The sequence below is a fragment of the Vipera berus genome (assembly GCF_964194415.1).
Source record: "Vipera berus genome assembly, chromosome: 2".
NCBI lineage: Eukaryota > Metazoa > Chordata > Lepidosauria > Squamata > Viperidae > Vipera > Vipera berus.
The window spans coordinates 31400767-31522662 of record NC_138203.1 but is presented as its reverse complement, the minus strand read 5'-3'; the positions used below and the strand labels follow the sequence as shown (position 1 = coordinate 31522662).

At 37.9% G+C, this 121896-nt stretch overlaps 4 protein-coding genes and 2 long non-coding RNA genes across 8 annotated transcripts; 2 read left to right on the top strand and 4 right to left on the bottom strand.

Annotated features, from left to right (window-relative positions):
• Nucleotides 1–420: 420 nt before the first annotated feature.
• Nucleotides 421–39018, bottom strand: CDK7 (cyclin dependent kinase 7). 3 transcript variants are annotated; one of them, XM_081318389.1, is made up of 14 exons: nt 38906–39018; nt 35384–35447; nt 34353–34555; nt 22136–22195; nt 19808–19841; nt 17586–17653; nt 15575–15643; nt 13845–13955; nt 13071–13189; nt 9104–9203; nt 7731–7817; nt 7476–7625; nt 4309–4456; nt 423–1733 (listed from the first exon to the last, which is right to left on the bottom strand). In XM_081318389.1, exons 1-14 carry the CDS (start codon nt 38942–38944, stop codon nt 1708–1710), a joined length of 1278 nt encoding a protein of 425 aa, XP_081174515.1. In that variant the 5' UTR covers nt 38945–39018; the 3' UTR covers nt 423–1707. The 3 variants fall into 3 exon arrangements, with proteins under 3 accessions (XP_081174513.1, XP_081174515.1, XP_081174514.1); XM_081318387.1 differs by lacking the exons at nt 34353–34555; nt 35384–35447; nt 38906–39018 and adding exons at nt 11209–11277; nt 28092–28248 and having other exon boundaries at nt 421–1733; XM_081318388.1 differs by lacking the exons at nt 34353–34555; nt 35384–35447; nt 38906–39018 and adding an exon at nt 28092–28242 and having other exon boundaries at nt 1155–1733.
• On the top strand, nt 30501–33847 carry LOC308662502. Its single transcript, XR_014025208.1, has 3 exons — nt 30501–32110; nt 32279–32343; nt 33280–33847. It is a non-coding gene; the product is annotated as an uncharacterized lncRNA (long non-coding RNA).
• A 648-nt stretch (nt 39019–39666) lies between the features above and the next one.
• Nucleotides 39667–55946, bottom strand: CENPH (centromere protein H). Its single transcript, XM_081318390.1, has 9 exons — nt 55579–55946; nt 54513–54568; nt 54265–54316; nt 53458–53532; nt 50109–50165; nt 42916–42979; nt 42698–42749; nt 42334–42497; nt 39667–41202 (listed from the first exon to the last, which is right to left on the bottom strand). Exons 1-9 carry the CDS (start codon nt 55725–55727, stop codon nt 41110–41112), a joined length of 762 nt encoding a protein of 253 aa, XP_081174516.1. The 5' UTR covers nt 55728–55946; the 3' UTR covers nt 39667–41109.
• Nucleotides 55947–56357: 411 nt separating this feature from the next.
• LOC308664370 lies at nt 56358–66493 on the top strand. Its single transcript, XR_014025659.1, has 4 exons — nt 56358–56598; nt 58857–59035; nt 60355–60449; nt 64320–66493. It is a non-coding gene; the product is annotated as an uncharacterized lncRNA (long non-coding RNA).
• Nucleotides 59065–67979, bottom strand: CCNB1 (cyclin B1). Its single transcript, XM_081321582.1, has 9 exons — nt 67886–67979; nt 67276–67431; nt 67051–67164; nt 64042–64224; nt 63440–63598; nt 62153–62389; nt 61749–61889; nt 61167–61277; nt 59065–59237 (listed from the first exon to the last, which is right to left on the bottom strand). The coding sequence occupies exons 1-9, from the start codon at nt 67904–67906 to the stop codon at nt 59133–59135; spliced, it is 1227 nt and encodes a 408-aa protein (XP_081177708.1). The 5' UTR covers nt 67907–67979; the 3' UTR covers nt 59065–59132.
• Nucleotides 67980–70463: 2484 nt separating this feature from the next.
• Nucleotides 70464–89374, bottom strand: SLC30A5 (solute carrier family 30 member 5). Its single transcript, XM_081315551.1, has 16 exons — nt 89086–89374; nt 87451–87573; nt 86745–86811; nt 85136–85221; nt 84201–84288; nt 83993–84080; nt 81644–81720; nt 80683–80853; nt 78922–79210; nt 77870–78078; nt 76249–76406; nt 74774–74903; nt 73277–73502; nt 72360–72586; nt 72121–72249; nt 70464–71349 (listed from the first exon to the last, which is right to left on the bottom strand). Exons 1-16 carry the CDS (start codon nt 89166–89168, stop codon nt 71179–71181), a joined length of 2322 nt encoding a protein of 773 aa, XP_081171677.1. The 5' UTR covers nt 89169–89374; the 3' UTR covers nt 70464–71178.
• Between the last annotated feature and the right edge of the window lie 32522 nt (nt 89375–121896).

Sequence of the window (121896 nt, the reverse complement as noted above, 5' to 3'; positions counted from 1 at the left end):
ACTGGAGTGGTCCCTATTTTTCTACTTGCATTTTTACGTGCTTTCGAACTGCTAGGTTGGCAGAAGCTGGGACGAGTAACGGGCGCTCACTCTGTTACGCGGCACTCGGGATTCGACCCGCCAAACTGCCGACCTGATCGACAAGCTCAGCATTCTAACCCACTGAGCCACCGTGTCACCGTATAAAAGCATATTATAGACTTAAGAAATGTACCAGAAGTTCCTATTAGAGGGGAAACTAGCGTTCAGCTCAGACTAGACAACAAGTAACAAATAGATGAATGCAGAAATATTAGAATTTTACATTATTAGAATGGTTTAAAAATAAATGCAGGGATTTACAGGAGTAATACAGATATTCCTCAACTTACAACCACAATTGAGTACCAAATTTCTGTTGCTAAACGAGACAATTGAGTTTTATTATTTTATTCATTTATTAAACTTATATACCGCCCTTCTCCTGTAGGACCCAGGGCGGTTCACAAGGCAATTAAAACAACATTACAATACAAAAATTAATAACAATTAAAATAGATTAAATTATCCTTAATTAAAATCTAAAACCCCTATAACTCTGATTAAAAACCCAATTACAATAAGTTAAAAAATTAAAAAATCCTCAGTTTTGATCCATTTTATGACCTTTCTTGCCACAGTTGTTAAGAAAATCATTGCAGTTAAGTTAGTATTACCGTTGTTAAGTGAATCTTGCTTTCCCATTGACATTGCTTATCAGAAGGTTGCAAAAGGTGATCAGAAGTTATGTCCCAACTATTCACATTCCTGAATTTGGGATTGCTATTCAATCACTCATGTCTTACTTCTCACGTATACTACTGCATTGTACTCTACCTGGGACAGCCCTTGCAAACTACTCAGAAGCTGCAGTTAGTATCCTCACCTAACATCATTAATAACTTCAGGATGTTTGTGGAACCATCTACCTCCAATTACCATGCTCTTCTTTCCTCAGAACCCATGGAATAACCTCTCCCCTCACCCCACATTGTAAATTCCTGAATCTGCTGGCCTTTAGGAATGCTTGAAGATGATATATGCACCTATTGCAACTATAAGAGTTTTTGTTCTTTCTCTTGAATGGGAAGCATAAAATTATTATGGTATAAATAAGTCCACAGTTTTTTCCAGGGACATTACAGTAATCTCTGATTTAGTTCATCTATGTTATCCATTGTTATATGTCTTTATTTCAATCCATTTTTTTTAGTCTAACATACTTTTTAATTCAACATCTGCTGAACATCATGTCTTCAAAGTATCTGAGTTTCTGCTTGGTAATCTGGTTTCTCAAGAAGCAAGCAGCTTTATCCTATATACTGAAGCATATTTTCAGAACAAAAATATTTTGGCCTTCTCTCTGCCTAACAAGGATATTTGGAAAAAAAGTTTCATTTCTATTCTTTGCATTTGCAATTTATAATTTTCCAGTTCATTCAGCTGACTGTTCATGTATTCACACTTAAAACATTTTACTCACCAAATCATTTTTTTGTATTTGTATTTTTATTTTTTAAAAAGGCAATAAAATACATGGTTATTATGTACTGAAATACTACATACATATTACAAACATTTACAAACATAGCTTTCACCCATTTTTAATTGACATCTCCCAGTTGTCACATTTGGTCTTTTCAGATATCATAGCAGCAGAAATGTTCAAGATCCTCATTTCCATAGCTGTCAAAAAACCAGTTTTTTGGGTAACCCTGGGTGGAAAATATACACATAACATATTTTTGCATATCAGTTCAGCAAATTAATATGTCCTGATCCTTCTGAAAATTTTATTATATTTATGTGTTGTTAGGAATATATAAAAAACAGGTTTTACTATCCATTTCCAATCTAAATGTAGGAACTGTGGGGATGAAGAATTTCTCTTCTGATTTTAAATAAAAAAGACTATATTCAACAAATGCAAATACTCTCTTGCTTTATATCTGAACCCTCATGAAGTCTAAGACAGGCTGCTTCAAAGTGATAAAATTCATAGCTGTTTGAATAATTCCAGTGAATAGTTTCTAGTTTTAGGACTGTTATCTGGATTTTTTCCATTTGTGAAACATACAGTTGCAAGAAAAAGTACCGTATGTGAACCCTTTGGGATTACGTGGAGTTTTGCATGAATTGGCCATAAAATGCGCTCTAAATGTCATGTAAGTCACAACAATAGAAAAACACAGTCTGCTTAAAATAATACTACACAAACATTAGCTGTTGTCATGTTTTAATTGAACATAAGATGGAAACATTCACAGTGCAGGGTGGAAAAAGTATGTGAACCTTTGGACTTAATAACTGGTTGACCCTCCTTTGGCAGCAATAACCTCAACCAAACGTTTCCTGTAGTTGCAGATCAGACCTGCACAATGATCTGGAATAATTTTGGACCACTCCTCTGCACAAAACTGTTTCAGTGTAGCAATATTCTTGGGATGTCTGGTGTGAATCGCTCTCTTAAGGTCATGCCACAGCATTTCAATCGGGTTGAGGTCAGGACTCTGGGCCACTCCAGAAGGCGTATTCTGTTCTGTTGAAGCCATTGTTTTGTTGAATTACTTGTATGCTTTGGGTCATTGTCCTGTTGCATCACTCATCCTCTGCGGAGCTTCACTTGGCGGACAGATGGTCGTACGTTTTCCTGCAAAATGTCCTGATAAACTCGAATTCATTTTCCCATCAATGACAACAATCCGTCCAGGCCCTGAGGCAGCAAAGCAGCCCCAAACCATGATGCTCCCTCCGCCATGTTTTATAGTGGGGATGAGGTTTTGATGTTGCTGTGCTGTGCCTTTTTTTCTCCACACATAGTGTTGTGTGTTTTTCCCAAACAACTCAATTTTGGTTTCATCTGTCCACAGTATATTTTGCCAGTAGTGCTGTGGAACATCCAGGTGCTCTTTTGCAAACTTCAAACGTGCTGCAATATTTTTTTTGGACAGCAATGGCTTCCTCTGTGGTGTCCTCCCATGTACTCCATTCTTGTTTAATGTTTTCCTTATTGTAGATGTGTCAACAAAAATGTTAGCATGTGCCAGAGATTTCTGTAGGTCTTTAGCTGACACTCTAGGATTCTTCTTTACCTCAGTAAGCATTATGCGCTGTGCTCTTGCAGTCATTTTTACAGGACGACCACGCCTAGGGAGAGTAGCAACAGTGCTAAACTTTCTCCATTTGTAGACAGTCTGTCTTACCGTGGACACATGAACATCAAGGCTTTTGGAGATACTTTTGTAACCCTTTCCAGCTTCATGCAAGTCAACAATTCTTGATCGTAGGTCTTCTGAGAGCTCTTTTCTGTGAGGCATGGTTCACATCAGACAGTGCTTCTTGAGACCAGTAAACCCAAAACAGGTGTGTGTTTTTAAAGGGCAGGACAGCTGTCAGCAACACATCCAATATCATCACACTGATTGGAGTCAAGGTTGGCTCACTCCTGGCTCCAATTAGCTCTTGGAGAAGTCATTAGGCTAGCGGTTCACATACTTTTTCCACCCTGCACTGTGAATGTTTCCATCTTATGTTCAATTAAAACATGACAACAGCCAATGTTTGTGTAGTATTATTTTAAGCAGACTGTGTTTTTCTATTGTTGTGACTTACATGATGTTTAAAGTGCATTTTATGGCCAATTCATGCAAAACTCCACGTAATCCCAAAGGGTTCACATACTTTTTCTTGCAACTGTAACTCATCAAAACTGAATCACATTCCAAGCACAAAATGGCTAAATTTCTCTTAATATAATCTTATACAAATCAAAAAGCAGTCTAGAAATATTTAAATAAAAACATTTTAAATAATGGCAACACTAATTGAACTATTAAACCTGGAATGACAAACCCACTTTCTCTTCCCTTACTTTGAACAAAATGCAATATATGTTTATTTTAAACATTAGAATGATGTAGTCAAATATGCCTTTGTGCATATTTATACGTGTGTATGAAAAGATCAAAGTTCTGTCCCTATTTATGGAATATGGAGCATACATAGAAAATAAACTGCAATTATGATCTTCATAAACTCTTTGTGGGTGCCCATGGATATAGCAGTTAAGGCATCTGACTAGTACTGAGAAGTTTCAGGTTTAAGTTCAGCATGGAGACCCAGTGCCTGATTTTAGGCCAGTCATTTCTCTTAGCACAACTCATAGGGCTCTTATAGAAATAAAATTTAATAAGATCTCCATATAAAAACCATTAATTTCTGGGAGAAAAAGCACAATATAAATTATATTAATTAACACAAAATCTAAGAAACAACTGATCATAATTTTACCTTGATCTTTTCCATCCATCCTTTTCCTTTTTAAATTAGAAACAGGATTTTGTTGCTCTTTCAAAGCTTCTGCAGGACAGTTGGGTCTTGGCAATTGAGTTCCAGGTGTTGGTGCTGGTCGATTACTAAAATACTCATGTTTCAGTGCCTGAAAGGCAAAAGAACAGAATAAGCTGCATCTTTGAAGTGATAGTTTTCTCTATAAAAGCTTTATTTAGTTTTCACTATACAAGCTTCATTTAACAGGTTTGGCTGTATGAACTTTTGTTTGGTTAATTAAAAGGAGTTTTTGCATGAGTTGGAAAGAAATATAATGGTAATAAGAGAGATTATTGCCACAGTTCTATATATTCCATTTAGAACTGAGAAGTGGTACAGGATTTGAAAATGGTGTCACTGTAAAGGTAAGAAAAAGGCAGTAAGAAGTCCAATTTTAGTAGCAAGTTAATACTGGTAGCTTTGGTACACTTAAAAACATGTTGTCAACATGTGCTGCAGTCAGACCTGAAAAGTCTGGACTTGTTTGGGACCAGCTAGGAACATAGATTTATCATACTAACTTAGCCTCCAGCAACTTTGTGCCTTCCAGATACACTGGATATCAGCTCTAATCTCTAGGTAACTTGTTAATATTGTGTTGATACTTTCATCTTGATAAAATATAGGGCTGAACAGGCAGAGAAGATCAAAGCCTGATCATTCTCAGGAAAGTAGAAATAGGTAGGTAAGCTAATTAATTATAAATAAGTTAGGTTACTGATATGTGCCAACACATAGATATAGGCTCATAGGGGGTTAAGATACCCCCTGCTCAAGCAGGAGACCCTATAAGCTATGAAATAAAACAGAAGCTCCTTTGAGTGCTATTCTTTATACAATCAACAGCTCTTAAACAAGAAACAATGAGGATGTGAACAGATTTCTATAAGTTTACGAAATATTGTATTCCTCACCCCCAAACAAAAACATCCAAAGAGGACTGAAAAAGCTAAGGGGGCACAGGATGCTGAATGACTGCAAGGATGTGGTATGGAGTACCTTTGAATAAAGTATAGGTACTCCTCGACTTACAACCACAATTGAGACCAGCATTTGTGTTGCTAAGCAAGGCAGCTGTTAAATGAATTTTGCCTTATTTTAAAATCCTTCTTGCCACAGTTGTTAAGTAAATCACAGCAGTTGTTAAGTTAGTAACATAGTTAAGGTAATCTGGCTTCCCCATTGAGTTTGCTGGACAGAAGGTTGCAAAAGGTGATCACATGACCCTAGGACACAGCAACGGTCAGAAATATGAGTCAGTCGCCAAGCATCTGAGTTTTGATCATGTGACCATGGGGATAATGCAACAGTTGTGTGAAAAACAGTCATAAGTCACTTTTTTCAGTGCCATTGTAACTTTGAACAGTCACTAAATGAATGGTTGTAAGTCGAGAATGGCCTGTAGAGAAGGCTTGCACACTCAGTGGGACTAGGATTTTAGGCACCAGTCCTTGGCCGTGCCCCCTCTCACCTCAGCTGATTTACAGCCAGTTTTCCTCCTCCCCCGGCCATTCTCCACAGCCAATGGCCCCCTGGCCCTCCGTCCCTGCCCATTCACCCAGACGCCATTTGAAGCAGGCATTTTGCTGTAGGGAACAAATAGCCCCAGCCAACTGGCTGGCAGGCAGAAGCAATGGTGCTGCGGGGCAGCGTGCAATTAGCAATGGGCGATCGCAGGGGCTGTAGGGTGGGCAGTGTGCAATGCACTTTTTTTAAAAAAAAAAGCGCCAGAGCTGCTCTGCAAGTTTTTAAAGGGGCTGTGCTTTCTGTCCAACTGGGTGACTCCAGAGTGTCAGGGGACCATTGGCTGTGGAGAATGGCTGTGGGGGGACCAGGGGAGAAGGAAAGCTGGTATAAATCAGCTGAAGCGAGCAGCTGGGGGCGAAGGAGATGCAGCCAAGGGCTGGTGCCTAAACATCCCATTCCAGTTGCAACTATATACCTCATTTGTTTTTAATCCCATTTATATCCTGCCCTTCTCCGAAGACACAGGGCGGCTTACAATCTAAAGCACAAATCAATGTGCTTAGCAATAGCCTTCATTCTATGTATATGCCTGCTTATTAGGGCTTTCGGGGGGGCCCAAGCGGCACTATTACAAAATCAGCTTATTGCCCCCAACAATCTGGGTCATTTTACCTACCTCGGAAGGCTGAGTCAACCTTGAGCCTGGTGGGACGCGAACCTGCACTAATTGCAGGCAGCTGGTGTTACTTAAGGAGGCATTAGCCCACTGCTCCACCAAGGCTTTTCTGTTTGGACTTATAGGACTGAAATACATTTCTAAGTATCTATGCCAGGAAAAACTTTTGGTGTGATCTGAGAAGAAATGAAGACCACAAGAACAGCTGCAGCACATAACTAGATGTTCCCAATCTTAAATAAAATAAAATAAAACAAAGGTATATCTATCCGGAAACATTTGTTCATATGGAGTTCTCAAGAAGGGGTTTAAGAAAAAGGTCTGAAACATTTTGCTAGGGTTGATTAAAAAGCACACCAAACCAAGATTTTAAAACACATGCTTTCAATTACAAATACAATATGGGAATAAGTCTCTAAATTCAGTGATACTTGCATCTTCTTATGATAAATTCTGTTGCAAGCACTCTAGCTACTTGTGGGGCCTCAGAGAAAGGGAAGTTATTGGTTTGGTGCCCATTCTTCTTCTTTGCAGTTTGAGCCAAGAGAGAAATTGCTTTGCCACTAAGTGCTGAGAGATCAGGCATGCTTCTCCTTCCCACTAGCAAGACACAAACCTTGCTCCCTTCTCTCTCTTCTCCACAGCTTAGCTGCTTTACCTGACTGATTGCTTGAGTTGGTGGCCCTAGACTTTGGCTGAAGAGGTCCTGCTGTGACTGAATTATAGTTTAGCCACCAGCCTGATTCAAATTGGCCTTTCTCCTACCATTTTACCTGTACCTTGAGAGCTGGTTGTCAGAAGACAAACTGAAATATTATTAACTCACTGATAACATCAGAAACAAGCTCATTGCCAAGAAAATGGCCCCAAAAGTGCAATAGGCATGGAAGATGTAGGTTTTTTTTTTTACAACAAAATAGGGCAGTTTTGCCAACAAAAAAATATCTGAGTACACTAGCAGTAACTTATAGGGTAAATTAAATACCTGAGTAGCTGTGAACCTAGTACAAGGATCAAACCGAAATAAGCCTTGCAGTAATTCCAGCAAATCATCACCAGCAGCACTGAAGATGTGCTGAAAATGCATTCCAGGGAAACTTTTAAAAGTAACATAATCTGGAAGATTTGTCATACCCTATTGGAAGAAAAGAAAACCAATATAAGAAGAAAAGCTTAGTCACTATGGAATGATAGTCCCCCATCTATAAATACAATTTAATTCTTCAGCCAACCAACTTACAGGCCACTGCTCCTCTGTTGGCGTACCAAGAGTTTCAAAAATCTTGGTGAGCTGATCCAGATCAGAATCTCCTGGCAAAAACGGAACCTATAGTAAGACGAATACGCTGACATTCAAAATGTTTAATCATTTGGCTTTACAAGTCTCAGGGTTTCTGAGCAATAAATTCAAGCCATGGCAATAAATTCTCTACATTGCGAGATTCTGGTTTTTTTGCAATGATGGGAGAATGATTTAATTTCATACAGATGAGAGGGAGGACTAGGATGGGGAGAAACCCTGGAATGACTGAAGTGATGGAAGAACAGAGAAAAGGCTTCTCCAAGCAATCTGTTCACTGCCTCATCCAGAGGGACATGAGAAAGAGATTGGCAAAACGAAAAACAGAGTGTCCCACTCCAATGTGGCTCAGACGCCACCTATTATTAGCATCAATGTCGATTGGTGGCCCCCAGGGGGAGATCCTTCTCTGTGGGCGCTCCGGAGCTGTGGAATCAGCTACCGGTAGAGCTCCGGATGGCGCCCGATCTTCGCTCCTTTCGTCGCGATCTCAAGACGTTTTTGTTTGTACAAGCTGGCCTAGCCTGATGGGGATCGGTGGGGTTGTTTTATCTTTGGTTTCTTAATTTTATCTTGGGGTTTTTAGAATTGTACTTCTATTGTTTTAACTAGGGCAACTGTTTAATCTCTTTTTAATGTTTGTATTTGGTATTTTATTCTGCCCTGTGAACCGCCCTGAGTCCTCAGGGAGAAGGGCGGTATATAAATGATATTAAATTAAAATTAAATTAAATCAATTGAAGAAAAGCAAGCCTAAACAGAAGGAAATTTTTAGGTTTTACGGAGATACCAAAAATGATTGTAGAGTAGTCTTCCTCCCCTACTCACCCCCTGAAGTGTGACTGACCCTTCCCTTCAAAGCAGCTCTATTTTAATGGGCTGCTGGAGCCTGGAATTATTTGCAGGGTTCATCTGGCTTTGGTTTCCTCTTCTCTCTCTCTCTCTCTCTCTCCCCCCCCCCACCTTGATGAGTATGACAACTGATTTTCTCTTTTAGTAATGAGGACGCTCTGCCCTGCTTTGTACTCTACACAGTCAGTTAGGTTGGGCTCATCTATAAATATAGCTAAATAAGTAAGATACTTGTATTTGTTATGGCAGAAGGAATAACCTTCAGGAACAGCCTCAACCAAGACAATGGTTAGATAAAAGAAACCCGAGTTAGGGACAGAACTATAACCTAAGAAAATCTCTCAGTCAAGGCTCTCCCTAGTTCTCTCTTCTTTGTTAATACCGTCAGACTGAACGATGGTGCAAAAAGTGAAATTTAATCTGTCAAGCATTTTCAGTCAAGCCCTGTCCCCCATGCTTACCCTTAGAAGCAATTCAGCCAAGATGCAGCCTACTGCCCACATATCCACACCCACTCCATACATTCTAGCTCCAAACAATAGTTCGGGTGCTCGATACCACCTGTAAAACAGGTTAACAATCAGAGTACATTGTATTTCTTCACTGAAAAGGCATATGGAAGGCAAAGTACAAACTTGTCAATTTTTTTCAAAGTACAAGTTTAAAACAATATAAAGAAGAAATGCAGATAAGAAATCAAATATAAACAATAAAATATAGGTGCATAGTCAACAAATCTTTAAAAAAATCATGTACGAGTAATATATTCTAGTACATCTTTAAAAGCTTACCATGGTATGAGGCATTTTATACCCTTTTCACAATCAAGCTATATGGAGAATGAAACTACAAACTTCCTCACTTTGTGTTTAAGGATGAAAATATTTATTTAAGTATAGACCTTCCCTACAGATAAGTACCTTAAAATTAACTTGAAAAAAATACGAAAAAGTTGGAGAGAAAGTAATGAACAAGATAATTAATACCATTAATATCAAATCTTCAGAAACAGAGTTTCTAAAGAACCTCATGGTTTTAATTCAGCTTAAATTCACCATTAGGCTGAATGAGTCCTAACTGTAATTACTAATATAAAAAATGGCCAATTCTGAAGTAACACATGGACTGAAAGTAAAGTTAGAAGAAAGTAAAGCTATTGTTAGGTAATAATTGTATGGAAAAGATGTACAATTAGCTCTCATTTTCACATAGTAAAATAGATATGCAGCAGTTGGTACATTTCATTTTATCAGCTTTCTATTTACCCCTATTTCCTACATTTCCTTTGTCAGGATAATAATTTAATAGCTAAACAGCTTATGTAATGATGAAATGCAATATAAGGTGGATGATGCAATAATAGGAATGACTCAGCAGGTGTGTGTATCCCTTTAAGAGACTGAGTATAAAAGGGAAGGCTTTTGCTGCTGTGTTCTCTTGTCCGTTTCCTGCTGTAACTGCTGTGTATTGGAGTTTGCTGAATTATCACCCTGTGTATGTATTTTGTTTCTAATATATTTGTAGATATTGTAATATAAACCACCATTTAATACAAACTACTGTTTACTGTACTTACTCCTGCGTTACCTCAGCGCAATAAGACTGTGCATACTATAACATCCTTCCATGTCCATTTTCCCCCAAGATCCTAAAATGATCTTTCCCACATTCAAAACCACTCACCACCCTTGTATTCTTCACTAATTCTCTCAATACTTCAACACAATCACATTAATCATATTTTTAGATTTGTACTTTCTTTGTCAAGTGTATGAATACATTTATGCTTAACCACATATTCAAAACAGACAGACTGTTTTCTAACTAATTCTCACCATCTGCCCTTCTAATTCATTTTTAAGTCACCTCATAGACCAATAGTTTTTTCCATACTTTCCTGTTGTGGTCCTCCCATTTGTTTTTTTTATAGTTTAACAAAATAATTTCTTTCTCATTTGTATTCATTTAAAATGTTGCATGATTTTATACAAAATTCATTTTATCACTGTTCAGTGGAATATGTCACTATAATAATATAACAACAAGAATCTATGGATTCCTACTTTCATACATATAACAGATTAGATTATTCCAATTCATACTTTTAGATATATATTTTAGTCTTTCATTCATAATTAAATCCTACATGTAATTATTAACTGCATTCTCCAAGAATAGCCAACCTTTGTTAAATCCATCCTCTTTTTCTTACTTGCACTGAAACACAATACACCTATTCTTTCTTTCAGTTATTAATGCATGCTTTGTATTATTTATTCTCCTTACATTTCAAGACACAATCTTCCATATGCCATGGGCATAATCAAATGTGCTTATAAATATTGACTACCACCATCACTACTCAACATGGCTTTGGTCCTTGAAGACTTTTACACAGCATTATTTGTAAGACAGAGAAGGTGTAATCTAGTTATCAGCCATAGTTGTACCCATGCTACATATAACACCTTTCTACGTTTAGGGAGAAGTCATTTTTGGTGCATTTTACCCAGTATGTCACAAGCACAATCAAATCAGGTACAAGGTTTATTCCTAGCATGCTCACATTATTTTCTGCAAGCCAGGATATTTATTGCAGAGATATCTTGCAAGCCAGGATACTGTTGTCCATTTCCTACCAAGTATAGTCATGTGAAAAAGTAATTACATCCCATGTAAAGGTGAAATAACTGAACAACAATAACAGCAAACCTATGAAAAATTTTAAATTTATAAAAAGTTCTTAATCTCTGTTTAAAATTAATCTGGAAGGAATCTAAACCTTCCAATTCAGTATCATTATATATGATGAGATGGAAAGGAAATAATGATTAAAATGTTCATCTATCCCAGGATCGGAAAATATACTTAATATTATACTATACATTAAGCTCTGTTTTTAATGTACCATGTAATTTACTGTATTTATATTCAGCTAATGTGAAAATTAGTGTTTTTACTTTAGTATTTAAGTAAGTACGAGAAACATCTTCAGTGTCTGTTCTTCTGAAGTTTTACATATATATCATCTTTTTCCTTTCCCCCAAAGTAAGAGATTCCTCCCCCCTATTAACTATAATACAGTTCAGTCCTGACACTCCAGCAATATTTAACATTTTCTGAGTTGGAAGGGAGAATTGCTGCATTCCCCACCTCCCTCTCTGTAATCACACTCCAACCAGCATGTCTTTGTAAGCACACAAAATTGCATGAGATGAAGATTTCTAATTTCCTTGCTTAGTCTCATTTATACAGAATAAACTTGGGTATTATGTGATGTTGAATCTTCTGCTTGTGTATATTATTTATCATTGTCAAAAATGATGCAAAATCACTCCTTTTCATTAGCACTGGACTAGCAAATTCCTCATTTGTCCAGTTGGTGCTATGTATCCTATTATCCTTGGCTATTTCATTGAATGAAAGAAAAGCCATTATTGCACTCAAAATTTTATAACAACCATTGTTATAAAATTACTTTTCTGATTTTGTGTGTGTGTGTGCATGTGCATGCCTTTGAGTCAGTGCTGACACCTGGTAATTGCCGGAGTCACTTTTTTTGGCAAGATATTTGGAAGTGATATACCATTCCCTTCTTCCTAGGATTGAGAGTGAATGATTGATCCAAAGTCATTTAATTGGTTTCTTGCATAAAGTGGGGCTAGAACTCACATTCTCCAGGTTCTAGTGTGGTGCCTTTAACCACTACACCAAAATGGCTCTTGACTTTGCTGGCATTATAATATTTTGTGGACCAAAGTGGATTAACGGCATCTTTAAAAATCAAAATTATTTGAAACATCTTCACATTAACCAAGTCTATGGAGTGGTGATTAGAAGCCTGTATAGAAGATAACATGAACTGTCTAATATTTTTTATTTAGGTACGGTTCAGGATACATTTTGATTACCAAGAGCATAAGACATTGAAGTGATAGTCACAGCCATACTGCTTTGCAGTATCACAAGCAAACTGCCAATGGAATGAGAAGCTATCTTTACGGATGTATTTTTTTTCCTGGCAGTAATCTTAGCTTTGACTGACTAAAAGATATAGCATTAGGTCTGTGTTCAAGGTCTTTATTCAAGGAAGACGCTGTAAAAGAATTCAGAAAATCCTAAAACAACAACAAAATAGCATTAAAGGTATTTTCTATAAATTTCAAATGCTTTTTTATTTGTGCTTCTATACATCCAGAAAAAAACCACTAGTTACTAACACAGTTTTTTGGATTGTAAAATATCAGTAAAACATTACTAAAAAAAACCTCCAGAGCAGATCTTTTTTTATCCTAATCCAGGTCTGATATTCCATCCATTCTGCCCCAGTGTCCATCTTATTTAATTTTCCCTCCTTCCCTAAGTTGTGACTAGACAAGCAAACGAAGTGATTAGCTTATTTATGTGCATTGAAATTTTCTTTCTTACCTTGTTACTACTTGATGTGTATAAACTCTGTTTGGACTTCCAAAAGATTTTGCCAAACCAAAATCAGCTAGTTTTAAAACTCCATTTTCATCCAGCAACAAATTATTTGGCTTAAGGTCCTTGAAAAGAGAGATTGAGAAAAATGATAGTATATTTTCAAATGAAAATATGTTTAGAAAAGGAGTAACTTTTATCACTCATAAAAGGAATGTTAAGCTATCAAAACATGTACAATGAGAAATAGGTTTACAGGAAGATGTTTACAATTACACACATATACGATTAAACAACCAAACAGAAACAATAACACCTAAACATTATGCTTATTTTTGTCTCCAAGGATATGTGAAGGTCCATAACTTATTAGAAACAAATAAAAAGTGAAGACAAATAATTTTACCCAAATGATCAGTCTGTTATGTCTCTTTATGTTGGCAACACAAATATGTTTTTCCACCATTGAAGGCATTCTGAGCAAGTTACTAAAACATACCATAAATCCAAATGATATATTTGAAAGTATTGGCTTTGTGAGAGGTGTCTTTCAGAAAGATCACCATTTCTATATTTCACTATTAGGACAAAAATAGCAACATGACTGCAAATTATTTAGACAAATAAATGAAATTTTATTTAGATATTAATGCTTCAGATTTCATTAAGGACAAGACAAGGAATTTACAAAGAGCTCCATCATTCTAGTCCCCCAACTCCTATTTAAAGAAGACCACTGTTGGCTGGAGGTCCATTCATTTTATCTCTAGGCTTACTTACCCTATGAAGTATCCAGTGTTCGTGTAAATATTCTAATCCCTGAAGTGTCATCAGCATATATGCTTTGATGTGGGAAGGTGTCAAAACAAGACTAGTGTCCTTTATTATAACCTGTAAAGCAATATATTTTATAAACTCCAACCACTTAATAACTAAGTTTACACAAAAAGCTGTATTCAAATATAGAACAGGCCAATGCAGATGGTACAAAGTTTCATGTCAATAATAGTGAGGAACAGCAAACATGGAGGTTTCCAGAATAATGAATACTTTTCACTGCAGACTTACAGAAGATGAATTCTTCAATAATATTATTAATGGACTTTACTGAATGACAAGGCTACTTACTACTAAAGATTATATATTTTTTTGAAATCTTGATGGTGCTCCCACAGGATAACTAAGCTATACCCTGTAGTTTACAAACTCCAATGGTTGGTATCTCACTTTACATTAAACCATAATGTGACTTGGTTTTGGCATAGTAAATGGTATGAACTGAGCCACAAAGTTCAGAATTATTAAATCATAGGGCATCAGTTTGTCTTAACTTAGTCTCACTGATTTCTACGGCTCTTTGCCAAACATGAGTAAGCTGACCCACAGTTTCTATTTGACAAAAGGTTATCTGAGAAACACTTCATTAGAATGTTTTAGGTCTAATTTAAATGAATAACTCCTTAAGCAATTTACTCTCTTTGATAAAAGCACTAATATCTTCAGCCCTCTGTTTCATGAACTTGTTACTTTCTTGGACTATATCAAATAGGTTGTTTTGCAGTATGACTCAATTATTTTACTTGCCTTCAGAATAATGCCACGTACAGTATTAGGTTTCCTATATGACTTAGAGGATAAAAACTGCTATTCCTCTAATACAGTGGTGTCAAACTGCCGGCTCCCGGGCCGGATGCGTCACGTGGAAGCTGCGCCCACCCCATTGCCAGCAATGGCAAAACTGTCCCGATACGTTATGCGACGTCACGTGACGTCACGAGTTTGACATGCCTGCTCTAATAGAAGAAAATGGAATTAGGGACAGGATGTAAATTACTTCAGTCACACTTTCTTAAACTTAAAAGCAATAAGATACCTCAAAAGGGTTCAAGGACAAGTTAAAGTTGAAGGAAGTAATAAATGATACCTGAAAAATCTTATGAGAGATACTTTCAGATATAAAACAATTCATTAGACTTATTTAATAAATCAAATGACACATTTTACTTTTCTATTCTTTTATCTAGTTCTTCCTGCAACTTTGTGACTTCTTCCTATGAGCTTTGATTATGCACAAAGAGTGATTAGGATTATTGAGTATGTATAAAGAGTGGGTTAGGACGCTGAGCTTGTCGATCAGAAGGTCGGCAGTTTGGCGGGTCAAATCCCGAGTGCTGCATAGCAGAGTGAGCGCCTGTTACTCATCCCAGCTTCTGCCAACCTAGCAGTTCGAAAGCATGTAAAAATGCAAGTAGAAAAATAGGGACCACTACGGTGGGAAGGTAACAGCGTTCCGTGCGCCTTTGGCATCTAGTCATGCCGGCCACACGACCACGGAGACGTCCTCGGACAAGCGCTGGCTCTTCGGCTTTGAAACGGAGATGAGCACCGGCCCCTAGAGTCGGAAACGACTAGCACGCATGTGCGGGGGAACCTTTACCTTTACCTTAAAGAGTGAAACTTGCCACTATACGCAAAGTTAAACCAGTAGAAAATGCTTTAAGCAGTCTTACCTCTAGATCAGTTTCCATAAAATCAAACACTAGACTGATGTTTGATTTATGTCCAAATGCATCAAGAAGCTGGAAGAAAAAGACATCTAGATGTTTGTAGTTCTTGTTTCATAAATGGAAATGGGTCCAGGTTTAAAGAAATCCTGAGGAAAATAACCTGTGGTGTCTTCTTCCTGCTTGGTCAATTCACAACCAGTGTTAGTTAGCTGGGAGGCATTCCAAGCCATCAGGTGATTGTTCTAGCTACTTTTACCTTTCTACAGTGCCCCAAAGCTACCTTCTGTGTCCAGGAGTGCTAACTGGAATTTTTTTAAAATGAGGAAACTTAACATCTTTTCCTCACTAACAACTTCTTAAAGATATCAAATAGTGTGATCGTTCTGCCGTATGTAGGGAATATTAATAGTAGAATACTAATCTGAAAGGGTGTTTGATTCTTAAAGAGAATTATCTCACTGTTTTAGAAATATATACTATGATTTTATTAATGCTTGTTAATATTGCCTATAACCCACCTTGTTACTATATATATACTGAAAGGCAGGATAAATTTAAATAAATAATACACAAACTAGAAACAGCATTTTTGAGTTCTTGGTATGCTGGCTCAACTTAAATATAAGACTATAGAAAGGAATGTTAAAATGTTGTGCTAGCATTATACTTCAATAAATAAAACATACGGTAGTTAATGTTTCTGCTCCACCTTTGCAGCTGTTTGCTCTTATCTTTGGCATCTTGAACATGTTATAATTTTCTAAATCTCACATAGCAAAAACAATAATATGATGAAAAGCTCCATTCATTCTATATCAAGCCAAAAAGTTAGTAGAAATAAACCAATGTAAGAGGTCTAGTTTATGTATTACAACAGTGAAGTTGAGCTGTTTTTCTTTAACCTGCTTAACTTGCAAACATTAATAAGTTGTATAACAGGACCACAGTGGTGAGATAATGTTAGACAATAAAGCCCTGGGTCATAGGAGTGATTTCTGTTGATCTAAACATGAAATAACTAAGCACATTTACAACTGCAAAAGGTCCTACTTATCTGAGTAAAATAACCAAGGCAAAAGATTAAAACCACATTCCTGCAGTCAGGTTTCATTGCGAAGCTATAAACTAAGCTCTGGATTGTACTCAGGACTGTCCTTAATTTTTAGATTCTGGAGCAGGGAGAGAGGCAAGAGAGAAACATTACAGTACTCATTATGCAACAAGCAGTATCCTAAAGATTTTAGTGTTCCCTAAATAATAAGCTTTATTCTTTGAATCATACTCCAAACTGTTTTCCTTTTAATTTTGATCATTACTGTTGCATATTGTTACTAGTTCCTGGCCATATTCATACTGTAACATGGGGTATATGTAGAGATTTACAGATTGGAGCTTGCAAAACTCTATTTGACTGAAGAATATGTTTTCAGTGTCTTGAGTTCCTTTGGAAAACTATTCAAATATAGCATAATAGTTAGCAAAGGCTTTCTCAGCAAATAACCAAACTCTAGCCCACTGGTTCATAATTAATAGCACTTAGCAATAGCAATAGCACTCAGAGTTACTTATATATCGCCCCGTAATGTTTTATAGCACTCTCCGGGTGGTTTACAATGTCAACATATTGTCCCCAACAACCAGGGTCCTTAATATATGAAACCAAGGTGTTCATTGCTATTAGAAATTACATTCTTTTATTGCAATATATATGGTTTCTTCCCACTTTAACATAATCAAGATTTACCTGAAACTGAACCATGCCATTTGCCTCTTTCATATCATCCTAATATACATGGAGTACTTGGGTGAACAGAAAGGTGCCATAGGTAAATAGCTTATACAAGAATGTAATGAGTTAGGCCTAATATAAAAATGGCTTTTCCAAGTCAATTTTTCCCCCTGTCAACTTTAGAAGATAGATTTTTCTGGGAATTCTCAACTAGAAATAGCAAGTACTAGCCAATTATGTTGACAGCAAGATAACAACATAACAAAAAAAATACTTCATACTTACTCCAATAATATTTGGATGGCTAAGCTCCTGCAGCAGTTTTATTTCTCGAAGCGCTGTTCTATTTATACCTTATTTGAAAGAACAAAAAAATTAAAACTTTGAGGTAGCTTAGGTGTTTCAAAGACTGCATTGATAAGGAATGCTCAGTGCTGATACTTCTATCTTAATGACTTATGTACACATTTGTAATAAGTGTTATGCCCATATGATTCAACTCTAGAAATCCCGAATCTATTTCAGGTGATCAGCCCGCTTAGAAGGACCAGACTCCTGTTCTGAACCTTTCTTCTAGACCAGGGGTAGGCAACCTCGGCTCTTTTATGACTCATGGACTTCAACTCCCAGAATTCCTGAGCCAGCTAACAGAGGTTGCCTAGCCCTGTTCTAGATCTCAGAAAAAATTTCCCCAAGTAAGAGTTGTACAGGAATTGCTTTGTGTTTCTGGTTTAATACTAGAATTTCCAATTAAAAAGAAAGCAAGTTTCAGAGAGATTCCTACCTATCTTCGTATACAATGGTGAATTACAGGAACTAGTTTAATAGCATTTTAAAGCAGTTTCATGATGAACACATTAAGCACAGCATGAACTTTCCTCATAAAATTTACACAAACAAGGCACTCTTGAATATTTCCATTTATATCCAAGATTCACTCAAATATTGCAGAAAAAAGAATAGGATATTTTACATTCTATATATTCTATGTCACATTTCCTCCAAAATTCATTGTTTCTATAGTAGATTGTGATGGGGACAAAGGGAGATAAGAGCTTATTTTCTATGGGGTAGTAAATTAGATGCCCATATTTACACTGATACATTTTAGAATCTTAAATTTCCTAATTATCATTAATCAGAGTACAGTAATTACATGAGCCTGTATTATCTGTATCCACAATATCACTGCACTAACTCTCTAATAATTGCAAACTGAACAGCACACAAACAGCCTGAAGTAGTCTGCTTCAGATATCAGCTGGGCTTAATATGCAGTAAATCTTTAAGATTAATTTCAAAAGCCATGTTGTTCATTCCACCTGCTTGGGTATCAGGTGAACAACTTAAATAATGTTGTTGATGTCATCTGAGGTCCATGTTTAGTAAGTTCTTAATTCTTTACAAATTCTTTGTAGATGAGTATGTTAATGCAGAATATATTACTGACACCTGGATGGGCAAAGGCAACAAAGTCAAGCAGTCAGAGTTTTCTCACTCCTAGGTTTTGGGTATCTCATCTGTTTGACGTGATCTGCTCAGTTTTTGGTGTTGGGTAACTACAATTTCCATTGAGGTCTTAGAGGTGTTAGGAAAGAGTTTGAGAGCTCATAGCCTCTGTGGCAACTATGGGCTTGTCCCATGTAATTTCTCATAACATACAAGCAGTTGGGCTTTTTTTGTCTGAGTAGATATTATGATCTGGATACAGAAGGAAATTAAATCTGCCCTTCGTTGTGATCAGATCCCTCTCTGGTCCAGATGATATGGCAGCTACTAAAAATCCTGCAGAGCAAACAAAATTTTTGGATAGTCTATTCTAGTTATGTATCCAAAAGGTTTCTGGTACCTAGGTTTTTTTTCTCAATACAGATATCCCAGGAGAAACTGATGGTGATTCCCCACTTCCATGTAGTGAAGGGATTAGAGTAGGGATCCCCCAACCCCCAGTCCGTGGACCAGCACTGGTCCGCAGCATGCCAGCAAGCAGGCTGCACAAACAAACAAAGCTCCATCCTCAGGATGCAGGCACTATCAAAACCACACCCTCTGGTCCGCGAAAAAACCTTTCTCCATGGCACTGGTCCCTGGTGCCCAATAGGTTGTTGGGGACCTCTAGATTAGAGGATTGCAAATGCTTTTTTTTTGTCAGTGTTGCTGCATTCTGGAATTGTCTCCCCTTAGAAATTAGATCAACTCTATATTGTTGGCTTTCCAAAAGCAATTAAAACAGAGATACTCTCAGAATTTTGTGATAGGATTTGACACCAAGAATTTTAAATTTATGTCAGGATTGGTTTATTTTCTCTGCTTTATTGGGGATGTTTTATGATATAGTTCTGATATATATTTTGAACTGCTGAGATCTTTTCAATTATGACAGGGATAATTTTATTATATAAATAAATCTGAAATGGAATTCCCTCCCAACCACTGTCCCTTATTTCATCTTTCAGAAACTACCTAACAAAGCAGCATTTTTAAAATTAGGTATTTCAGATACTTACCATCTTTAGCTTCTGATCTATGTCCAAGTTTTATCTAGAATACAGAATATTTCTTTTTAACATATATAGGTCAGAAACTGCAATAGTTCAGTAACAGCTTTAACAGACAAATAGCTATATCCTATGCATATAAATATACATGTTTACTTATATATATACATAAAAACTATACATAGCTACTTTTATATATTTTATTACTTCAAATACTTCAAGCGGTTTGGTGCTTATGTTTTGTAGAATTACAAAGTTTGCCAAACCTAATTAGATGTTACAATAAACCAGTTATCTGTTTAGAAAGGCATGATGTAAAAAAACCTATGGATTTATATATGGAGATTAACTGTGTTCTACTTCACAAATACCATTAACAACCAAGAAAGTCTATACATGGTTTACACTTATGCATAGTGAAAGTCATGATTCATATGCCAAATTTAAATTTAAATTCAGGGATCCAAAGAGTCTTAGTTAATAATGTTTATCTACCATCCCTATGGTCCAATTCTTCATTTAAAAGTAATTATGACAAACTGAAAAACTACTTTGAAGGCTTAAACTTCCCTACTGCTTATGTAATAATTGGAGGAGACTTAAATGCCAGAATGGGATCCAGTGATAAGACACTGTCTACTAGTTATCATCAATGGACCAGTAAAGAGACTTCATTGCTGCAGTGTCAATTCAAAGACAATATATCTATATCTATCTATGTTGGCTACTGGCTACCTCAATAAACTTACTGTCCTAATTTTAATATCATAAAAGAGTTAACGTTGAATGACTGTCTAGCAGAGTATAGATACTGGGAGACAGGAATGAGTCCTACAGATTATATCAGTCTCAAATAACATGATTGCTTTGTTAATTTCATTCCAGGTGAGAATTGGCAGGCTAAAAATAATTAACAGAAGATCAATGTCTTAAATTTAATGATTAAAAACTGTTGATGGTTTCAAGACTGCATATTTCAGTTTGGAGGAGATGGATAGATTATATTCAAAATAAATATGGGACTAAAAAGTTCCATTTAGCTTATGAGTAGATTTTAGATTGTTATTAATTTTAGTATTAGTATTGATTATATTTTTGTTTAAGTTATTATTATTATGTTTTTAATAATTTGAATGTATCTATGTTAAAGGGGAGTTAAAGCACATTATGAATTTGGTTAATTTTATAATGGATAATCTTAGTTAGAATATGATTATTATATCTATAACCCTGTATTCAGCTCTGGAAAGTGGGGGGAAAGGGGGGTGGTTTGGGGTGGGTGGGTTTTGGGGATATGTATTGTAATTTTTTTTTTGTAAAACTCTAATAAAAAAAGACTGCATTTTAGGAAAAAAAAAACCTTTCCCCATTACTTCATTATTTATAGGACATTTAACATAAAATATAAATAAAATAAATTATTGGAGAAAACCTTAGTTTTCAGGTAAATAAGATGAATTCTTATGTTTCGATATACAAGAAACAGGCTATTTTTGTAGTGATTTTCTTTTTACTTTAATTAAATGATTTTTCAAATTTATGTTGTTTGCAGAGGAATCTATTATCTTCTGCAGAGAATATTAGTTTTTTCCAAATATATTCCTTTTATGTACATAATAAGGTATTAGTCAGACTTGCTGTATCTAAATACTGCTTCCTTTGAACTAACGGTGTAGCCTAGAACACACTAAATACTTTTTTATCTGAAAATTACAGCAGAAAATCAGTGGTAGTGGGAAAATAATTTCAGGAAACACTGCCTGCTATTGTCAATGATTTCTCTCAATTTTTTTGGTAAGCTCTCAAGGAGTACTGCAATTCTTCAGAAACAATTAGAAAATCACAGATCTAAAGTTTCATTCTACTTTATACATATTTACTGTAATATTACAATCACTAAGAAGTGAACAAAATTGGCTCAGTTAAGATACCATATCAAGCTATGGTTAAGAAAACTTCATATACAAGTAAGCCAACATTTTTAGTTATGCTTTCTCAAACCCATATTTTCATGCAGTTCTAAGCCATAATGTGTAGATTTATCCATCCTCCATCCATCCATTGAGCCATCATGGTCATCAGTTGGCCTGATTTACACATAGTGATAAGCCTCCTTATTAACTGATGTCCATGATGCTAAATTCATATTGTTTATGATGCCAACATTACCAACATATCCATAAGAAGTACATTTGAAAATCAGGAGGAGTATTGAAAAACAGCTTCAGAATATAGCTAAGTGATAGTTTAGATCTAAAAACATTGATGCATTTTAAATTATGGTTAGAACAAAGGATGATCTGAGGAGATATAAAATACAGCCAAAATAAGACTTACTTTTTTAATAGCAACAATTTGATTTGTGTTCTTGTCTCTTGCTTTATAAACAGTAGCAAACTAAAAAGAGAGAAGATACCCTGAATGTTAAATTTTCAATTTTCCAAAGTTAAACCAATATCATTACCTAGTTTTATTTACTTGGAACACAGAGAGGAAACCTGTTCCTCAGATCCAGAAAATACAATTTTAAAGTATAAATAAGTATAAGTTATTTATACTTTGGAAATATACACTGTAATTCAGTAATTTATGAAAAACAATAGCAGTAGCACTTAGACTTATATACTGCTCTACAATATTCTTTGAGTGGTTTACATCATCAAATATTGCCTCCAACAATCTGGGTCTTCATTTGCCAACCTAGGAAGGATGGAAAGCTGAATCAACCTTGAGCTGGTCAAGATTGAACTCCTGGCAATGGGCAGAGTTAACTTGCAATACTGCATTCTAACCACTGCGCCACCATGGCTCTTGAAGAACTGTTCTTCACTCCATGTCTAGGAAATATGTAGTAAGATTATGCAAAACATTCAATAAAATGCAGCATACAAGCAAAACATTCATCCTAGAACATGAAAGCAAGGTGTTCTTCAGAAAGCTTGACATGTCAGTTTATGTGGTTTATGCACCAGCAACACTTTTACTGGCAGTGGCAAAGAAACAATGGTGCATAAATATGCATGCAGACGATATGGCTAAGGTTTTGAGAGATGGGGCTTCTTTAGCATCATTGTACTTTGTGAAATATTGTTTTCAAATGCTTTGCATAGTTTTAATGTTTACCCTTCCTATTGTTCTATGATATAATTGATGAAAATATAATACAGGCAATAAAAAATAATTTTTTAAAATAAATATTTTAATAAAATCTAATACATTTCTATTCTTTAAACTAGTCAATATCAGTATCTAAGGGAAATTACAGGCAATTGTTGACTTATAACTATAATTGGGGCCAGAATTTCTATTACTAAGCATGGAAGTTAAGTGAGTCATACTCAATATTACAACTTTTTTTGCTCTAGTTGCTAAACAATTCACTGCAGTTGAGTGAATAACATGGTCATTAAGTGAATCTGGCTTCCCCCATCGATTTTGCTTATTGGAAGCCTCCTGGAAAGTTTGCAAATTGGTGATCATGTGATTCCAGGATGCTGCAACTGTTGTAAAGGCATGCAGGTTGTCAAGTGCTCAAATTTTGATCACATGGCTGCAGGGACGCTGCAACAATCATAAATGCAAGGACCAGGCGCAAGTCACTTTTTTATTGATGCTGTGATTTTGAACAGTTATTAAACAAATGGTTGTAAGTCCTGGACTACCTATAATTACAGCATAAGCTTCAAGGCAAAGTTATTTTAAATATTATCAATCATGTGAAGTACATACATCTGAGAGTTAACATAACAAAAGGCTGCAAAGCTCTGTTAAGAAGGGTTTCCTACAAAGAAGTAATGCATTGTTATTTGTCCAATTTCTAAATATTTGAAAGATTGTGTTACAGAATTTAATTGCTTTTTGGGTGAAAGATTAGGGATGTCAACAATATTTTGACAAATTTAACATCAATATGTAGCATCAGCTTCCCAAAAGAGAATTACTGTCTTTTTATCACTCTTTGCAGAGCTATTTTTTGGCATTACTTTGTAATTGTTGTTTCTATAATCATTAAACATCAAACCCAGTTTTGTATAACTTTCTTAATCAGATAATTAGCAATCAGTCTAAACCAAGATAAACACACTGCGTAATCATAATGTTCTATGACCATTTGTTTGGAAGAAGAAAAATATTTGACTATAGGCTGAAATGTTAATCGAAGAATCACTCTAGCTTTTGGACTAAGCCTGGTTCTCTGCCACCATTTTAATAGATTGTTGCTGCTTACTTTCTAACCTATATCTTCACAATGCTGCCTAAAATGACAGGTGAAAAATTACTATAACAGCAATCTGAAGAAAGTAAACTTAGAAGCTGCATTTGTGTTACATGCTTAGTGACTGAGATAACTCAAGTTTTCTCTGGTAGTGTCCAAAACAGTTACAACTTAGTATGTTACACCAATATCCATCCAAAGCATGTTTTCTCACAATTAAAAATCAGATTAATGTAATTTGATTCCAAATTAGGGATGAGTAGGATTACATAAACATTGAAGCCAGAAACCCCATGTATTTCTTTCCTTGAAAAAAATGTGGCCTAGAATAAGAGAAAATGCTGAGGGAAAAAAAGTGTCTAATTAGGAGAGATAAGATGCCTCTTTTGCAGGCCCTGTGGCATAAAAAAAAATTTGCACAAACATCCTGAGGAGGACTAGTTGACAAAGGCAAAACCATTTTAACACAAAAGCGAAGTGAGGCAGGAACTATGGTATGTTGGCATGATGCACACCGTTTACTGAGTAAACGGTTTCCACCAAATATAACGTACTCCTAATTCAGACAGCCCCTTTGTCACGGCAAAGGGGCTTGTGTAACTCAATGAAGCTATGAGCTATGCCGTGCAGAGACACCCAAGACGGACAGGTCGTAGCAGAGAGTTCTGACAAAATGTGATCCACTGGAGAAGGAAATGGTAAACCACTCCAGTATCTTTGCCATGAAAACCCCATGGACAGTACCTAAAGTCAAAAAGATATGATGCTGGAAGATGAGCCCTCAAATCGGAAGGTGTACAATATGCTATTTGGGAAAACCAGAGGGCTAGCACTAATAGCGCCAGAAAGAAAGAAGCAACTGGGCCAAAGCCAAAAGGACGCTCAGCTGTGGAGGCATCTGGTAGTGAAAGGAAAGTCTGATGCTGTAAAAAAATTTTCTCCATAGGAACCTGGAATGTAAGATCCATAAATCAAGGCAAGCTGGATGTGGTCATACAAGAGATGACAAGACTGAACATCGACATCTTAGGAATCAGCGAACTAAAATGGACAGGAATGGGTGAATTTAATTCAGATAACCATCAGGTATACTATTGCGGGCAAGAATCCCTCAGAAGAAATGGAGTAGCCTTCATAGTCAATAAAAGAGTAGGAAAAGCAATACTGGGATACAATCCCCAAAATGACAGAATGATCTCGGTTCGAATCCAAGGCAAACCATTCATTATCACAGTAGTCCAGGTCTATGCCTCAACCACTGGTGCTAAAGATGAAATTGACCCGTTCTATGAAGCCCTACAGCACCTTATAGAATTAACACCAAAAATGATGTCCTTATCATCATGGGGGATTGGAATGCTAAAGTAGGAAGCCAAAAGATAACCGGAATAACAGGCAGGTTTGGCCTTGGAGTACAAAATGAAGCAGGGCACAGGCTGACAGAATTTTGTCCAGAGAATATGATGGTCATAGCAAACACTCTTTTCCAACAACCCAAGAGACTGCTCTACACATGGACATCACCAGATGGTCAACACAGAAATCAGATTGACTATGTGTTCTACAGCCAAAGATGGAGAAGCTCTATACAGTCAGTAAAAACAAGACCAGGAGCTGACTGTGGCTCAGACCATGAGCTTCTTGTTGCAAAATTTAGGCTTAAGTTTAAGAAAGTAGGGAAAAGCACTAGGCCACTCAGATATGAACAAAATCATATGATGAATACACAGTAGAGGTGACAAACAGATTTAAGAAATTAGATCTGATAGACAGAGTGTCTGAAGAATTAAGGACGGAGGTTTGCAACATTGTACAAGAAGTAGCAACTAAAACCATTTGCAAACTTTTGCAAATGCAAAAAAGCAAAATGGCTGTCTGAGGAAGCTTTGCAAATAGCTGAGGAAAGAAGGGAAGTGAAAGGCAAGTGAGAAAGAGAAACCCAATTGAATGCAGAATTCCAGAGAATAGCTAGAAGAGATAAGAATGCCTTCTTAAATGAACAGTGCAAAGAAATAGAAGAAAACAATAGAATAGGGAGGACCAGAGATCTCTTCAAGAAAATTGGAGATATGAAGGGAAGATTTCATGCAAAGATGGGCATGATAAAGGACCAAAATGGCAGGGACCTAACAGAGGCAGAAGAGATTAAGAAGAGGTGGCAAAACTACACAGAAGAACTATACAAGTGCAACCTTAACGTCCCAGATAACCACGATTGGGTGGTCACTGACCCCGACCCAGACATCCTAGAATGTGAAGTGAAATGGGCCTTAGGAAATCTGAGGAACAACAATGCTAGTGGAGGTGACAGTATTCCAGCTGAGCTATTCAAAATCTTAAAAGACGATGCAGTAAAAGTGCTACACTCAATTTGCCAGCAAATTTGGAAAACTCAACAGTGGCCACAGGATTGGAAAAGGTCAGTTTACATTCCAATTCCAAAGAAAGGCAATGCCAAAGAATGTTCAAACTATTGCACCATTGCACTCATTTCACATGCTAGTAAAGTTATGCTTAAAATCCTACAAGTTAGACTCCAGCAGTATGTGGATCAAGAACTACCAGAAGTACAGGCAGGATTTCGAAGAGGCAGAGGAACTAGAGATCAAATTTATTTATTTATTTTATTTTTTATTTTAATCCCATTTATATCCCACCCTTCTCTGAAGAATCAGGGCGGCTTACAATCTAAGCACAAATCATATGTGCTTAGCAATAGCCTTCATTCTATGTATATGCCTGCTAATTAGGGCTTTTGCCCCACCCCAAGCGGCATTATTACAAAGTCAGCTTATTGCCCCAAACAATCTGGGTCCTCATTTTACCTACCTCAGAAGGATGGAAGGCTGAGTCAACCTTGAGCCTGGTGGGATGCGAACCTGCACTAATTGCAGGCAGCTGGTGTTACTTAAGTAGGCATTAGCCCACTGCTCCACCAAGGCTCATATTGCCAACATACGCTGGATCATGGAGAAAGCTAGGGAGTTCCAGAAAAACATCTACTTCTGCTTCATTGACTATACTAAAGCCTTTGATTGTGTGGATCACAACAAACTGTGGCAAGTTCTTAAAGAGATGGGAGTACCAGACCATCTTATTTGTCTTTTGAGAAACCTATATGCGGGTCAAGAAGCAACAGAGAGAACTGGACACGGAACCACTGATTGGTTCAAAATTGGGAAAGGAGTCTGGCAAGGCTGTATACTGTCACCTTGTCTATTTAACTTATATGCAGAGCACATCATGAGAAAGACAATGCTAGACGAATCAAAAGTTGGAATTCAGATTGCTGGGAGAAATATCAACAACCTAAGATATGCAGATGATACCACTCTAATGGCAGAAAGTGAAGAGGAACTAAAGAGCCTCTTGATGCTGGTGAAGAAGGAGAGTTTGCAAAAGTTGGCTTGAAACTTAACATTAAGAAAACCAAGATCATGGCATCTGGCCCTCCCAATTTCTGGCAAATAGATGGGGAAGAAATGGAGGTAGTGACAGATTTTATTTTCCTGGGCTCCAAGATCACCGCAGATGGGGACTGCAGCCAAGAAATTAAAAGACGCTTGCTCCTGGGGAGGAAAGCCATGGCAAATCTAGACAGCACACTAAAAAGCAGAGACATCACCCTGCCAACAAAAGTGCGTGTAGTAAAGGCTATGGTCTTCCCAGTTGCAATGTATGGCTATGAAAGTTGGACCATAAAAAAGGCTGAGCGCCAAAGAATTGAGGCCTTTGAACTCTGGTGCTGGAGAAGACTCCTGCGAGTCCCTTGGACTGCAAGGCGATCAAACCGGTCAGTCCTAGAGGAGATCAACCCTGACTGCTCTTTAGAAGGCCAGATCCTGAAGCTAAAACTCAAATACTTTGGCCACCTAATGAGAAGGAAGGACACAGAAAGAAGAAAGATCTTCCTAGATTCCCTTCTAGAAATAGGCAAGATGTAGATCAGAATAACTTCAAGAAAAAAGAATATTTTCGGGCTATTCCCCTCCAAATAAAAATAATTTTTATTACAGTCACAGACCATAATTACAGATAAAAGCACATTAAAAGGCAGATGAGGCCGCTATTCCTTACCTGCCCCTCACCCAGAAAGTCCAATTTTTCGTAGCGTTTGGCTCGCGCTCGCGCATCCATGGCGACGCGGGGCCAGGGAAGACTGGAAAAGCGATTTAAAATCCCCCGTAGCTGAAAACTGCAACTCCTCTCCGCCGCTTCCGGCTTCCGGTGCAGCACTCTAAGCTTGCGCATGCGCCGCACGTTGACTAAAGACGCTTTTGCCGGCCGGGTAACGGCGTCCAACGCGAAGAGGAAGAACACGCGACACCCATTGCTGGGACTCCGCTGTCAAGGGAACGAGCGCGAAAATTGGATAATGCGCTTAGCTTGACTGAACAGCAGCAGAGTTCCCTTCCAAAACTTGGCATTGGAAGGTGGTGCGTGCTTCCTATGAGTGAAAACGTGATACAGCAATTTTCAGTTTTTAAATAACGTTATCTGCCACGTTTTATCCTTAAATGCTTTGCGTTTTAACCATTGCGTTACCATTGTAAGTGGTCATGGTATACTGGACATTTTGAGGTGGGGTGGAAAGAGAAGCAGCACTTTATAAATCTCTTAAATAAAACTGTTCTGCTTATGCTTGTAAGGTGATCTGAAACACGAAACAATTAGACTTCGGTTAAGTGGCCAACTATGTGGAATTGAGGAAAATACCCTACTGACGATTAGATCTATTTGCTAATTGGTATGTATCTACATAGCTCTAGAAATCATAATTAAAACACAAATCACATTATGTCGGAGAAGATAACTATGACCAATTTATCTTATCCCTGTCGTGTGCTATTCAGATAGTATCTGTTGGGGAGATTGTAAATTCCCTGCCAACACTTTTGATGGTTATATCGGTGTTAAGGGTTGTAACTGATCTGGTTTCCAGCTAAAGTTTATACATAGAGCTGCGGTGTATTAAAATCTTGCCAGATTCAAATCATTCAATTACAGTCAGAAAACTTCATCTATGAGTAGTTTGTAGGCAGTAAATTGTTTTGATGAAACATATTTGAAAGTTGATTTGCTTTCTCTTCCTTAAATTTCACCTCCAATTTGCTGCAGTTTGACTAGCCAAACCTTGAATAAAACAGTACTGTAAATGGATCTAATGGTGATCTTTCGAGATTTAATAGCATAATGGTCAGACATCCTCTTAGCTCTTTTCCAGTTGTGGGGCTGATTATTGAACACTAGCAATCTAGGTAGCCCTTGTCTTGTCATAATTCATTTAAGAATGATTCAGTTATGACGGCACTGAAAAAGTTACAACCTATCCTTGAAGTTACAAATGTTATTTGAATCCCAATGATCAGGTGTTCATGATTTGAGTCATTGACAACTGACAACACTTGCAGCATCCTGTGGTCATGTGATTTGTTTGCAATCTTTCCAGCCAATATCTTGAGAAGCACTCAATGGGGAAAGTTGTATTTACTTAATGGCAGTGGTGATTCACTTAATGACTATGGTCATAAAATCAGGTGCAGTCACATAATGCCTGACTTAATTACTGTGCAGCTTAATGACAAATTTTCTGGTTCCAATTTGCTTGTAAGTTGAGTACCTATAGCAGATGCAACTAGGTCAGACATGTCAAACTCATGACATATCAAAACTTTCCCATTGACAGCAATGGGGTGGGCGTGATTTCCTTGTAACGCATCCGGCCCATGGGCTGGCAGTTTGACACCCCTGAACTAGGTGTTTTTCACTAGGCATGTCTTGTAATTCCAATAAGGAGTATCCATATTCCCTGGCAATATCCATTGTTCATATAGCTTTTGCTATTTCAAAAACAGAAGTTGCTTTGCATTCTTTTTTTTGTAAGTTTGCTTGTATATTTGGGATTACTATCTGGCTACATGACTTGCTTACACTTCAGCTGATGGCCAAATGGCTCAGTAGTCTCCTGCAAAATTCTGATACACATATACATATCAGATGACAGCAAGTCTAGGTCACTCCCAAACCGTGACATTACTACCTGTGTGCTTCAGAGATAGAATGTTTTTGTTGTGAAATGTACTGTTTAATTTCTTCCAGATACAATAATGTCCATATGGCCTGAAAAATTCGACTTTTGACTCGTCATTCATTGAACATTCCTCCACAAGTCTGGAGGATCATCTGCAAAGTATGGCTATATCTGTGCTTAAAAGATTTAGAAAGGGTTTGTACTTTTTTTATATTGACAGGCATTTCTGTAAGAATTTTTACAGAGATTGCATACTTTTAAAACCTAAGTGGTGAGAACCTCATTGTCTAATGAAAGTAGCAGCATATTATATGTTGGGAGACTTTATGAAATGAAATGAAAGATAAATATTAGTGTTATTTACATAAGTTCCTTTTATATTTTTCTAAGACCCACAGAAATGTTTAGTGTTTGCAAAAAATCAGAAAATCTAAAAAAGAGCAAGTACTTTTTCCATAGAAGTGTAAGTAATGGGAAAAGCTAATCAAAGCGCACATATGTTTCAGAAAAGGCTGGCAGCACTGAAATGTACATTCTGTTAAGGAGGTGCATTCAAGACAGCAGATCCATATTGTGTTTTTTATTAGCCAACTCTCCAGAGGGGTTTCCTATATTTGTATTATTTGCTGTACACCCGTCTTTAAAATTTGTTTGGGTTTTGTGCAAATGCTAAGATAGAACAAATCTTAAAATACATATGAAGAATATATCAAACAATAATAGAAATGCAAACAGTACATTCAGTATCATACACAAAAGTATTTTTTACAATAATAAAAGGTGAATAGCTTAATAGACCTTTACCTACTGATTTAGTGAAATCTTGCATACACATTTACATTATAAACTTGAATCCTTTTCCTACTTAAACAGAACAGATGAAAATTCTTCTCAAGTTTGTGTAATCAAAAACAGTTGTTTCAAATAACATTTCTCTACTGATTGTGTAGCTCCTCTTTCCTGTCATAAAAATATACATGTTATAGCAGTTACATGTTAAAAATGAAATCAAGTATTGATAAGTCTATGAATATATCCATTTGCAGTTTGTGTTGCTCCATAGAAATAAATTTTGTACGTGCTTCAATATATTTCAATATGATGTGTATTATAATCATGTACTAAGTATTAAATACTATAAATTATACTTTATATCATTCTTGATTTATAAATTACTAGTGTACAAATCAGTGCTACCCACATCAATCAGCACAAGTTCTTCCAGCTCCTTGATTCAGTGACTCAAACAACCCAATCATGGAGATGTTTTGATGTGCAAGTGATGAGCTCCCTACAAGAAACAGGCATTTTGATGGAGCAAAGTAAATGTACACAAGAGAATCTTACACTCTGCAATTCATGGAAATTTCTAGAACTCATCTAAGTCCATCTGAGAATATTGGTATTAGCTCTGATTGACAAGAAAATATTACTAATATTTAACTTCTTATTACAATGTAGTCACTAGGATTATTTAAAGACAGACACATGAAAATAAATTCCTGCCTATTCTGAACCAAATTTAACAACTGTGTAAGTTGAGGTAGTGTAGCACTCAGAAAGGGAAGAGCTGGATTATTTCTTTTTCTGAAGGAATATTGTGCATATTTGTAGATTACATTGTACAATGAGCTCACTAACAAAATTTGTCAAATTTTGATATGGCTAACAAGTTTATTTCTCAGAGTTCTTTGGAAGGACATATTATTTGCTAGAAGGATCCTGCATTGTTCAAACTTTGAAAACAACATGGTGGTCTTCAGGCTATTATTGTCATTTTATTAGTTGCTATTTTTAATTCTTAGTGTATTAGCAGCAACTATAAGAGATAAGGAAACTATACTGAATAGAATGAAAAACTAAATTTCATCAGGCAATTAAAGTGGATGCTTCTGGTTACCTGAAACAGAATTATTTTTGAATGAGACATAACCACTTTCTAAAGCGATTACCTTTTAGTCTCTCACAAAAGCATTTTGGGAAAAAACCTTTCCTTTGACCTCCTTTAATATCCAGAGAGAGAGAGAGCGAGAGAGAGAGAAAGAAAGTGAAGAAGGACTTTATTGTAAGTACAACGGTTTGTTATTCAGCAGTTACAAACTGCACAATGCTCCACCTTATTCTGGGCCTCCACGCTGTAAAATAAAATATTATCTTTTAGCAGAAACAAAAATTAATTTTTGCAGCATTGCTGATTAGAATATTATGTACTCATTTACTGCTTTTCCTTTAGGAACTGAAGTTGATATACGTAATGCCTCCTCCTCTTATTTGACACCATAACAGCAATCTTGTGAGGTGGGCTGAACTAAAAGAACTGGCACAAAGTCATCCAGTGAGCTGTAGCTGAGGGAACTAGAACCTGTTTTCTTCATTCCTATTCTAATTCAACTATTTCTACTGTTGTCATACATAGTGACAGACATTCTCTCTTCCACGCCCACGTGACTATTTCAGCTCCTTCAACCAATAGCATGTTCCATTAGATTCTTTTGGGCACAAGCCAAATGACCTCCGAGTGCCAACTGGAAAACTGTAACAAACCCTTTCCCAAATGCTGCCATCTTAGTTAAATTTTAGGACAGAAATTATGCAAGTGAGTGATTTTGGAAGAACAAAAATGTGAAATTAAAGAATGATAAAATACAGTAGGACACAGTACATGAGAATTAAAAATCAGAAGCTTTCTAATTCCATTTAGAAATCTCCTGAAATGTCTTAATTTCAGAAGATTTCTAATTTAAAAAATAACATTTGGAATAATTTCAAGCCATTGCAATGCTGTACAAATAACTACCCACATGTTTTTGCAATGCTGATCTTGCAATATTTTTTCTACACTTGATTTCTTGCAGTTTTCCTACTAACCACCTCCTGAGTGTCTGAAATAGTATAAATAAAGATTAGTTGTTCAGTAAGGAGGGGAGAGCAATTGAGCAGATTTTAGCAAATCTGATTCAGCATTTTAACTGTTTCATTTATCACAATCCTTACGGAGACAAGGTCTGGTGTTCTGAATGTTTTAAAACAAGGATAACCAATCATACAAGCTGATAGAGGTATCCAGCTCCAATATTTCAGACTCAGACTGCTTCAGTCAGATATTCCAGCCTCCCAGCAGCTCGACAATATGCCCAGCTTTATTGGAGGGTACCAGGTTATCTAAATCAGTTGTATGAAATTCAAGATTATATGTTTTAAAACTATCGAATATTGTTTGTCTTATTTTTGTAGGGGATCTTTTGGAGAAAGTGACTAAATTCCCACCTAGATGCATTCTTCAAAAGACAGGACTGAGAAAATTTTCCTCTGTACTATACACTTATACTATGAGGTTCCTGAATCATATCAACAACAGACTATTGGTAAAACTATTCAGAATTTGGAAAGAACGATCACCAATAGGTGAATGATATAAAGTAATGAAAAGGAGGGAGTGTTGTTGTTCTTGATAAGTAGAACTAACTTAAGAGAGGAGTATTCATCTTGTACTTTATGCTTGTAGAATAGATTTATAAATTGGGCTCCCCTGGATTTGTATTGTTGTTGGGTTTCTTAGCAGCATTTTAGGCAATCAATGCAAGCTACTGGTTTATTTAGGAAGAATAAACTCTCTCCATAGTTAGCCATGGGAGCTGATAGGATTGTTTCATGCAATTCTACTTGCAGCCATCTGAACTTGTTTGATAACTGAGATAGCACAGAATTTCCCATAAGCTAGTTAGACAATTAAGATGCAAGTGAAATAGGTGGCTATATAACTTCAATCAATTTATTTAGTAGTTTTCATACTAAAGTTTCATACCAAAATTTAATTATGAAGTATTTTTCCACTGAATTTATTTGGTTCTTCATCTGTGGTTTCAGTTTGGTTGATATGCTATTGAGAGAGTTAGAATTTTTAGTTGTTTTAACCATATTATGGCTGAAAAGATGGATTCATATCAACAAGAACTTTGTTTTGCAATAGGCAGTCCATTCCTGGTTTAAATCAAACCTCTTAATATTTTTTTGGTAGGATCTAGAGATTATTCCAACTGAAATTCATCAGCTAATCATTAGAAATCCATAGTGTGAAATAAAACCAATACAATGCTAAATATTAGTATGACTAAAGCCTAGTTTCAACCTTCTATGATTTTATTGTCCTGCTTCCGTAGCACACATACACACCTAAAGAACTGGTTTCTCATCACAAAAAGCAAACCACAGAGTCTAAATTTTTATTTAATCATTTGATTTTTTTAAAAAAAGTAAAGCTTTGGAAAGAACACTAACATTTTAATTTTAAAAGAATGAGAACTTACTTGAATGTATTCCATCTCTTCAACTGACATGGGTTTCCTCCTGTATTTCTGAGGTAAAGTTCTTATTAATTCTGCTGTGTCAGGTATACCTTGTGTTCTACCAGTAAATAAAGTATTTTGAAAAGATGGTGCTTCGTTTTCTGCAGAAAATTGTGAGGCTGTCCCATGAAGCGGAGGCACTCTTGAATGTAGAGACTCCTGCACTGGGACATTAAGAAACTAAATTATATTAGCAAAAATATTCTGAGTGCCTTACATCATGACTAACCATGTTGGTTTACTGCAGCAAAACATTGCAGCTACCTCAAAGGCTCAATAGTTTCTTGATCTGGCCTATCTCAATGGGCTAACAAAGTCAATCTGGTCCTGATCATTGGCCATGCAGATATGATGAGAGGATTGTAATCTGGCACATATGGAGAGTCAAGGATTAAGGAAGGTTGGTGTATACACATCATGCAAACCACTGAAGTTAAATGGTTAATTCAAAAAAATTAACTGACTCTAATTAAAGCTTAGAAGTACCCAGAAGAAATAGTTACATTTGTGCATAACAGTGAATACTGTCAGCATCTTAGTGATGTGAAAAAAATATTTTATATATCAAATTTTTTATTTATTTCCCACTTTTACAATTTTTACAAATAATTCAGGCAGCGAACATATCCAACACACCTTCTTCCTCCTCTTTTCACCACAACAACAACCCTGTGAGGTGAGTCGGGCTAAGAGAGTAACTGGCCCAAGGTCACCCAGCTGGCTTTCACAGCTAAGGTGGGACTTGAACTAATGGCCTCTTGCTTTCTAGCCCTGTGCCTTAACCATTAGACTAGACCAAACTGCCCATCTCCCTCACAGAGCAATACTGTTATAAATTAGGGGTTATAGTTAGAAAACATTATATTGGGTTCACATATCATGCTAACCTATAATGTGAATTATAAACAATGAATTGCAATTTAAATTTCTTGAGCATAAATTATGGTAAGAAATGGCATGGCACCATGTGCACTTAGTAAAGACATACTTACTTTTAGGTTTTGGAGAACTTTTTCTGTCTGGAAACTTAATCAGTGGTGTATGTGGTTTGACTACCTAAAGGAATGGAAAAAGCAAATCAGTATATACATTTATATATGTGTGCAGTTCTGCCAAGAAAGGATAAAATTTATATCCCCTTTTCGACTGAGAGCCAAGCTGATATAGTAAAGATGCTGGATTAGAAACCAGAAGCTTGTGAATTCTAGTCCTTCCTTAGGCATAAAAGGTGACTCTTTCAGCACAACCCACAACAACATTGCTGTGAGGAAAAAAGGTGAGAACATTATGCACATTGCCTTGATTTGTAAAAAACAAAGATGAGATTGATTTATGAAAAACAAAGATGAGATATGATGATGTAACGTTTCAGTGGAAATTAAGTGGAAGCTCGTATAGAATCAACTGAACCTATCAGAACCCTCCATTATTAATTACTGGTTATTAATCATTCATATTCTCTGGGCTTCCACTGTTCAGGTTCTATTCTCCTGGGGGAGGAGGGGGAGATCAGGGGCTTGTAGTGCAGTAGTACATTCCCTCTATTTGCTTTGATGTCTTCACTATGGGATGTGAAAGGAATGCCTCGGGGCCATCTGCCTGATCTCAGCACAGGAGGAGGAACCGGAGAAGACCTAACAACCTTGAGAGGCGTCTTATCAGCCTATTTTCCCACTGCTCGATGGCACCTGTGGATTGGCCTGTTTGAACTGACCGATGGACAGTTGGGGTGGGGTTATTACTTCCCGGGTTTAACCTGTTGATTTGGGCGGGAAGCCCTCAGTCCCTGCCTAACTTTCCTGCATTCTGTATCTGCTAATAAAAGTTCCTTTTGAAATGATGCCAGTTTCAAGAGTTCTGCTTTCTTGGTAGAGGAACGGAGGCAGGGAAAACAGAACTTAATAATGGGCTAATGGGAGGAAGATGGGGGAAGGATGGGACAGTAGTGGAGGACAGAGGAGGGAAGATTCTGGGATATTTGGCATCGTGGCTGGCTGAAGGGTATCACTGACATTAACAACGGTGACAGTGGGTAGAGAAGAAAAATGCTAAGGAAGAAGGCAGACTGATAACTATTCTGCAAGATCAACGTAAAGGAATGCAAGGACACTATGTGCCAGCTTTGTTCTTTTTCCTTATTCAGATTTTTTCATATAAAATATGAAACATTCTGAGTTTTGGGTTTTGCAGAATCCTGACTGATCTGAAATAGTTCAGTAGAACCCGTGAAATGTGAAAGTTTGTTCCAGATTCAAAAACCATTTTTCCCATTTTATGCACACCAACACCAACCAAAATATCTATTTTTATTTTTGATCCAAGTTATCTTGTATTTATTTATTTATTTGTTTGTTTGTTTGTTTGTTTGTTTTATATACCGCCCTTCTCCCGAGGGACTCGGGGCGGTGTACAGAGCAACGTATGTATACAGTTAAACAATAGTAAAAACAAATGAACCCCAAGAGCTGTCAGGCCAGGCCGGCCTGTTGGAACAGGTAAGTTTTTAAGTCGCGCCGGAAGGTGCGAAGGTCGGGGGCCATCCGGATATCGGTAGGCAAGCTGTTCCAGAGGGTTGGCGCACCCACTGAGAATGAAGTACACATTATTCAGTGGATCTAACTGCTGTAAAGCTCAGGTAAATCTAACAATTGAGCAGGTGGAAAGAAGAAAATGAATGGAAAAAAGTCAGCATATGAGGGAGGGGGGAGGAAAGATACATGCAATAGAAAAAAAACTATCACCAGGTCTTAATGTTAGTTCATGACTCACATTTTTAAATTTTAGAAACCACTCCCCCACAATAGAAGTGAGGATCACCCATAGAAATTGAAGGAGAATCATAGGCCATTTAAACTGCTGGTACTAATCTGTTTAGTGCAGAAGCATCCCAGATAGATATCTATCAAGACTCTTCTTGAATACATCCAATGGTTGATGCCATCATATTCAAAATAGCCAATAAAGGCAGCATGTTTAGTAGGCACAGAATGGGAGAACTAGACGTGAGAAAAAGGAGATATGTCCCAGCCAATGGATTTTATATGTTAAATAACCCCAACAGAACTTGCTGCACCTCAGTTTTCAACAAGTCCAGCGAATAAGACCAGTAGGAAGAGATTAGATAGATTAGATAAACCTTTGTCATTTTTTACTGTGGGCACACATTGGCAAACATTAAAAATGAAATTTAGTTCTTTCCTGAACTTTCCATTCACAGGAAAGATATATTTCAGTTTGGAGGAGATGGATAAATTATATTCAGAACAAATATGGGACTAAAAAGTTCCATTTAGCTTATGAGTAGATTTTAGTGGGATATTGTTATTGGTACTTTGTTTGTAGTTATGTTAAAGGGGAGTTAAAGCACATTATGAATTTGGTTAATTGTATATTATGCATAATTTTTATTTAGATATGATTATTGTAACTAATCCTGTATTTAGCTCTGGGAAGTGGGGGGGGGAAGTGGGTGGGTTTGGGGTGGGAGGGATTTGGGTATATATTGTAAAATTTTGTTTTTGTAAAATAAAAAAATTGAAATTTAGTTGCTTGCTCTCAAAAGTGTACACATACATAACACACATTTAAACATGCTATATACAATATATGTATAAACTTTCATCCTTACATATAAATAGCATAAATATTAATTACTGTCCATCTTGAATACATAACCAAGTATTGTAAGAGATGCTTAAAACTAGTTTACCAACAACTATAGGATCATGCACTGTCCACCCAATACCTCTAAAATGCTTTACTTTGTAACAACATGGATGGTTCTACATTTTTGCAAAGCTGTTCAAATAACAAACCATATAATTCAATTAAAAAGGAGCCCAACTTTTTTTAATGTCAAATAAATATTTGAATGGAGGGCAATATTCTATCAAAACTGATATTTGATGCAACAGCATAAAATCCTGTTTCACATTTAGCCTTGCTTCCAATATGGGAAATATTTTTTTAAAATGTCTTGGCAAGCATTTATGGAATAAATCTCCAAGCGCCCTTCTTTAAAGCAACGTCTACAAGGCCTCTTCGTGTTTGGGCTTCGGAAATCTTGAATAGAACCGAAACTGCAGACAGTTCCCAGGCGCACTCAAAACTTTTGTCAAGATACTCGTGTCAGCCCTTCCCACAACAAAACGGATAACGCGTGATTTACTGCGGAGAGGAAAGTCAAGGTTTTAACCTGTAGAAGACCGCTAAGAAAAGTCTCCGGAAGGTTTGCCGTTTTCACATGAAATCTGCCAGGGACGTCTGTGAGGCTGGCTGGCCAAGACCCCGACCGCAGCCGAGTTAAAGATACCCGGGTAGATCAAATCCACTTTGCAGGACAAGCGTTCCTTCTCCTTCTCACTCAAGGACACCGGCACCAGTTGGTGCAGCTTCGCGCCAAGGATTCGGGTCCCAACCTGCAGGCCCCGGAAACCTTGCACAGATCTGCAGCTGCAGACAGTTCCCAGGTGCACCCAAAACTTCCGTCAAGATATTTGATTTGAAGGACTCACCTGAACGACCCTACTGGCCGCCGCCATTTTGCTGCCCATGATGATACCCCGCCCGGGCAAAAGAAAGAGCGCGCCAGCACAAAGCGTTGTGGGAGCGGTAAGGCGGGGTCTAGCTAAGCTCCGCCCTCCATTAAGGGCACGGCTTCGAACCCAACGGAACAGCTGTGACATATGCAACTATTGAATGGGGGATTGGCGGATAGCTAATGTTTGTTTTAATTAACAGTTATTTATCCAACTTCTATAACCGCCCATCTTAATGATTCTGGGCTGCTTACAGTTCAAAAATACGTATTTAATTTCACTAAAACAACTAGTTGACCTACCCAAACTTAATAAATGATTAGTTATCCCTTGTTTAAAACTGATTTACATATTTACCATGTAGCAAACAATAACTATTTTCACTATGTAAATTTGTTTGCTTAGCACCTTCTTATATTTGCACAAAAATTGCATGGCAAATACAGGCTGATTTTTTTAGAATAACTGCACACACGGATATCTGCATGATGGGCTTTAGCCTACAACAGAATATCCAGGCAGACACGAGTTAAGTCATGTCAAAGCATTGAACTTTTCTCTTCATCCGTGGGTGATAATTAGCTATCTTCTCTGTGGCCTTCAAAAGGGAGAAAAGATTAGTGTAATCTCTAGTTACACAAACTAGAAAATACTGCTTTCATCTCGGATCACTAGACTACACAAGGTATTTTTTTAATTGCAAGCACAGCTTCAGTACCAAGCACATTTATCGAACCATTAATATTTCATTTTAATACAATTGTGAAATTCTGACTTTCAAAACAATATCGTTCAACTAAAGTATCTATATTTACTAAATTGTATATTGTATAAAATTCACCCCCCCACCACTGGACAATTAATTTGACAACCATCCTACCCTTTTTTAAACATCTCTGGCAAAATCAGTCTATTATCTCTGAAGGCAAGCTGCACAGTATTTAACAAATTCTTATATTTCACAAACCTTTTTGTATTTTGAACTTCTTAATTGGGCCTTTCTAGTAACAAAAAACCCCCCAAACCTGCTTTGTTTTTTGTGTGGCAGCTTTTATTATCTTAATTTTTTTTCCCCTAGCATACTCAGCTTCAACCATTTAAGGAATTTCCAGGACTAATACAATTTTTGCCACTGCCTCTGGATGTAACCAGTTTGGTATCCTTCTCAAACTGTTGTCCCTAGAAGTGTAAATGATAACATAAACTTCAGTTATAACAACATTACTTGTGAATTATCAGCCTTTTTCTCCTGTGATGTTTTCTTAAGAGGCTATTTTAAAAGAGAAGCTCCTTCAGATTTTTACCTAAGTACAGTTCACATATTGGCACTGAAATAACAGTAGCAGTGGGAATTTTATATATCTAGTGTTAAGAGAGCAAGATCCTACTGCCATTTTGTATGGATCCTTGTGTGTTTTGGCTCAAAATATTTATTTTTGTCTGGGAATACAAACAAGACACAACCAACAATATAGAACAATTATATAGTATAACATTTCTGAAAAAAATCTATCAACATTTAGGAGATGGCCTCCTATTTAGATACTGTAGAACCTACTTTTGGTTTTTTTATATTATCTATTCATCGGCTATGAAAAACTACAGCAGATATACAGAAATAGAATATTACAATATCTTACAAGAATGACCCAGGAAGAAAATACTATTGAATAATATTTGGCAGTGTCAACTATGAATATTTGAACTACTGATGATTCATTAAAAGCCCATTGAAATGAGACATAAGGTATTGTAATAAGAGAGTTTAGCAAAAAAAAAGGTGCATCATACATATCATACATAACATGGAGACAAAGCACAGTCTAAATTGTGATGAGACAATGAAGTGGCTACCTATGTAAATAAATACCTGCTTTTTCAGAATGCCTAGTGCTCTGTTATTGGAATCAGCAATTGTTAATTTATGTGAAATTAAGAGAAGTGAATTATTTTACAGCTAAATGACTCTCCTATAATAGCTCCTTGGATATATTTACAATGACTGTAACAGAATTTCACTTTTGTTGCTATATCAGTTGTACTTCACTGCAATATATTCTTGTACAAATACATAACTCTTAGAATATGATTAGTATATTACAAAAACCTGACAGATTATCCTTTTGTCTCTGAATTTGGAAATCACAGAAAGAAAATACAGTCATTAACTTAATGTTGTTTCAGATGCCAGTCACATTTTTCTCCAGTTGTAGAACAATTTCCTTCAAAGCTGGATCCATTGCCCAATTGACTCCACTTCCAGTAATAAGGTTCTGCAATAAATATTATTTAAATATAAAATTAACTAATTTAAATATAAATGAAGAAATAGGATTTTTTGTTCTCAATTATATTGTTTTAATATACAAATTCCACAACAAAATAAGCAATCAATTATTGCTAGGTTGTATAATTTGTAAATTATATTATGCTTCTACAAGGAAGTTTTTTCAAATGTCTTTCTACACAAGATTTATTCTTAGAATATGAATATTCAATATATTTCATTTATACAGGCAGTTCTTGATTTATGACTGCAATTGGGACTGAATTTTACCATTTTTAGTATTACGTGAATCACATAGTCATAAGTCTAAATCACATGATTGGTAAGTGAATCATGCAGTCATAAATCTGAATACATCCTCCAGAAAGGGCATTTTTCCTGGAAACCAGCAAAAACAATGCAAATAGTGGTTGTATGACCACAGGACACTGCAACCAGTCATAAATGTGAGTCATAAGTTGAGGACTACCTGTAACCTGAATAATAAAAAGGGATAAAAATATGTTGCATACAGAGCTTTGTTCTACATTATACTAACCTGTGCAAGTTATACCTGTAGCTATAATAGTAATTATGGTAGTAATAATTTCAAAGTACAATATTTATCTACCAATAAACATTAAAACATTCAATGTCTAGAGGTGGTCCTTGTTTAAGGACCACTCAAACCTACAAGAGAAGTAGTAGTTACAACCGGTCCTTGTATTTATGTTGTTCACAGCATCCCTGCAATTGGGATTAAGATCTCAGTGCCTGGCACACATTTTCTACATCACAGCATCTCACAGTCACAATCCCCATTTGTGACTTTTGCCGGTTTCCCACAGTCAGTAAGGAAGCTGACAGAAAGTCACAAATGCTGACAGCATGACATTTGGTTCACTTAAGGATGGCAACTGGAAGTGCTGGAACTTTCATTGCTAGGTAGTGTGGCCACATGACATCATGCTTTAAAATCAAGTCACTTACCAATGAAAATTCATATCCTAGTTTCCATAGTTAATCAAGAACTATCTGTATTTGATACCAACATTTTAATTTTCATGTTTCACATCTAGTAGAAACTAATTCATCCTAGCAAGTAAGACATTTTTCTATCTATATAAATACAATTTACCTGAAAAATGTTTTGAATCAATGTAGTCATCTGAATTTCCTTTTGTAAATTTTTACGAACTTTCTTCAACATTTCGCCAACCTCCATATTTTCTAAATCTTCTTTTTGTTTTCTCTTCATATCATATATTTGTGCCAGTTTACATTCTCCAGCTCGTTTTAATTCTATTGAAGTATTGGAGGGGGAGGAGGGAGATAGAAGATAGTGAAGCTAGCTAATTTTAAAAAATCAGTTCAGGAACATGCCTTGCATTCACTATACTTGTGGATTAAACTAATGAAATTAACACTTGAATTTAAATTAAATTTGTGTTGTTTCAAATTAATTTATCATACTGAATTTATCACAGCCAATTATAACTTACCTAGTCTGCTCTTCTTAACCTCATTCAATTTTTCTTCCAGTTCACGGGATTGCTGCAAAAGCAAGTAATTTATATAAATGTGTATATATTAAAAGTATCCATACATCCAGATTAATACAACTACAAAGATTAACTTTTCAAATATGTTACTCCATTAGTTTTAAATATTGCTTTTATAGACAAATAGTCATTATCATTTTCTTATAAAGGATACTCACCTGCTTTGATTTAAGTATTGCTGTACTAAGCATCATGATATGTTGAATGGTATCCCAGATAAACCTAATGAGAAAATGCAGAAAAATCAACAGGATCTATTCATACATGAAACCAAATCACATGTTAGATAGATTTAAAACACTGGAGTATCTTGCCTAATTTTTTTTCAAGCTACAGTATGCCTTTCTGTCCACTGCTTCTTACAAAAATGCTTTGACTGGCAACATTAAATGCAAGAGAAGAAACAGACAAAAGAGCTATAAATACATTTCAAGATTGCCTTATAAAATGGGAAAACATTGCCCATAACAGGTTTAGCTAACACATACTTTTCATGCATTATAGTATTTGTATCCAAATAGTGTACACTGCTAGTCTTCCTATGTGTTTCATTATTTTTCCCTATCCAACATGCCGGGAAGCTCTAAAGCTCAATAGTTGTAAACACTTTCCCAGAACTCAGTCACATACTTTTCAACATAATTGGATGGGAAAAGTCTAGTCCTCAAGTGCCCAAGCTAGTAATTTTTTAACATTGCCATTTGAAAGCCATTTAGATAAAAATGTATTATAAACGAAGTGAACTCAAATTATAATGAGCAAAAATCATTTGTAGTCTGAAGTAGTACTGTCAGAATCCATTTATATCATATTCATAAATGGAATGTTTCAAACATTATCCCATGGATTCTGTCATCTCCCGAAGAGAAGAGGATAGATGTGTATTGAACCGGCAATAGGCATTTCAAAGGAAAGGAGAAGCCTTTTGAACTGGGGAAACAAAAGGGGGGGCTAGCATCTGGTTTTTGTCACGGTAGACAGCAATAAACAAAAGGTTCCTAACTTCCTCTTTCCCACGAGATGGATGATACGAGAGGAAGGATGGGGGGGACTGACCAAATGGGGATTAAGGGGGGTTAAACCGGGAACTCTTTATAAGGGTTTACATCGTGGAAATATTAAGCCCTGTCTCATTTCCTACAACCGAGCACGTCATAGTAAAGATTTCTTTTGGACTAAAATCCTGACTCCAAGAGTTTTTGTCTTCCTAAGACGTGGTTTGGGGTGGGTCCTGACATTAGACAGGGCTTGCAACGAAAGTCAACCCGGGAAGAAGAACCTTACCGGGGGACTTTGCAAATAAATATGATGTCTGACGATGAAGCAAGAAGGGAAGAAAGCCCCACGGAGAAGGAGCCTTCCCCCCAGCCGAACTCCCAGAAACATTGGGAAACTGAGGCATCATATTCCTCCTGGGAGGAAACGGCGGAGCAGCACGAACAAAAGCCCCGGTGGTCGATGGGCGTTGGAAGGAAAAGTGAGTGGGAAAAGGCTTCGAGAGAAGTGACCCTGAAATGGAGCGACCACCAACCGGAATGGAAACAAGAGATGGAGAACTCCCTGCACGCCAGTGAGGAAGAGCGGATTCTGGAAAAAGCTATTGACTTGATGAAAACAACCCTGAGCTCACTAAGGGAGGAGAGAGCTGGAAACCACAACACCTGGGGTCGCAACTGGAGGGGTAACGGAAGGAACCCAACACCTGAAACCCCAGGGCTGTCCAATGGAACAGGAGCCGCTGACTCAGCGGTACCCACCCACCCCAGACCCACAGATGGGGATCGAGATGAGGAGCGATACACTCTGCGGCGCAGACAACGATCCAGCCAAAGATTCCCACCCCTGGAAGCAAAATTCAAGGGGGAGCCATCACGACTGGGATTTTTCCTAACCCAAGTCCTCAGCTACATGGAAGAGTACGGACGGGACATCCCCAGTGACAAAACACGCATCCGAATTGTGCAATCTGCCCTGGACGGGACGGCCGCAGACTGGGTGGTGAACCTGCATGACTCCAACGCCCCAGAACTCAATGACTTCAACCGATTCATGTCATCCTTGAGGCGACGATTTGAGGACCCTTTGGCTGACCGGAAGGCCCGGGAGAGAATCAAGACGGTGAGGCAGGGCAGGAGAACAGTGGCCGAATATACCCAAGAATTCCGAGCCATCGCCAGCAAGCTGAACTGGCCAGAAGACATCCTCCTCAGCCATTTCAAAGACGGTCTAAACTACGACCTGTATGACGCTTGCCTGCCTCGGGGAGACCCCTACCATCTCGATGACTGGTATGTCCTGGCAGAGGAAGTGGAAATAGACCTATTGAAAAGACAACGCAGAGGAAAACCATGGGGCCGCCCGCCACTCGAGCAAACACGTGAGGGGGAAAACCCACCGGCCATGGCTAAAAAATCAAAGGGATGTTTCAATTGTGGGAGAGAGGGCCACCGTGCTGCAGAATGTCGTTCGAAAGCCCCTCCACGCAAAACAGAGGCACCATCTTCCAAAAAGCTGGGGAAGTCTCAAGGCAACCCAAAAGAATCTTCCATGAAGGGGACAGAGGCTGTAGAGTCCACAATTTCTGCCAAAACCTGGGATTGGACTCCGGCCTACACTGCAGGGGCGGTGGACACCTCGGAAGACAGCTCAGAGGGAGAACCTTTGGTAAGTGGACCTCTTCCACCCATACTTAAGACAGTAACTATATTAGCTTCCTCTGCACCAAAAGCCAATGAAATAAAAGCTTTGATAGACTCTGGCTGCATCCGCTGCCTCATCAGCCCAACGCTGGTGGAGGAACTGAGCATCCCAGTGAGGAGGCTAAAACAACCAATCTCCTTCAGTCAATTAGACGGGTCTATAGCAGGGGGGGGACCAGCTACCCTAGCCACTCTACCACTCCACATGTCCCTGGGGTCCCATGAGGAAGACATAACATTTATAGTGGCCCCAGGCATGGCATGCCCAATGATTTTAGGACTGGAATGGCTGAAGAAATGGAACCCCGGGATAAACTGGAGGACTGCAGAACTCAACTTCCCAAAAGGGGAACAGGAAAACGTAAAACCCCCAAACACCCCCCCAACCCAGAGGGAGGAAAAAGCAGCAGTGGGGGAAGAGAAGGGGCTAACAGAGATACCGGAGGAATACAGGGACCTGGCTGAGGTTTTCAGTGAGGAAAGAGCAGATGAGCTCCCCCCCCCACCGCCCCACAGACTGCACCATAGAATTCAAACCTGGGGCAAAACTCCCAAAACCCAGGATGTATGCCATGAGCCCAAGGGAAATGGCAGAAATGGAAAGATTCATAAAGAAAAACTTAGAAAGAGGTTTTATTGAGCCCGCCAAACCCAAAGTAGCCGCCCCGGTTCTGTTCAGGGAGAAGAAGGATGGTTCCTTTCGTTTGGTTGTAGATTACCGGAACCTAAATACAATTAGTGAATGTAATCTATACCCCCTTCCCCTAATGAAGGATATGCTATCCCACCTATCGAAAGGAAAGATTTTTACCAAACTAGACCTGAGGGAAGCATACTACCGTATTAGGATTAAGGAAGGAGACGAATGGAAAACTGCATTCAACTGCCCAATGGGGTGCTATCAATTCAAAGTATTGCCATTTGGACTGCAAGGAGCCCCCGCAGTCTTTATGCAATTAATTAATGACGTACTGTGAGAGCACCTATATAAGGGGGTCCTGGTTTACCTCGATGACATCCTTATCTTCACAGAAACCAAAGAGGAACATATCAAACTAGTCAGAGCAGTCCTGAAGAAATTGCGAGCTGCCCATTTATATGCTAAATTATCGAAGTGTGAATTTCATCAGGAAAAAATCGACTACCTGGGATATCGCATATCCCCAGAGGGCATCGAAATGGACCCAGAGAAGGTCAGGGCAGTACTAGAGTGGGCACCCCCCCGCACACGGAAGCAATTGCAAAGTTTCCTGGGGTTTGCAAATTTCTACCGCCAATTCATCCCTGCATTTGGCCAAATAGCCATGCCCCTCACAAACTTGTTGAAAACGAAGGGGGGGTCACCCGTGAAACCCAGCCAGCCTCTGAAATGGTCAATGGAATGTCAAGCAGCATTTGAGAGGCTAAAGAGACTCTTTTCTGCGGAACCTGTACTTAAACACCCAGATCCCAACAAACCTTTTGTAATACAGGCAGATGCGAGCGACGTAGCAGTCGGAGCCGTATTACTACAAGAAAATGATGAGGGGGCGTTGCAACCTTGCGCATATACATCCAGGAAACTTACAGAAACTGAACAACGATGGCCAATATGGGAGAAGGAAGCATTCTCATTAAGGTGGTCATTATTAACTTGGCGTCAATTTTTGGAAGGAAATAAAATACCTTTCCAAGTCTGGACTGACCACAAAAATTTAGAAGCACTAAAAACGCCCAGGAAGCTCACTCCTAAGCAAGCCCGCTGGTCCCAACACTTTCACCGATTCAATTTCACACTCAAACACTTACCGGGGGGAAAGAACTTCCTGGCAGATGCATTATCCCGCATGCCCCAATATAACAGCACAAGAGTTACTGACTTTAAACCACTTGTACCGGAACAACAACTGGCAGCACCAGTCACCACCAGGGCACAAGAAAAAATGAAGCCGAAGGTAGATAGCCAAACTGGAATAGAATTCAGGAAATCTTTGGAAAGTGATGAATGGTTCCAGAAAAATAAACATGTGTGCACAATTAAAGATGGACTGCCGTGGGTGGGGGAGAAGCTATATATACCTGCCACACAGAGAATCAATTTCATGCAACTGTGCCATGATACAAAATCAGCAGGACACTTTGGCTTTGTAAAAACCTTACACTTAACTAAAAGGCAATTTTGGTGGCCATCTATGAAAAAGGACATAGAAAGCTATGTGGGTAGCTGTCAAATTTGCGCAATGGCCAAGAGGTTACAAGGAAAATCGCCAGGACTGTTACAACCAGTGGCGAATCCCTCAGCCCCATGGAAAGAAATAGCCATGGATTTTATTGTGGAACTACCAGAAAGCAACGGAAACACCGTTATCTGGACTGTTACTGATCTGTTCTCTAAGCAAGTCCATTTCATACCTTGCCCAAAAATTCCTACTGCAAAAACATTAGCAAAACTTTTTGTACAACATATTTACAGATTGCATGGAGCACCACAACGCATCATATCTGACAGGGGGGTGCAATTTACCTCAGCATTCTGGAAGGAATTTTTATCTCTGTTAGGAACCACCCAAGGACTGACATCTAGTCATCACCCTCAGGGTAATGGTCAATCTGAAAGGGCTAACTCTGTACTTGAACAATATTTAAGATGTTATGTACATTTTCAGCAGAACAATTGGACAGACCTGCTGCCTTTCGCAGAAGTGGCATATAACAACGCAATTCACTCCAGCACAGGTTACACTCCTTTCCAAGTAGCCACAGGCCAGAGCTTCAACCCCATACCTGATCTAACTCCAAAAGAACCAGTAATTCCAGAACTAAAGGAATGGATTGCTCAGTTACAATACACCTGGCCTATTGTCAGAAAAGCATTAACAGAGGCTAGATTAGCACACAAGACACAGGCAGACAAGAAAAGATCTGATCCCACACCGTTCAAGGTGGGAGAGATGGTATATCTGTCTACAAAATACCTTAAGTCTCTCCAACCCTGTAAAAAACTAGGACCAAAATACATTGGACCTTTTCCAATTAAAAGAATCATAAACCCAGTAACAGTTGAATTAGAACTACCTAAAAATCTTAGACGAATACACCCAATCTTTCACTGCAGTCTAATAAAGAGAGAACAACAATCTCCCCTACGAACAAAAATTCCACCACCACCACCTCCCATCATGGTGGAAGGAGAACAACATTTCGAGGTGAAGGAAATTCTGGATTCCAGGAGACATCATGGAACAACTCAATATCTAGTGGCTTGGAAACACCTCCCCTCCTCAGAAAATGAATGGGTCAGCAAACACCACGTTAAAGCACCAAAGCTGCTTAAGAGATTTCATACAGAATATCCAAACAAACCGAGTTAACATTTACACATGTTATTTTTTCTTCTCTTTTCTTTTCTCCCCCTACAGATGGACACATCTTTCTTCTAAGGAGAGCGGACTGTCAGAATCCATTTATATCATATTCATAAATGGAATGTTTCAAACATTATCCCATGGATTCTGTCATCTCCCGAAGAGAAGAGGATAGATGTGTATTGAACCGGCAATAGGCATTTCAAAGGAAAGGAGAAGCCTTTTGAACTGGGGAAACAAAAGGGGGGGCTAGCATCTGGTTTTTGTCACGGTAGACAGCAATAAACAAAAGGTTCCTAACTTCCTCTTTCCCACGAGATGGATGATACGAGAGGAAGGATGGGGGGGACTGACCAAATGGGGATTAAGGGGGGTTAAACCGGGAACTCTTTATAAGGGTTTACATCGTGGAAATATTAAGCCCTGTCTCATTTCCTACAACCGAGCACGTCATAGTAAAGATTTCTTTTGGACTAAAATCCTGACTCCAAGAGTTTTTGTCTTCCTAAGACGTGGTTTGGGGTGGGTCCTGACAAGTACTATGTAATTGATTTGCATTCAGCTTGCTATTTTCATTCTATGTATAGAATGTATTACAGTTTTTCATTTAACATGTGTGATGGGTCCCCCATATGGTTTGATAAGATGCCAACAAAGAATGTAGCCACACCTTTTTCTTTAAGTAAGGTCAGCTAACACAAAAATGCTTTCTTTCCAAAGTGGGGTTACTTTGGAAATCCAAAAATGTTTCCTAAAATGTTAGAAAGGATGGCAGAATCTCAGGTATATGATCTAACTGGAAGCTGATTTGGAATTGACCAATTCATTATTCCAGAGATCCTACAAGACTGTTATCTAGGTCCGCACAACCTGTAAAATCAATGATCAAAACTACTCTTTTTCAAAGTGAAGAAGATGCATGCTGTATTCTTATCTATTGTGTCTGAAAATATTTATGATTAAGAATTGCAGTGCAAAATTTTTGATTAATCTCATAGTGCTCACTGCTCATGAGGTCTATTGATTATTTTGTCAGTGGTTTAGCTGTCACATCAGAATAACTTCCATTTGTTCCAAGACTGTGTTCTAGATTATGATGACTGTAGTTGAGATACAGCTACAACCTAAACGAAACAGACTATTTGGACTTTTTTCAGTTAAAGTTCAGTCCTGAGAATAGATGGCCGTAAACTTTAGTGAACTATTAACCACATAAACAGTATTTATATGGCTGGCCAAGCAAAGATTCTTCTCAAATATACCGTAGATATTTTAAAAATGCATTTCCTTCATGATTTCAAAGCTTACTTTGAATCATCATCTTCATTTTTCAGTTTGGTTCTAAGGGCATCAGTTATTTGGATCCTATAAAACAAAGAGAAAGTAGATATAAGATTGTTCTGATACATGTAACAGTGTATTTAGAACTTTTATAATACAAGGATAGATTTGGATACCAATATATTTTCTTCTCCTCATAATTTATATATATCTTAAGTGTTTTTTTCTAATGCACCCGGTCGGCCCAAATATGGTAATCCAAATTTAACATATGTATATATGTATATATAATTTCATATAATACTAAGCATTGTATATCAAAGATGAAAAACAATGTTAAGTAAACAAGTTATTTTAAGTGTAAGCTTGAATTCTTTTAGCAGATTTTAATATTTCTCTAAAGCTTATTTCAATTTGCAGCTGAACTTTTTCATCAGTTAGAGATATTAGATTTGGAGAATTTGGCATATTTTAATCAATTGGTTCACAGTGGTGACTTAGGAGAGATCCAACAGAATGTTAGAAAAAAACAAAATTCACCTTTGAGAAAATATTAACACCAGGTATTCTCATGGCAATTCATGTAATTTGGCAACAAAACAAAAAAGGACCTTTTCAGAGATTTCTATATCAGAAGGATGACTAGGTCAGGACTTTTCAACCTTTTCACCCATTGTACCACTTTTGGATATGGCAACATCCGAGTACCACCAGTCGCCTAGCAAGATGTCAAAAACTTGATGACCAAAAAAAAAAAAGGGAAAAAAGTGATGAAGTACAGCTAGTCCTCGACTTACAACAGTTCACTTAGTGACTGTTCGAAGTTACAGTGGTACTGAAAAAAGTGCCCCCCAAGCCACAGTCGAGCAAGACACCTGCCTGCCCTCCCGGTGGCGCTCTTCCTTCTGTCTGAGGTTTTCATTGTTGTGAGCATTTCTGTTGAGGATTGGCAGCAGGGGTGGGTGGGTGGGGTGTTTGGTTTTTATTCCCCCCCCCATCTGCTGAGTGGTTGCAGCAGGTTTTGATCACTTCACATGACCCTGGGACACTGTGACCATCATAAATATGAATCAGTTGCCAAGCATCTGTAAATCACAAGACCCGGGAGATGCTGCAACATTCCAGCTGATCGGCACTTCTTCTGGGCTTTAGCAGAAGCGCCAGGATCAGCGTCGAACTCGAGCTGGAGCCTGGCGCTGATCCTGGCACTTACGCTGAGCCCTGACAGCCCTGCAGCTCCAGCCGTCTCTCGCTCAGGCTTGTACAGTGCTGCCACAGGTTCAGCTCATTCCCCTCCCCCGCTACTTTTCTAGGATGGTCGCGTACCACCTGCCAGGTGCCAATGTAACACAGGTGGTACTCGTACCACGGGTTGAAAAGCCCTGGACTAGGTGGTCTTCCATCTAAGCACTAATCAGGATCAGCCCTGTTCACCCATGAGATCAGCCAAGATTGGCTAGGTACCACTATCTAATGGGCAGAAATGGGCAAGCCTGCAATCACAGGTAGCCTTTTGATCACTCCATTTACAGCTTTCCAGCATCTCAAAATCCTGCTCTGAAATTCAATGACAATATGACGGGTTTTCAGTAGTGAGATTCTACTTTCTTTACCCCTTGCTCAAATTGGAAAATTGATAGAAAATCAATTTCTACCCTTAATCAGGCTACTTGAACCAGGATTCAGATATAAATCACAAAACCCTGACTGTGCACATGAGGCTGCTGAACCTGGACTTGGCTGAAATCTTTGTTATTTAATATGACACTGCTAAATAAAAACCATTATTACAATGCCTTGTTTAAGTCTACTGTTTTTTACTGTCTTTTTCATAATTCTGTTAGGCTTCCGAATCTGCACCTGAAGGCCTTAAAGCTGAATGAACGTTGGCTGCTGAAAGAACTAATACGCCTTTTCTGAGAACTGATGGTTCTTGTCTTGTCTCTCATATTGTTCTTCTCTTTCAGTTATGCCTCTTCCACTTCTATTCATTCCCAGCGGCTGAATAAGGTTTCTACCCTTTCCTCTTCCTGACTCTAAGCTGCAAGAAATAATGGTGTTTCCCCCTTATTTCATGTGTTTTTCTCTGAAGCTGGAAAGACTTCTATTCTTTCACAGCTTTGTCTTTCACATGCTGCTGTCTCTCCATGTAGCCTCCACATATTAAAACCTTTTCCTACTTAGAGCCAGAACAGCTGGCAGCTGCAAAAACTATATCAATCACCCAGTCAAATGATTTAGTATATATAGGTCCTGAAAATGGAACTAACAAAGGAAAGGGAACCAACATACTTTGTCTGAAACCCCATAGAAATAGAATACTGCAGCTGAAAATTATCAGAATATGCTGGCCTTCTCTCTGACAACCATCCTGTCCAGGCACAGCAAGGACAATCCTCTCAATACTGTTTGTGCGTGTGTGTGCGTGCGCGCGCACACACACAGGGTTATGACCACAATTTCAGAATTCTACCTTGAACTAAAACAGACATACTTGAGATTTTCAAATGCAGAAGACTTACTTAGACTATTTTTAGTATGTAGGGAAATTAGAACATAAAATGCATGGCAATATAAATGTACCAAGTAGTCCTCAATTTATGATGGTAATTAGGATTTGAATTTCAATAAGTGATACAGTTGTAAAGCACAGCTTCATCACTTACTGACAGCAATCTCTACAGTCCCTCTTGTCATTGTTAACCAAATCCCATGGTCAATAAGTGAGACAACTTCCTGCTGTCTTCCCACATCCAAGTCAATGGAGAAGTTGGCAGGAAGCTGCAAGTCTCAGTAATTTGCAGGCAGGCCGGGGGCAGGTAACTGGGAGCTATCAGATGGCAAAGAGTGAGGGGAGGTGTGGCAAGGGTTAAGAAAGGTGTGTGTGGGTGTGTAGGATGCACAGCAAGGGTCTGAAAAGGACCCAAGGGATACATGGTAAGGATTGAGGGGTGCAAAGGTATAAGGGGATTAGAGGAGGATGCAAGCATGAGAGATTTATCATAGTGACTTGCAACCTTTCCTGCCAACTTCCCTATTGACTGGGGAAGCCAGCAGGGAAGGTTGCAAATGGTGAACACTTGATTATGTGGTGCTGCAACTGGTCATAACTGTGAGCTGGTTGCCATATGCCCAGACTATAATTACAAGTACTGCAGGGGTGTGGGCTGGTTGGAACTTTGAGGACTAGTCATAATTACCATTCATTAAGCACCATCCTAATTTTGAACAGTCACTGAATATATGAATTACATATTTTGATTTAAAAACAATGGTTTCTTGCTAGAATTGAATTTTTAATTAGCTGCATTGGACACATCTTGTAGATATTATACAGAAATGCAATAAATAAAGAAAAACAATACAGAATCTTTACCTTTGTAATGCTAAAGTTTTGTTTTGATACGATATCCTCATCTCTTCCAAGTCTCTTTCCAATTCTTCTATAGAACTAAAAACAGTGAACTTTCTTTAATAACTAATAGTTTGTATTCTCTCATAAATTAATGTTAAGACAGATCATTTGTTTCCTATCAGATCTAAAAGGGGTTTGCTGTTTGATAGAGCGACTAGATGGTTGTGTTTTGATACTAGATCTGGATTTTTTTTTCACTTTCTCATTATCAACAGAATGTAAAACAGCAAACCGAAATGTAGTGCTAACATATTTAAGAGTAATGCATTCATTCAGAAATAATTTTCCTTTAATAGAATTTCTATCACAGAATAGGAAAAGGATATAAGCTTGTGATTTGTTAAGGGCATACTGAAAACTGAAGCATAAACATGTTTTCATTCCTTAAACTATGAAAATAGGATGGGATTCAGCAATATAACTAGTGAACAGGCATAAGGCATTAACGCAAGACGTAGTTTGATGCTTCTCATGACTAGAAAAGGCATATACTATACATCAGCCATAGTAGTTACTGTAATTGAAGGACCCCCACCCCACCCCCGCACATTCAGCATGTATACATGAGATACATGAGATACATTTTTAAAGACAATCCAGTCAGGTAAATGTGGTGTGTTTTCAAGTAAAACACAAGAAAGCAAATATATTAAAATCTTTAAAATACCAAGTTTTCTTAAATATAAAGAAAAGTTTGATCAATTCTAATTTTCAGATGTATGAGACACTGAAATATTTTATATATGATAACAAGTTTTGAAAACATACCCCTCTAATATTTTTTCATTTCTATCTTGATCCGGAATATTTTCTGCAGTTGCTAAACAAAAAAGACACATTTATAAAAGATAGCTGAACAATCCTCTCATCTCTCAACACAAATATGGCATAGAAAACTCCTATGCTACAGAGAAAAGACTTGACATTTTAATCTTACAAGAAACTTTAACCTAATTTTTAAATATTTACTTTCACATTCTAATATAACAAAGTTTGAATTTTTACAATTCACTTACTTGAATTGATCATTGTATTATATTCCATAAGATGCTGACTTATTTGTTCCTTGATTCTATAAAAAGAAAAAAACACTTCACAAGTGTACACTTCACAAGAAAATTAGAAAAATAAAATGCAATTGTAGCAGTCACTGCAGAACTAAATTGCATTAGTGTTCACTGAAGATTTTAAACTCATAAACTCAAGCTTATGTGCATTTAAATATTTGAAATCTAAATTTAAATTAGGACAAATTATAAAACCATCACAACATGAATATAATTTCTTCCATTTACACAACTATTCACAACTTTAAGTTTTTCCTTTTGTAGGTTTTTGTTGTTGCAACCCACTTCGCAGGCCATCAGTTTTTAGAGATCTCAGGAACCACTTTTATTAGAGACTTGTGAGCATTGCCTAAACTGAAGCACTAGAAACATTTTGATACATAAAACCTATCTTGCTAGTACTTCTACCTCCCTAAGTTCAGAACAGTCGCTTTGGAGGGAAACAATATTTCTGGTCCTCTCTAGGCTTATGTTCAGCGATATTCCTCACAGCTAAAACAACCTGCATTTCAGCCTTCCTCGGTTTCCTGAATCAATGGAAAAATATGTCCGCACAACTGGTGCTATCCTGACCGACCAGCTTTAACCTGGCTTCGCGTTCAGGCCTGCGACTAGATATCTCCATCTTTACAACTAGCCCTTGCGGGATTTCCCCGGCTGTCAAGGGAAATCCTTAGGGCGGTACTTACTCCTGTGGAGTTTCCGACCAGGACTGCAAAACTCCGGACCACCATTAGATGGAAGCCAAGAGAGGCTTATTTTTTTTTAAAAAAAATATCCATCTCGTTGGTCCTCCGAAGTTTTGCTGCCGCTAGAACAGGGGTAGGCAACCTCGGCTCTTTTATGACTCACGGACTTCAACTCCCAGAATTCCTGAGCCAGCTATGCTGGCTCAGGAATTCTGGGAGTTGAAGTCCGTGAGTCATAAAAGAGCCGAGGTTGCCTACCCCTGCGCTAGAATGACCTCCTGAGGGAAGAAGCCATCGAGGGGCTGTAAGACCGACAAACGACTGACCGATGGAGCTTGAGCAAGTCCGGCGACTTTTCTTTCTCTTCGTTGGAGAGCAAACGGGCTCCATCCTCCAGCACTCCTCCCGTGGGCTTACCGAAAGCCGCCACCTTGTCTCCTACCTCCGAGCAGCCCGCTACGTCCTGCGCTTCCATCCCGGCGACGGCGCCCAGACCTCTTTCTTCCCACCAGTTACCCGAGCGCTCTACCGCGGCTCCAAGGGCCGCTCTTTCAAATAGCCCGCGGACGGACTCCGCGTTGCGTGAGAGGAGGGGCGTCAAATCGACGACGGTTTAATAATAAGTGGCCTCCGCTCTCGGTCGAAAGGGAGACAGCGGCGCTCTTGACTCAGACCTCGCGAGAAGAAGCGCACAAAAAAAAAAAAAAAGCTGTCGCCCCGCCCAGCGGCGCCTGTGAATAGCTTAAGGAAGCCGCTCCATTGGCCGGGGACACCCAAGCGGTGGTGGGGAGGAAATGGCGAATTGTTTTGGATGAGGCCTTTACGTCCGGGGAGCGTCGTTTGCGGTTTTAGGTTTCCCCAAAGGAAAGCGGGACAGAGCGCCAAAGGAGAGCAGGAATAAGTTAAGCTAAGGAAAATTTCTTTAGGCAGGGCGGCAATCTAAACATCTCACTTGGAGAGAATTTATATCGCTTTAATTCAGGGGTCTTCAAACTTGGCCCTTTTATGACTTGTGGACTTCAACTCCCAGAATTCCTCAGCCAGCAAAGCTGGCTGAGGAATTCTGGGAGTTAAAGTCCACAAGTCATAAAAGGGCCAAGTTTGAAGACCCCTGCTTTAAGTAAAGAGCACGGAGGCTCACGTGCTTAGGACGATGGTTGACAGGCAGCAAGCCGGCGGTCGAGACCCGAGTGTTGCCCTGGGTCGGGGTGACTCTGCTCGTCCGCTCAATCTCTTGTGGAGCTTAGCAATTGGAAAGTGCGTTCCTGAGTAGATAGGAGACGACTTCGTTGGAAACGTTAATGGAGACATGAAAGGAGATCTTAACTGGCGCCCTCCGAGCAACGGTGATGTCACCGGCTAATCCTTTCTTTGTTTTTTCATAAAAAAGTTTTTATTGAATTTTATAAGGCTGGGGAAGGGGTAGGACTAGGGTAGGGATTAAGGTTCAGGGTGGGGTTAGGGCTCTTCCTTTCGACCTGGAAGAGCCTGGGTGCTTCCGACAGGAGTGCCATGTTGATTGCATTTCATAGCACTTTCCGAATTAGATGGCTTAGGAGTGATTTCTTAAATATTAAACTCATGTTTTCCACAGTAAGTGATATTGTATTTGGGGAAGGTGTTGAATCTAGATCTTGAAAGGGGCCTGTGGAGATCTACAAAATCAAAACCGTTTACTGGACATTGAAGACATATGCAAAAATTGTAAACAATGTCACTCATTATATTAGGATATTTTCATAAAGTATCTATTTTAATCTGATTTAATATTCTACAAATGCATCATTTTAATTTTTAACATGGTAAACATCAATAAATATAACTTGCACAAACAAAAAGCTCTTTGGGGTCCTATGCAATTTTTCAGAGTGGGAGAGTAGTTTTTACAAACACAGTTCTAGAGCCGTTGCTGTGTGGAGATTAACACTATGTGAGCTTCTTTCAGAGGTTAATACAAATAACAGCATTACTAATGGAATAGTTGGTTCCCAGACAAGAGACTGTTTTGTAAACAACCAGCTGCAAATTTCCTCTATTATCACTCCATACCACCAGTTCTAACAGGGTGGGGATACCAAGGATCATCCCAGTGAAACAATACTTTCTTGAAGGGCCCAAATGTGCCTTCACTGTTGTGTATCTCAATGGAACAGCTCCCAAATGAATGAAGCTGGTCCTGCTTGCACTAAGTGGATAACGAAACATCTGCAAGGAAACAACTCAGGACCACAAATCTGGCTTTCTCCCCAGGAATTAGGACCAGATTTAGTGGAACCCAAGACTTGTAAATTTGTGATTGAAGATTGGGCGAGACATGTTGGCTTTGGGATTACAGAACTTACTATTTGTGTCTATATTCATGTGCTTTTTATTGTTTTGTATTGTAAGTCACCAAGAGTTAGATGCTTAATATAATTTAATAAATAAGCCAACCCTTCAAGAAGACTTTAAAATCATAGTTTGGCAAGCATCAGTTTTGGTCTGAAGGAGATATTAAAGTGTCTGACAGGTTAAATAGACAAACCTGCACTCCATATTGCCCTGTGGATATCCAGATTTTTTTTAATGCAAGAAAGGCTAATAAATTTACTTTTTTGATAATGGCCTGATTGGGCATCCTTTTCCTGCAAAAAAAAAAGAAACGTCAAGCTACAATTTGAATTTTCAGAAAACCAATGTGAAAAATGTGAGCATGGGAGATATGCCTACTCAAAACAGATAGCAATGCATTAAATGGAGAAATAGGCTTAATGTGATCAGAAAGCCTAAGAGTTCCATTGCTGGAACTAGGCCTGGTGTAATTTTAATTTTAATGTAATGAATAGGAGATAGAAGTTCAAATCTACTTTCAGACATGAAACTTCTCAAGCCCAGCTTCTTCTCAGATTTGTGGAAACTAAGAGGGAATGCTTTCTTGTGTTCCTGAAAAAGCAGGATATTAAATAAAATATTTAAATTATTGATATTTAACTCAACTTGCCTAAATCTGGTTTATTTGGATCAGTTTAGCATACTTAAACTTAATTGAAAGCAAAACCCTACACTTAGTTCTGATGTATATTTAATGTTCTACATTGCATTATATCAAGTTTATGAATGAGCTACAAAGTATAGCAGCATACATGATGCAAATAAAAAAAGCTGTGGAAAAGTTTATTTGCAGCTATGATTCATCAGAAATAAAAATGTCCATTTGACTAGATACAAAGTTTATTAAATAACAGAATATATTTTCCAGATTTTGGAAAATATTTTTTCTTACATTTAAAATGCTATATATCATTAAATTTCTTTATAGTAAAAATAAATCTTATAAAATATGCTATATATAAATGCAAAATATAGCTCACAGTAAGAATATGATACATCATTTATTGAATCTGAGGTATATTCACTATTTTTAGTACTGATAGTTGTCATATTTAAACCAAACAAATTAATTCCTTCTGCAAATTTTGCCTATATTAAGACAAGTTTCATATGACAATTTATTTCTTGATGGTGTACTCCTAAACACAGAATATTTAATATCTTATCCATTTTATGTATTTACTAAAACAAGTAATTAGGAATGGCTGTTGTAATTTTTATTATTTTATTTCAGAATACAGATAATGAAAAATCCCTCTGAGAAAATAAACAAGATTTTTTTTCCTGTTTGCTGATCTTCATTCAACAGATTATATAGGCATGACCTTCCAACATCCTAGTTTTATTTTAGGCTTAACATCTGACAAAAAAATGTTTAAATCAAAGTAGACCATGACAAGAGTTGAAATAAAAGTAAGGAAGTTTATTAAAAACTTTAAGGGAATATATTATATATACACACACAACAGTGACACATGGTGTCAACTTTGTCCAAACAGTTAAATTATATTTATTTCAATAATGGTTTAGCCAGATCCTGTATGACTGCAGAATTCAATGCTGGAAGGGTGCTAATCTTGGCGTGCTTGCTGCTGGCATATTTGTTTTTGATCGTCTAGGGAGAAAGATGTGATTCATTATGGAATACTTTGTTTTAGAGCAAAATGTCATTAACATATTTTTACTGAATTTCTAAGACAGCCCATTTATCAAACAGATGTTAAACCATCTCTATTGAGGAATATATAACAGCCATATGAGCTACATAATCAGCATTACTTAAATGTTGGATAAAACTGTATTGCTACATTATACAAAAAAGTCATAGGAAGTTGAGAACACAACTGTAAATCCTGCAAATATATTATGAGTAATTATGAAATGATAACCATAATAACTTATGTACAAAATGGCTGCCACAAGGAAAAGGACTTATGTTCATTTTCCAGAGGGAAAAAGAAAGATAGCCCACTACTTGTTTTCCCACTAGGAGCTATTTTGGGATGGTCCATGCTTGAAAGAAGATACACATGTCCTGGGACATTTTGGCCAAGCTTGGGATGTCTGGTTCGTCCAGGCAGAAGTGATTTGGGAGCTGGGCATAGAAGAGTGGGGGAAAGGGCAAGAGCATTATCAGCAGCAAAAGAGGATAGATGCAGGGACAATGTGGGCAGGCACAACGGGATATGCCAAGGTGGATTCTTTGGCAGTGATAGCAATGGTGATCAAAGGAAGAGGAAATATGCTGTGAAAACTGGGAGGTTGAGAAATAGCTACCCTGGAAGCCACTGAGGGAGCAATAGCAATAGCACTTAGACTTATATACTGCTTCACAGTGCTTTATAGCCCTCTCTAAGTGGTTTACAGACTCGGTATATTGCCCCCAACAATCTGGGTCCTCATTTTACCAACCTTGGGAGAATGGAAGGCTGAGTCAACCTGAGTTGTTCAGAATTGAACTCCTGAGGTGAGCAGTGAGTTAGCCTGCAGTACTGTATTCTAACCACTGTGCCACCACGGCTCTTCTTATATACCAGTCTTGCTCTACTCATTCTATTTGGTTGTTATTTTGTCTAAAATACAGAACAACCAAAGCACGCTGGGGTATTGTTCTAATGTCCCATTGGTCCTCTGAAGCCTGGTGGTTCGGTTTTCTGCACACTTCCCCTCTGCCCATTGTATCTTTGTTTTGTGTTCAAATGGGGAATTTTCAAATACTTTTATTTTCTCAGAATGCCTATGAAGCCATTTGGGCCTTAGATTCTTGCAAATAAAGATATTGTGAGTGACAAGGACACTAGAAGGTTCCAGGGAGAGTTGTCTACAGGTAAATTGGTGTTTATGTCATAATAGTACATTTCCCAACCTTACAGAACTGCAGTAGTTGCTATAAATTACAAAGTCAACTTACTCTGACAAAAGCTTTCTTAATAGAGGATAGTGGAATTAAGGAGAGATGGCCGGTTCCCCTTCTTACCCCTCAGGCAAAGGATAGGCAGCCACATAGTGGAGTTTTGATTTGGATTTTTCCATTGAGCAAGTGATTAGACCTGGTGTCTCCCAGCCCCACGAGACTATTTAATTCACAGCCCTTCCTAGGATTTATTCCTGAAGATTGAGATTTGTGCTTTTTAAGTATGGATAAGTACAAGTAAGGGACGCGGTGGCTCAGTGGGTTAGGACACTGAGCTTGTCGATCAGAAGGTCGGCAGTTTGGCGGGTCGAATCCCGAGTGCCGTGTAGCAGAGTGAGCGCCTGTTACTCGTCCCAGCTTCTGCCAACCTAGCAGTTCGAAAGCACGTAAAAATGCAAGTAGAAAAATAGGGACCACTACGGTGGGAAGGTAACAGCGTTCCGTGCGCCTTTGGCGTCTAGTCATGTCGGCCACATGACCACGGAGATGTCCTCGGACAAACGCTGGCTCTTCGGCTTTGAAACGGAGATGAGCACCGGCCCCTAGAGTCGGAAACGACTAGCACGCATGTGTGGGGGAACCTTTACCTACCTTTTACCTAAGTACAAGTAAGCAAGTGGATATATTTACCATGTGCTTTACAAGGCCCCGGTTTACCAACATCACATTCTTTGCCATATGCTGCATCACAGGAATAAGAGCGTCTTCAGTATAATACATGTAGTGTTGAAGAATTGGTGTCTAAAGATAAAGCGTAAATTTATAAATTAAAGATTTTGAAGACCTTTTGGTTTTCCAAAGAGCTGCCTTCCATGAATTTTTTTTGAGAGCCCTTTAATAGCAAAGTGGAAATTTTAGTATTCAGTACATGATAGGTATATTCAGGACCATGTAATCGTTTGCTTACAGATCTGAATTGGATTTATAGCAGAGAAAAAGTGACCTGTACCTTTCCAATTAAATTTCTCCATCATGCTAATCAGCTTCAGTAACTACTGAACAGACATTACTTCAAGCACTATTTGGGACCAGCAGCTTGGTTGTTAAGTGAAACCATTTATCTTGCTTCAGTTTTACAGACCTATAAAGGTCATAAATCTGAGGACTGATCATAAAGTTACTTTCTTGTCACTGTCATAACTGTGAAGGTTACTAAAACAGTCAGTCGACTACCTGAAACTTCCTTTGTTAAGTTAGGGTTTTGTGGCTTACCCACTCTCCCTCTTCCAGAACTTTAGTAGACAAGCAAAAAGCTGCAGCTGCAACCTGGGAGGGAGGATAATGTACCATTTCATAATCCACCAGTGAAAGTTCCATCAGGTATTTTGCCAATGAATGCTGATTCATATCTGCCTAAAATAATCAGAATAAAGATGTTATCCTCATTGTCCTACAAATCTCATTGGCTTTTGTTACACATTGCATAAGATTAAAGCATCAAGTTATTTTCTCTAAATTGCATATATATAAAATTAAACAAACCAAAAACCTTTTCACTGGAAAACAGCAGCCATTACTATATGACAACATTGTGTTAACGCTGCTTTTACAATTAGAATTAGGCAGTGTATTAGGAAGAAGATATTTTCCAGTTTCAACATTTAAAGGAGCATTACCTCTCCAATTTTCGACGCCCTCCTTAGGAAATGCAGTGGAAGAGGGCGACCAAGGTTAAAATCCAGTGATCTTAAGATTTTCATTTCCATTTGCCTGATTTGTAGGTTGGTATAAGTATGATCAGTCACATAGGCAAAGTCACCAATTTCTGGTGGAAACATTTCTTCATATTTGCTAGCAATGAACATGGCTGTTACACCAACCAGTTGTAGCATCCTCTTGGCTACTTTGTTATTCTGCAAGAGAGTTCCCATCAGTTATTTTTAAAACATTCTGAAAATACTGAAAAACAATCCTTATGTTGTCCCAATACGGTATTTGTTGATCAGGCCACTCATTGCCATTGGATAAATACATCTAGGTTAATTGCAGAGCAAATTTAGACTATGTGTACAGGTAGTCCTCAACTTGCAATCATTCATTTAGCGACCATTCAAAGTTACTATGGCATTGATAAAAATGACTAAGACTGACCTGTCCCTGCTCTTATGACCAGGACAGCATCCCCAGTCATATCATCAAAATTCAGGTGCTTAGCAACTGGCATGCATTTATGATGTTTGCAGTATTCTGGGTATCATATGATCACCATTTGAAACCTTTCCAACTGGCTTCTGACAAGCAAAGTCAATGGAGGAAGCCAGATTTACTTAAAAGGTGCAACTCACTTAACTGCAGTGTTATCAGGTGCAAAGAATCAGGACCATACATTAAGGTTGCAGTACAGAAGATTTTTTTTACTCAAGGCTATACACAAGAACCTAAACTAAAATTCAACACTAAACTGGTGCAAGATAAAGGTCAACAGAATTCAAGGAGCTGTATTTAGACTGTGGGAACGTAACAAATCTAGGCTGATGACTCATTTAATTCCCTTTCCCCCCAGCTCTGCCTACTCCTACAACTGTTTCCCTTAATAACTGTGGCAAAAAAGGTTGTAAAATCAGGCAGGGTTCAAATAGCCATCTTGCTTAGCAATGTAAATTCTGTTCCCAATTGTGGTTGTAAGTTGAGGACTACCTGTATCCATTGGTCAGGCTATTCATTCTCATTGCCTAGATATATATAAGTTGATTGCAGAACAAGTTTAGTGACTGTAGTTAAAGAAAAATGTTGCTAAAGAGCCAAGCTGCTATTCAAGAGAAAGGCTTATACAATGGAAATCTCTAAAATAACATTCATCTCTTGATGAATGAAGCCACATTACTTAAGCTAAAATTCAGTGGAGACTTCTCATTATTCAGTTTGTTCAAATTTGGCATGAGCTTTTTGATGGTTTTCCTTACCTGCAGAAACCGATCTATTATGGCAACAGTCATGTACATAGTCTCTTGCAAGAGTCTGAATTTCATCTGAACTTGCACAAGCCAGTCAACCAGGATGGCCCGCATATTGCCGGTTATTTCCTGACCGGCCAAGTAGTTTACTCTCACTGATTGCTGACTCTGGAGGAGCAGAAACATTCAGTGTTAAATTATGTATTTCCACCTCTATAATTATGTTCTGTCATTGTCCCTTTGATTAAACATATTTCCCAATATGAAGCCCTCTAGATTGTGGAGAAGATTCTTAGCTTCTTTCTCTAGTTAAATCACCTGAACTTTAGAACAAGCTGGCATCTTGTGCTCTCAGACATATGGTTTACTATGATTAATATTAGCTTAATTGCTCGACACCTAGCCACATGTAAACATAGCTACTTGTAGTATTCAAACTATAGGTAAACCAAGATAAAAAATACCCCCAGTTTAGATGTTTAGTGATATTTCAGAAATTGTGCCAGAGATAGGATAAAAACTAATTACCAACAGCAATCTAGCATTGTAAGAAAATACCTTACAAGGTAGTTGTAATTCCAGGCTTATAGGTCAGGCCTCATTAAACCAACCTCAAGAACTTTCAAGTAGTTGTAGATGTCCTTCACATATTCACTGCAGAGGTTTGGATCAGAAACATCATCTGTATCTACATCTTTCACTTCAAGCAGTACATCTGAGAAAGCCTGGCATAATATGTCCTCTGCTGGAGCACAGCCAGATGTTTCCATGGGGCTTGGGGATAGAGACTCCAACTATAAAAATATTATATTTAGTAATTAACCTACAATATTAGAAAAAAATGTAGCATATTTTTACTTAATTCAGAGCATCTTTCTTGCACCCACAGATGTTGTACCAGTGTGGAAGGCAGAGGATTTTGATGAAAGATATAGAGCATTTCTGGGAGAAAGAACACAATATGAACAAGAAGATGGAAAAAGCTAGAAACAGACAGAACAAACAATAGAGGAAAAGGAAAAAGAGAAGATGAATCAAGAAGATGAGGGAATAGTAAAAGAGCAGAGAATTAAGAGATCAACAAGACCTAAATATAAGTAAACCAAAATGGAGAAGGAAAATGGATTTTTTTTCAGTGAATGGATTGAATTCCCTATCAAAAAGGAAAAGAATTTACAAACTAGAGAAATTAAACATTGATATAATTTGTTTGCAAGAGACACATATAAAAAAATCATAAATTTTTGGAAAATCCAAAACTTGGAAAACATCAGCCAAACAGAAAAAAATAGTTATATATGTCAAAGAGACAATAGATCCCAAAATGATTTGTGCAGATGAAGAAGGTAGACATATTTTTAAATCAAAAACAGATATAGAATTTTATCAAAACCTTCACAGAAAAATAGTAGAAATGGAATATCAAAATATATGCTTAATTGGGAATTTCAATGCAAAAGTAGATGAGACATTAGACTATAAAAGCAGTAAATCAGGGAAACAAGGAAGATTACCTAAGACTTTTTTCAATATGATAGAGGAAATTGGTATACAAGATATCTGGAGAAATGAACCCAGGAAATTCACAATATATATTTTATTATAACAATTATAAATCTTGGTCCAGAATTGATGATTTGGATGACGCCTGAATTAACATGCAGGAAACTGAAATAGAATTAGGTACTTGGGCAGATCATAACCCTTTAAAAGTGGTGTGAAAAGGAATGCAGAAAAAATTAAGATGGACTTTGTATCAATCTATGTTAAAAGAGAAAGAATTTATAGCAACAAAACAATGGAATTTTTCTTCAAAGAAAATAAAAGGATACATTACAAAATGGAATACAGCCAAAGCATATTTTCGAGGCGTAGGGATAACATACATGGTGAAAAAAAAAGGAGACAACAGTCAGTTAAAAGAATTTTAAAAAATAGAACTTGAACTTCAAATAAACCCACAAAAGAAAATATTGAAGACAAATGGAAATAATAAAACATAAATTAAATAGAATCAGAAAAATTTGCACAACAAATTAAAAGGGCAAAGCAGAACTTTTTTGAAAATGCAAACAAACCCGGAAGATTGTTAGCTTATAAGCTAAAAAAATAGGAGAAAAAATTGACAATTAAGTAGATGAAAAAGGCTGTTTACAATTTGAAAATGAAGAAATAAAAAAGATAATTAAATACTATGAGAAACTATATGACAAGGAAGAAACTCCATGGGAGAAAATGACTCAATAAATGGAAGAACATAATTTACCAAAAATTCCAGAAAACTTTAAGACTATGTTAAATGAAAAAACAATGATGGAATTGACAGAGGCAATAAAGACAAAAAACAAAACAAAACAAAGAAAGTGGGACCAGATGGACTCCTGGCAGAGTTTTATAAATATTTACAAGATATATTACGTTCGAGGACAGGAAGGCCTGGAGGAACATTGTCAATGGGGTCGTGATGGGTCAGACACGACTTCACAGCTAACATTAAGTTCACCATTGAAAAATGTATGTAATGAGCTTCTATTGGAGGCAAAACTCCCAAATACATGGACAGAAGCTAATGTTACTTTGATACCAAAAGAGCATTCAGATCTGACCCAGATCAAAAACTATAGATTGATATCACTACTGAATGTGAACTATAAAATCTTCACTTCAATGATAGCTGAGGCTGAAAAGATTTTTGATTGAATTTATATACCCAGATCAAAATGGATTTTTGCCAAAGAGAAAATACAAAATAATTTGAGGGTAACACTAGATACATTGGAATATTATGAACTTCATCCAGGGAAACAACAGGCACTAGTATTTTTAGATGCCAAAAGGCATTTGATAATGTTTCTTGCCAATTTATGATTCAACAACTAAAAGCAATGGACTTTGGTCAAAACTTTATAAATACGATTCAGACAATATATCAGAAACAATCAGCAAAAGTAATTGTAAATGGGGATTATACAGAGAATTTTGATATACAAAAAGGCACAAGACAAGGATGTCCATTATTCCCATTGCTATTTATCTTAACTTTGGAAGTTTTAAATAGAAACATTAGGCAAAATCCAGAAATTAAAGGATTGAAAATAAAAGGTGAAACCTACAAACTGCAAGCATTTGAGGATGATTTGGTATTCTAGAGGAACCTTTAGAGATGATTCCTACGCTCTTGGAAAAGATAGAACAATTAGAACAATTTGGAGATAGCAGGATTAAAGATAGACAAAAAACTAAAGTGATAGTTAAAACAATGTAAGAAGGTAAAGTAAAATCTTCCATAAAATCACCATATAGTGCAGAAAAAAAATTCATATTAAAAGATTGTTAGATAATTAGGAATACCTAAACCAGAGTTAAACCTAGAATATTAGCCAAAAGATGTTTTGCCTATTATAGCTAGATAAGGCTAACATATTTTACGCTATCGAGAGATCATTTGAAATTTTGCAACCTATATTATAAGGCTTAAACAAGTTTGAAATTGCAGCCTATTAAATTATAAAACTCATGCTTCCACCTAAAAGTAACAACTAGAGATTTACAAATCTAAATAAGTTTGCTCCTAATTACCCATGATCTTTAAACACTTATTTATAAGCTATTTAATTAACCTTAACAGGTTCTGGAATTAGCTTTTCTTCTTTCACAGGTTCATTTAGTTTTTCAATAGGTTTTGTGGTTTTCCGAGTAGTCACTTTTTCCAGGGCTGTAGGCTTCAACATTTCCTAAATGGGAAAGTGGTGCGGGAAGGAAAAAATGAAAGATAGCAATAAGGACTATGGCATTACTAACTCGTACTGTAATATTGGATAAAGAACAGGCAAAGAAAGGATTACCTTTTTCACTACTTCTTTAGGCTGTGGCTCACAAGCTTTGTTGGCAATGTCTCCCAAAGCAGTCCTAGCCCTCAAAACCGGCTTGCTAGCAGCAACCCCTCGCTTACCGAGGGCCATTGCAGGTTTGGTTTTGTTCTCCGTATTGACCTTTGTGTTCTACCAAAAAAAAAGTGACAGAATATTCAAAAAAATTCACACAGCATGATGAACTGGGAAGGAAAACTACAAATTACTCTTTCAAGTAGTTGTAGGGAAAAAAATATAATGTTAGGAGTAGGATTCAATTAAATACGTTTAACAAGGTGAGATGACGCTTTTTCCACCCGCAAAAGGCTACCTCGACTTCCCCGTTCAAATATAGGGTTAGAAATAGGAGAACCACCTCAGAAAGAGACATGAATAAGGTATATTTGTTACTCGCGCCATTACTGCACCTTCATCATTGACAAAACTAGCATTTATTTAGAAGTAAACCCCACGATGCTCAAAAGTATTCCCCCTCCCCCCCGTTACGTTAGGTAGAATTTCAGCATAAATAGCCCTAGCTAGGCTCCTACAAAACGTAATGTGCAATATCGGCTTAAAGATTCCCTGTCAAATTCCTCCATACCCGGGTGACCCGCAAAGCCATGACCTAGGCTGGATTTCTAGATCCGCACGACCGGCCTGTTCTGAATCGCTCCCTTTCTCGCCCAGGACCAAAAGACAGCCGATTACTGCTACGCACGAGTCCGATATTCCCTTTGCCTGCCGCTGCAAGTTTAAAACTCGCACCAGGCTGCGTTCATTGGCTGCTTTTCAGTTTCCGCCTTTTTCTATTGGCCGCGCAGCGTTCTATTCTAAATGCGTTTCTACGACTACGGGAGGCTGCTTCCTCCAAAAGTTCGAAAAAGGAGGCGTGGTTAAGAGAGGAAGATTGGCAGCTTGGGTCACATGTCCTTCAGTTTAGTGTTCAGCTGGGAAATAAAAGGTTATTTACTAGAAGGGTGGGATAATTGTGGGTGGAATTTGGGATCGATGACCACTTTGAAAAATTAAATTACGTTTATGCATATGTTAACTAAGAAATTTTAGAAAAGATCAGTTCCTATAATAATATATCGCAGCCTACAAAAATAAGTGGTTTTTTTTAAAAAAAATGTCTCTTTTATGTGCCAGAGTTTGAAATTTGGTGTATCTTAATAAATCAATACAATGAAGTGCATCATCGTAAGTACAACCAGGGCTTTTTTTCTCATAGAACGCTCAGAACGGAGTTCCGGCACCTTTTTTGGATGGAACCTTGTAGGGTAGGCAAGGCGGGTTGTATGACATGTGTGAGTGAGTTCCGGCACCTTCTTTTATAAAAACAGCTCTGAGTACAACCAATACCTCTTTTCCCAATTCCCGACTAGTCCCCATATGTTTAAATGTATATAATCGTCAGACAAATACCTATAGTATCTGATTGCACGTTTCTGCTGGACCAATAGCAATGATTGAACTTTGCTGGTCAGTTGTTAAAATGTAGATGGAAAAGAGGGAAAGATGGTTTCTCCCAATTTATTAATGGGTATTTATTATTTTCACATAAAGGTTACTTATATAGAAAAGCCAGGAATTTTACTGTCTCAGCAATGGTGTATGTTAAGCAGAGATAAAGCTAGTCTCCAGGTAACAAACAGCACAATCCCAGGAATGTCTCCTCAGAAGTAAACTTCAGGCTGGTTTATTCCCAGGTGAAGATTGGATTCAAAATTTAGGAATGTTAAAAGCCTTTGGTAGTCAATATCTGCCATTGTCAATGTATGACACCTGTTGATTTTATGATGTCATTAAACTGCTTTTATGCAGCTATTGAAGCAGTTACTTATGTTTCCAATAAGCAATTGTTATAGTGGCTGAGTTGTGGAGGAATGTTAGGCTGTGTAAGGCTGTTATCAAACCTCAATGGGTCGTGTAGCTGTGTGAGGAAAAACATCTTCACAGAGTTTAGAATAGATCAGGGGTAGGCAACCTTGGCTCTTTTATGACTTGTGGACTTCAACTCCCAGAATTCCTGAGCCAGCCATGCTGAGGGGAAGGGAGAGGTTGCCAAGCTGAGTCATGCTGGCTCAGGAATTCTGGGAGTTGAAGTCCACGAGTCATAAACGCCAAGATTGCCTACCCTTGGAATAGATAATAAAACTGTTGAAGGACATCATACTGGGACAAAAGACTCCCTCCAGTTTGAATAGAAACAAGTAATGATCATGTTGAGGTTTTTATCTTGCTGGTCAAAAGATTTCTTCAAATTGAGTTTGATTTCTAGTAACTATGTAGAAGTATTCATATAGTTTTATTAACAGCAACATCAAAATGCTTGTCAGTGCTTGCTTTTAGACGCTTAATTTTCCAGCCTAGTCCACTGCCCTTGGATTTCTTCTCATTCAGGTCCAACTGTGCTATGGCTGTGATGGTGGTGAATCAGGTTTGGTAGATGGTGGCATCTGCTGTAATGGCTTGGCTTATAATAACTCAGTTTGCTTACCAAAATATTGTGTTGGACTCTTAGAAACTTTATTTACATTTGTCACATCCATTTAAGTCTTGTATTCTTCATTTTAACACAGAATGGAAGTTAAAAGTGCTGGATTGTGCTAAATACCTTTATCTTTTTTTGGCATTCAAAGATACCAATACAAGCAGATTCAACACTGACAAAATGTTGTCTACATATTTGTTCAACTTTCATAGAATGCTAGGGAAGACAAACTGCATCTTATTAAGCAGAAATGTGGTTCATTATCTTAAAAAGGGAGATATTTAAGGTCAATTTTCAACTAATATATATAGACAACTGCCTCCATTATTTGAAATACTAAAAGGGTCAATTATATTTAAGGGAAATTAATCCCTTAATGATCTCATTCTTGTTACATCCGAAATGAAGAAACATCTTTCCCTATGTTCTCTTTCCAACCTCACCATCACTTATTCTGCTTGTTTTAATATGTTGTCATAGCAGGTATTGAACGTCTAAATATTCTATGCCATTTTAGAGGAACTTTGTAGCTCCTTAAAATTCTACAGAAAATTCAATTCACAGTATCATTTTTTATCTTGATTACTATAATCAGAGACAAATGACTCAAGGCAGAAAAATCAATTGTCACTGATTTTTTTTTCTAGTTTTAAACCTGTAGGTTATACAATAATTTCACTAGATATTTATAAAAATTATATTTATTTTACAGTGGTTCAAACTAAAAAACACAGAAGTGCAAAAACAAAACAAAAAATTTCCCTCCTGATTTGTGGTTACCAGGGTTTTTTTCCTTCTAAAAAAAATTAATTCACCTGACAGTATTTCTATAGCAGAATCTATTTTCCTTCATCTAAAAAGCCATCCATAGAAAATAAGATTGTATACAGAAATGGAATATAAAAATGTACATTTGTATTTAATGTTCTTAAAAATATTTGCACTCAATGTGTAAAAATACACATACAGCAGCAAAGCTTCAAAATAATTTTGAAGACTATTTTTTATGAAGTCTGCTAATTTCCTTTTGAAAGCTTATGAAAACAATTTTAGGTTGCAATGGAAGAGAATTTTTCATTATTCCTCTTTGGGGAAAGTGTACAATACATTTGTGCTCATCCACATTCATATACCAAAATCAGTTTTAATAAGACACCAAATACAATATTTTACATTGCCATTATTTTCACATATACAGCATATGTTCTAGGTGTCCCACATTTTTTATAAACCTCTTGATCCGGCTATATTTGGATGGCTGATACAGGAAAAAGATTTCACCCATATTTGGGTTGACGAGGTGCTCAAAACACTCAAGACATATATTATAAATCCATCTATGTGCAAATTCTCTTGATGAAATAATGAAGATAGTGAAATCGACAGATGTGAACTCCAAATTACATAATGTAAGTACCATCTTTGTAGTACTTCATTGATTCCATTTGTTTTGTCATTGCAAGGACATCATGGAACCCTGTACTAAGGCCGGACATATGCTGAAAATAAGCTTCTTTTTCCACCTGGATAGTCAAATTGTTAACACCAGCATCTTTGAGAACAGCTGATACCTAAACAAAAAATGAACAGTAAAACATTTAACTTTTCAGAAAAACTCTCTCTGAAGATCTTAGCAAGACGACTGTTCTTAGGCAAGAAATACTACTCTGTCACCTACATTGTAAATCTTTTGCATGTAAAAAACATATTTTCTTTAAAAGCTTCTTTCTGGACAGCACAGGAATGATTTGTCTCAGCAAGTCTAACAAAACCTACAATGAAAGCACACTGTGCCCAAGATGCTGCAATTTCAAGCAAAATTGGAAAAACAGCAGGGAAATGAATTTAATTTCCCCATTCCTATTGGAACTCTGCAAAGTTGTACTGATAAATCTAGGCATATTTTTAATGAGGTAGGAAGAAATAGAAAAATAAGTGCATTAAGCAAACAACATATGTGTTATACTTATTTTTTTAAAATGCATAAAATGGGAAAAGTGCTCCACAGTTCCATTTCTGTCTCATCTAATAGTCATCACTGCTACACCTGTTAGAAACTTCTGGAGGCTTGGAAATAACTTTGAAAATGACCAGACCAAGATTACCTTCAACAATGCACATAGGGAAGTTATATGCCAGACATGTTAAAATTACCTACCAGTTTAAACATTCTACTAATTGAAGACAATGAGCAACTTTTAGAAGATGTTATCACAAAGATCCTTTTTAGCTTATTAGACATACCATTTGGTTGTACTATTGGTGACTCACATTTCACTAGTCTAGAGAAAGTCATAGGTGTGAGAACTGAGGATTCATGAAGAATGAACATACTAAGCTACCTGTTGTATAATTCTCTGTTCCATTACTTCTGACATTACTTGTACATGTATTGTGCCTGCCACTACATTAGCAGAGTGACACCAGAAGTGAGGATCTCTATAGGAGATGACACCATCTATGTTCTGGATCTGTAAAAAAAATATTGCAGGATAACCAGTAATATTCTATAATACTGTTCAATATTATGCTTCTCCAAAGAATGAATTTGTATGAAATTATAGGCAATGTTACTACTAACCTTTTCTAAAGCCATGTGCAGATCCTTTTCATGTTCTTGAGGCAGTCTCAACAAGAGTACCTGGCAAGCATCTTTTAGTAGAGGGATAACACTGAGAAAAATCAATGTAGCAATAAATAGAGAACAGAGTGGATCAGCTATCAACCATCCAAACTGTTGAATGAGAATTGTTGATATGATAACACCAACACTGCCAAGGGTATCTGCCAAGACATGTAGAAACACTCCTGGAGTGGTAAGGAAACACAAATCATTAATACCCTTAGCAGCTTAATGTTATGAACAATACAGATAAGTACTCCTATCAAGTAGTCCAATCAATTTGTATCAGATTTAAAAACCTGATATCCTAAAATACTTTCATGATCTATTTTTTTAAAAAAACTTTATTACATTTGTATGCCACTCAACCCCCAATAACTATGGGCAGATACAAGATAAAAAAACACAGTAAGAAATAAAAATAAAGAATAAAAAATAGCAAAGATGACAAGAACTGAACAAGAAAAAAGCAAACAACAGACCCCACAATTCAAGGGGGTTTGCCAAAGCCTTTATTTTATATGTGATTAAAAAAACCCTTTTACAACCCTATAATCCCTTAATTCGGCGTAGAGACTGGGAGACTGAATGGAGCTGAGTGTTTACTGGCTGGATGCCCTTCCTGATGGAGGCCTTTCCTTATAATATATTATCTTACATGTCAGAGGTCCCCAAGGGACCGGTTCCATGGAGAGAGGGTTTTCTGTGGACCGGAGGGTGTGTGGTTTCATGTACTACTTGCATCCCATGGATGGGGCTGTTTGTTTGCACGGCCTGGTGCTGGTCCATAGACCGGCGGTTGGGGACCCCTGTTATATGTCATTATATGGTAAATAAAAACTGAACTCATAAAAAATCCATTGCTTTCTACTTACCTCTCATATTGGTATTCATGTTGCCTCCTAACAATCCATGCCCGTGTCCATGATTATGAGTGTGCCCATAGTCATTGTGGGAATGGCCATGGCCATGACCATGGCTGTGATGGGAATGACTGTGCTCATGCGCATGACATCCTCCTCGAGAAGGCCCATGGGAATGGGCATGGCTAAAGGCGCAGATACCAACAAGGTTTACTATCAGTCCTCCAACTGAAACAGGCTGCATGAAGGAGAACAAAGAAATCTTTATACCTTATTTAATACCATTAACTATGCCTAAGAAAACAAAGCCTAAAGCAACTTCCCAAAGTTGTTATCCTCCACTGGACTTGGTTCTATAGATTCCAGAATTCTTAATAAAAATAGAATGACTATATTGCAGCATAAATAATAGCTTTTGTATTCAGAGAATCATGATGCTGATGAAACTTAGCATCATGTAATGTAATGTTATGTAATTCTCAGGAATAAAGAATCATACAATTTTTTACTCCGCACAACTAAGAAACAGATGGAAGAGTGCAAGACTGTTATGTTTAAAGTAGTGCTATGTATGAAATTCCTTAGCCATATACATGTTCATTGTTAATATTAATCAGAGTTTAATGCTAATTATGATTTGGAATCAGTTAATTCCCTTTAACTATCTAAATGATATATAAATGTACCCTTGAGAACTCTTAAGAACAGTGGACCAACAGTCAGGCTTGACTGATTGATTCATTCATTTGATTTACAATGGCCACCTAATCACAGTGCCTCAAATAGGTAACCTGAGGTGGCATAATATATAGTAGGATGGCGGTGACTCTGGCACATAAAGGCTTTCTGAGTTGCCGGCTTCAGTTCTACACTCTTCCCGCCACTTTTTCTCTGAAGGAAAAGCATCTTTGAAAAAATTTAATGTTGAAAATTTTGAGGCCAGCTAAATGTAACCTATTTTCACTGTCATAGGAAACTTCTATGAACTTAACAGGATTAGAAATGCTTGGAAAAGTGAATCCTGTTTCTACTGAATTTTAAAAATGCTTTAGAGCAGGGCTTTTCAATCAGTGGTACGGGTACCATCTGAGGTACATTGGCACCTGGCAGGTGGTACATGACCATCCTAGAAAAGTGGTAACAGGGGAGGGGAATGAGCTGAACTGGTGGCAGCACCTCACAAGCCTGAGCGAGAGATGGCTGGAGCTGCAGGGCTGTCAGGGCTCACCAAAAGCGCCAGGATCAGCTGTGGCTTGGGGGACACTTTTTTCAGTGGCACTGTAACTTCGAACAGTCACTAAGCAAACTATTTTAAGTCGAGGACTACCTGTACTTCATCACTTTTTTTCCTTTTTTTTTTGGTCATCAAGTTTTTGACACCTTGCTAGGCAACTGGTGGTACTTGGATGTTGCCATATCCTAAAAGTGGTACAATGGGTGAAAAATTTGAAAAGCCCTCCTTTAGAGCAGTACTTTTAAAGATAGTAGAAAACAAAGTTACAAACTTACAGTCAGCATATTTGTATCTATATCTGGAGGATCAACCAGTCTGGCCACCGACTCAGTGAAGACAAAGAAAGCTATTACCATGAGAAAAAGGCCGTTAATAAAACCTGAGAGAATTTCCACTCGGCCAAACCTGTAATTGAGAAAACAAATAATAAGACTATAGACAAAATATACTGAGATGTTCTGAATATGCTGAAATTCCAAGCTATTCTGAGAATCCAAGATTTCAAATAGTCCTTGCTTAACAATGCTAATTGGGACTGGAAATGCCACCATTTTTTAAACAGATTTTTTTATTTTATTTTGAAAGTTAAAATACAAATTCTAACCGCCCTCAACATACAAACAGAAAAGCAAACAAAAATAAACAAAACATTTAAAAATGTGCAGTAAAAAGGATAAAAGACAAAAACACATATACATATATTACCTCCCGATTGATTACTGATAAATATACTGCAACAATATTAGTTTCTCCCCTTGTGAAGCAGGATCACAATTTAAAAACTTCTACATCTATTTACAACCCACTTGGCCTATCCTCTATCTACTATACATAAAAAACAAAGTAGTTAACAGGAAAATCAACAGCAAAGTGAAACTTCAAAGCCCTCTGTCAACAATCTGGATAACTTTCTTCTTTGTAAAACAGAATGGCAAAACCAAACTTGAGACTTTATCAGTCAGGTTCCAGATGTTCTATAGAAAGCTGGAAGGATTCTTTCTTAATGCCCAGAGCTGTGATACAGGTATTATTGTATCTTGCTAGTATAACTGGAATCTGATGAAGAATAAGACTTTGAAAAGTAGCAATGGTGTTTACTTATAAAACTTTTCTTTGAGTGCCCTAATTACTGGAACTTCAAGAAATACTTGGCAAAGTGGTTATTCCTATTTTTCTCTTTCCTCATTATGGTGGCAATCATAGCTATCTGAGGAAGCCCCCATATGTTAAAGCAGTGGTCTTCAAACTTGGCCCTTTTATGACTTGTGGACTTCAACTCCCAGAATTCCTCAGCCACTGTACTGAGTTATTATTTTTATTTATTATTTCAGTTTCAAAGTTGTTCTACTCCATAGCAATTCTGAGCAGCTTGAAATAAAAAAATTAAAAGGAAATAAAACACACACACACAGTTGACTAGAAGACAGAACTAAAAAATAAAAAGAGGCTCAAACACCATCCTAACTCAAGGCTTTGGACAGGAACCAGGTATTTAACACTTTGTGGAAAATTAAGTGTTGGGAGTAGTATGCCTCTTCTCCTGGTTTGTAAACCATGGCTTAAAAAAACTTAAGTGTTTTATAACAATACAGAAATTGTGATTATTCAAAAACAATCTATCACTGTTTACTTTAGTGTAAACTGAGCCTTTCCGTTATATTTATTTGGTTTAATTTACCTGTCTTTTTAGTCTCACATCCTTGTCTTTACATCCTTTAAAAAATCTTTATAATTTAACCAGTATACATACCCATAGGAGAATATACGGGTTGCTTTCCATCTAGTCATCAGCGCTGCAAAGAGACCCATAACTAAAGCTGAACAGTCAAAAAGCATGTGAAACCCATCTGAAATTAATCCTAGACTATTGGTCCATACACCATAAAATAATTCTATAAATGTAAAAGCCTAAAAAAAAAGTAAAAATTTAATTTTATCTTTGAAAATCAAGCACATTTTAGTATTACATATCTAAATTTGAAAAATTCATACCTAGTGGGAAAAATATATAAAAAAGGTTCATGTACTACTCTACAAAGTATAATCTGGAAGAAAATTATATTCTGAATAAGCTTTTCAAATGTTTGTTTTTATAAAAGAAAAAATTATACCCAAGAATGATTAACAACAACTATTAAAACAAGGATGCAGAAAAAGGTTTCACTCCTTGTCTTTTGAGCCATGATGGTGCAGTGGTTAGAATGCAGTATTGCAGGCTAATTCTGCCCACAGCCAAGAATGTGATCCTGACTGGCTGAAGGATGACTCAGCTTTCCATCCTTCCGAGGTTGGTAAAATGAGGACCCAGATTGTTGAGGGCAATATGCTGACATTTGTAAACTGCTCATAGAGTGCTGTAAAGCACTATGGAGTGGTATATAAGTCTAAGTGCTATTGCTATTGTCTTTTGCCTTGTAGTAATTTATCTAGCTTTTAAAACAGTCCACTGATCCATTATTTCTTTTCACCGTGACAATTTTATGCCTAAACATTTAAAATGCACAGTGTAAGACAGGATCAAAAAAGTTTTTTTAACAAGGCTTTTAAAAATGGTTGGGTAATGTGGCCAAGAGAACAGCTAAGAGAAGAAAATACCATCCTATTTTCAGGAGGAAACAAAGTAAATGCTAACTCCAAGTCAATCGGGTCTACACAATGGGATGGAACTCCTTTTTATACAGTTTTGGCAGTTGCAATTTTTGGGTAAGACTAGATATTTTGGACTTTGGGGACAAAGCTTGGATGAAGCTGATTGATATTAACTAGGAGCATATAAAAATAGTGGAAAGGAATCAAACACTCTTACTTTACTGTTTCCTGCCCACACCCACTTTATAACCTATGAATAATCTCTCATGCCATATCACTGAGTGCTTTTTTATCATCAGTTTCAAAAGCAGTTGCCCTTCGAATGAGTTCACAAGTCATTTACATGGTTCTGTAAAACACTGTCATTAGTTTTACTACTGACTAAATGGCCTGGAGGAACGTTGTCCATAGGGTCGCGATGGGTCGGACACGACTTCGCAACTAACAACAACAACAACAAAATGGACAACTGAGGTCTTTAAGGATATATACATTTTTGTGAAATTAACATCCATACGAAAATGCAGAGAAATAAAATTAGTCTCTGATTGCTAGGAAACTTCTAAAAATGCAATGCCTATAACACAAAACAAGTTATCTATGGAAAAACGGGCTTCCTTGAGAAGCTTTCATTAAGATGCAGTGTTTTATTTAAAGTTGTAATGCTGGACTATATGACCAGTGCAGGCCCTTCCAGAGAGATTTACATTAAATAGAGGCTTCTGTTTTATTCTCTCTCTCTCATACTTACACAGGGTTAACTATTTTAAAGATAAGCTTACCAGATTTAGGCATAGAAAATAAAAGATCTGCCTTGAGTCAGACTCCTCAAGAATTTGCTTCAATGATTCTTTAATAAATCGAGGCAAGGACTGAGAGCTGTGTTGTAAAGCATCGCCCATAAAATTGTACAGTGGTATTCCTTCTGGCGAATAACCAATAAGAGTGCCTTTCTGCCCTTTCCGTGTTGGGGATGAAAGAATATTGGCAGCTGAAAAGAAAAAAAAATACTTGTATCTTACACGAAATACAAACACATTTTAAAAAGTTTTTTTTCCAGAGACTTAAGACTATTCAATATTAGTTCAGTTTTATATCACTTAATCACAATGCATAGGATGATACTGTTTCTTTGTGCTTCAAGTTAAGCCTCATGATGATATTGAATTAATTAATATATATGGCCACCATCTCAACAAATGAGTCAGGGTGGTGAACAATATTAAAAAGGTGAAACAAAAACATATACAAAAATTAAAATACACAGCAGCTGAGAAGAACATAATAATTAGCAAGGCTGGGAGATGGGTCTGAGCACTAGATTTTTTTTCAAAAAAAAACAAAACAATAACTAATCACTCATCTAGTAAGAAACTTCAAATTCAAAAAACTAATTTATTTCTGAAATTTAGCCTATGGACATGTTAACCAAGCAAGATTTTCAAATGAGATAATTCATGCAATTTGATAGGTTATGTTATAAAAAATGAAGCAAGAAATTTCTTTCAAAGAAGATCTAGAAACTGTAAACCTAATAACCTTGTCTTCATACTGCAACAGAATAACCAACAGGGAATGGCTTTGCGCATGTGTACACAAAAGTTCAGGACACTTAGTGTAACTTATTACTTTAAAATAAACAATGCAGCTCTCTGTAAACCAAATCTCTACAGAAGCAGTAGTGATGATTTATAGCTAGAAATTTCAGCACAGTATTTGGGAAAAATAATGCAAATGACTGCATTTATATATTTTGTGATATCAAGGTCTTTTATCAATGCATGCAAATGTCTTGAACAACACTTCACATTTTTTTCAAAAAAGTCATACTTACATAATATAAAGAAAACGGCACTGACCACCACTCCTCCAGATATGACATGCTCTGTAGTTTCCTGGTGTGCTGGTTTGTTCATAGCACGAAGCTGGTTTGTTATTGGATGTGTCCAAAAATTACCAAAAATTAAAGCACTAATGAAAATGGGAAAGGATCCGTAACGGGCACATTTTGATACTTCCATCTTGACAAAACACACAGATTCTACATAGAAGTCCAAAATTATGACGAAAAAGATTATACTTAAAAATGGCATGATGAGGGAAGGCCATGATTCTACTTTGCTCTGCAATCAAAATATGCAGATATGTAAATGCAGGCAGTAATATTTAAATGCTGTTATATATTATTGAACAAATCTATTTTTCTTTACTTTTGAAACAACACAAATTAGCATTTTATGATTTGAAAAGAACATTGTGTACTCAGAATCTCTTTAACGGTTCAGGAACCTACAGTATATTAAGAGAAATAAATATACATTGTAAGGAAATATTTTGTGAGATCAGATTAAAATCCCTGAGTACAACATTCATGACAAATCTCCAAGAATTTACTCTAGCACTCTCTACAGTACTATGCTCCACAGTAAATCCAGAATCTTAACTGATCAACTTTCCAATCAGAAAGCCAGTTTGGATTAGGTACCAGGCTAGAAACCAGGTCATGAGTTCTAGTCCTACTTTAGGCACAAAATCAGCTTGGTGACCTTAAGCCTTTCTCAGCTCTAGGAATGAGGCAACAGCAAACCACTTCCAAAAAACCTTAACAAGAAAACTGCAGGGACTTCTCCAGGCAATTCCCAGAAGTCAAGAATGCCTTGAAGGTACCCCAACACTTTCCAATTATAGCCCATTAGGTTTATAAAAATATACTGCTCAAAAAAATAAAGGGAACACTTAAACAACACAATGTACTGTATTTAATAGTAGGATGTCTTATCTTGTGTTCCCTTTATTTTTTTGAGCAGTATATTTAAGGAAAAGGTAGCAAAATTCATAAAATTGTAAAGGCAATGTTCTTATAGATAGCAAGAAATTGGATTAAATTGAGGTTATTAAAAATGAAAGTGAGATTTAGAATGGTGAAAATCTGCTGGAATTATATCAGTTTCAGAAAAAAAGTGGACTATAGTTGCATTTCTAACAGACAAAGCATACTTAGTATTCACCTATGTCTTCATAATTTAATCTAATGATTACTGTAGTATTTTCTGTGTCAAGCTGTAACACACTGCAGGAATCTGCTCCTTCAAAACCTCTTTCCCTTACACTGAACAGGATGTGTCAATCTGGTTCTGCTTTGATTGCCCCCTTCCTACCTTTATGGTGAAGGAAATGATAAAGGTGGGATAGTCATACCAGGAGGGTGTTTTTATTTTATCCATTTCGTTCCCTTTTTATTTGGGAAACGAGAGAAGTGCAAAAAGCCACTTCTTCTAGAGAATATGTTTCAAGATGGAACTGCAGAAGTTTCAATCCTGGGATCCCCAGTCTTTTGGGAAAGGCATGGAGCAGACAAAACTGCCTCTCCAAGAGTCACAGCTTGAAGGTACTGACTGCATTAACAAAGATGACTTAGATCACGGGTGTCAAACTCGTGCGTCACCAACTTTTTTTGTACTGCTGGAGCTGGGATGGGTGCGGCCTCCGCATGATGCAACTGGCCTGCAGGCCGGGCAGTTTGAAACCCCTGACTTAGATATAACATTTTGGCATCAGAATGCTTTCTCTTTAATAGTCAAGTGATGCTAATTACCTCTGTTGTCAAAGACAAAACAATCACCCAAGGGCACAGAAGGAGAACTGAAACAAGATGTGATAATGATTGAAGGCGTTTGGCTCCACCAATATCTACTGAGAGTTTTCGGGAAGCTGTGTGAAATCCAACTTTACAACACAATGCTAATACAAGCAAGATTACTCCACCCTACCAAAAGAAGAAAAAAAAACAGAAAGAAAAAAGGCAGACTACAATTAGCACTCTAAAAACCAAATGCTCAATATTTCTTTAAGTGTATCTCCATGAATAAACAGTACATACTTTAAATGTTTCTAAGAAAGCAGAGGAAAAGATGTATATAAAATTTCTGACAGCCCCCCAAATATGTAAACAATTGATATGTACCTAATGATATCCAAGTTTCCAGTTTCCTAAATCCAAGTCCTCTGCCTCCTAACATATTGTCATTATGATACAAATACATAAAAATGACTGCAAATGGGGGGGGCATTAAATCAAAAATTATTTGTCAATGCTCTTGCAATATACAGCAATTGTAAATGTCTATGGAGATTCTCAGTCATCCAGGTCATATGGTAGTTATCCCAAAGGTGCTTTTTCACATGGCAACTGGACTTTGTTTTTCTTTGAAGACATTTCACTTCTCATCCAAGAAGCTTCTTCAGCTCTGCTTCTTGGGTGAGAAGCGAAACGTCTTCAACGAAAATCAAGAAAGACCAGTTGCCTCATGAAAAAACACCTTTGGGATAATGTAATATCTTTCTACTATGAAGTAAGCTATCCTAAGTATAAAGGGGGTTTCCTCCAAGTAAAAGATGATTGAAAAAAAAGTTGAAATAATTCAGCAGGATTATTTTAACAGAATTAGTTAAAAGTATATTAATAGTACTTTTTTAAAAAATACGTCTGATAACAGTAACCCATTAAAAGAATTTAATAAGCTTATTAACTTTTCAATAGTTCATTTAGCATTTACCTTATGATCTGCAACTCCTAAGAAAGTGATAACTGTATAAAGCATATGGGTTAGAGCACTGTCGTGATGTCCTTCAGCTAAAAATTTTGAAGTTCAGGAAAATTCTGCAATAGGACCTTATCCCTCACTCATTCAGGCCTACATAACATGAACTACATTCTGATTTCTATTAATTACTTTATTGAAAAAACTTAACGAAAAATAATCCCTATAGTGAAAAAATGTTTCATATGATTTTTGGAGGATAAGCTGAGCAATACTCAATCACAAACGACTGCCTTAAAGATGAAAAACAAAGGAACAAGTAAGAGAACTTTTTAACTATCTGGGGAAATATTTTAGAATTCTTTTGTTCATGGTATACTTTTCTTTGGTCTTGTTTTTCCTTTTTTGGTTTTTGTAAGTGTTGATGTTATATTATTTTGTTAGCTGTTTATAACTATTCATGTTAATTGGTTGACAGCTCTTAAAAAAACCTAGATAATAGAACACACATTGGAAACATTATTATTATTTTTTTTATATTTTAATTCCATTTATATCCCGTCCTTCTCCGAAGACTCAGGGTGGCTTACAAGCTTAGCAGTAGCCTTCATTCTATGTATATGCCTGCTTATTAGGGCTTTCACACACACCCCAAGCGGCATTATTACAAAGTCAGCTTATTGCCCCCAACAATCTGGGTCCTCATTTTACCTACCTCGGAAGGATGGAAGGCTGAGTCAACCTTGAGCCTGGTGGGGTGCGAACCTGCACTAATTGCAGGCAGCTGGTGTTACTTAAGGAGGCATTAGCCCACTGCCCCACCAAGGCTCTTATTAGAAGATATATGTTAAAATATAAATAACCATTTTCAATTTAATGGGAATTTTTTCAAAGTTGAGTTATAACCTTTAGACTGTAATCTTATAGAACAGTCTAACATAGGCATGTCAAATTTGTGACATCACATGATGTCGCGCAACGTATCAAGACTTTTTTCCCATTTACGGCAATGGGGTGGACGTGGGTTCAGTATGGTGTATTCAGCCCACTGGCCGGCAGTTTGACATGCCTGGTCTAACACTATCAATTCCTTCTTGTTCCTTATTTTTTATTCTTACGAAAGATAATGTTCCATGACCTCAAACAGAATGCATATCTATTAGAATGCATATCTATCAACAACCTAATCTGTAGACATGCCAAAAATCTGAATCTTGATTTATTGAGAAAGCTGGATCATTATATTGCAGCTAGTGAATGGCCTCTGAAGGAGAGTTGTGTGCTTTATGTTCTTAAAGGGGCAGTATTATAGTAATTATTTATGGAACCAACTAGAATCTAATTTTATATTCGTGGTCAACAGTGTTGAACACCTACAATTTTACTTCCTGGACTTAAATGTTTTTGAGAGGCTGAGGTTCATAAAATAACAGGGTAGCATACAAGTGGGCACCAATATTTTCTGGGTGTTTGCACGATTTTTTTTAAAAAAACTGATTTAGATAAACCTTGAGTTATGACAGTAATTGGGGTTGAAATTTCCATCACCAAGTGCTGTGGTCATAAAGTGGGATGTCATGTGACCACATTGTTTAGCAACAGCAATCCCTGTTGTTGTGATTAACCAAATCTCATCAGTCACTAGGCAAGGATCCACTCAGATCCAAGCAAGTCCTGGCTTGGTTCCTTTTGGAAGCACCCTTGCAGTCCTCAATGCAGGCAGGTTGCCAAGCACCCAAATTTTGATCATATGACTACAGGTGTGTGGCAATGGCCATAACATTTCAGGACCAGGCATAACTACCATTTGTTCAAAAGTGCCATAACTTTGAACAATCGCTGAACAAACTATCATGTGAGGACTAGTTCTATACTTACTTCACTACTGTTTTCAGCTGTTACCTATCACAAGATGCTGGAAAACTGTGCTTTCAGCAACTATGGTGAGAGAGTTATGATCACTGTAACAGCTGTTTTCACAAGCTGCATGGAGCCCTGGGAAGGTAGGTTGCCACCTGTGACCTAATGCTTAATTGGTGTTATGATGCTTATCTGCTGCTGATTTTCCTAAATGTCTCAGTAGCTTTCTGGACTGACCACAGCATTCTTTTGACCACCCTTAGGAGGAACAGTGATGATGAATTTCCAACCATTTTTGGTAAACAGAAGGCAATACTGAGTGGCTGAGAGATTACCTATTACCTATTGCTATTACCTATTAGCAAGTTTATTTCAGAGACAGTAATTGAATCGGGCACAATTTCGAACAGAATAAGTACTTCACTTTTTGCAATATGTTAACAGTCTCATGTTAAAATTAAGCAGTTAGTAGAAACTTTTCTATTATAAAATCAGAAAGGATACGGTGTTCTGCAATTTTAGCCATGAGATCATCATTATCAAAAAGCAGTAGGCAGACCACAGCAATTATAAAAAATGCCACACCTCTAGTCTGGGGGAAAAATGGAGAAGTTGGTTATAAAAGGAGACAAATACTCTGACTAACAAACTAACAAAGAAACAGGTAATAGGAAAACTTATTACATAAAGTATTTTGTAAAACAAATGATACCTTTGCTGGTCCTCCTTTGGAACTAGTGAACAGGACACTGAGTAATGAAATGACAACTATATCACTATGTTCAAAAATCAACACAGTTCTGCAAAAGAAGAACACAGCATATAATTTTGTAAGACAGTAATTCGAAAGCCTGAGGCTCAAACACTCAAACAACATTCTGGAATTCTTCCTACCAACTTAATCAGAACAGTTGTTGCAGTACCGTCTCATTCTTCTCATCTGTCTATAGTTGGGGGTGGGCGATACAGTACTTCCCCTGCAGTTCTGCAAGGCACAACAGAAATAAAATTCTGCCTCTCCCTCTGGTTTAATGATGAGCTACATATTAATAATTTCATCTATATTTTCTCAATAATACTTTGAAGTAATCTTGCACAGAATAAGTGCAAGTCCTACCCTTGAAGGACCCCCCCTTCTCCATCACTAAATGGATCAATTTCTGAACAGAGAGGTATATGATTGCACTGAAGGGAGGGGTCTAGGCCAGGGGTAGGCAACCTCGGCTCTTTTATGACTCGTGGACTTCAGCTCCCAGAATTCAACTCCCCTGGTCTAGGCTAACATAACTGTTTCGGCTAGCATAAAATTATGAATTCTAGACCTAATATACTGGTTTCAAACTAGTGTAAGAAAAAATGTTAAAGCTTCTCCAACTGTATTAATGCAGGTTTTAACTCATGGTCTAGGAAGTTGATGCCACAATCATGGACATTTTGGGTATCTCAGGCTGTTTTAAGATATTGTATTGTAATCTTTTAGTTTAGCCTGTTACTGTTACCATGACTGGGTTCAAATACTGCTAATTTGAGCTAATACTGATAATTGGAAGTTTTGTTTTAATGCTTCTGTAGGACTGGAGAAGGCCAACCTATATAAACGAGATTTGCACATCACATTTTTCATCGATAAACCCACAATATATTTACCTTAGTGGTCCACACAGAGTGAGCCCAAAAAACCACAAGAATGATATTATACAACCAACAACAGCATGTTTAATTATTTTGATCCACTGGAAGAGAAGAAAAATGCATGAAGATTCTTATACTCAATTCTGAATCCAAATCATTGTCTTAAAAAGTACACCCAATGTTTTGTTAGTTAACCCTGAAATATACAATTCAATAATTCATATTTAAACAGTTTTAATACAATTGCAGAAATATACAACTTTGGAGGCCATTTGATGCCTACTAATTTCTTTTCTCTGCAATATCCAAAGCTCTATAGGACTGTGATACCAAACTTTACCATCCTGAGAAAAATATATAAAATCATGTTAATTTTTCACTGTTGAACTATTGTTTTTAAATAGTGAAAAACTCCAAAATCTCCCCCCCACACAAAAGAACTGTAGAATTCCAGTCCTTATCTCACTTAACAAAATAATTTCAGTACCAAAATGCTATACCCCCAATCTAGATTGAATGAATTCATTATTATCTAGCAATTAAACTCAGAATACTGGTTGCTAAATTTTCTCACAAAATCCTGCATACAACTTCTTCCTAGAAGGACCCCAATATTTTAGCTTTCAGGAAGGCTTTAAAAAGCTGGCTCTTGCCCCAAGCGTAGGGAAAGGGTGAGGTTAGAGCCAGAAGATTGTATTTGTTGGTGATGTACTGCTTTTACTGTTTGTTGTTTTTATTTTGGTTTTATTGTTGTGAGCAACCCAAAGTTGTGGCACTTTAAATAAATGCATGAAAATAAAGGACACTTCTACATGAAATACAGATAGTCCTCGACCAAATTGTTATTGCTAAGTGAAACATTTGTTAAGTGACTTTTGCCCCATTTTACAACCTTGCCTGTCACAGTTGTTAAATGAATCACTCAGTTCTTAAATTAGTAACATGGATGTTAAGTGAATTTGGCTTCCCCATTGACTTTGCTTGTCAAAAGGTCACAAAAAGTGATCACATGACCCCTCGACACTGCAATCATCATAAATATGAGTCAGTTTCCAAGTGTTTGAATTAATGGTCATGTGTGAAAAATGGCCATGTCACTTTTTCAGTGTCGTATCTTTGAACAGGCACTAAATGAACTGTTATAAGGTGAGGACTACCTGTAATGGCAGCTAATATATAATTTCTTGAACTGACAATTGAGCTTCTTACTGAAGAGAATGGCATTTGGTCTTGGATTGCAAATGTAACAAAGTATAAATAATGTAGAGAACTAATATTTTGTTTTCAATGTATTTCAATAGGCAACCTGATTATTTCAATTCTTAACTTTTATAAACTGTGCAGAGACAGAAATATGCAAGACACAATATTTTTAAGCTTTCCAAAATGCATTTTCCAATGCAAATCATGAAAAATATCTTGAATCTTTCATATGATTTAATACAATTTTGGGACAGTTTCTGCAATACTACAATTAATTTCCAACTGAAATAAGCATTATATCATTGTAATTCCATATGCTATGTTCTGATCTATACATATGCACAGCTTGTCTAAATACTTTAACAATCCCTTTAAACAAGTTCATATAAAAATGATCTCTGTAACCAAAAGTCTTACACACCTGATGCTTAGTTACTGGTTTTCCAGAAGAAAATGGTTTTTGAATCAAAATCATAAAAAATGCAGATCTGTACAAATACAAAATCCTGTCAGTCAATGACTGCACTTTAGAAAAAAAAATCAGTGCCTACATTACATTTATATATCCTATAAATTTGGCTATGTCACTTTAAAGCATTCATTTCACAGAATAAGACAAATCTATCGTTTCTAATCTAGAACCCAACAAATCTTATTTCATGTAGGAATTAATATGGATTTATAGAAAGCTACAGAAAAACAGCATTCCTGCTTTATTTATGCATTTATTTTTACATATTTAAAAGATATGTAGAAATAAACTTATAAATACATCTGCAACAACATTTTCACCAGCCAGTCAAAAGTAATTTGCAAACATATTTCTTTTGACAATGGTCTCAACTCTAAATTGATGCTAATTATTTTAGCAAACTACTGTTGCAGACTTTTAGTGACAAAATAAAATCATTTAATTGCAATGACCTGACTCACTCAAACAGTGACTAGAGATGGTTATGAAAAAGAATTAGAATGACGGACTATGCTTGGTAACAGGAGGCCATCAATTTTCAAACAGTCCTTTGATTTCAACAAGTCTATGATGACGTCCACCTCCCCCAGGAAAAATGTTTACATACAAATGATAATAACAAGTGCTGAAAAAAAAATATCAAAAGTCAACTCACCCAAGTTTTACAATGAAGATAAATTGTACAAGATGAACTACTTTCAAGAGATCATATGATTCAAACAATCCTAGAGCCTTCAAAAATTTAGTTAAACATAGTAACACTATATATTTAGTCAGGCTGAAAAGAAGAAAAAAATGTTAAATGCTAACTTTTCAATCAAAGCTATACAATTATATAAACATATTTTAGATAAGTTAACTTTCAACTTTCAATTCTAGAACAGAAACTACTGTAAGGTCATAAACATTTTTACTCTTAGGGAAAAATCAAAAGTAAGCCAATTAAAAAACTTAATTACTTAACTTGTATATATTTTAATGGATAACTGCATGAAATTGTTTCTGATCTATAATGCCCAATAGCTAATTAAACATTTAAGGTGTAAAATGCTAAGAGAACTAAATGTGCCTAAGGCTTTATTTATACTCTGGAATTATATGCTTTAAGCATAACTGTACTATCCATAAGGCATTTGTTGATCAAAATACTATCCCATTTTTAATTTCTTTGCTTTACTTTTGAAACAAAAGATGCATGCTGGATTGGCCCAGCGCAGCAGTGCTAATAGCAAACATTTACTATTAGCAAATAATATCCCACTTGCATATTTATGGCTTTATAGTGCAATACAATTTAATATGCATGCATGTGTTATATAAAACCAAGACACTCAAAACTGTAAGGAACCAGTTGACTTCTACAATATAGGCTAAAGTGACAGATAAAAATGAGATACTGATTCAGTCTCTAAAATTCAGCATGTTCAAGTATGGGAAATTAAGGTCTGTCCAGGTTACCATCTGATAGATAATACACTGACTTTCGGACAGAGAATAAATTGGTAAATTTTACCTGCTTATCAGCCACAGACTATTTGCTAGGGTTTTATTGGGGTCTAGGATAAATGAAATTGTTTTTGACAAATGAAAGTATATTAAAACTGAAGTCTGAATCTGGTTCAGTGTAAGCTTTAGTGTAAAAGGACTGTTGCTATTCTAGGTGAATAGTGATGTACCACTAAAGGAAATTGTGCATCTATATCTTTAACTGGGGAGCCAGTTTGGTGTAGTGATTAAGGCATCAGGCTAGCAAAAAGGAAGCCTCTGGGTTTTAGTCCAGCGTTAGGTATAAAGCCATATGGGAAGCTTCTCTTAGCCCCAGCAAGAAGACCATGGTTAACTATTTTCGAAAACATCGCCTAGAAAGCTGCATAGCCTTCTCTGTCTCTCTCACACACAATCTTTTTTGCGGAGAAGAAATCTAGCAGGTGTAGGTTAACATAACGAAACCACAGGTGGGAAAGTCCAGTACTGCTGCTTGTCCCCGTGGCTCTCACCGCAAGGAACAAAGAACCTCTGAGGAGGATACTGAGCGCCTAAATGCCAAAGTCTAACGTGGCTTCCACTTTTGTAGCAGAACAACGACTCCGTCGCCGAGTCTTCCATAGAAAGACCTGGCTCCAAGCCTTTGACTGCTCTACAGTGGAGACGATAGCACGTTAGCCCGGCTGCAGGCGGCGTCTCGCCAAAGGACCTTTATTCCCTCCCAAAGAAACAAGAACCCTCCTCGCAGGCTCCGCCTGGACCCGCTCGCCCCCCTCGGCTAAACGCTCCCAGGACGGTCAGTTACCGGGCGCTGGGCACATCCACGGGCCCCAGCCGCCCGCCTCTGGCCAGGGCCTCGCTGCTGCTCCCGCTGAACTCTTCTTCCATTGCCGGCTCTCACGCCCGGCCTCCTCAGCCGCCACCGTCGCCACCTCCGCCGCCGTGGGGCCTCCTCATCCTCCACGGACTGAGTCGGGTGAGCGAAAGGTAAATGACGGCCGGCAGCAGGCCTCAGCCCGCCGCGGAACAGGAAGAGGCCGGTGAGCCAAAAGCCACGTCCTCAGTAGCCGCCGGAACTGCAGAGAAGCGGAAAGGGGAAAGCGGGGACCGGAACACAGGAGACGCTCGCTGCTCAACTTCCCATCTCTTCCCCCGTTCCCGACTGAATGGATTCGCCCATCAGGGCTTTAGGAAATGGTATGAAGCAGCGCCATCTATTGGCGTATATCTGCATCGTTTTCCTCCTGGAATGATGCTTTACAGTACAATATTTATGTCCCTTTTATCTGGAGCAGATTCTCTCTAATCGAGTCCTTCAAACACGGTCATGTCATATTGTTGCTCCTTGTAACCCGGTATTATTTAGTTGGCTATATGGGCTTAGATTTAGAATGGAAATCTGTGGCCTTCAATTAATGACATATCACAGTTCCCATAATCTGCAACTGTCTGTGCTTGAATTAGAAGCTTTCCAGTGGGAAAATACTTGTGCTGCTGTGGGCTGTGGCTTCTCCCAATAATTTATTGGATTCACTTAGAATTCTCAGATAAAATAAGGTACAAAGTTGTAGTCTAATAATAACTCAGAAGCAAGTTCCAAAGACTTCATGGAATAACTACACTGGATTGCAACCTAAAGTCTCCTATAAGAAGCTTTTTCAAAAATAAACTCCATTCAGGTTGAACTGTAGGAAGAAAAGTCTTCATCATGGTTCCATCCAAGCCGGGGATAAACAACATGGCGACTGCTTTAGGAAGAAGGTTACAGTTTATTGCAGAGGAAAACCAGACAGAAAGATGGTTCCAGCAGAAAAAGGACTGAGTATATGTAGGGAGTGGGTTTTTATACCCCCTGGAGTCTTTGGAGTTATTTCCTGCTTCAGGCTTTGTATTTCCTGTGTCACTATTCTGACCTGAGTCTGGGTGTGCTTTTCTGGTATTCTTGATGGTTGTGGGTCAATCCTATTATGTCCAAAGGTCATATCCTGCTTTCCTGGGACTGGGATATGTAGATTTTAGGTCTTTGTCTTCCTAAGCTTCCAGCTCCAACTTTCCCGATGGTTTACATTTGCATGTCTATAGAACTGGTTTTCTGCTTGGGGGAAGGAGACCTGGGATTATTAAGAAAACGGCATGCTTTCCTGGTTCTTCAATATCTTTTTAGGAAATATATTTTTCTGCCGTTTTTAATATTTCCTTCTCTGGGGAGCTGACTTCCCTCAGAACCCAACAGGATTTATATTACTGGATCAAGTGTTCCACTTATGACTGCAGGCCAAGAGTCTCCTCTTAACTTGCCAGATGCCGTGTGATTCCTGGCACACCATATTGAGGAAGGAGTGTAATTTTATACCTTGCCATCCAGGCAATGGAGCTTCAATTTGTGACCCTAAATTTCACCCTCTGATGTCTTGGCCAGGGTCTGCTTGTCACTTGTGTACTGTCTGAATATGTTTGCTAGAAAGTCCAAGTGAAAGGTGAGACTGGAGCTGACCATATCTGACCCCAATAAGGCAGAAAGATCGCCCAACCTTTGGGTACATACTTCTCTGATTTCAGTGCATTTTCTTCCACGAGTATATCACAGCAAGCTAATTTGATTATATATGGGAAAAGTCTGTGTATCAGAACATCCTTCTGTTCCAACATTACTTCATTCAGATTGATTACCTCATAATGTTCTTTTACTGGCATGTCTTCAGAGGAGAGGGAAGACACCTAAGTCTAAGCAATGCTGTGACTCAGGTGTACAACTGGAGAGCCTAAAGCAACATAGAACCATCAAAAGTTTTGGATGCAGCTACGACATATCTCTATTTTGAAAATGCATCCCTTATAATTACTCCTGCTTTTGGATACTATAAATGTCCCCTTATTTATGTTAAAGATAAACAATCTTTTCAACAAGGGAGCTGCATGTTTTCCTTTTATTCTGCCTGAGGCTGGAGAGGGCATTCAGCATGACTAATAAAGTTGGGATATAGCTGCATTGAATAATTATGGAGCTGTTTATCCCCATTTTGAAGGCTTGCTATGGCTTTTCAGCAATGAAATTAATCCCTTAAGCCTTGCAGAGACTTAAAACTTTTCCAAAACTATTTAGGATGTTCAGGAGGACTTACAACTATGTTAAGGCTTTGCCTTAAATCAGTGTGGTGTACTAGTTATGTTGATGGACTCAAAAGAAATTCAAATCCATCCCTAGTTCTAAAAGCTCAATCTCTCTCAAGCTCAACTTACCTCACAGGGTCATTCTTGTGGAGAAAGCAGGAGGAAACGTTATGTATACTGTCCTGAATTTCTGAATGTTAGGCAGATATAAACGTAATAAACATAGAAATAAATGTTACGTTGTCTTGCACAAAGTCCAATCTGGGAGGGTGGGGGTTTCAAAGACAGTTTGTAGCAGCTGATTTTCCAGTGATTCATAGCATAGATTCAAGCTCCTTTGGAATATAGTATGTATTTCTGTTATTTGGTTTTCAATAGTAAGATCAAGGAGAAAGTGTAGTGACTGTTGTATTTGTCAGCCTTGTCCACTTGAAACTTATCTACGTATACAAATGCTATACTATTTACAGCATCAAATTATCTCTTGTAAGTCAGAGGTCTTTCATTCATGAAACTCTAATGCCTTTACTTATGAGAAATAAATGAATTAAAGAGCAATCCGCTATCAGTAGCTTGCAAATTTCAGTTTTAGAGTTTCATTCTGTGATAAAATTCCAACTGGAACTTCAGTTTCTTGCTGAGATTACTCAATTTTCCCTTTCCTGATATTAACCATTGATGGATTTTAATAGTATATAATAGCATAATAGTATATATTTTATATCCAGAAGGGGGAGATGTTGCCAAACAGAGAATGAATATTTAACAGTCCAGAAAACTTGACCTCCAGAAGACACCCACTAGTAATAGAGAAAGAAAAGCATAGTTCTTAAACTTTGGCTGCAGGCAACAACAATGGCTTTCATGACTATTTTGTACAAATAGATGGCTATGTCAAAGTAAAAACTGTTAATGGTCCAGATCCAAAGATATTTTATTTATTCAGCACATTTCTATGCTCTCCATCTTACTGACTCCAGGTGGCTTATGTGATATGCAATATGAAGGCAGCATTGCTGACTTTGGGCAACATTTCTGTAACAGTCTTGGAAAGCAGCTTAGGATATACATTTCCCTCCATTTCAGTGGCATACCTTGTGATCTTATTACACATTTGCATTTCACTTGGGCTTTCAGATAACGATGTCTCCTTAGAATTTAAAGTAAATTCTGAAAGCAGAATTTTTAAAAAAGAAAAGAAAACCAAAAGCTTGTTGTCACAGAAAGGCCTATATTTATTCACACTAATGAATAAATTAGTTACTGCTGATGATACATTTACAATCAATTGTTTATCCAGAAACAGGAATATGGATTGTTTCATCTTTTATAAATATTCTGACACTGTGGGATGTAAATATTTATTTATTTATTTATTTATTTATTTATTTATTTATTTATTTATTTGGTTTATATACCACCCTATTCCCAAAGGACTCAGGGCGGTTTACAAGGCAAAATTTAAAAACAATCCAATATAAAATTAAAATAAATTAAATTAAGTCTAGCCACAAAAATTAAAATCACAATTTAAAAACATTAAACCCCTCAGTCCAGACCAGATAGCTCAAAGAGCCAGGTTTTTAGGTCCCGGCGAAATGAACGAAGGTCGGGGGCAGTCCGGAGTTCTGTTGGCAGTTGATTCCATAGGGCAGGCGCGCCCACAGAGAACGCCCTCCCCCTGTGGATCGCCCGTCGGCAATCCTTGACCGGCGGTACCCTGAGGAGGCCCTGCCTGTGGGAGCGCACAGGACGATGGGAAATTGACGCTGGCAGCAGGTGCTCCCTTAAATAATCCGGGCCCATGCCATTTAGGGCTTTATAGGTCATCACCAGCACTTTGAATCTCACCCGGAGGGCAACTGGAAGCCAATGCAGCTCGCGGAGAAGAGGTGTTACATGGGAGTATCGGGAGACTCCCATCACAACTCACGCGGCTGCATTCTGCACCAGCTGAAGCCTCCGAGTGGTCCTCAGGGGCAGCCCCATGTAGAGAGCATTGCAGTAGTCTAGCCGGGAGGTCACAAGCGCATGGGTGACTGTGCGTAGGGCATCTCGGTCCAGATAGGGCCGTAACTGGTGCACCAGGCGAACCTGAGCAAAAGCCCCCCTGGCCACGGCTCCTATATTTATTTTATTACATTTATATACCGCCCTTTCCCGAAGGACTCATGATCTTCCAAACTGAGCCGTGAATCCAGGAAGACACCCAAGTTGCGGGCCCTATCAACGGGGGGTAACATGCTGAAGATGTGTAAATTGCTATTGTTGTTGTTGTTGTTAGCTGCGAAGTCGTGTCCGACCCATCGCGACCCTATGGACAACATTCCTCCAAGCCTTCCTGTCCTCTACCATCTTCTGGAGTCCATTTAAGCTCACGCCAACTGCTTCAGTGACTCCATCCAGCCACCTCATTCTCTGTCGTCCCCTTCTTCTATTGCCCTCGATCTTTCCCAGCATTAGGCTCTTCTCCAGTGAGTCCTTCCTTCTCATTAGGTGGCCAAAGTATTTGAGTTTTAGCTTCAGGATCTGGCCTTCTAAAGAGCAGTCAGGATTGATCTCCTCTAGGACTGACCGGTTTGATCGCCTTGCAGTCCAAGGGACTCGCAGGAGTCTTCTCCAGCACCATAGTTCAAAGGCCTCAATTCTTTGGCGCTCAGCCTTTGTTATGGTCCAACTTTCACTGCCATACATTGCAACTGGGAAGACCATAGCCTTGACTATACGCACTTTTGTTGACAGGGTGATGTCTCTGCTTTTTAGTGTGCTGTCTAGATTTGCCATGGCTTTCCTCCCCAGGAGCAAGCGTCTTTTAATTTCTTGGCTACAGTCCCCATCTGCAGTGATCTTGGAGCCCAGGAAAATAAAATCTGTCACTACTTCCATTTCTTCCCCATCTATTTGCCAGGAATTGAGAGGGCCAGATGCCATGATCTTGGTTTTCTTAATGTTAAGTTTCAACCCAAGTTTTGCACTCTCCTTCTTCACCTGCAACAAGAGGCTCTTTAGTTCTTCTTCACTTTCTGCCATTAGAGTGGTATCATCTGCGTATCTTAGGTTGTTGATATTTCTTCCGGCAATCTTAATTCCAACTTTTGATTCATCTAGCCCTGCCTTTCTCATGATATGCTCTGCATATAAGTTAAATAGTCAGGGCGACAGTATACAGCCTTGCCGGACTCCTTTCCCAATTTTGAACCAATCAGTGGTTCCGTGTCCAGTTCTCACTGTTGCTTCTTGACCCGCATATAGGTTTCTCAAGAGACAAATAAGATGGTCTGGTACTCCCATCTCTTTAAGAACTTGCCACAGTTTGTTATGATCCACACAATCAAAGGCTTTAGCATAGTCAATGAAGCAGAAGTAGATGTTTTTCTGGAACTCCCTAGCTTTCTCCATGATCCAGCGTATGTTGGCAATTTGATCTCTAGTTCCTCTGCCTCTTCGAAATCCTGCCTGTACTTCTGGTAGTTCTCGATCCACATACTGCTGAAATCTAGCTTGTAGGATTTTAAGCATGACTTTACTAGCATGAGAAATGAGTGCAATGGTGCGATAGTTTGAACATTCTTTGGCACTGCCTTTCTTTGGAATTGGAATGTAAACTGATCTTTTCCAATCCTGTGGCCACTGTTGAGTTTTCCAAATTTGCTGGCAAATTGAGTGTAGCACTTTTACTGCACTGTCTTTTAAGATTTTGAATAGCTCAGCTGGAATACTGTCACCTCCACTAGCTTTGTTGTTGCTCAGCTTTTCTAAGGCCCACTTCACTTCACATTCTAGGATGTCTGGCTCAAGGTCAGTGACCACCTCATTGTGATTATCAGGGACGTTAAGCTCATTCTTGTATAAAATTGCTATTATTGAGAACTATTTGCTTTTTCGTTTTAGTTGTTTCTTGTTTAGGTATTTTTTTTATAGTTTTAGGATTACCTCAAAATGACAAGTTCTTTTGGTGTTAACATTTTTTACTATAGAGAAGGTGTTTATTAAAAAAGAAGAAGAAACATTTAGGAACATCAGAAAAAGAAAGGAGATTCTCCAAACAAACAAAAAAAGACAAAAAAAAACACACATATAGAATTGGAAACAATCGGGAAAGCAAATACCAAATTGCTAAATGCTACTAGTATTTTACCAGGAATCCCCCATGACCACATCTTTGTAAACACTGTAAACAATTATCTATAAATAAACAAGTTTCATAGAAATAGTCCTAGGCTGTGGTGGGATTCAAATATGTGAACAACTGATTCTCTGTGTGGATGCCGCTTCTGGAAGTCCGTTCTGGGCCTGGGCACCAAAAATTAGCTACTAAACTGGTATGAACTGGCTGAATCCCACCACTGGTCCTAGATCTTATTCTAAAACTTCCTTCAGTGCATCAATTGATGAGTGATAGTTGAAACTGAAAATTAACCCATTCATCTAGGATTTTATTCATATTTAGTGCACAATTTTACCCTCATGGTCTTGGGTTTATCCAGCAATAACCTTCCTTCAGAAGGACAATTGATGGAAAGACAGCTGAATAACAAATTGACTGAGTGTGAGGAGGAGGCTTGTGTATGTCTCTGCCTTTTCCCTCCCCACTACTGCATGCTTTTGCCTGAGAGGCTCTGACATGTGTTAAGGCTTGGCTTTGTATTTTTGGTTCCCCCGTTCTGCTGTCTGTGGCTGCACTTTGCATGAGAGGTTTTCAAATACAAAAATATGAGAGTGGAAGAGCCAGTGGTTTCAGGGAAGCATGCAGACGGCTGCATTCCATGGCCCTTTAGTCCAGTTTCTTAATACCACCACTAAGTAACAGGATCCCCTGTGAGAAGGGGAGAATTCTAACTCTGGCATTTGCTGATAGGAAAACAAATCTTGCTAAAGCTAAAATAAAGCGATGGCCCCCTCTGTAGCCTAAGAAAGAGAATGGGTATTGAATTATCATTAATTTCCACTTTGCCAAGGAGAATTTAACATTTTTCTTCTTCTTTTCTTTTAAGATTTTACTTGGATTGTGTGGAATTAAAGATCTTTAAATAACTTGGATGGGATTTCCTGCCAATTTACAGAGAAAGGGGCAGGTTGTCAAGCCCAGGAAGTAAGTAGTTATAGAAATAACAGACTTTGTCCAGATATATTATCCAGCCCTGTTATTATTACCTGTTATTATCACATTTTGTGACCTGGAGTCCTCTGGATGAAGGAGGATGCAGCTTCAAGGATTCCAATGTAGTTGCTGAAAATTTGGGCAATTTCAGTCCGAACACACCAAGCGACTGTTTAATTGGGAAAGACTGATTTAGTAAATGAAGAGTTTTTCTCTCTCAATTTGGCCTTCTATAAAATGTAGGATTCTGTGCTTTGTTTCTCTGCAGAGGTCACATTATGTTTGCACGAGAACTCTCTGCACAGGTTAGAACATATAAGGCTATCTTCTTTAAAATGAAAGAGCATTTCCCGTATTTAACATTTGTGTCAATATTATATTTTTCTTTGAACGTCCAAGTTTAAAGTGCCCTTGTAATAAAATAAGGTAATGGTGGGATAGAGATTTAAAACTGTTTCTGTGAAAGAATTCTTTCTGCAAACAAATGAAGAAAAAACCAGGAACTAGCTCTGTTCAAGAAAGCAAACTGCTCCCTGCTCACGTGTATTAACACAGGGCTTTAGCAAGCAGTGACTAGACAAGTTGGCTTGTGTTGATTTTCTTTTTCCACCTGAGCAAAAATAGTTCTCAGAAGAATGCCTGGTTAGGTTTTATTTTGTTTTTGTTTTTTTAAATTCTCAGAAATACCACTGCTCTTCGGTACATAAATGTCAGAAGCATTTCTGTGTACTGCATAGTGAAAACAAGACAGTACATGGCCAACAAGACAGGTCCTTCGATAAGTGCTGAAATGTGCTTAATCTTACATTCCTTTGAAACAGTTGCTAGCTTTTTTTATACTTGAGCTCAGAACATTTATCATAACTACACAAATTCTCTCTCTCTCTCTCTGATGGCATCCAACACAGAGCATATTTCTTTGAAGTGGACTTTTTATTATAGCCAAAATATTCTTTTTTCTCCTTGTTCATTTCCAAAGTCATAAATATATTCCAGTAATATAATTTTGTTGGATATATATTCTGGAATGAATGAATATTTAAAGAATTCAGATTTGATAAGATATTTGCAGTTCAAATTATAACTTACTAGCTATTGGCTAATGCAAGTGTGCAGGTCAATTAAATGGCCAACTGATATAGTCCTTATGGAGGGCATATCTCACCACTTTCTTGAGGAAAGGACTGATTGAAAGTCCTTGTGGTGTCATTAATTGGACCAATATATGTCTCCCATGGACTTTGGAGAACTTCTGAATTAGTATTTATTTATTTATTTTATTTATTTTGTTTTATATACCGCCCTTCTCCCGAAGGACTTGGGGCGGTGTACAGAGCAAGGTAAGTATACAGTAAAGCAATAGTAAAACAAGTGAAACCCCAAAATCTATCAGGCCAGGCCGGCTTGCTGGAATAGGTAGGTTTTTAAGTCACGCCGGAAGGTGTGAAGGTCGGGGGCCATCCGGATTTCGGCTGGCAAGCAGTTCCAAAGGGTTGGCGCACCCACCGAGAATGCTCTCCCCCTGGGGGCCACCAGCCGGCATTCTCTGACCGGTGGCACCCTGAGGAGGCCCTCTCTGTGGGAGCGCACAGGACGGAGGGGTGTTGACGCTGGCAGTAGGTGCTCCCGTAGGTAATCCGGACCCAAGCCATGTAGGGCTTTGTATGTCATCACTAGCACCTTGAATAAGTACCTTATTATATGAAATACGAGATCTTCATGTTTTGCAAATCACAGTCACATAAGATCCTTTCTTAACAACCCACAATTTTATGAACCACAAGCAATGCAGGCACATGATGTTGTGCTTTATGACCATATTGTTTAGTAATGGAAATTCCAATCCTAATTAGTGTTATTAAGAGAGGACTGCTAGTAACACCATATATATGGTTCTGAATAGAAGAGGCCTACTGTTATATAGTAGTATGTGGGAATGGCCTTGGGAGAGATGAGGAAGATCCGCACACTTCCTCTTGTTTGCCAACATTCCCACATACTATTTGAGAATACCGTACAGAGTTATAAGAAATATTTTACTTCCTTCTTTTTAATTAGCCACACTAATTAAAAAAGTCTGTCCAAGAGTTTGGTGGCTGAAAAGGAACAAATTTCTAAAACGTGTTAAATATTTGACTAATCTTTAAAAGGTAAAGGTAAAGGTTCCCCCGCACATAGGTGCTAGTCGTTTCCAACTCTAGGGGCCGGTGCTCATCTCCGTTTCAAAGCCGAAGAGCCAGCGCTTGTCCGAGGACGTCTCCATGGTCATGTGGCCGGCATGACTAGACGCCAAAGGCGCACGGAGCGCTGTTACCTTCCCACCATAGTGGTCCCTATTTTTCTATTTGCATTTTTTACGTGCTTTCGAACTGCTAGGTTGGCAGAAGCTGGGACGAGTAACAGGCGCTCACTCTGTTACGCGTCACTCGGGATTCGACCTGCCAAACTGCTGACCTTCTGATCGACAAGCTCAGCGTCCTAACCCACTGAGCCACCGCGTCCCCTTGACTAATCTTTACTAGCCGAAATTAAGATGAAACATGATTTGGTAGTTTTATTTATTTTATATAGGAAGCCCTCACAATGGTTCTGCGCTCACTCTACAACTTCTTTCTAAAACATTGCTGGGAAGAATTCCTTTCTCTCTGTTTTCTTCTGAATTAAGAAACAATCACCTTCTTGGGGCAGAAGGTAATTGATCATTGTTTATTTTCCCCAGTCCAGTTTAGAAAAAGAGTTTAAAGGAAGGAAGGTCATCATTTCCTGACGCTCCATCCTCTGACTTTGGTAGGGTGGGAAGGTTAAATGGTCCCTGACTCTCTTTTCCTAGTTCATTTTCCTTCAGAAAGTAGTTGTGATTGTGTGTTTGTGTGTGTTTGTGTGATGGGGAATGTGATTCTAAATGATATAATGCCTCTGTATGTGTATATGTATGTCTCTATATATTTGAAAAGGAAGATTTCAATGAACATGTTATTTGCTTTATTTCCTACAGGAAAATGAAGTCTAAAAAGTCATGTGCTGGCTATCTTAGATATGGATGTGATAATGATAATAATAACAATGATAATAACGATAACAATAGCAGCTGCAGCAGCAACAAGAAGAATAATAATATTGGAAGGGACCTTAGAGGTCATCTAGTCTAACCCCCTGCTCAGGCAGGAAACCCTATACCATTTCAGACAAATTGCTGTCCAGTTTCTTCTTAAAAACTTCCAGTGTTGGAATATTCACAACTTCTGGAGGCAGGTTGTCCCACTGATTAATTTTTCTAACTGTCAGGAAATTTCTCCTTAGTTCTAGGTTGCTTCTCTCTTTGATTAATTTCCATCCATTCCTTCTTGTCCTGCCTTCAGGTGCTTTGGATAATAGCTTGGCTCCCTCTTCTTTGTGGCAGCCCCTGAGATATTGGAACATGCTATCATGCCACCCCTAGTCCTTCTCTTCATTAAACTAGACATACCCAATTCTAGCAACCATTCCTTATATGGTTTTGCCTCCAGTCCCCAAATCATTTTTGGGATTTTGGGATTCATCTGTGGGCTCCAGAGTGGTGTATTTGGTTTGAACAGCTCCCTTCACGAGGTTACCTTGATCCTTCCTTGCAGGCTGAATATTGATAAACTAACACTACAGTAATTCTTTTTTTCTTACCTAAGTGAGACTGCCTTCTCTGGCTAGGTGTTTCCCCCCTTTTTTGAAGATGGGAACTACATCAGCTTTTTTCCAGTCCTCTGGTAGTTCCCCAGTTCTCCAGGATCTTTGAAAGATATAGTTCAGTGGTTCTGAGATCACGTCTGCTAGTTCCTTCAGAACCTTGGGGTGAAATCCATCTGGTCCTGGTGATTTGAATTTGTCTAGGGTGGACAGAAGCTCACTTATCATTTTCTTGCCTATCTTAACTTGTGTTTCTAATCTGTTTATTATGGTATTTTTGATAGATTGGACTGTTTTTTTCCCTTTGTGTAAAGACAGATGCAAAAAGCAAGTTAAGTAGTTCTGCTTTCTTACTGTTCCCTGTCACCTTCTTGCCACTTTCCCCCACTAATGGACCAATCATTTCTTTAACTTTTTTCTTGTTTTTTTACATGTTGAAAGAAGCTTTTTTTGTTATTTTTTTTACTTTTGTTGCAAACCTTAATTAATTTTGAGCCTTAGCTTTCCTCATTTCATCTTTGCAGGCTCGGGCTATTTGCTGATATTCTAGAGGGTTTCCTATTATGGGCTGTTAAAGTTGATAGTAGGTTTCCAGGTGTGATCCACGATAGTTTTAACTACAGAGGCTGATATGGATTGGCTCCTAGGAATTTATAGAACCACCTTCTCCAAATAGAATTTTAGGTTAGAGGGCCCAATATGTTAATTCACAGATGGCCCCTGTTTAATGGAATAAACTCTACCTTGAGGCCAGGTTGGTGCCCAGTTTAAGGATTTTACTTTCTGTAAAAAAGATGCTCTTGCAGGGGTTTCAGGGTGAGAATGGTGCTATCGAGGATTATGGTTGCATTTATTCTTGGTGTTTATTTCTGGTATTCTGGTGATTATAGCTACATACAAAATCAATGTGAATTAATAGATAAAGAGACAAAGATTATCGTAATTCTGAAAAAAATTCAGAATGAAAAGAGTAAATGTTCAGGTTATCATGGCTTAGTTAAATGCACAAGCTGTTTATTAAAAGAAGGCACATTAAAAGAAACATGAATGACAGAATTTACTGAAATTCTTTTGCCAAATAACTCTTTCTCTGAAAAAAATAAATTGTTTGTCTAAATTAACATGAGGCACAATTTCATCTTCAAAAAAAAAGGGTGTGGAATCGAGGAGAAAGATACTGAAACCACATGTATTCAGATTATTAGGGACATGGAAAGCAGCCTTATCTCACCATAAGTTATTGGTCCATTTCACCTGGCATTTCCAGTTTTCAGTATTAAAATAAGCCAAAGATATAACTATCATCCTCAGAATCATAGATGCTGCAATCTTAGTGTAAAAAATATAGTTGCACTGCTTCAGAAATACATCCAGAATGATATGCCCTGAAAAAATGTAAAAGAGCAGTAACCATCAAGATTAAGCAGAATAAAATATATTGTTTCAGTTTATACAGCCACTGAAATACAAAGCACAGTACTGTATAATTAATGAAGCCAGGAACAGCTCCAGATATGCATGTATATTGCCATTAAATGCTATAAAACATTGGATGAGCTACGTAAAATTAAGATTTTTTTTTCAGTCCTTGGGTTCTGTTGCAATGATCTCATGCCATGATTGAAAGCTCCTCCCCTGTTCATTTTTTTTTGTAATGACTGAAAATAGAAAAGTTTCACAATATTTCACCCCAAGATCTAATGTGATCTCATGTAGGACCATTGAAATCTAATGAAACATCAGTAACTACATTATACCACATCTTATAAGATTTGTTCATTTTTACTTACTTCTATTTTTATTATTTATTTGTTGGCTGTGAACAGTTACTACTATTGAGCAAGGTACCACCTATACTGTACCTGTGCATTTAGTTTTTCTTTCCTAAATGTAGAACATAGAATGTAGAATGTCTGGCATGATTTGTTTTTTACAAACCCATACTGGCATTTAGTAACGACTTTGTTTGCTTCTAGGTGTTCGCTGATTTGTTGCTTGATTATCTTTTCCAGAATCTTCCCAGGTATAGTGATCAGGCTGATAGGTCTGTAGTTTCCTGGATCTATTTTCCCCCCCTTTTTTGAAGATGGGAACTACATCAGCTTTTTTCCAGTCCTCTGGTAGTTCCCCAGTTCTCCAGGATCTTTGAAAGATATAGTTCAGTGGTTCTGAGATCACGTCTGCTAGTTCCTTCAGAACCTTGGGGTGAAATCCATCTGGTCCTGGTGATTTGAATTTGTCTAGGGTGGACAGAAGCTCACTTATCATTTTCTTGCCTATCTTAACTTGTGTTTCTAATCTGTTTATTATGGTATTTTTGATAGATTGGACTGTTTTTTTCCCTTTGTGTAAAGACAGATGCAAAAAGCAAGTTAAGTAGTTCTGCTTTCTTACTGTTCCCTGTCACCTTCTTGCCACTTTCCCCCACTAATGGACCAATCATTTCTTTAACTTTTTTCTTGTTTTTTTACATGTTGAAAGAAGCTTTTTTTGTTATTTTTTTTACTTTTGTTGCAAACCTTAATTAATTTTGAGCCTTAGCTTTCCTCATTTCATCTTTGCAGGCTCGGGCTATTTGCTGATATTCTGCCTTTGTTATGTGCCCCTCTTTCCACTTTTTATACTTGTCCTTTTTATCTTTCAATTTATCAGAGAGTTCTTTATGCAGCCATGCTGGTTTCTTTTGAGAGCTGTTATTTTTCTTCTTCATTGGTATTGTGCTAGACTGGGCTTTTATAACCTCACTTTTCAAAATTTCCCAAGCTTCTTGAGTTGTTTTCCCATGAGGATTCTTATCCATGGAATCCTTCCCAAGTTCTCTCTAAGTTTGTTGAAATTAGCTCTCTTAAAGTCCAAGACTCTAGTTTGACTATGTTGTATTGCTTGTGCTTGCATAATGTTGAATTCAAAAATCATGCCCACTCATTTAAAAGTCTGTAATAATGAAACCAGACATGCATTGCCCTCCCTTTGTTTATTATGAGAGTTGTGCCTATCACATCCTAGACATAAAATGATTATTGAAAAGTATGGTTATATTGTAAGTGGTTATGCTATAAAGATAAGATTTTCAATGCAAATTCAAATATTTTGCAATGTCATTTATTGAAATGCTCCAGGGATTTTTGAACTATGTAGCTAATGGGAAATATCTATCCGCAGGAATTCTTAACTAAGGTTACATTGGCATATGTCCATTGAGGAGATAGATATAAACATTATCCAAGGTTATCATCAGTTCAGAATTAGGGCTAGCTGTACATCTTAGCCCTTGGCCAATCAAGTGATGTCACGTTCTTTCCCCAGAGTCTAGAAATTTTACAGTTCTAGATGAGAGGAACAGAGTCAGGCTCAATCCTACTAAATGAGTGACTGTCGTTATATGGGCTCCCTGTAGACTTTCCACTTTTAGTCTGTATTTTCCCAATGAAATCTGGTTTGCAGTCTGGAGGTTGTTTCAGAGTTCCAGATTCAGGTCAAAGAGATGTTGAGCTGCTGACAAGAGGGCTCTCACACAGATTTGTCTAGAGTGTTAGTTACACCCATTGGGAGGCCTTTCAGATGGTTACTCCTGTCCTAGTCACCTCATGTCTCCTTAAAGACCACTTAGAAGTTACAGCTGGCTCTGAATGCAGCAGTGCAGGCAGAGTTGGGCATGCTACAACATTATGCCATGCGATGCCATGGTTTCACAAGCTACATTAGTTACCATTTGTTTTTCAGGTGCTATTCTTTTTTTGGGAAAATGTTTTATTAATGTTTCAAATATATATAAAAAACTAGCATTAACATAAAAATATGAAAAAGAAAAAACAGAAGTACAAAAAAGGTAAGAGAATAAAAATAATGATACATAAAAGATGACTGTGCCCCCTCCAGACAAGTATAAGCAATTTCAGTAACTTAGCTACATGACAAAGTAGAACTATGCATTGAAATATCTGCAAGAAGTACCATTTCCGTGCAAGCAAGAACTGGTGGGACTACAAAATAGATAAAGAAATAGAAAATGAACAAACTAATGTTCTTTAGAATTCAAACAGACAGACAGACATCTGTCACATAACACCTCAGACTTAATATTCTGGATCAAGCTCGTTTTGCTAGTGATTTAATTCCTTGTTAAGACACTTGCACTGGTCTGTTTAAGCGAATTTAGTCACAATTAACGGCCCTTTCCAGACAGTGAACTCATAAAGCACCTGGTTCATCTGAAATACCTTTATTTTGCATGTAGAAGAAGGTTACAGCAGAGAAGGTGTGGTCAGGTGAAGTCTGGACGGTACTTTAAGGTCAAAAGACAGTAACAGGATTACTGTCTGCATGGCTTGTGTTCAGATGTTACAATGGAGGATGGAACACAAGGGAACAAGGAGAAGGGGGAAGTCCAACCCAGAAGGGGTGGATCCTAGTACAGCATCATGAGCAGGATAGGAAATACATCACAAAGGGGAAGGTACTGGCAGACCCAATTAGCATATTATAATTTCCCAAAACAGCCACGTGGTGGCAGCACACTTAATAATTATTGATAAGAAGGACAAAAAATGTCAATATTGAACACTACAATTCTGGAGACAGAAGAATAGAGGAGAAAAAACTAGAGAAAATCATAAAATACAAAGACTTGCAAATAGAAGTTAGAAAGTACAGAGAGTACCAGTAGTAATAGGCATCATGGATGCAATCTCAAAACCTCTGGAGCATTACTTGAACATCATCAGCATTGGCAAATTCGCCATCAGTCAGTTGCAAAAGGAAGCTTTGTTTGGAACAGCTTACAGTTCAATACCCTCAAACAACAATATCTGCCTATCCCAGGTCCTTGGGAAGGACTCCGTATAGGTGGATAAAAATGCCAAATTCAGTCTGAACATTGGCTGACATCGGGGAATCCAGGAGGTTCTGTATAACCACTAACACTAGTAGCTATTGATAGTCATTTATGTGATGAATTATTCTATTCCTTTCTAAAACCATCTAATGTGCCATATACCGGATGACAGCAGTTGTATAGTTTAATTATAGTTTGGGCATGGGAGTATTCATTTTATTGATCCAGAATCTTCCTTTATTTAAAGTAAATGATGGAAATTTATTACATTGAGCAGTCAGGATGCAAACTTGGCCCTTATGTACTTACACCAAATTCCTGAAAAAATCTATAAGCTATGGGGGTTAGTGTTGTGGCATCATGATATATACATTTCCTCACTTTTCCTGTTCTATTGACACCTATTTCCCTCCCCTCCTCCCTCCCCCAATATCATTCAGCCTTTCTGAGCCACTGCAGCTGCTATGTAATAATAATCTCTCAGGGGAAGTCCACGGCAAGAGAAAATGTTGACCCTTCCATTCACATTTTCTGTATATGTGTGCATTGCTCTGGTCATTTGATAGGTGAGAGGACACTAACTATTTATATTACTTTCTGTCTCCATAGCTTGAGAGTTATAATGGTGAAATAATAAGTGTGTGATGTGCATTTGGCATCAGTCACTTCTATAGCCTTCACTCTTAAACTGTTATTTGTGATACAAAGTGGGATGAAAAGGTGCTTACCTGGTGAGATTTTATTTATTTATTTATTCAATTTCTAGAGTACCCATTCCAGCCAAGTGACTCCTGCAGTTTCCTCTTTATCCCTCACAGTTGATGCCTTTTTTTTTGGGGGGGGGGGGGTTACCTGTTCACTCAGGTTAACCATTTTTTAATCTATCTCTTCCCTTTTCCCAGCATGATTTAGATTGTAGCAGAACCTGGGTCAATAGTTTACAATATTTACTACTAGGAAGATATTATAAGGAACCTGAATAGGAAACAGATTGTCCATAAGCTGCTGCAAAAGTTCCAGCTCTGCTGTAGTTCCACATATATCACCACAGAACCAGAAAGATATGATTCAGATCCTGAAACAAGCCAGCATCATGGGAATGAGCAGCCCCAGAACCAATTCAGAAGTGGCTTCAAGATCATGAGTGGCAATATTTTATTTTGTAAAAAACATGTATTAGTCAAAACAGTATTCTGCTTCCTTGATGATGTCAGCCAAATGATTTTCCATTAAGGAAACATTTTTACTGCTACTCAAGGACGTAATCATGTATTATTATGTTTTAATCGTGTTCTTTGCTATCATTTGGTGTTATCCTGTATTTGTACTCAGAACATCATTATGTTACAGAAACTAAGGCTGTAGGGAAAAGGATAGGGAATGGTCATACCTCTTGTCAGATTTATTTACTGTAAACATGACATATTTGTTCTTTGTGCTACCTGGAAAGCATTTTTATAAATGTCATTATGAATCTATTGCTGAGAGAGCTAAAATCAATCAGGAAATCAGTTTTAGCAATCCTGAAATGCTTATGCTGCTGAGATGTTATTTATTTTCAACTCAGATTTGTCCATTTTTATAGTTGAGTTTGGAACAATAATAAGTGTTATGCTTTCCAGGATTAATCCTTTAAACCATGTATTAATTTTTTCCAATCCAACAGTAGAATAGAATATTTTATTGGTCAAGTGTGATTGGACACACAAGGAATTTCTCTTTGGTACATAAGCTCTCAGTGTGCATACAAACAACAAAGTAATATAATCATAACATACCAATAGAAGATAGTAGTAAAGATGAGAAGGATAATAGTACTACATACTACATGGATAAATATCCTTAAACGTGAGACATACTGTGGGAATTAGGTGTTCAGCAGAGTGATTAGTCTAGGAATTCCATAATAAACATATATAGTTATTTGTGTAAATGAAACTTAGGATGTTTGCACTTGAGTTTGTTTGTTCCCAATATTATTGTTATGTTAATATGGTTTTCGAAATGTTACGCTGGGTTTTATAATGGGATTTTGTTTCTTTTTTATTATGTTTGTGTATTAATATATTGTTTTGTTACAGTGATATTTACGTAGTATTAATTGAAGAGGCAGTTTGGTATAATGGTTAAGACATCAGACTAGAAACTAGTCTTGCCTTAGACATGAAGCTAGTTGATTAACCTTGGGCCAGTCACTTTATCTGAACTCTAGGAAGCAGGCAATAGCAAATCACTTCTGAAAAACGTTGCCAAGAAAACTGCAGGGACTTGTCCAAGCAGTCACCAGGAATCAGCACTGACTTGAAAGCAATAATAATAATGAACTTCCAGTGAGGGCACTACCTTAAGGTGGTCATGGGCTTGTATGTTTTGAAGATGATGAGAACTATGCCATGGTCTGCCATTGTGCAGACAAAGAGTATCTCTCCCATAAAAAAAATATGGTGAGACATAAATTACAGAAACTCATTCCAGCTGAGTTGTCTCCTGGGTCTATAAGGACTGTGCTAGGTGTTGAATTTCCTGGACATCTGGTGAAAAATGGGCTACAGGATTCAGGACTGTTGGCTGAGTAACCAGGGCTAGCAGCTGCAGAACTACTGGAAGGAAAGGTTGCCTGTTGCAAATATACAGAGATAGAAAACAAAGCAACAATGATTTATTACAGATCGAGTCTAGCAAGAAGAGGATATTTGAAAAGAATGTACCCAGATTCAGAAACAATAGAACAGAGGGGTAGCATATCAATCTATAATGCAAAATAAAGTATTCACAGAAGCATAATTGGAAGAATTACAAAGGTCTATCTAGGGCAAAGAAATCAAAGCCTTGTCAGAAGTAACTCAGATTGTAGAGGCAAACCAGGGGGAGTTGGCAGTAGGGAAACCAGGATAACAGAATAAGGTTGCCTGTGTTGAAGCTTGTTCCAAAGAAACAGCTAGCACAAACATTTAGATATGCCAATACTGCAGTATCAAATATAGCCACCTGGTCACAGCAAGAAACAAACTTAACTAATATATAGCATAGCTGCAGTTATGACTGGATACTTTGGGATGCAAAATCAACAAAGAAAAAATAGCCAAACAGTACATCGCCAAAATGGAAGATCAGGTTAGAAAATAAGATCAGCGAGCTGAGATCAAATGCAAGTCAACTAGAACAGATGAAAGAAAAGCTGAAGAACAAGCAGACCCAAGAATATCTGATCAAGAAATATCACCTAGAAGCAAGGAAGATCAAGAAAGCATTGGAAATAATAAAGCAGCAAATAACAGCTACAGCCAAGAAGAGCAGAAGATATGAAGGCTGAATTGCAAATTATAGCAGAATCTCCAATTTCAGTCCAATCAGAAGCATTTCTACCAATCCATCAATGGAGAGACTACAGTGAATGAGTCAATACCTGACAAGGAAGAAAGTGCAGATCTGAGTACAGATACAGATAACCCTAAGAAATCTAACAAGAACGCAGCAGCTTGGTTAAAGGAAGTGGATAAGAATAAAAAAGTTGAAAGAACATGTAATAATAGTAGAAATGGTGGAGAAACCATTTTGCATGAAAACAGAAGTAAAAGCCAAAAACTAGCAAATATAGCATATTGCAGTCATATGATTGTACATGGCTGTAAAGGTGAGCTGGTTGCCAAGTGACCCAATTAAATGACCACAGGTGTGTGTGTTTCTGTGTGTGTACCTTTTGGTAGTATCCATTGTCATTTCAAATGGTTAAGTGATTGGTCATAGGTTGAGGACTATCTGGAGTACCCCCACCATCGAAATATTGAGATAATTCTGGCATGGACAAAATATTTGTGCAAGTACAAAACTAGGTAAGAAATTATGTGTAACACATGACTTGTTGAATCTGCACTTTGATAGACTCAGCCCTCTTTTTCAGTTTTGCATCCAGAATATCATCTTCTGATCATCTGATATAAAAGAACTCTGAGCACAGCAAAACAGATATAGTGTTCCTCTACATCTAGCAATTTTTTGAATCAGGGTCTTTCCTTTTTATGAGCTCTGCCTGCACTTTAATTACTGGTAATTTTAGGACACATCTTTGGAGCACAGTTTGCAAGCAGTTCTAGAGGCATTCTATATTTAAGTATCTTATGGTTTGTTTTTAATGTTCTTAGCTTTCTTTATAAGGTAAAAACTTTTATTTTGATAGTACAGATTCCTGACTTCTTGTTAATAGAGTTTAAATATAAATACTGTATATTTTGTTGTGTTAATGCAGCAGATTTGAATTAGAGTTGACAAGTTTATTATGCATTTTAAGCTCCATTGTGCTGGCTAGAATGAATCATAAGATATATACACTGTACCTGACCAAATGTATTTTTAACAAAAAATAAATACCGTAAAGCATAACAAACCAGACAAGCTGCACTAATCTTTTAATCCATTCCTTATTTCAAAGTTTTGAGGACAAGCTCTCATACTTCATTTGTAACTATAGCCCACTCTGACATTTAACATGCATGAATAAAGAATAATAATGATCTCTTGTTCACATAAAAGAGTTGCAGACTCTGATACTACTTTTGGAATATTTATTTTTTAATCTGATAGTGTATTTATACACATAGTATAACATTTCATTGCTCTGGAAACATTACTTTCCAAAATTATCTGGAAGTAAAATAAAAATTTTGTTTAAATGCATTTTAAATAAAAATACTTCATGTGTGCATAGCCCACATTAGTGCTTGCACTTGGCACTGATAAAAAGAGGCCGATTTATTTAGTAATTGGACTTACATAGAGCTTCCACTGAAAACTATTCAAAAACTGAACTTGGTGCAGTATACAGTGGCTTCTTATTGACAATTTAGGATTGCCGTCATATAACACTGATATTGTGGATGCTACACTAATTTCTGTAGTAAGAAAATTTATGGAAGATATTATCCCATGGTTAACATGATTGTATTATTTCACTTGCAAATAAATTTAAATCCCATCATTAGGAAGAATAAATGATTAGTTCTCAAGTGATTGAAAACAAGAAGCATGGTTTTAGGTTATTTGATCTTAGTATGATCAATCTATAAAATGTTACCCAAATATATGGGGCATTGGGATTCAACAGCTCCCTTCACAAGGTTACCGTGATCCCTCCTTACAGCTGAATGTTAATAAACTAACACTACAGGGGCTTTGGAGAATACCTTGACTCTCTCTTCTTTGTGGCAACCCCTGAGATATTGGAACATGCTATCATGCCACCCCTAGTCTTTTTCTTCATTAAACTAGACATACCCAGCTCCAGATATGCATGTATATTGCCATTAAATGCTATAAAACATTGGATGAGCTACGTAAAATTAAGATTTTTTTTTCAGTCCTTGGGTTCTGTTGCAATGATCTCATGCCATGATTGAAAGCTCCTCCCCTGTTCATTTTTTTTTGAAATGGCTGAAAATAGTAAAGTTCCACAATATTTCACCCCAAGATCTAATGTGATCTCATGTTTTTGTTGTTGTTAGTTGTGAAGCCGTGTCCGACCCATCGCGACCCCATGGACAACATTCCTCCAGGCCTTCCTTTCCTCTACCATCTTCTGGAGTCCATTTAGGCTCACGCCTACTGCTTCAGTGACTCCATCTAGCCACCTCATTCTCTGTCGTCCCCTTCTTCTCTTGCCCTCAACCTTTCCCAGCATTAGGCTCTTCTCCAGTGAGTCCTTCCTTCTCATTAGGTGGCCAAAGTATTTGAGTTTCAACTTCAGGATCTGGCCTTCTAAAGAGCAGTCAGGGTTGATCTCCCCTAGGACTGACCGGTTTGATCGCCTTGCAGTTCAAGGGACTCGCAGGAGTCTTCTCCAGCACCATAGTTCAAAGGCTTCAATTTTTTGGCACTCAGCCTTTCTTATGGTCCAACTTTCACTGCCATACATTGCAACTGGAAAGACCAAAGCCTTGACTATACACACTTTTGTTGGCAGGGTGATGTCTCTGCTTTTTAGTGTGCTGTCTAGATTTGCCATGGCTTTCCTCCCCAGGAGCAAGCGTCTTTTAATTTCTTGGCTGTAGTCCCCATCTGCGGTGATCTTGGAGCCCAGGAAAATAAAATCTGTCACTACCTCCATTTCTTCCCCATCTATTTGCCAGGAATTGAGAGGGCCGTATGCCATGATCTTGGTTTTCTTAATGTTTAGTTTCAACCCAACTTTTGCACTCTCCTTCTTCACTGGCAACAAGAGGCTCTTTAGTTCCTCTTCACTTTCTGCCAAATAAGATGGTCTGGTACTCCCCTCTCTTGAAGAACTTGTCACAGTTTGTTGTGATCCACACAATCAAATGCTTTAGCATAGTGAAGTAGAAGCAGAAGTAGATGTTTTTCTGGAATTCTCTAGCTTTCTCCATGATCCAGCGTATGTTGGCAATTTGATCTCTAGTTCCTCTGCCTCTTCAAAATCCTGCCTGTACTTCTGGTAGTTCTCGATCCACATACTGCTGGAGTCTAGCTTGTAGGATTTTAAGCATAACTTTACTATGAGAAATGAGTGCAATGGTGCAATAGTTTGAACATTCTTTGGCACTGCCTTTCTTTGGAATTGGAATGTAAACTGATCTTTTCCAATCGTGTGGCCACTCTTGAGTTTTCCAAATTTGCTGGCAAATTGAGTGTAGCACTTTTACTGCATTGTCTTTTAAGATTTTGAATAGCTCAGCTGGAATACTGTCACCTCCACTAGCTTTTTTGTTGCTCAGCTTTCCTAAGGCCCACTTCACTTCACATTCTAGGATGTCTGGCTCGAGGTCAGTGACCACCTCATCGTGGTTATCAGAGACATTAAGCTCGTTCTTGTATAGTCCTTCTGTGTAATTTTGCCACCTATTCTTAATCTCTTTTGCCTCAGTTAGGTCCCTGACATTTTGGTCCTTTATCATGCCCATTTTTGCATGAAACGTTCCCTTCATCTCTCCAATTTTCTTGAAGAGCTCTTTAGTCCTCCCTATTCTATTGTTTTCTTCTATTTCTTTGCACTGTTCATTTAAGAAGGCATTCTTATCTCTTCTAGCTGTTCTCTGAAATGTTGCATTCAATTGGGTGTATCTTTCTTTTTCTCCCTTACCTTTCGGTTCCCTCCTCAGCTATTTGCAAAGCTTCCTTAGACAGCAATTTTGCTTTCTTGCATTTCTTTTTCTTTGGGATAGTTTTAGTTGCTACTTCTTGTACAATGTTGTGAACCTCCATCCATAGTTCTTCAGGCACTCTGTCTATCAGATCTAATTCCTTAAATCTATTTGTCACCTCTACTGTATATTCATCAAGGATATGATTTAGTTCATACCTGAGTGGCCTAGTGCTTTTCCCTACTTTCTTCAGTTTAAGCCTAAACTTTGCAAGGAGAAGCTCATGGTCTGAGCCACAGTCAGCTCCTGGTCTTGTTTTTATTGACTGTATAGAGCTTCTCCATCTTTGGCTGCAGAGTACATAGTCAATCTGATTTCTGTGTTGACCGTCTGGTGATGTCCATGTGTAGAGCCGTCTCTTGGGTTGTTGGAAAAGAGTGTTTGCTATGACCATCGTATTCTCTTGACATAATTCTATCAGCGTTTGCCCTGCTTCATTTTGTACTCCAAGGGTATACTTGCCTGTTATTCCGGTTAACTTTTGGCTTCCTACTTTAGCATTTCAATCCCCCATGATGATAAGGACATAATTTTTTGGTGTTAATTCTATAAGGTGCTGTAGTGCTTCATAGAACCGGTCAATTTCATCCTCTTCAGCACCAGTGGTTGGGGCATAGACTTGTACTACTGTGATATTGAATGTTTTGCCTTGGATTCGAACTGAGATCATTCTATCATTTTGGGGATTGTATCCCAGTATTGCTTTTCCTACTCTTTTATTGACTATGAAGGCTACTCCATTTCTTCTGAGGGATTCTTGCCCACAGTAGTATACCTGATGGTCATCTGAATTAAATTCACCCATTGCTGTCCATTTTAGTTCACTGATTACTAAGATGTTGATGTTCAGTCTTGTCATCTCTTGTTTGACCACGTCCAGCTTTCCTTGATTCATGGATCTTACATTCCAGGTTCCTGTGGAGAAAAAAAGTCTTTACAGCATCGGACTTTCCTTTCACCACCAGGCACATTCAGAGCTGAGCGTCCTTTCAGCTTTGGCCCAGTCGCTTCATTCTTTCTGGCGCTACTAGTACTAGCCCTCTACTCTTCCCCAGTAGCATACTGGGCGCCTTCCGACCTGAGGGGCTCATCTTCTAGCGTCATATCTTTTTTCCTTTTGGTACTGTCCATGGGGTTTTCATGGCAAAGATACTGGAGTGGGTTGCCATTTCCTTCTCCAGTGGATCACGTTTTGTCAGAACTGCCTGCTATGACCTTTCCGTTTTGGCTGGCCCTGCATGGCATAGCTCATAGCTTCATTGAATTACGCAAGCCCCTTCGCCACGACAAGGCAGTAATCCATGAAGGGGGTGATCTCATGTAGGACCATTAAAATCTAATGAAACATCAGTAAGTACATTATAGCACATCTTATAAGATTTGTTCATTTTTACTTCTATTTTTATTATTTATTTGTTGACCGTGAACATTATTTTCCCATGAAAATGACATGCCTTGGGCATTATGTTTATGAATTAGTCCAAATAGTAGATAAATTGATTTCAGAAATTGAGATCAGAGTATTCCCTTCTATAATTTGAAGTTCACATATTTTTATTTTTTGCCTAGAGAATTTTGTAAATTTGTGTATCAAAACTGACTTCTGCATTGTACATGGGATTTCAAAGATTTGAATCTTTAGATATATTAACTTGGAAATCCAGAAATTCAGTGTTCAGTAACTCCAATAGTATTTGAATTTAAAATTCAAAGGAGAAATTTATATGTGTACAGGTGTATACGCTCTCTCTCTCTCTCTCTCTCTCTCTCTCTCTCTCTCTCTCTCTCTCTCTCTCTCTCTCTCTGTGTGTGTGTGTGTGTGTGTGTGTGTGTGTGTGTTTGTGTGTATATGAGATCATAGATACCTACTAGATTGATAGTGGTATAGTCTTCTTTTTGCACCCAAGGTGCCCATTTTAAAAAATAATAATCTATTTAATATTCTAGTAGAGAAATCACTAAGTTGTACACATTAAGAACTGATCAATATGCCATAAAAGATGATCATTAGGAAGATGATATTTCCCTAGCTTGTAGGCAATTATTTTATACTATTTTTGATTAATGATTTCATTTTAGCTGCTTCAGTGTTCTGTGGTCTTCATTTGTTAGCAATAATTATAGGACACCATGCCTTGCTTGGATCTGAGTAACTCTGACCAACAAATATGAATTAAAATCAATAGAAATGTCATTAGCATCCCACAATCATTCTTCATGCATTCACTTTATTAAAATATGCTAAAGTGTGAAATATGTATGACAAGTAACGATATTTTAATCTTTCACCAAGGTAACAATTGAAAGCTGATTGATTCCTTTCAGAATGTCATTCAGTAATTATAAAATCAAAATGATGGAAGATTGTAATCAAGAAAGATTCAGACCTATATACCGTTGTTCATCCATGCAAAATAAAATTCTAATTTGCATCCTGATTTTAATCTGAAAAGATAATGAAACTCCCATTTATGCCAGTATAAATAAAACAGATCAGTAGATAATAACATGCTGGGGAAAAGTTGCTTAGTTTTTCTTTGGTCAGCTTTAGGTCATCTAATAAAAAAAGCTCTCTATTTTAACAGGTTTACAATGTAGAGCCAAAGATGGATAAATCAGAACTGTCATCATAATAGAATTAAATAACAACACAGTAACAGATCAAGCAGTACAACAATAAAACATTTTAAAATGAAGAACAAGTGGGTGAAATATTGAGTAAAGTGTTACAGCTGTAATCTTATTTATAAATAATTATAAATATTTGTGACTATTAGATCTATGTCTTCTTGTAGTTTTACATTTACTTGCATTAGATGATATTGGGTCTGATAGTTGTTGCAGCTATCTTACTGCTTTTATTTATTTATTTATTTATTTATTTATTTATTTATTTATTTATTTATTTATTTATTTATTTATTAAATTTTTATACTGCCCTTCTCCCGAAGGACTCAGGGCGGTGTACAGGGCAATAAATATCAAAATATAAATACAAAAGTTAAAAGAAGTTAAAAGAATTAAATAATCATGCCCAATATAATACAATGCTTAAAACTATGTTAAAATTAGATCCAAACCTAAACCCATCAAACCAGGCCAGATTGTTCAAATAAATAAGTTTTTAAATCGCGCCGGAAGGAGCGAAGGTCGGGGGCCATCCGGAGCTCAACCGGCAAGCGGTTCCATAGGTCTGGCGCGCCCACAGAAAACGCCCTCCCCCTGGGGGCCACCAATCGACATTCTATGATCGGAGGCACCCTGAGGAGGCCCACTCTGTGGGAGCGCACTGGATGGAGGAAAGTTGATGCCGGCAGCAGGTGCTGCCGTAGGTAATCCGGACCCATGCCATTTAGGGCTTTATAGGTCATTACCAGCACCTTGAATCTCACCCGGAGGGCAACTGGCAGCCAATGCAGCTCGCGGAGCAGAGGTGTAACATGGGAGTATCGGGAGACCCCCAACACCACTCGCGCGGCTGCATTCTGCACCACTTGAAGCCTCCGAGTGGTCCTCAAGGGCAGCCCCATGTAGAGAGCATTGCAGTAGTCCAAACGAGAGGTCACGAGTGCATGAGTGCCTGTACGCAAGGCATCCCGGTCTAGATAGGGCCGCAACTGGCGCACCAGGCGAACCTGGGCGAAGGCCCCCCTAGTCACAGCTCCTATATTATCTTCTAAGGAGAGCTGTGAATCTAGAAGGACCCCCAAGTTGCGAGCCCGATCTACGGGGGGTAATAGCTCACCCCCCATATTAATTTAATTTAATTTAATAATTTAATTTGTATACCGCCCTTCTCCCGAAGGACTCAGGGCGGTGAACAGGGCAATACATAATAAAAAACCAGAATACAAAAATTAAAAAATAATTAAACTACAATGCCCATAATAAATTAATACATATTAAAAGTTAAAACCGATTATAAAACCCAGCCCCAACCCATCAGACCAGGCCAGCTTGTTCAAAAAGAAAGGTTTTGAGATCGTGCCAAAAGGAGCGAAGGTCGGGGGCCGTCCGGAGCTCAACCGGCAAGCGGTTCCAAAGGTCTGGCGCGCCCACAGAGAACGCTCTCCCCCTAGGGGCCACCAATCGACATTCCTTGATCGGAGGCACCCTGAGGAGGCCCTCTCTGTGGGAGCGCACTGGACGGAGGGAAGTTGACGCCGGCCGCAGGTGTTGCCGTAGGTAATCCGGACCCATGCCATGTAGGGCTTTGTAAGTCATCACTAACACCTTGAACCTCACCCGGAGAGCAACCGGCAGCCAATGCAGCTCGCGGAGCAAAGGTGTAGCATGGGAGTATCGGGAAGCCCCCAGCACAACTCGCGCAGCTGCATTCTGCACCAGTTGGAGTCTCCGAGTGGACTTCAAGGGCAGCCCCATGTAGAGAGCATTACAGTAGTCTAGACGAGAAGTCACGAGCGCATGAGTGACTGTACGCAAGGTATCCCGGTTTAGATAGGGTCGCAACTGGCGCACCAGGCGGACCTGGGCAAAGGCCCCCCTAGTCAGAGATGGAATATTCTGCGTTTCCCGAGATGCCAACACGCACAGCCACTCAGTCTTGTCAGGGTTGAGCTGAAGCCTGTTCCTCCCCATCCAGACCCGGACCGCCTCCAGGCAACGGGACATCATGTCGAGGGCATCACTGGGGTGGTTTGGGGTTGAAATAAAAAGCTGGGTATCATCAGCGTACTGATGATAACCAACTCCAAAACCACGAATGATCTCACCCAGAGGCTTCATGTAGATGTTGAACAGGAGAGGCAAGAGGACCGATCCCTGAGGAACTCCACAAACAAGGGGCCTCAAGGTCGACCTCTGTCCTCCTGCCAACACCGACTGTGAACGCCCCAGAAGAACTGTGCCTCCCACAGTAGTAATTTTTTCCTTCCTCTCGATTGGCCCATTTGATAAACCCCTAGCCCTCCATCTAATGTAGGCAATTGTGTGCACCTATTTATGTTGATTCTGAAAGATTGGGTAGTTCTAGATGAGATCTTCACTGCACAAACATCTTGCCTTATTGAAGGAATTTTTGAGGTGCTACCTGTGTTTCTCTGCAGCTGCCAAAAAAGCCAACATAGTGCTAGGCTGCATTAACAGAGGGATAGAATCAAGATCATGTGAAATATTAATACCACTTTACAATGCCTTGGTAAGGCCACACTTGGAATACTGCATCCAGTTTTGATCACCATGATGTAAAAAAGATGTTGAGACTCTAGAAAGTGTACAGAGAAGAGCAGCAAAGATGATTAGGGGACTGGAGGCTAAAACATATAAGGAATGGTTGCTGGAATTGGGTATATGTAGTTTAATGAAGAAGGGTGAGGGGTGACATGATAGCAGTGTTCCAATATCTCAGGGGCTGCCACAAAGAAGAGGGAGTCAAGCTATTCTCCAAAGCGCCTGAAGGCAGGGCAAGAAGCCATGGATGGAAACTAGTCAAGGAGAGAAGCAACCTAGAACTAAAGAGAAACTTCCTGACAGAACAATTAACCAGTGGAACAACCTGCCTCCAGAAGCGGTGAATGCTCCAACACTGGAAGTTTTTAAGAAGAAACTGGCCAGCCATTTGTCTCAAATGGTATAGGGTTTCCTGCCTGAGCAGGGGGTTGGACTAGATGACCTCCAAGATCCCTGTGTTGTGATTCAGGGTCAGTCTGTGGGTTGGAGGGGGTTGGAGAGCTTGCTGATGAGAGCCCTCAGCCAGGCCCCTCCCACCTGGTCATGACGCAGACCTAGCTGTGTGAGTCTGACAGCGTGGATGAAGATGACCCACAGCTGGCCCTGTTCAAGGACGCCCGACGCAGGAGGCAGTCAATCAGGAGTAAACAGAGGAAGGCAATGGGGCACCTCGGAAGGAGGCAGAGAGAAGCCACGCCCTGAACTGTATAAAAGGGGAATGCGTGGGAGGGCTGGTTTGCTGAAGGCAACCGCTTGAATAGCTCCTGTTTCATGGTTCGTGTCTTGTTCTGTTTGCTTTTGTGTCCATAAATTTGGCAGGCTTAGTTCCAGCCTCTTGCCTTCTTGTAAAAGGGGTTGTCCCTGCCTTTTCTGCAGGGCCGGTAGCAGGCTGGTACAGAACACCCTGCCAACTTTATTATTATTATTGTTGTTGTTATTTGTTTATTAATCACTTTCTTTATTTTCTCTGGCTTCCTTTCTGGTTATGCTATCAGGTTAGAGTTTCTTAAAGCTTACTGAGATCTGCTAGAGTTGTCAAAATGGAATTAGTGCTGGGGAGATTGACTACCCTTGACTGGGATAGTTTCTGGATTGAGAAGACTTTGTTGCTCCTGATCTGTGTGATTTGCTGCCCTCAGTGCTGCTTCAGTTTGTGTTCTGTAAATGGAGTTTCTTCCTGCTTCAGCTGGAGTTTTCCTGGGCTTTTGCCCTTTTCTAGTTGGAGTTTTGCTCCTTCCAGATGGGTTCAACCACTTTCAGCAAGTATCTGGTTAACTTCTGAGTGCCTCTGCTCTGGTTCCTCTTGCTGTTAACTGATTCCTCAGCTACATTTGTGTCTGCAGGGAAGGGATGAAAAAAATTCAAGATGGTGGCCGCAACCAGAGTTGCTGGATTGCTGGATTGTTTTTTATTTTTTATTTTATTTTAATTCCATTTATATCCCGCCCTTCTCCGAAGACTCAGGGCGGCTTACAAACTTAGCAGTAGCCTTCATTCTATGTATATGCCTGCTTATTAGGGCTTTCACACACACCCCCCAAACGGCATTATTACAAAGTCAGCTTATTGCCCCCAACAATCTGGGCCCTCATTTTACCTACCTCGGAAGGATGGAAGGCTGAGTCAACCTTGAGCCTGGTGGGATGCGAACCTGCACTAATTGCAGGCAGCTGGTGTTACTTAAGGAGGCATTAGCCCACTGCTCCACCAAGGAGCAGGATCCTGTATTGACCTCATTTACTGCCTCTGTATTGCCATGGGTTGACTTGTCAACTGTAATATGGAGTACTTCAAGATGTCTGGGCCCTCTTCAGTCTCTTCTTCTGCTACTCAGCACTTACCAGCATAAGTTCTAGCAGCCTTTTCTTCCTTAACCATGGGCATTATCAGATGTTCAGCCTCCCTTGAAAGTAAGATAATTCTAATTCACCATTCTTTAGCTGGCAGAGTACATGTATTGTATGAGTCAGCTGGGTAGGAGGAAAGCCATGGGGCCTCTCACATATCCAGCATTTGTTTCCTTTCCATGTTATATTTATATATTGGCAACATTATTTGTAAACTGCCAACTTCACTGCCTGGCCTCTTATTATGATGCTATCTTCATGTGCTTTTGTAAAAATGTAAAGATGTCCAGAAGAAAAATGATGTTAAAAATGATTTGGGCTCATAAGAACCAGATTGACAAAATATAATAAATCATTTCTGGGAAGAAGAGCTGGATTGCATGTGTATTAAAATGCTTACCATTACATCATTTCTGTCATATCTTCCGATGTCCTGTATTTTAGTGCAAATGCTGTAGCACATTAGTAGTTAAAACAAATACTGCAGATGTACAATAATACATTCAAGATTTGTGTGTGTGTATATATATATGTATATATATATGTGTGTGTGTGTGTATACATACATACATACATACATACATACATACATACATACATACATATATATATATATATATATATATATATATATATATATATATATATATATATATACACACACATATACTGCCTAATGTGCAATCAGCCCAGGTTCGAATCTCAGAAGGGTATGGCTGACTGATGAAAACAAATAAGTTTGAAATGCATATCAGTCTCCCTTTAATTCTTTGTTAGCAATCTAAAAAATTTACACAAATATGAGCTGTCACTGTTGTGACTACTGCCTGTCGATGGCCTTTGGTTAGGCTGAAACAGGAAATAAAGATTTGTCCCATGTTTGGGGCTTAGCAAGGTAATCTAAATAGTTAACAAGCATTTAACATATATGTATGTATGTATGTATGTATGTATGTATTGCTTACTATAGATTTTTTATTAAGCCCAGGATGGGAGACTCTCCACTTCTTGAAATCCCATAGATTGTAAAACTGCAGACATAGAGTCTGTTATTAATCTCTGGGAACTTTTTCAAAAGTGGACAATACAGATTCACTATTTGTCATACCTGACACTTTGAGTTTTGCTTATTGATGGTGCATCTGATAATTTGCAAAGTTTCTAAAAGGTCAGTATTAAGAAAAGACAGAATATATTAAAACCAAAGAAATGGTTCTTACATACTGTCATTCATGGAGTTAAAGTATAATTAGAATGGGAAGAACTATGAAATGGCAGCAATTTGAAACATGGATAAGCAAAGTACAGTTGAAAATATTTTAGTATCTTTTTTGGGGGGGGTTGCATCCCATTTATTGTCATGGACATTTATTTTGTTTTTTCTTTTGGTAATGCTCATGATGGTCCATGATGCTCTCTTAGCTTGGTGGTTTTCTTGCAAATGTTTCCTTACCAAACTAGGTAACATCATCAGTGCTAGAAGTGGAAGGGTTTGGCTCTTAACTAGTGGCTTGCCCTGTCAGTGTTGATGGGAGGTTATTGGTGTTTTTTTGAGTCCACAGATCAACCTTGAGTTACAAATATTCATTTATATGTATACACACACACACATACCATACACATACACATAGTGTATAAACACATATATACACACAAACATATTTAAATGTTCAGGCATCTATACTTATATATCTATACTTTTACACCCATCTACATATTCTCATATCTATGTGATTGTTTGTAACCCTCAGTTGGGCAAAACAATGTATAATAAGGCAACTATTTTTGAATTAAAATACCTTAAACGGACTAACTTACAGAATTGTCTAAAATCCAGGAGCTGTGAGACAGCAAGTTGGCAAATCTGTGTTCACTGCATTACCACTATCAGTCGTGATCTTTTGATTGTCATTTCCAATGTGCTCTGCCAGCTTTCTGCAAGGAAAGTCAGTGGGAAAACTGGCAGGAAGTTGGAATTTTCTCCCGCTCCTATTGCTTTTTGTTTGCCTGTGGTCATTCTGTTTTTCTGTTTAGATAAGGAAATATCTCTGAAACAATGACACAATAGATTATGGGTTATATGGTATTTTATAAGCATTAGGCAGAAGTTAAACCAACTCCATTAGAATAGAATAGAATAGAATAGAATAGAATAGAATAGAATAGAATAGAATAGAATAGAATAGAATAGAATAGAATAATAACATTATTATCACTTTGAATGTACACTAATGACATACTTTAAAATGAAATTTCGTTGCACACAGCTCTCAAAGGGTCACCACTTCCAATATACACTACATAAATATGACAAAAATAAATACATACATACATACAGTACATACATACAGAATTATGCATATATCCACATATATTGTATGACACAGAGAAACAACAATAGGGAACAAAGCTATTACAGAATCGGATAGTCCTGCTAGAAATACTGTATGTTTCTGCTGTATGTTTCTCATTAGAGAGTTTTCACAGTTTATATCATGAATTTGTTTACTAATAGTAAGATCATGATTTTAGCTCAAGCTTTGATATTGGCCATGTCAGAGCATCATGCCTACATACAAGTTAACGTAACCTAACCCTCTGTAGACTCCTGGCATTTCCAATTTGAAATTATGGTGTTGAAGTTGTACCACCATTTGTGTGTGTGTGTGTGTGTGTGTGTGTGTGTGTGTGTGTGTGTGAATTTGTGTGTCTGTGAGTGAGT

Coding starts and splice junctions, on each gene's coding strand:
- CDK7 (XM_081318389.1), bottom strand. CDS start 38,944: ATGGGCAGCAAAATGGCGGCGGCCAGTAGGGTCGTTCAG. Junction 34,556..35,383: donor AAGTTCTCCAAAACCTAAAA/GTAAGTATGTCT, acceptor TTAATGTCCCAG/TGCAGGAGTCTCTACATTCA. Junction 22,196..34,352: donor AAGAGATGGAATACATTCAA/GTAAGTTCTCAT, acceptor CTCTCTTTTTAG/TTTGCTACTGTTTATAAAGC.
- CENPH (XM_081318390.1), bottom strand. CDS start 55,727: ATGGAAGCGCAGGACGTAGCGGGCTGCTCGGAGGTAGGAGACAAGGTG. Junction 42,750..42,915: donor CAATACTTAAATCAAAGCAG/GTGAGTATCCTT, acceptor TTGCTTTTGCAG/CAATCCCGTGAACTGGAAGA. Junction 42,498..42,697: donor GGTTAAGAAGAGCAGACTAG/GTAAGTTATAAT, acceptor ATACTTCAATAG/AATTAAAACGAGCTGGAGAA.
- CCNB1 (XM_081321582.1), bottom strand. CDS start 67,906: ATGGCTTTGCGGGTCACCCGG. Junction 64,225..67,050: donor TAATTCCAGAACCTGTTAAG/GTTAATTAAATA, acceptor ATATTTTTATAG/TTGGAGTCTCTATCCCCAAG. Junction 63,599..64,041: donor ACTACTTGAAAGTTCTTGAG/GTTGGTTTAATG, acceptor CTGCTCCTCCAG/AGTCAGCAATCAGTGAGAGT.
- SLC30A5 (XM_081315551.1), bottom strand. CDS start 89,168: ATGGAAGAAGAGTTCAGCGGGAGCAGCAGCGAGGCCCTGGCCAGAGGC. Junction 80,854..81,643: donor TAGGAGTTGCAGATCATAAG/GTAAATGCTAAA, acceptor TTCTTTTGGTAG/GGTGGAGTAATCTTGCTTGT. Junction 72,250..72,359: donor TGCACATGGCTTTAGAAAAG/GTTAGTAGTAAC, acceptor TTTTTTTTACAG/ATCCAGAACATAGATGGTGT.